Here is a 142,697-nt window from a genome sequence, read left to right as displayed (position 1 = left end):
ATCTTCTCCAACGTAGGAGTTTTACATGGTGTAAATGCATTAGAGCAAAACTGAAGAAATTGCTGAATGGAGTGAGTGATTTTACATGTCTTATACTTTCAAGCTTTAGATGATTCAATTTTGCTCTACTAGTTTCGATGGCTTTTGAGCTATATTCCCAAATATTTTCCACCTTAATCCTAAGCCCCGTTACAACCCTTGAAAAGTCCTTTTGATTCGTGTTATGCATGTGATCCTAATAGTGGAGAATGAGAAGATATACAAGCCTATGGTAGATCATTTCCATTGGAATGAATTTGAGTGAAACACATACCCTTCAAACACATGAGAATAGAGTGTTTATTTTCATGAGGGTCTATGTGTTTAGTTTATTCCATCTTTGAGTGAAAATGCTTATTGACGGGTTGTCGAAGCATTCAAAATTAGTACTAGTCCCACAATCAAATAATTGCAGTAAAAAGTGGTACTAGGTCGAATCCCACAGGGAGCAAATCAGTAATCTCTTAGCCGAATGGATAAAGTGATTGAGTGGAAAATTTAATAACTAAAATTTAAAAGAATAAGAAAGCAATAACAAACTAAACGAACAAGAGAAAATCAGTCTTACCGAATTCTGGTTGAAGGGTTCGGGTTGAATCGATTTGTCATCGATCCTAGGTAAATTTCAGCATTCTTGCAATTCAAGCATTTAACCTTAGATTTATTAGAATAGCCATAATAAACCTTGTGTTTTCCTAATTCAGTTGACCAAACCCAGCATTTGATCAACACTTATGACCACTCAACTAGGTACGATAGCGTCCATGTTAAACAGTGATAGCATTAAGATTTGTGAAAATAGTTAAACCAAAATAACAATAATTGAGATAGCTGCAATTACTGAATCTTGTTCCATCGATTCCTTGAGGTTGAACCATGTTAAAACATTGGTCAAAGGCTGTCACGAACAATTGACCCAAAAAGATATCAACCTAATTGCTACTTGTACCATTATTCGGGACAATTACAGATCACCGAAATCATGGATAGCAGTAGGAAAATCAACATTAATTCAGTTTCTCAAACTAATTAACATCAACATCCAATAAAAATATGCACAAGAATCAATGAATACCAAAATTAAAAAGTAAGAAAATAAATTAACTACAGAACCTCACAATGACACAATCGAACCTCCCCCCTTGAACCAGAAAAAGAAGCTTAGCTGCTCATGATCTGCGCAATCTCCATGCTTTGCTTCTCCATAGCCAAACTGCTTTCTTGAGCATCTTGGTCTTCTTGATGATCTCTTGGATCTGAGAGTGAGTGATGCTAGAGCTAGTTCGCCCCCTTCTTTATATATCCAAAGGAGAGGGCTGTTTTCCAACTCCTTCTAGGAGATCATCTTATTTTTAGGGAGTCTTGATCTTCTTTGAACTAATCCTATCCTATCTCTTATCTAATGAGCTAATCTCAATCTTCTTATCTCTCTACAATTACATTCAAGACTTTAGATCTGATAAGACTCTCTCCTTGGAGATTACATTCGAAATTTGGACTCTTGACTCTTGAATTCGAGTTGGGCTGCTTCAAGGTACTTCTGCGAGTTGGGCTTAAGTTGTGAAATGGGCCTGGCTGCGACCTTGCTCCAACTTTGGGCTCATTTCAGTACTTGATTCGGGCCGAATCTGTCAAAACCCAAAACATAAAAGTTGTGGGTATTTCTTTCCTCTTTCTAATGCTTCTTGAATTTTCCAATTCGGAGTCCGGAATTGAGAGTTAGGCCCAGATTACTAACTGTTGCCGAAATAGTGCAAAATCACCCGATTTGCCATGTTTTCTTCCAATTGCCTTCTTTATTGCCATGAATCGAAATACAAGAGTAATGATTTCATTTAAGTGCTAAAGTAATGTAAAAAGATGAAAATTAGGGGACAAAAATAGGGTTCTTTTCAGTCTCATCAAATCCTCCCACACTTAAACTTTGCCCGTCCTCGGGCAAGGCAAAACTTAAGCAAAACAAGAGAACCTAACTATTGCAACTCTCTTCTTTTTCTCTATACGAGGCCTGGTCCAATGCATGCGTCAGTCTAGTCTTGGTAACCTTCCCCTTTTTGTCTCTTTCTCCCCTTTTTCTCGTCCAAGAGTGATCGCAAATCACCATTCCTCATGGTTCCAAGTTAAATCGATAGTCAAGGAGACAAGCCTTCCCGGGCTGAAACTCCTTGGACTGCACGGGTGCTCATTGCTTTTAACAAACCAATTCAGCCAGATTCAATTACCTTTCTCTAAATCAAAACAATGTGTGCTTATTGCCATAAGCATTCTATGTATCACATCTCCACCACTTAGAATGAATTCCAAGGATCTGAGAACGGGGTTGGGGTTCTAAGGTGAGTGCATTTTATGCTCCATCTCACCCTTGCTTTCGTTTCTAGATGTGAGTGCATTTTATGCTCCATCTCACATTAATCACGATTTTATTTTCTCTTTTTTTTTTTGTTTTGTACAAGAATCACAAGGTCTCACCACCTGATCCATAAACTCATTGATTGTGGTCTCAATCTGCCTAACACAGCAAGTTCTAGAATAATCAAACCAGGTTTGATAGATATTTATGCATCTTGCCTATTGATCGATTAAATTCATGAGGTACCATATGCAGCCAAGAACGATTCAATTAGTCATTCTTGCATCCTATCTAATCTATTCAGCCTAAGCACATGATTCTAGATAAGTTGAAATCATTCAAGGATAAGCTTCAAGGGAATAGAGTTTCCAAAAGGCAAGGTTAAGAAGAGATGATCGAAGCATTCTAGGGTTTTCCATTAGATTTCCCTAATCCCCCCACACTTAAGTTGTACATTGTCCCCGATGTATGTGATTATGCATAAAGTAGAAGGATTTGGGGGTACTTCCCTATTTGTCTTGTTGGGTTCCTACTAAACACACAAAAGAAAAAAAATATCAAAACTTAAACAAAATAACAAAAAATCACAATGGGTTGCATCCCACAAGCGCAATTGTTTAACGTCATTATGCTCGACGTTCTCCTCTGCTTCTTTAATCCAATGAATACCGAGGAATGTCCAACGAGATGTCTACCGTAGAGGAGACATTTGCATCCTCGTGGAACAACTTCAATCAATGCCCATTCACCTTGAAGATCTTACCTGTGTCGAGACTTTTTATCTCTACTGCACCATAAGGGACTACATTAGTCACACTAAAAGGACCCATCCATCTGGAACGCAACTTACCTGGCATGAGTTGGAGGTGAGAGTTGTAGAGTAAGACCTTTTGTCCAACCTTAAATTGTTTTCTTAAGAGTACATTGTCACGGAACAATTTGGTCTTTTTTTTGTAGATTCTTGAATTTTCATATGCCTCTAACCGCAACTCTTCCAGCTCTTGCAACTGGAGCTTCCTTTCCTTCCCTGCTTCTTCCATATTCATGTTGCATCGCTTTATTGCCCAATAGGCCCTATGTTCAATTTCGACTGGCAAGGGGCAAGATTTGCCAAAAATTAACCTGTAAGGGGACATACCTATTGGGGTCTTGTAAACTGTTCGATATGCCCAGAGAGCATCATCCAGGTGTAGGCTCCAATCCTTCCTTCCCGGATTCACCGTCTTTTCCAAAATGGACTTTACCTCTCTATTGGAAATTTCAGCTTGCCCGTTAGTCTGGGGGTGATAGGCAGTGGCGATTCGGTGATGCACCTCATACCTTCTCAACAAGGCTTCTACTGTTCTATTGCAAAAGTGTGTCCCTTGATCGCTTATGATGGCTCGAGGAATGCCAAACCTGCTAAAGATATTAGATTTGATAAACCCTACAACACATTTAGAATCATCAGTCTTGGTGGCCTAGGCTTCCACCCATTTTGAGACATAATCGACTGCCAAAAGTATATAAGAAAAACCATAAGAGGGAGGAAAGGGTCCCATGAAATCGATGCCCCAAACATCAAATATTTCACATATAAGAATGGGTGTTTGGGGCATCTCATTCCTACGAGATAGTGTACCTGTTTGCTGACATCTTTCACAATTTTTACAAAACACGTATGCATCTCTAAATAGGGTTGCCCAATACAGCGCACTATCTAAGACCTTTTGAGCAGTCCTCTTTGGCCCAAAATGGCCACCACAAGCATAATTATGGAAAAAAAATTAGAATCGACATCTGCTCATCCTCAGGGACACATCTCCTAATCATTTGATCATAACAGAATTTCGATAAGGTTCATCCCAAACATAATATTTTGCCTCATACCTGATTTTGTTCTTCATGGATTTGCTAAGGTCATTAGGCAAAAATCCGGTGACCAAGTAGTTCACAATGTCAGCATACCATAGAACTATACCTCTCATGTGAAACAACTGCTCATCAGGAAACAACTCATCGATGGGTGTGGAGTCCTCATCTTTCACCAACCTACTTAGGTGATCTGCCACCAAGTTTTCAGCTCCCTTTCGATCCTTGATCTCTAAATCAAACTCTTGGAGCAAAAGTATCCACCTTATCAGTCTCAGTTTCGACCCCTTCTTTGCTAGTAGGTATTTCAAAGCTGCATGGTCAGAAAATACAATCACTTTAGAGCCAAGCAAATATGATCTAAATTTGTCTAAAGAAAACACAATAGCTAATAGCTCTTTCTCAGTGGTTGTGTAATTGCTCTGTGCAACATTCAGCGTTTTGGAAGCATAGTAGATGACGTGGCTTTTCCCATCAATTCGTTGACCTAGAACCGCCCCTACCGCATAGTTGCTTGCATCTGTCATGATCTCAAAGGGCAAGTTCCAATCGGGTGGTTGAATGATGGGTGCAATTGTTAATAAATTTTCCAGCTTATCAAATGCTTCCCTGCACTCATCACCAAAATCGAAAGGCATATCTTTTTGCAGCAACTTAGACAATGGCAGGGCAATCCTTGAAAAATCTTTGATGAACCAGCGATAAAAACCTGCATGTCCAAGGAATGAACGAACCTCCCTAACATTTGTAGGGTAGGGTAAGCTCATAATTAAATCTATTTTAACCTTATCGACCTCTATTCCTCTTGCTGAAATTACATGTCCCAACACAATGCCTTCCTTCACCATGAAGTGGCATTTTTCATAGTTTAAGACAAGATTTGTTTCAACACATCGATTCAGAATTTTGCTTAAACTATTTAGGCAGTCATCAAACGAATTACCATAAACAGTAAAATCATCCATAAACACTTCAATGCATTTTTCAATAAAATCAGAAAATATACTCATCATGCATCTTTGAAAAGTGCCTGGAGCGTTACACAAACCAAAAGGCATTCGTCTATAGGCAAAGGTGCCGAATGGGCAAATAAATGTTGTTTTCTCTTGGTCCTCCTGTGCAATAACAATCTGGTAATAACCTGAGAAACCGTCAAGAAAACAAAAGAAAGACTTACCTACTAATCGCTCTAGCATCTGATCGATGAAGGGTAAGGGGAAATGGTCCTTTCAAGTGACCAAGTTATGTTTTCGAAAATCTATTACCATTCGCCAGCCACTTTGTACCCTCATGGGAATTAGTTCATTATTTTGATTTTTTACTACAGTAATCCCAATTTTCTTAGGTACAACATGAATAGGACTTACCCATTTACTGTCTGAGATTGGATAAATTATCCCTTCATCTAACAGTTTAAGCACTTCTTTCAGTACTACCTCTTTCATTACCGAGTTGAGTTTTCTTTGTAGTTCCCTAACCGGTTTGGCACCATCTTCCAAAAGGATCCTATGCATGCAAATCGAGGGGCTGACCCCCTTTATGTCGGCTAGGGTCCAGCCGATTGCAGCCTTATGGTCCTTTAGGACTCTGATGAGCCTCTCCTCTTGCTCCTCAGTCAACCCTTTTGCAATGATTACGGGCAGTGTCTCTTTTTTGCCCAAGTATACATATTTCAAATGAACAGGCAGGGTCTTCAGTTCCAGCTTCGAAGCCTGCAAAACAGAAGGCAGCAGTTTTGTGTGAGAAATCTTCGATTGAATATCAGAATTACTTACCTCTTGTTCCAGTTCCGTAGTGCCATAGGGTGCATCGAACTCCTCTTCCTTGTCTGGTTGTCCCTTATATTCCAGCTCATCGCCCATGTCTTCCTCTCCAAAGACTTCCTGCACAATCGAATCAATGGTGTCAATAGAGCAGATCGAATGACATTCACTAGGATATTTCATTTCTTCAAAAATATTAAACTTTACAATCACCCATGTCTTCCTCCCACCCCACATGGAAAATTTATAAACTGTGTTTTATAGACAATCCAAAGAGCCCAAATCGGCTATCCATCAATCTTTTTTTTTTATTTTTTCAAACTGTTTGCTTTAACTTATGTAAATAACTTATCTACAATGCTTCAAAGCAATTGAACTAGATTAAGCTGAAACTTCAGCTCAATCCTTCCAAACGAGGGTTTTAGGGGGTGTAAGTTGGGTAGGTTCGATTGGGTTTTAGTTAAACGTAGGCCCAACCCTAAGAATTAGGTCTAAAGCCCAAGCCAAAGGTTAAGCCTGAATTATTCAATTTGAGCTCAATTTACACTAAAATTTAATGCATTTGGGGTGGGTCCGGGCTTCGACCGATTGGTCAATCAACTCACACTAAAATGTATGTATGTATGTATATGCATAATTTATGGTAAGTTATAAAGACCCCCTGTACTATGGGATCTGTGACAAAAACCCCCGTGTACTTTGTTTTGTGGCAAAGACCCCCATGTACTATGACCATGAAACAAAGACCCCCTTCCATTAGCCTTCCGTCGAGAAAGGCCATTACAATATTTTTTAATCCCCACACTACCCTTGTAATAACTAGACTAGAAAAACATTGTTCATCTTCCCCAACCTTCCGATACTACCCTTTCGTTCCTTCACATTTATCTTTTTCCTCTCTCTCCCCTGATCTCTCTTCTTGCCCTTCCCTTGTACTTTGTTTCTTCTTCTCTCATCTATTATCTTCATCAGATAAATGAGAAATGAAATAACAATGCCTGATGCATATTTCATTCATGGATACCTCCTTCTCTGTAGCCCTTGTTCATGGTTCAAATTATTCAAGACATGATAATCATCATGACAATGAGAAATCCTCTTTCCTTGTTTGAAAAATCCTTCCTGAAAGTTTCCATCGATGGGATTGAAGACAAAACACAAGACAGGAAATCGACGCCGGCTATTTTGGTATAGGTCAACTCACCTTTCTTTTTTTCTTTTCTTTGCATTTTATTCAGCGTGTATGCAGTCTAGTTTTTCTAGTCTATAGCCACCTTTTTCCCTTTTTGTGGAAGAGACCGAGGGGAGCCTAATTCAATTTATATTTATACATCTACATGTGGAACACCCATGCATGATGCATAACAATCTATTGGCTACAGAACCAATTTTAGTTTCTCCTCCAGTTAGAACACAACCTGTCTTAGTTTGTCCACTGATTTCTCGTCAGCGACCAAAAATTTTTTCCACCAGAAAACAAAGAAACAGAAGTGGATGCCGCTGTGGGACACCATGCACTATCAAAGAGTTGGTATCAGGTTGCTTCTTTGGTATGTCTTTTTCACTCTAATACTAGCCCCAACAGTTGATGCTAGAATTAGCCACTACAAACGGGAGGTTAAATATGAATTTAAATCACCAGACTACTATAAGAAGCTAGCGATTACCATCAATTGGAGAACCCCAGGGCCGACAATACAAGCGCAGCAAGGTGATACCATCATTGTCGAGCTTAAGAATGGTTTGGTGACAGAGAATGTCACAATTCATTGGCATGGAATCCGACAGGTGTGGGCTCTTTCCCTCTTCATTAATCATGTTGAACTTTTTTGGGTTTCCATCTTTTGTTCATTTCTATGCACCATCAATCACAGATTGGAACCCCATGGATGGATGGAATAGAAGGAGTAACTCAGTGTCCAATTTTGCTGGTCCGATCTGGTGGTCGGTCATATGGCCGAAGACGACTCCAGAACCAATAGCCTCAATGAAGCCGTCTCCAACTCCACAAGTGTTGCAGGGGAGGTGATCTTTGCCTGCTTGTCCATGGGCTTGGTTTGCTGCATTTGGACAAAAAGTAGCTCTAAACCCCCAGCTTTGATATAATCTTCATCGTCAACAAAATCTTCTTTAATGACCACACACCCTTCACTCCCCCACCAGCCCTCGCTTGTATAGTTGGTATACGGGAACAGTACAAATAAAGTCGAGTTGAGTGTTTCCCACTTAGTCTCCTTGATCGACACCTCCGTGTAGGGGAAGGATAACCCACTATTGTTGCAATGTTTCGAGTTCCAAAACACTCCATCATGACCATAGTTCTTATCTCTGCTTCATAATCATAGCTTCGTCGCCATTAGCTTCAGAGTATACAATGAAGACGATATCATTGAGTGTGACAACAGTTATTCACTCTTTTTGTGTCTTCCTCTATTTTTCTAAGGAGAGAGAATAAGAGATAGAGGAGGCACAGTTTTCCGAGTTATGAGGTGTTGAACTGTGAAGGGTCATATCCATCCTTTAGTTCTCCACGTGGCCACAGAGAGGATGATGAGGGAGAGGAAAAGAAGATAAGAGAGCCAAAATAATAGGTTAAATAGGTTTTAAGAGAAAAAGGGCAAAAAAAGAAAATAAAAAAGTTTAGTGGGGTATTTTAATAATTTAACACATTCCTTTATCTGACTTAACAGTCAAAGGGGGTCTTTGTCTCATGGTCATAGTACAGGGGGGTCTTTGTCGCAAAACAAAGTACAGGGGTCTTTGTCACAAACCCCATACTATAGGGGGGTCTTTGTAATTTACCCTAAAAAAATATAAATCTGTATTTTGATGCCTTAAGGGCATCATCTTAGAGTATTTTAGAACTTAGACTGACTAATTTGTACCCTTTTTCCAGTTAAATTCAATGTTGTGACCTCTGAGGGTTCTTGTGCAAATTCTAGGTAAAAAGCTGGGAAATTTACAGAGTTTTATATAGATTTTGAGAAGCTGGTGAGAATTCCAGCTGAGAGAGGGCGCCTCCTATCTACTAAACTAGAAAGGCGCCCCTCCTACTAGCATACTCCCCTCTCCTTAGCAAACCCTAGGGCACCTCCCCACTCATTCTTTTCACCTCTAACAAACCCTAGCCACCCCTAACTACTAAATCTTCACCTTCCACTCCTCCTTAACATGTAATCTCAACCATCCAAGCCTTAGCAACCTCTCATACCCTTAGATCTTCACTCTCTATCTCAGCCACTCACCCCAGAGCGCCACCCACTCCTCTTAATCTCCATCTTTCAGCCCTAAGCACCCAAATCTCCACCATTCAATCCTAGGAGCTTAAATCCCAGCCTTCCATACTTATGGGCGCCCTCTCCTTTTCACTCTAGCTGTAGGATCCCTCTAGCTTAATCCTAACCCTCCATTCCTAAACCCTAGGGGGCCCATTTTCTGCATCAACCCACTAGCCACCCCTCTCTTTCTCTCTAATCCCAGTTTTGTCCACCCTTCTCTATAAAATGGACCCCAGGGGCCCTTGAGAACGGGTTGGTTAGCCTAGTTCACAAGGCCAAGGCTTCTTAAGGGGTTCAAGTGTTACAGGAAGGAGAACACCCAGTTCTTGTCAAGAGAGGTTCCTGCAAGCAGTTCGTCCAACCTGCAACTCCCTCCACTGGAGTTGATCCACTATTTTTATTTTGTTTTTATTTTCTTTCTTTTTGTTGTTCAGTTTTTCTAGCAATTTAATTTCTGTAACTTTCGACTTTGGTTTGATTTGATTTTTGTTTTTCTTTCTCTTTTATAGATCTGAATTCACCTAGTTCAAGGCTAAGGTGTCTCGAGGGGTTCGAGGGCTGAATGGAGGAGGAACGGCTTGCAGTTTGTCTTCCCGGAAAGCTACCGCCACTAGATCCGAATTTCAACTTATTTTTATTTATTTTCTTGTTAATTTCAGTTTTATTAAATTTCTTGTCTTTTTTCAACTCTGAATATTTAATTTCAGCTCTAATAAATTTTATTTTCTTATTTTATACAAATCCCAAATCTGTTTTTTTTTTATTTGTCCGGAACAAAATAATAACTTTTAACCTTACTTCCCTGAGGATTCGGCCCCTTCCTCACTACCAAACTACGTTCTTTATTTAGTTTTGAGGATTAGAAAAATATAAATTATTAAACTAGTGTCCTAGGTGTTTGACGACGCATCCCGGGTGCATCAAGTTTTTGGTGCCATTGTCGGGGAAGCAACAGATTGAAAATTTTTATTTCTTTGTTTCAGATCTGTTTACATTATTTTTTTTTACTTTTTTATTTCATTAGTTTTCTGATCTTTGGAAATAAAACTCTCATAATTCTTCTTTGTTTTCACAGAACGTAGCAGCCGATGGCGGGGTGCCGAAACACTATTGGACTGCGCACACAAAAAAGAAAAGAAAAATATTGGGTAGCGATTCAAGTGTAGTCATCCCATCTTATTCCTGATTTTTCTTTTTATTTTCAAATTTATCTTGGTAGATTAGTTTTTTTTAATCTTTGGTTATTTATTTTTATTTTTATTTCTTAATAAATTTGGCTATATTTTTTAGGATTATTTTTTTCTTTTGTTTCGTCTTTAGATCTAATTAGTTATTTAATTGAGTAATTAATTATTAATTAGGAACTTATTCAAAATTTCGAATTTGAGTTTAAATTTCAAAATTTGATTTTTAATTTGAATCTAAATTTGAATTTAAATTTCAAATTTCAAAAAAAAATAATATTTTAGAAATTTTTTACATTTGCATTCCAACATTTGGGGTTTGATATGTTCTAGAGCATGCATCATATAGGATTATTTAATTGCCGAAATCATCTTGTTAGTTTTTAATGTGTTAGGGTTTTTCATTTTTTTTAATTGCTCTCTTTGCTGAATTAATTTGTTTTATTATTTTATTGCTGAATTACATATTAGAGATAACTATTTATGCATTGTAATTAGTTGCATTTATTTTGTTTATTGTGTTTTTCTGTTAATCCATTTAAGGGCAATCCAATTTAAATAAGATAAGGTGGGGATTTCATCACCCTTCCTTGGCTCAAAAACCACCACCCTTTCATGTGTGGCTCACCCTAAACCTTAATTTAAAATTTGGATAGCAAGATCCTTTAGGAGGCCCCACACATTTGGTTCAAAAGTGTGTTGAATTTTAGGGAAGCTTGTAATTACTTTCCATAACCGGCGGTTGGTGTTTAGGAAATATGTTAACCGGCTAAGCCTAAGCAGGTTTTGTGGTTACTTAATTAGGTCCTTGCGAGAGCAAGGGGAGCCTCCCGCATCCCCACCTCTTACCTGGCTAACCAAAGGAAGTGGTGTAATTCCAAGTGAACCTAAGAGGATTCACATTGGTTGAACCACTAGTTTAGAAAACCTTAGTTTAGCCCTTAGGTCATGTGTTTTACTTGTTTATTCTTAATCAAAAAAAAAAAAATCAATGAGCGGAGTTTGTGGAATGAGAAACTACTTCCAACTTAAGCCACGGATAGATTAGAACCATGTGTCTCAATAACTGGATAAGATTAATGGGATGGCTCAAAAACTTGATCAAGTCCTTGCATTTCATCAACAAATTGGCCCATACCCAACCATGTCATCCTACCCAACATGTTCCATCTGGGCAAGCCTGGCACATCATGTTAGCCAGTGCCCTACGGCGGGCCCATGTCAACCAGTATTCCAGATCAAGTATATGCAGCTAATGGATTTTTCCAACCCAATGCTAACCCATTCTTTCGCTCATATAACCCTGGGTGGGAAAATCAGCCCAACTTCGTTTATTAGACCCAAGCCCAAGAAACCACCCTGCCAGATGTGCACTCTCAATGGTTTGAAGCCTAAACTCACTGTGAGTATAATGATTACCCTGGGACTCAACCGGCTTAGCCATGTCAAACCTACCCTCAGCCCTATCAAACTGATTTAGTTGATGACAAATTCATGCAGCTTCAACAGCTAATTCTAACTCAGTAGTAGTTCGTCACTAGATTAGAAAGCTAAATATGACAGCTAGTCGAAGCCAATGCGAGGAGAGAAGATGGACAACTACTGAGTCAACCGGTTGCGAATCCTAGAAATCAGCCACCGGGTTTTCCTCTACAACAGGTTCAACCACCTCCTAAGAACCCTCAGTTTGAAAATGCCAAAGCTATTACGACCTTAAGGAGTAGGAGGATTTTAGATGACCCATATGAGAAAAAGAAAATTGAAAACATCAATGAAGAAGAAAAGGAGCAAGAAGACCATAATTTGCGAGGTGGGGAGAAAAAGGAAAGGAAAATTTAGAAGAAGAACCTATAGTGAACCGACTTGTAGTTCTCTTTCCAACCACACTTATAGTTGGGCTGTTGTGAAAGACGAAAGAGACTCGCAACAAGGAGATCAGGGAGTTATTCAAGTTATTACAAGTTCATGATCTGAAATCACAGATCAGATTTTATAGAATAGCAGTTCGGATCTCACTATTTCATGATTTGAATTTACAAATCTGAGATTGGAAAATAGCAATTCAAACCTTGTAAATTCATGATCTGAAATTTCATATATGAGATTTTAGAATAGCAGTTTGGCCAACAATCCACAATTGAAATTCCAAGCAAGAAACTTCAAGATTGAATCTACTTTACTCGAATGAACTTAGAAAACAAATTACAGAATTAAAATTGCATAATACATGCTTTGATTACAGCAATAAAGGAAAATTTGATGGAAAAATTACATAAATCTTAGCTGAATTCGATTACCAATTTGTTCAGAAACCAAGGGAGGATGAAACCTTGATCTCCAATTACTTTCTCCCCCTTCGAATTCAGCTTCTTCCTTCTCTTGAATCTGCTTGTTCCTCCTCTCTTCTCCTCTCTTGTGCCTATCTCTCTCTCTTCTTCTCTCTTAGAACAAGAACTCAAGGAAAGTTTGAAATCAAGTGTTGGACCCTTTTTCCCCCTCTAGAGGCCTCCTTTATATAGGCTTTCAAGGAAGCTCTTGTCTCTTCTTGAAGTCTCTAGAATTGGGTGTATTACACCCCTCTTGCACCTTCTAGAGTGCTCCCTCCTTCTCTTCAAGAAACTTTTAGGAGTTGCCGCCCCTAGCTCCCTTTGGGCTGCTATTTGGGATGCAACTTAGCTTGCTTTTGAGCTCATGTAGGCTGCACTCTAGGCTGTTCTTTGGGCTAAAAATGGGTTGGGCCAAAATTTCCTTCTTGTAGGCTTCTTTCCTTGGGTTTTCCAAAGAGTTAGCTTGTACTACTTGGGCCGAATGAAACTCCCTTGCTCTCATGGCAGGGCTGGGCTGAATTTGATAAATTTTGGGCTTTCTTTTCTTGCTTTTGCCTTCTTTTTCTTGAGTTGGCTGCCCCTGAAATCTTTATTGCAATCAAGCTAAAATAGGGCAAAATCTAATTAAACCGGCATAAAATTTCATGCAAAAACCTCATAAAATATAGATAAATTGTAAGTTCATCAAATACCCCCACACTTAAGCTTTTGCTTGTCCTCAAGCAAAGACATCAGCCATAAACTCCCTTCTGTTCTCACTATTTACCTGGTGAACTTTTTAAGATAGAAATGCATTGAGTAGTCGGGGAACTATTGTAAGTGCTCAACTCTTATTCTTATAAATTACCATTTAACATATTTAAGATCCAAGGAAAGGAGAATACGAATTTCATCAAAGTCCAGCCTTCACTCCCAATCAATATATAATTCAGCTCCTTAATTGTCAAAGTTAATAATCAAATTACACTAAGTTTCACATCTGTAACTTTATCTTAATGAGAGTTCAACTTAGTATGCCCACTTGGACCTCAACTGTCACCATCATTACTTATTTCTAGGGGTGAGTGCATTTTATGATCCATCTCACCCTTTTTTTTGTGTGAGTGCATTTTATGCTCCATCTCACACACTTTTTTTTTTCCGGTGTGAGTGCATTTTATGCTCCATCTCACACTGGTCACATGCTTGAGGTAGATAAAAAGACTCGTGTTCTGAGTTGCTAGTTTTACTATTCAACTCAAAATAGCGGAGTCATTTTGGGTTGAATCTCATGTATCAGTAATTCAGATGTGCACTAGCTTCCTTGACCATTAACAATGAAATCAAGTGCTTTCATACACATGAAGGTAGTTAGGGCTAGTCATGTTGAAAGACATATTCAACTCCCCTTTTCTCATGCATATATCAAACTGGGTTATTCACAAGAATAAAAACTTAACAAGTACATCAGTCTCCCTCAACTCATTGTATTCCTTCTTAAAAATCACCTAATAAATAGCAATGAACTTGGGGGGTTCCAGTTTACTTGGATATGTCATTGCCTGCAAATGTGTGTTGGGGTGAATGAGGTGCATGGCTTCAGCCCCCAAATTCTAGTTCTCAGGCTCACTACCCCACACTTAAGATGAACATTGTCCTCAATGTTCGTAGTGTTAGGGAGTAACAATAAAACTAGCAAGAGCATCATCAAGTAATAGGAGGTGTTTAGAGGACTTCCCTGAAGATCATTCTTAAATTCTGCAATATGTTGTCGGTGGAAAACTTCTTCTGCTAGAAATCACTTGCAAACTAGAAGAGGAGATCAGTATCTTTATTCAATTAAATTCTAAGAAAAACTAACTAAACTTAAATGCTATGAAAAAAACAGAAAGCAAGTAAGACAGTTTATGACTAAGTATCTGAATTGAGAATTCTCCCAACATCCTCTTGTTCCCTTGGGTTTACCACGGTGTTACTAGGTAAGGTACCCGGAACCCTTTTTGAAATCATCTGTGCCAGCTGCCCAACCTGAGTTTCCAAGTTCCTTATCGATGTTTCGTTATTCTGAAATCTAGTTTCCGCACTAGCTATGAACTTGGTCATCAGCTCCTCCAAGTTAGATTTCGGTTTCGGTTGATGGAAGTTTTGGTGGAAAGGCTTAGGTGCATGCTGATTCTGCCATGGCTGATTCAGGTGGCCGCTCTATCCGGGGTTATGGGCATGATGGTACTGATTTCCTGGCTGTCTTGTAAAGATGCCAACAAAGTCTACTTGTTCTGTGGACTGAAAAGACTGATTGCCAACTTGGCATTCAGTGCTATTATGGCCTCCCCCACACTTATCATACTGTACATGCATAGCTGCCATCTACATCTCATCAAATTTTTTGCTAAGTGCTCCTATTTGTGCAGAGAGAGTTGTGTATGTATCCACATTATGAAGGCCATGCTGCTTTCTAACTGGTGTCCTTTCTGAATGCCATTGGTAGTTATTGGCTGCCATCTCCTCGATGAGTGCATGGGCAACCTCGAGAGTCTTATTGTTTCTGGAGCCCCCAGCTGCTGCATCTAAGATGGTCTTGTTTGAATCAGTCATACCATTATAAAATGTTTGCACCTGTAGCCAAATCGGAAGACCATGGTGAGGAACCCTCCTTAGTAGCTCCTTGTAACGTTCCCATGACTCATAAAGAGATTCCCCCTCTTGCTGGAAAAAGGTAGTAATATCATTCCTCATTTTTGTAGTTTTAGAGGGGGGAAAATACTTAGAGAGGAATCGGCTAGCCATTTCATCCCACGTGGCTATAGATCCTGCCAGTAATGAGTTCAACCAAGCCTTGGCTTTATCTTTCAAAGAAAAATGGGAATAACCTCAGTCGGATGGCATCATCACTTACCCCATTGTGTTTGAAGGTGTCACAGATTTCCAAGAAGTTAGCAATATGGGCATTCGGATCCTCATGGGCCATACCACAAAATTGAACCGTATTTTGTATCATTTGGATTATGGCCGGTTTAATTTCGAAGTTATTGGCAGCAAATAGTTGGCCGGATAATGCTGGAGGCAGTCCCGGTGAGGGTGGACTTAGCATAATCCATCATAATTCTTTGTTCAGCCATTTCTTGTGCTTCTTGTCTGACTTGCCTAGCAGCTCTCAAACGGATACGGAGAGTCTGTTCAATCTCCGGGTCATAAAGGATCTCCTCTAGTTTAGGTCTGCTTGTCATAAACTGTAAAGGTCAAAGCAATAAAAAGGCCAATATTCACAAAAGAAAATAAATAACTAATCTTATTACAACTGAAAATGTATAGTGAATTATTGGAATACAAAAACCTACATCCTAAAATAAATAAATGCAGCTAACTAAAAACAGATCTGAACCAACGTCTTATTCAATATACAGAATTCAGTAGCAATTTACAAATTCTTAATAGTGAATTATTGGAATACAAAAACCTACATCCTAAAATAAATAAATGCAGCTAACTAAAAACAGATCTGAACCAACGTCTTATTCAATATACAGAATTCAGTAGCAATTTACAAATTCTTAATCAGTAACCACTGAGAGTAGAACAACAGTTTACAAATTCCTTCTCTTCACATTGCTGAAATCAGTGATGAAATTACATAGATCTGAACTGCTGAGACCTGAAATCTCAGTAGCTATTGAGAACAGTAATATATAGATCTGAAATCAGATCTGAAATCTTAGCAGCTATTGAGGACAGCCATATGCGGATCAGCAATGACTGTGTTCAGGTCTGAGCTTCAAATGGAAAGGCTACTGTGTGCTACTGAAGGTCAAAACACAAAGCTGAAATCAATGTAAATAGGATTGTGAGAAAGCAATTCAAACATTAGTTCTACACAAAATTGAGATCAGATCTGAAATCTCAGAAGCTACTGAAAACAGCAATAACAACAACTCCTGATACTTAGAACAGCAGTGACTGCTACCGAGATCAGATCTGAATTCGGTAGCCACTGAGAATAGTACAGTTGTGTTCAGATCTGATTGTAGAAGTGATAGGTAAGGTAATCATATCTGAAGTCTCAATATTTTCAAAAGAAAAAGCAGACCAAAAAGAGTAGAAGCTATAGCAACTATAATGAGTTCAGATCTGCAATCTGAGTTCACACCACTAACCTTATTGAGTACAGATGCTATGCGTGGTTCTTACACATTCAGATATGAAATTTATGAGGGTACAAGCATAAATCAATTACACATTCAGATCTGCAATCTTAGATTTCAGCAGCTTGAATGGCTGCCATCTACTGTGATCAGGGCTGATATGAGAATTCAGCAAGGAGAATTGGTGTATACAGATCCGAAATCAGTGGTTATGAATGGTAGCAAAGATTCAAGTCTGTACATCAGGTCTGTTCTAACTTGCTTCCCATAAGACCTGCTAAATTTCCGAATTGATGTGGGTTTCAGATCTGAAATCATGGTGAATACAGGTCTGATTTCAGATCTGAAACTCTGAATTGAAAGCACCAAGTTAGAACAAAAATGCTTCATTAAGTGTTCAGATCTGATTGCAAAAGTGATAAGTAGTGTGATCAGATCTGAACCACAAAGTATACAAGCAATTATAGCAATAAATTCAGGTCTGAATTCTATAAATCACAGTTAATGCAATCAGAACTGTACTAGCCGCCTATGCATCATTCAACCATATGTTGATAATTTTCTTTTTTTTTCTTTTCTTTTGAGATGAAATAGAACACAAAGAAGTAACACAACTATACTATTGAACAAAATCTCTCTTTTTTTTTTCTCTCGATGTGCTCAGATCTGATTTTTTATTTCAGTACTGAAATCTACTGTGTACAGATCTGAACTCCCCTGTTTTTATGAGCTAAATAGACTCAAAAACCAGCTAAACTAGCAGCACTAAAACAGTAATCAAAACTAAACAAAACAACAATAGAAAAAAATAGAGTACTAATATCAGTAATGAGGAATACTATATGCAGATTTGTACAGAACTGAAATCAGCTAACAGTTAAAGAAATCAGCAATGAAGATCAAAAGATTTTTTTTTTCTGTGTTCAAATCTGAATTCTGATTTCAACAATGAAAAGTAATGTATACAGATCTGAACCACACCCTTTTTATCAAATATGCAAGACTAGATGCAGCTACACTACTGAAACTAGAAAAGCATAATTAAATTTTTTTTTCTTGTGTGCTCAAATCTACATTCTAATTTTAGCAATGACAGTGAATGTATGCAGATCTAAAGCACACAATTTTTATGAAATATACAGAACAAAAGAAAACACAACTCCACTACTGAAACTAGAACATTATTTTATGAAATATGCAAGACTATACTACTGAGACTAAAACAACAATCATCAATGAAGATCAGAAATCATTTTTTTTTCAGTGTGCTCAGATCTGATTTTTTTTTTATTTTAGCCATGACAGTGTATACAGATCTGTTCCACACTATTTTTATGAAATATGCAAACTAGAATGCAGCTCTACTACTAAGACTAAATAAGCAATCGAAGATGAAGTAGATCATCAATGGGAAAGAGAACTAACTAGATCAGCAATGGAGTTTCATGCATACTAATCTGAATTATAATGCACAGAATTGAAAATCAGATTAACAATGGCTAATAGTTCCTAATATTGATACAACAAGTCCCCGGCAACGGCGCCAAAAACTTGATGTGTGGCTCATTGTGACACTAGCAAGTGCATTAGCCGCTCAAGTAATAGAGTAGTGAGTAGAGTATCGTTCCCACGAGGACTTATGTAGCAACTACTAGTAATAAATCAGTCTACTATTATCTGATCAGCCAAAATGTAAAACTAATGAAAATCCGAAATCCTAACTACAAAGCTATTTCTAACACATTGGACCAAACACCTTGTATGCAAGTGAGGAGACAAGCTAAAGATGCATAGAAAAATAAATTCGGCAACTAGTTTTCTAGGCAATTCGAGTAGAATAGGATTCAACCTTGGTTTGGTGAAATCCCAAAGCAATGAACAGCCTCTCTCAAGCGCATGTTCAATCTATGCATGAGTGACGATTCTTCTATCTCTAGTAAGAATCTAATCCCCATGCATGCATTCAGATCTAGCAATTCTAGGGCTTCATTTCAGCTGGATGATCATCAACTCAGCTGAATGAACACCAACCGAATTGTGCAAGTTATCTCTAACCTTGCACTCAATTCGGCTCTTGATTGGCAGATCTGAATTCTTAGAGTCTTTCTCAAGCACTCTAGGAATTCCAAGAAAGAGGAACAATTCGGCCAAACTGAATTAAAGCTACCTGAATTCTTTCTCAAGTAATTTAGGTATTACAAGTTCATGATCTGAAATCACAGATCTGATTTTATAGAATAGCAGTTCAGATCTCACTATTTCATAATTTGAATTTACAGATTTGAGATTGGAAAATAGCAATTCAGACCTTGTAAATTCATGATCTGAAATTTCAAAAAGGGGCGAATTTCAAAAATTTTATCTCTCCCTTCAACTGGGAATCATATTCCCTATTTAGAAAATCATATTTTCAAGGATCAATCTTGAACCATAAACTGAACCAGATTTGAACCAAAAGGAGTGGGAGAGGATTATACCTGATACGGAGAAATACTATCTCCCAATGGAGGTGTTCACGCCCAAGGAAGGATCCAAAATCTGCTCCCACTGAAGATGGCGCAGTGCAGGGTGGAGCAGAATCAGCAACGTTCTTCAAAAGAACTTGATCCTTCGTAAGGATCAACTGGACGACTTGAGTACAGCTCCAACCAATCTTTTCACAAAAGATTGAAATCAAGATCCAATCTTGATTGCTCCCAAGAACTGGAGATCGAACTGAAGGAATGGCAAAAGCAGGAAGGTGGCGGCAGGAGAGAATTCGCAGTATGCAGGAAACCTCTCAATCTCTCTTTCTTCAAAGAGAAGAATGCTATGGATGTTGTTGTATAGTAGGCTGCCGCCCCCTTCCCCTTTTATAATCTCAAAAGGGATCAGCTCCTAATCAGATTAGGAGCTGCTAATCCAAATCATATTTGGGTTAGAAGTCCCTTAGTGATAAGGGATAACCCTTATCTTATCTGCAGATAAGATCAGCTGTCTCCTAATCTAATTAGGAGGTTTCCAGATCTAAATCCCATTTAGATCTTGGACTCTCTGAGTGGATAGGGTCTAAGCCCAATCCTTTCAGCTGACCCTCTTTAGAATTCGCCCCCCTTTAAATGACTGATCAAATCAGCCCAGTTCGAAATGGGCTTAAGGCCCATTTAAGGTTATGTACTCAAAAGGCTTCCAAATTGCTGCCCAGTTGGGCTTCCTTGTATGGCGTGGGACCCAAGCATTGATCTACACATCAGCCACATGGGTTCGGCCCAGCCTTTGTTACAAGGCCTGGCCGAATACACTGTTAATGACAGTGCACCCCTTGAAACCCATCAAATGGGCTCTATGGGCCCAACACTTACACTAAGTGGTCCCTGGGCCAAGCCACCTTGTAACACCCAGGGACTGTGGGCAGATGCAAGATTAGCCCATCAGGTATTATCCTCAATGGTCTTATACTTAACCTCTCAGCCCATAATGATCATACACTGCCCGACAAGAGAGGACCTCTCCCTCGGCTGCAAGGAACAGTGTTGCACTCTCCACTTATATGGATCCCGGGAATTAAAACCTTCTTGCAAACAATTTAGAAACCATACATATATACTTTTATATCTTATATAAAATATATTTTGCAAAACAAATCTCAACGGTTGAAATCGGCTGCCGGCAGTCTTGGTTTCCATCAGTGAGAGTGCATCCCCGATCATTACCTTTGTCCGACAAAGGGGCTGATCCTGTCACTATGATCACCCACTCAGATGAATTCTCGGACTGTCCCAACATACCCAGGTTTTGACCCCCGCTAAGGATCTCACTGATTGGCACATCAAAGACAGCCCAATCCGACACCTAGTGTAGTATCATAATCGAGTCTAGGGGTCGGGTGTAACTTTCCAGTTTTGCCCATCAATCTCCAAGGTCCAGGGCAATACTGGAAATCTGGTCCAGTTCAAAGATTCAATTAATCCTACACTGTATGTGCCTAGGGTCTCACCCTGGCAGCTGAGACAGGCCACCCCAACCGACTTGGTGGCACCACAGTGTCAGCCTTGTCAGGATAGGTCTCCCCAGACCGACCCACTGGCTGTGAACATTCTAAACTAACATGAGTCTCATTAAGTGTCCAGTTTAAGGGTATTACACAGAAACATACCAAGGGAACATGAATCAAATATGTATCTTTATTCATTTACAATAAACTCATAAAGTACATCATTCTGATTGAAGCTAAGGGCATACAAAACTGTCTAACATTGCCGCCCCTAGCTCCCTTTGGGCTGCTATTTGGGCTGCAACTTAGCTTGCTTTTAAGCTCATTAGGCTGCACTCTAGGCTGTTCTTTGGGCTAAAAATGGGCTGGGCCGAAATTTCCTTCTTGCTAGGCTTCTTTCCTTGGGTTTTCCAAAGAGTTAGCTTGCACTACTTGGGCCGAATGAAACTCCCTTGCTCTCATGGCTGGGCTGGGCTGAATTTGATAAATTTTGGGCTTTCTTTTCTTGCTTTTGCCTTCTTTTTCTTTAGTTGGCTGCCCCTGAAATCTTTATTGCAATTAAGCTAAAATAGGGCAAAATCTAATTAAATCGGCATAAAATTTCATGCAAAAACCTCATAAAATATAGATAAATTGTAGGTTCATCACTAGCCACCCCTAACTGCTAAATCTTCACCTTCCACTTCTCCTTAACATGTAATCTCAACCATCCCAGCCTTAGCAACCTCTCATACCCTTAGATCTTCACTCTTTATCTCAACCACTCACTCTAGGGTGCCACCTATTCCTATTAATCTCCACCTTTCAACCCCTAGGCGCCCAAATATCCACCATTCAATTCTAGGAGCTTTAATCCCAGCCTTCCATACTTTTAGACACCCATCTCATTTTCACTCTAGCTATAGGATCCCTCTAGTTTAATCCTAACCCTCCATTGCTAAACCCTAGGGGCGCCCATTTTCTGCATAAACCCACTAGCCGCCCATTTCTTTCTCTCTAATCCTAGTTTTGTCCATCATTCTCTATAAAAAGGACCCTAGGGGCCTTTGAGAATGGGTTGGTTAGCCCAATTCACAAGGCCAAGGCTTATTTAGGGGTTCAAGGGTTACAGGAAGGAGGACGCCCAATTCTTGTGAGGGGTTCCTATAAGGAGTTCGTCCAACTTGCAACTGCCGCCACTAGAGCTGATCCACCATTTTTATTTTGTTTTATTTTTTGTTATTTTTCAGTTTTTCTAGCAATTTAATTTTTGTAATTTTCGATTTTGGTTTGATTTAATTTCTGTTTTTCTTTGTCTTTTATAGATCTGAATTCGCCCAGTTCAATGCTAAGGTGTCTCGAGGGGTTCGAGGGCTGAACGGAGGAGGAACGACTTGCAGTTTGTCTTCCTGGAAAGCTACCGCCATTGAATATGAATTTCAACATATTTTTATTTATTTTCTTGTTAATTTCTTGTCTTTTTCAATTATGAATATTTAATTTCATCTTTAATAAATTTTATTTTCTTATTTTCTGCAAATCCCAAATATGTTTTCTTATTTGTTCGGAACAAAATAATAATTTTTAACTTTGTTTCTTTGAGGATTCGACCCCTTCCTCACTATTAAACTACGTTCTTTATTTAGTTTTGCAGATTGAAAAAATATAAATTATTAAAATGGTGTCGGGTGTTTGACTACGCATCTCAGGCGCACTAACTACCCACACTAAAATTTGATGCATTTGAACATCTAAGTTGGTCGATCAATCCCATCAAAAATTGATTGATACACGTATATGTATGTATACACACGCATGTATGTATATACATGGTTTATTAAAAAAATTATGCTATTGGGAGCTGGACTGATCTGGGCTCGGGTTCGGCCCAACCCAAAAAATTCAACCCTAAGGCTAGGGGGCGTTGATCTGCTGACCACAAAACACCCGTGTGCAAAGAACACCGAGATGTTCTCAATGTGCGGCTGTATTTGTGTATGAATTTTGTGATCAGCATATCCGGACTCCAAACGGGCCTTTATAGCGGGCCGGGCCCGGGCGGTTGGTGTTGAATGAACAACTGACCAAAAGACTAAAATGTAAAACCCTACACAAACCCTCTGTTTCTCTTTCTTTTTCTGTCTCTGTCTCTGTCTCGCTCTCTCTCTCTCTCTCTCAAGGCTTGCGGGGGCGCACCTGAAGTCTTGAACTCTCAGTCTCAACTCACAAGCTGCGCAGTGATGTCTTCAAGCTCTTTCTTACAACTGTATCGCTGAAGTCCAGTTCATTAAACATGTCGGCCGCATCGAGAGGCCTCATTTCTCGTATCAGACTTCTCTCAATTGGTCTTAGGACAGCAACAAATGCAACAACGACGACGAACAGCTGCTATCAACTCAGGAGATTCAGTGCTGAGTCTGTGGTAGTCGATGATGGATGTGAGATCGACGACGATGGGACAAGGATCATTGAGGCGAGGCCGGGAGTAATGACACCCCATTCGAAGAGGACTGGGGCAATCGCTATTAAGTGTGGGATGACAGCGCTTTGGGATAAATGGGGAGCTAGGGTTCCGATTACCGTCCTCTGGTTGGACGATAATATTGTATCGCAGGTTAAGACGATCGAGAAGGAAGGGATCAGCTCCCTACAGGTACGATTTGAAGATAGTTCTTTTTTTGTTCATTTCTTTGCTTCCACTTTTCTGCTTATTTTGATATGAATGTTTCAATACTTGTTCTGTTCGGTCGATTTACTATTAATAATTTTGTATGGATGTTGATTGGATTTTTGAGCGCGGTTTCTGTTATGGTGTTAGTTAGATTGGATGCGGACAGAAAAAGGCAAAACATTTGACGAAGCCCGAAGTTGGTCATTTTAGAGCTCAGGGCGTTCCACTCAAGAGGAAATTGAGGGAATTTCCGGTGACAGAAGATGCGCTTCTTCCTGTTGGTACTCCGATCACAGTCCGTCATTTTGTCCCGGGGCAATACGTGGATGTTACAGGAATCACGCGGGGGAAAGGTTTTCAGGTAATCCAGTTGCCTCTCTCTCTCTCTCTCTCTCCCTCTCTCTTTCCTTCCATCTGTGCATGTGTAGAATTACTATTTTAAACATATTGTTATATTATAAGATAAGATATTACTGATTGTGTTATACATTGTATCTCTTCGTCAAATTTATTTTTCTGAAACTCTACAAAAATTTCTTCTTTACCATGTCGTTTATTTGAATCAGGGAAATATAAGCCTGTAAGTTCACAAAATCACAAGTGGACTACATACTAATTTACACACATTGGTTAAACAATTTCATAGAAGATACACCACTTGGCTCCTTAATATATCATAATTGGTTTTCAATGAGACATTCTCTTAAATTGATGGTGTTGGCATGTGGATAGTCAACTTAGTTAATACATGGAACAATGACTGCATTAACAAAGCCATTTTTAGAGGTTTTCTATCTTGATAGCTGATGACTGAAAGAGAAAGTGGTTCATTACGATGGTATTTACTGTGTAGCTTTTTACCCACTTTCTTTTCAATCTCTTTCCAGTCATGACTATATGTTATATAAGCAATTTATACATTAAATAAATTCACACCATCATGTCTTATCATCCATATTTATTATATGGAGTATGTAACCTAGCTAATTTGACTTGGTGATGTCTGAGGGATTTTGTTCTCAGACCTGCAACCAGAGAAGTTTCTTGTTTCCGAAGATAGGAGAAAAGAAAGTCACCGTAAATTATCTTTATGATAGGTGGTGATGGTGGGTTTCTATGTTCTCGTGTTATTTGTAACACGTAAGACCAATAAGCCAATTAGCTGATCCTCTAGACTGTATCCACCAAGATTAGGAAGACAGATGCTTGTGGAACTTTCTCAGTTAAGTCATTTTATCTGTCCCTGTTGGGAGGATATTGAGTTCTTATGAAGATTCTTTTAGGTCCAACAATGCCTTCCAAAAGCTTCCTTGATAATATTCTCATGGTGGATTGCATTACTTCTAACTCGGTATCAGGATGAATCAGATAGTTTTACAATTATATCCACCTTGTCTACACTACACATTGAAATGCCTAATCCTCTTTCACATACACGATATAGAGTGATAAGCTTGTTGTCTCACATGTATGCATAATCAAGACATTGACTCAGAGAGACAAACACACACACACCGGGGGGGGGGGGGAGGAAAGGAAGAGGGAGGGAGAGTGAGGAGAGAGGACAATGGAGACTATCTCTTATGTGGCAGTGCCATCTCTCCTCTTCTTCCTTTAGTCTTTTTCCAGGAAATGCCTTCTTTTTTCTTCTATAAATTTCTACTAAAGCTCATGTAACCCTTAGGTCCTTTAACCTACCACATAACCAATGAAAAGTTAAATATGGTGGGCCCATGTAACTTTTGTGCAACCACCTTCTTCAATAAAAACAAAAGCTGACAACCATTAAAAATGAAATAAGTTCAGAAAACTAGAAATTTTTTAGTAACAAGCAACCTAGACAGAAAGTATGGGCCTTGCAAAGCCATTTTTCTATGAGGAATAGTATAATTTTATTAATTCAGAAACTTTGCAGCCTCTCCTAGAAGCTTACAAGTAAATTAAACATAAATTACAGAAATCACAGATGGGCCCAAAGCATTTCTTCCCTCTTTACCCCTTGCTTGGCTAAGACATCAGCCAAAGCATTTGCTGATCTCCCCACTGGCCCACCCACTGTATAGAAACCAACATATTCCTAGTTAGCCAATTAAATTTCTTAATTTCATTCTTGTAGTACCAGATGGGTATTCTCAGGGTTTCTCAACCAGCCTACCATCACCTTGGAATCCCCTTCATTTATCGGATGCTCTACCCCCAATTGGTTTGTAAATTGCACCCCTTATACAGCTGCTAAGAGCTCTTCCCTAATAGAGTCTCTGAATCCTAAAGGACCCGAGTAAAGCAGAACAATCTCTCCAATCTCGTTCCTCAAAACCCCCCGCCCCCCCATTCTAGATAGCCCTGGGTTTCCCAAGCTACTTCCATCAAAGTTCAGCTTCAGTGAACCTTTAGACGGAGGTCACCACCCTGTAACTATCTTGTTCTTAAAGGAAGAACACCTCGCTACTGCTGACCAGTTTCTCCAATAATCATTTTATGGGAATTGATGAAAAATTTTCAAAGTCTTCAGCCAATATATTGCCCTATTCAACATAGTCTTTCAGTTCCTGGCTGCTCCTTTCCTTCTCTTGAAAAATTCTAGGCTTATAGCATTCCTTTCTTCCCATAACGTCCAAATCAGGGCTGCTTGAGCACATCTCCAAATAATTCTCCCTCTTTTTGTATGCCAAGAGAAAGTAGAATGGTCAAAGATCATGCGAACTTCAGCTGGTAAGCTCCAACTACCCCCAAATAACAAGAGTGATCGAGCCCATAAGTCTATAGAAAATGGACAAGATATTAGTAGATGGTAACAATCCTCCTCATGAGCTCTGTAGAGGGTATACAATTTGGGAGAAATACAATTGAAAGGTCTTCTCTTTTGTAAGTTATCTAGAGTGTTTGCTTTCCCATAGTACACTTCCCAACAAAAAGCCATAATCTTTGGGGGAACTGTTCTGCACCAAATTTCCTTTGACGGAAAAAGTTGTTGGACAGAAGACTGAGAGATGGTCTTGAAGTAAGAAGCCCAAGTAAAGGTCCCTTTGGGTTTAGGAGCCCACACCCTTTTGTTTGTCTTGGAAGGATCCAAGCAAACCTGATTAAGGCAACAAAGCATGTCAGAGAGGGATTCGATTTCATCATCCCTTAATCTCCTATGAAATCCGAAATCCCAATTAGGAGCCATAGGTGTTCCTGAAGATGAGGCAAATTTTGAGACCACCTCCTTTTTATACAATGAAATAGAAAACAACAAAGGGAAACAGTCCTTTAGAGGGGTGTTTCCTACCCAAATGTCCTCCTAAATTCGGACAACATTGCCAGAACAAACTTCATACCTGATGAACTCGAGAAATTGAGGAAGAGTGTTGTGAATGGCCTTCCAATGTGTTGCCAAGTTAGCTTGCCTTGAAACACCAACATCCCACAGTACCACCCATTCTCTGGACTCCCATGAATGCTTCCCACCACTTCATGCCAAAGCCTTTTGCTTTCAAATGACCATTGCCACAACCATTTCCCCAATAGAGCTTGATTTTTTTTCAACCATCCTCCCTATTCCCAAACCTCCCTTGTCTTTGCTTCTACAGATAATTTCCCATTTAATCAAATGATCCTTTTTTTCTTTTCACAGCTCCCACAGGAAATCTCTCATCAACTGCTCCAACTTCCTGGCTTCCCTAGGTGGTATCCTAAAAACAGATAGGAAATAAGTGGGTAAGTTATCCAATGTAGCTCTTGTTAGGGTGATTCTCCCTCCCAAAGGGATGTAATTCTTCTTCCACAGTTCCACGAAGCTAAGCTAATCTCTTCTCAAACTTTTCTAGCATTGGGGTCCAAAATCTGCTCTCCCTGGGATTTTCCCCTAATGGAAGCCCTAAGTAGGACATAAGCCAAGAAGAAATGGAACACTCAAGACACTCCGCAATAGCCTCAATCTACCCATCCTCCAAGTTAATACCCGCTATGCAATTGTTTTCCAAATTTATTTTCAGATTAGATAATCTTTCAAAACCTTTGATTAGCTCCTTTAGGTTTGCTACCTTCTCGCTAATACCTCCTTCACAAAAAATCATCAGGTCATTTGCAAACTGAAGTTGGGTAGGTGACTAGGATCTGGTTTCTCCTTACTCTAACCCATAATTGTATCTTCTCTATCGGCCTTTGTAATGATTCTACTAATCACATCGGCTACTAAGTAAATAGGAAAGGAGAGAGTGGGTCCCCTTGCTTGACTCCCCTACAAGTTGGAAAAGAATCTTTCACCACACCATTAACCAATATAGGGTAGCTACAGGTACTAATACACCAAAATATCCAGCTACAACACTTATCCCCAAACCCACAGTTCCTCATCATCTTTGATAAAAACTCCAAATCCACCAAGTTATAGGCCTTTTCAAGATCAAATTTACAATCAAAACCTCTTTGCCTAGACCTTTTCATTTCCTCCACACATTCATTCGCAATTAGGATCTGATTTGTTATTTGTCACCCTTGAATGAAAGCCCCTTGAGCAAATAGTTGGGAAAACTTCTTTGATCCTCAAAGAGAGCACTTTAGCCAGAATTTTATAGATTCTTGTAAAGTCATCTGGACTTGGAGCCTTGGATCTATCCATTAGAAAGACAGCTTGCTTAATTTCTTCTTCCTCGAAATTCCTTACCAACCGCCTTGCCGTTTCAACATCCAATCTTGGCCATTCCACCCCCTCCACATCTGCTCTCTCACTCAAAGGCTTCCTATAGATCGATTTAAATTGGTCTACAAGCTTCTTGCCTATGTCATCCTGGTTGGTAATCACCTCCTCATCTATCTCTAACTTGGTCACAAACTTCTTTCTTCGTCTCCCATTGGCCAGGTCATGAAAGAATCTAGTGTTCCCATCACCTTCCTTAATCCACTTGTGCCTTGATTTTTGTCTCCAACTGATTTTCTCCCTCAATAGTACCTCTTCCAAATCCTTTTTGAATTGTCTCCTTAATCCTCTATCATCCTTGGTTAGTACATTTTGAGATTCCTCCACATCCAAGTCTTCTATCTGAGTGATTAGACTCAATTTTTGTTCCTTGATTCTTTCGAAATGATCCCTATTCCACTCTTTTATTTTGGCTCTCAACCTCTTTAGCTTCTTATGAAACTTGACCCCCTTCCATTGTAGAAACACAAGCAGAAAATTGAGCCCAAACAAGTAAAAGTTAATCTATCCATCTCATCATCATCATCCAAGCCTTATCCTAACTATATGGGCTCAGCTACATGAATGTTTCGCCTTCCCGTTCTCTTTAAGTATATCCATCTATCAATCAAATTCTACACCCTAGCTCTTGCCTCTTGCAACACTGGTCATTTTATGAGAAATGCAATATCTTAGGCAGGGATTTTCTTGGTTTCTGTTAGCTTTAGCATCTACCTTGAAAATTTCCTTTTCTTCTTAATTAATTTAGGTTATACATGATATTTTATGATGCCTGTTTTGTTCATTAACATTGTTTGAGGGATGAGGTATGCACGCCAAGTGTAGGAGTAATATATAACCACAATCGATTTGCTGCTTCCAATTGTTATTTTAACATCAATGTATGTGAGCTTTGAGATGAGATTTTGCGACATCAGGTTAGGGTTACAAGAAATTACTAATGGATTTCCTCAAAGTACATATTACAAATCTCTTTCATCTCTAACAAACTCTTGTTTTAACAGGGCGGGATGAAAAGATGGGGATTTTCTGGTATGCCTGCATCTCATGGTGCTTCATTATCACATCGAAGCATTGGTTCTACTGGTCAAAGAGATGCTCCTGGAAGGGTATGTACTATTCCATCTTCACAGGCAAAGGGTTTACAGTTTGTTTGGAAATTGAGTAGCATCTTATGATGTGGTTGCTCACTTGCTCCTTTTTCTTGGTGTTTATTTCATGGTCTGTTGTTTGTTGCTTATTGATTTCCTAAGTAGGTAAAGGAATTTACTTGCAGTTTGAAGAATTAATGTTATAGAAATGAGATGCTGGTTTTTGTATTATGTAATTTGCTTATGTGATTAAGTTGGAAGAAAAAATCCTTGATTTCTCTTTGTTGGAAGTTGGCTGATTAAGTAGAATTCCTGATCAACCAGCAAAACATATACAGGGAATTGATGCTGGAAAATTTTCTACTTTATAGAAATGTGCAAAATAATCAAGGGATTATGATGGAGGAGCAAACAAATCAAAACTCAAATTTTTTAATTATGATGTTTTTTTTTTGTGTTTTTAGACAATAGGGGCATTTTGGTTTCTCATTGGTCAGATCAAGTTTGGGTCAGGGTGGATCCAGTCCTGCTGGAAAACACAGACCCTATTCCAATGTAGACCAGAAGGTTCTATAGGTACTAGATCCTAAGTTCTGGCCCAAGAAGATCTGATTATATTTGGCAAGCCTTTCACTTGGTAATTTGGCAGTATCATTTTATCCTTTACAAATGATTATTTTAGATATCTTGTATAAAGAATGTTTTTGAACGCACGGATTTCATTAAGTGTGTGTGTGCGTTTACATTAAGTGTGTGATTATTTTAGATATCTTGTATAAAGAATGATTTTGGACCTTGCATAAAACACATTCCAAAGAGTTCATCTCCATTTCACTCCTTAAGCTGTCCCTTGTTTGTGACTTCCCTAAGACTGCTGTCCACACCATAAATGCTGCCTTTAAGGAATATGAGATATCATCCACACTCTAATATGAAGTTGTCAGAGGTAAACCATGTGAAGCATGTTTACACAATAGGTTTGGATCTTAATCTGGTCAGAACAGGGGAAATCAATAACCCTCTTATAATCAAAACTCAAATGTTTACCCGGTTCCTATCATATTAATAATTCAGACTCAAAATGCAGACCCAAACCCTGTATAATATGATTGGGTCTGTTGTGCTAACCCAAATCACTGACACTCCCTATCTATTGTTTCTCTGGTTCTGCAAGTTTACCATTTTAGTTCACACATCTCTGGTTCTGCAAGACCCAAAATCTCTGGTTGTGCTAACCCAAATCTCTGGTTCTGCAAGACCCAAAATGCAGACTCAAAATGCAGACCCAAACCTTATAGCTCACACACATTCTCTGTTCCTCGATACCAAAAAAAAAAAAAAAAAAGAAAAAGAAAACTTGCACATTGTTCACCAAAAGAGCTTATTCAACATCTTTGAATGACTAAAATTAGTCCAGGTACATTTCACTTTAGTTCACATATTAGATTGAGATTCTCATTTTTGAAACAGTAGGCCTAAATCTGTTGCAAAAATGGATGCTGGATATATGGTATATGTTTCATTCTTTGATTCAGTATTAATGCAATTTATGGTTATCCATATAAAAAGAGATTTTCTCATTTTGCTTCTTTTGTCTTTGTGCTAAATTATCTCTGATTGATATTGTATTTGGCACCTGTCATAGATGCTTATCACCTTTTAACCTACTGAATTTCATCGTGAAACTCTATCTAAAACCGTAAAGTTCTTCAGAAAGCATATTTTCATTCTTTTCGGCAAGTTGCAATCTAAACCCCACCTAACCTGGTTGCCTTTTAAAACTGTCTATACTAAACACACCTGCAAATTTTCTTTGAAAATTTTTATCTTTGATATATTTTCCTCAAATGGAAACTTTTTACAATTTCGGGACAAAACTACAATTTTGGAAGTTAAGCCCTAAGATCCTTTCTAACCTAACCAATCTATTTAGTCTTGGAATCATTCATAAAGCCTATTCTAGCTAATTAAGACCTTTTTTTTGATCAACAACTGGAACTCATTAGATTAAAAGAATTTAGTTATAGCGCTCCAAAGAGAGATAAACAAGCTTAACTCTCTCCAGGAAGATAACAAAAAAGAAAAGGTTACGGAACAGCGGAAAACATTTGATCCCTTCCTACCCCCTGCTTTGCCAAAGCATCAGCAAATGCATTTGCTGTTCTCTTGACCCACTGAAACTTAATTTCCAGTCCTTTAGTTAGCCAGTTAATCACCCTCCTCTCATTAGCATATTTCCAAAGTCCACTACCTTCTTGTAACCAACTTTGAGTCCCCTTCAATGACTAACTTTTGTATATTCAGTTCCTTAGACTTTGAGAGAGATTTATACCCTCCAGTACTACATAGACCTCAGCTTTGAGAGAGTCTCCAAACCCAATGGGACCTGAATACAAAGTGAGCACCTTTCCATCCTCATCTCTAAAAACCCCTCCTACACCTGATGGACCTAGATTTCCCTCACTACTTCCGTCAAAGTTTAGCTTTATAAGTCCACTTCTTGGTGGTGACCACACAAGACAAACTAAAGAGCGGGCAGGAGCAGATTTGCCACTTCTAGCCAGCTAGCTATTCAGCAACATATCTGTAGAAATATCAACAAATAGGTCCAAGGATTTCAGCCAATGTACCACCCTCACTATTACTACTTCAATAAGGCATTCTTCACTTATTTCAACTTCAAAGAAAATTCTGGTGTTCCTTTCCTCCCAAAGAGTCCAGCAAACAGCCCTCACACATCTCCATATTATCCTTCCTCTTTTGTTTGGATAACCAAAGAATGAGGGGCTAAACAAACTTTGAATGTTTGGCGGTGGGGTCCACCTATAACCAAAAGAGGAAAGAAACCACTCCCAAAGATCAGTAGCAAAGGGGCAAGAAACTAATAAGTGGTAGGAGCTTTCACCATTAGCCTTGCAAAGAATGCACCAATTCAGAGACAGGCACCAAAAAGGCCTTTTTCGTTGGAGTACGCCACAAGTATTACATCTTCCGAGGAAGGCTTCCCAACAAAAGGCTCCAATCCTTGGAGGAATCGGCTCACCCCAAACATCCTTAACTGGAAAGTTTTGTGCAAATGGACTGGATGAAGGTAGTAGGGACTTGAAGAAAGAGGCACAAGAGAAGGTTCCAGAGGGAGTTAGGGTCCACAGTCTCTTATCCCTCTTAAAGGGATCCAACACCACCCGGTCTAAGATCTGAACCAGACTCGTGACATTTTCAACCTCTACATCCCTTGCATAGGCGAGGCGCATTTTGGGGTATGCGCCTCGCCCAGGAGAGAGGCACACTCCCTTTCAAAAGGCGCACGCTTGATGCACCTTGCGCCTCAGCTCCGAGAACCCCCTATTTGATAATGTTGTTCATTCATTCATTGCAATAAAATATCTTCTTAAAAGGCAATGAAAGTTATAAAATCATTATTTTTTGTGAGAAATAAGAATTTCAGACACTAACATAGACTTGTTCGGGCTTGCCTTGAGGGGCGTGGTACAAAGGCGACTCATAGAATCAAGAATGCAATATGTTTTACATCACATTAGCTACTTGAAGCAATGCAATTAAGGAAAAAGAGATTGTGGGTTTTACATGCTTAAAAATGCTTTATATGATTGCTTTTATTTTTAAATTTTCATTTGAATATGCTTTACATGTTATGTTTATGTATTTTAATTTTAGATAATAGGTTTTTTAAAACATTTATTTTAAAATTTAAGTTTATATTTTTTATTAACATTATGTTTAATATTTTTTGCATTTTTTGAATTTTAGCTTTTTTTTTTGTAATTTTGTGCCTTTTTTAAAAGAGGCATGCGCCTCGCCTTGCGCCTCAGGTGCAAATTGGCCCTTGCGCTTTTTTTGCACCTTGCACTTTTAAAACACTGCCCCATACAACAAAGATCACCAGCATTTTACAAATACCTCAGTAATACATCCGAGTAAAAGAAAAGAAACACTCTGAGCACAGTTCAGGCTCTCAGCTAACCTAATCATCCTCCCAATAACCTCCTAAGATCCCCCTGAATAATATATCACCACTCTTACAACAGTGAATCCTCAGCTTTGAAACTTCACATATTCTCTACTCTTCTATGTATACATACATATGTGTGTATGCATGTGTGTATACATATCTGTATGGATTGGCTTACATATTACGAACATATTGCTCCAGACACTCCAAGGAAAAATTCCTACTTTTGCACATACCCTAACCAATGCCATGACATGCAATTCTACTCTTATACTATTTGTAATTTTCTTCTTTGGTTCATGTGCTGGATATAATATTTAGTTTCTGTGGAAATGGATGAGTATGAAAATCCTGATATTTGTAGTTTCAGCTTCTCATATTGAGGATGTAGGTAAATTAACTTTGTCTTGTTGTTGCTTTACTCCTGTATGTTGGAGGTGTTCTGGGTAACTGTGCAATGGGCCTTCCCCCCTAGTTCCCCTTTATCCTTATAATATAGGGATGTGGCTTAGGCTGGCTTGGGTTGAGTATTTATTAGATTTCAAAAGGCTCTGGCCCAATGCAGTAGAAATATTTCAAATTGGGTACCCAAGTTGAATGTTTATATGCTTACATACACAGAGGAAAAGAAAAAAGCAAGCATGGGGAAAAATGAAAAAGTTTGAATGGAGTGGCAGGGATGTGACTGGTATGGAACTGACACCTACAATTTATGTTGTATAAACAGGTTTTCAAGGGCAAGAAAATGCCTGGGCGCATGGGTGGGAAGCAATGCACGGTTAAAAATGTATGGGTCTACAAGATAGATCCTGCAAGGAATTTGATGTGGGTGAAAGGCCAGGTATGATTTTTTGAACCGGCTCTTTTTGTTTTCTTTTGGTAATAAGGTAGAAATTTACTAAAATAAAAAAAAAGGAATGTTACCACTAAGGTGAAGAAGTTTGACCCAGAATCAAGAGACAAACAACTTGCATCAGAAATCAAGCAACAAAGAACAACTGAATTTCATTATTTCCAAAAATGTAAAGCTGACCAAGAATCAACATTGAGGGATGTGTTTTCCTACTCTTGAAAATGCAGGAGATGAACCAAGATCCTTTTTTTTTTGATAAATGAATAGATTTTATTGACCAGAGTTTAAAGCAGTTACAAGCGCTCCTTTGGGGGGGGGGGGGCACAAGATGCAGCCACACCCTTGAGCCCAAAAAACTGAAATTTGAACTGAAAAAATTAAGTATGACAACTCAGCCACAAACAGTAACTCCCTAACAGCCCCTTGTTTAGCCAAGACATCAGCCATAACATTGGCTGACCTGCTCACCCATTGTATTCTGATTGTCACATTCCCTTGTTAGCCACTTGACTTTCCTTATAAGTCCCTGTATTTCCAAATAGCAGAATCTGGATCCTGTAACCACCCTATCACCACCATAGAGTCTCCAATACATAATCTGTCGACACCCAGTTGGCTTACAATCTGAATTCCTTGTACCACAGCTAGTAGTTCAGTTCTAACAGAGTCTCCTGATCCCACTGGGCCTGAGAAAAGATATAATAAGTTGCCAGTCTCTTTCCATCAAAGTTCATTTTTATGAACCCATCCACAAGTAAATACCATTCTGAGATACTTCTAGTGCTTCTTGTGGAACTGTTGGCCACTGCCAACCAGTTTCTCCATTGATCATCAAATGTACAAGAGTGGAATGAGATAAGGGTTCTCAACCAATGTACCTTGTTAAAATGCACTTCTTTAGTTCTGAGAGACTTCTTTTTCACGGAAGATTCTTCTGTTCCTTTCTTCTCAAATTGTCCAAAGGGTGGCTGCTCTAATACTCCACATAATTTTCCCCTCTTTGTGGGCCAAAGAAATAGAGCTTGATAAAAAAATAAGCGCATTTCTGCTTGTAGGTTCCACCTACACCCAACCAAAGAGAAAATCCAACTCCAAATAGCTGCAACCAAAGGACAGATAGAAACTAGTGAGAGCAAGTCTCCCCACTAGCTTTGCACAAAAGGCACCAGTTAGGCAATAGACACAAGAAAGGTCTTATAGGGTGGGAACAAATGGCCTTAAAAAAGGAGGTACAAGAAAAGGTACCTTTTGGACTGGGTGACCAAAGCCTTGAAAAAGGACTGGATGAACCTTTCCAGCATCAGAGTGAATTCCAGCAACAATTCTTCTCTTGTAGCATTGCTTCTGCTTAAGTATCCTTCAATCCTCCCCTCCCCCACCCAAGAGATTGTGAAAGGAGCATATTCCAAATAATCTTAGCTTTTCTTACCTGCATGAATGAAAGGTCAAGAGGGAAAGGTTTTTATGTGGTTGGAGTGGTATTAAAAAAACTTATTTTGAATAACTGAAAGAAAAAAGGGTAAAATGAAATCTGCTACTTTTCACTAAATGAACAAAAGTCACATCTTCTCCATGATTCTTGCACATGAAGCAGTGACTTGTAATACAAAATCTCCTTTGTTTTAGATGGGTAACTGTCAAGAATTAAAATACTGTTCAATGACACCAACCATGTAAATATTTCTAATCTTGGAGGGATTGGATTTCCCCTAATACCTAAGTAAATTTCTCCACCAGATTCCTGGTTAAGACATCATAAGATGACCTGATTGGATTTTCCATGATTTTAAGACATTGACTGGCTTTTATGTCTTTAGAATTCTATCTACTGCCTTAGGCTTGAGCAGATATAACTTGCCTACCAGCACTAAACTTCTACTCAAGTCCATATTGGCAGTGTGTTCCTATCTAGTAAGTGTTTTATCTGCATGGAGGAAGGTCACGACTGTCACTATTTCATTGATCTAACATAGTTCAAAAATTTGGATGATGTTGTGATCCTAGTAACGGATACATCAAGTTCTTGTGCATGGTTCTCAGAATTTACATCACTGCTCCAGAAAAAAGTTTTGTAGCTTTGACGGGTAAGATCATTCAATCAGGTTTCATTACCTGGGCATGATGTGGACGCGTATTGGGAGCAGCAGCAGCAATGATCCGCTGTTCTCATCCTATCCAATTCGGCAGCAACAGTCTTATCCGTTCGGCAGATTAGATTAGACTATCTTGTTATTCTTATCTTATCTTATTAAGTTAATAGATTAGATTATCTTATCTTATTAGGTTGCCTTATCTTATTAGATTAGGATTAAGAGAGACTTATCTTATCAGATTAGGATTAAGAGAGACTTATCTTATTAGATTAGGATTAAGAGAGACTTATTTTATCTTATTAGTCTTATCTTATCAAGATAAAGCTGGAGGTCTCCTTATTCAGCAAGGAGTCTCCCTAAGAACAAGACTCTTGTAATATCCTATTTAAGGAGCCACTATTAGTGAATAAAGGCATCGAATATTCAGTCAAGAAGAGAGTAAGGAGAGTTGGTGATCTCTTGGACAAATCACCATTAGGGCGGCCAAGATAGGTTCATCAAGAGCAGGGAGGAACAAGGGAAAACAGGAGGTTTTCCCCATGGACCGACCCGTGACGAGATCTTATTCGCGGTCCCATAACATTTTGGTATCAGAGCAAGGCGTCATGGGTGATCTGGAGCAGCTGCCGTCCAGGGTCCACGAACTCGAGCATCGGCTCGTGGAGACCAGCTCGGAAGTACGGGAAATCAAGGACGAAGTCAGGGAGCTACGGCGTTTGATGGAGTTATTCCTTTCTAGCAAGGAGAGGAACATAGAAGGGGTGGTAGCCACTAGCGGCCGCCGACCGGATCTATCAAAGTCTTCTGGCGAGCAGTAGTTCGTCAACCAGGGGGCCGCAGTCATTCCCATGTACAGCATGTTAGAATTCCCGTCGTACAACGGCAATGGAGACCACTTGGGCTGGCTGTACCGGTGCGAGCAGTTTTTCCGAAATCAACAGACAGACGACCGGGATAAGGTAAGCCTAGCCGCCTTTCACTTAACAGAAGAAGCACAACTCTGGTTCTATCGATTAGAACAGGAAGAACCCGAGCTCAGATGGCCCTAGTTCAAGTCCTACTGCCTTCTTAGGTTTGGGCCCCCACTGACAAGCAACCCCTTAGGCGAGCTGATTAACCTTAAACAAACCGGCACAATGGTAGAATACCAGCGCCAGTTCCAGACCTTCCTCGCGAGGGTGTCTTCAGTGCGACCGGACCAGCAGGTAGACATGTTCACGGCAGGGTTGGCAGAACCCTTGAGGGTGGATGTGGAGATGCAACATCCTTCCAACCTAGTCACAACCATGAATATAGCTCGCGCCTTCGAACGCAAGCTACAACTCAGTCGCGGAACCTTCAGTATGGGGCGGCTTCCATTAGCATGGGCATCCCCAGAACCACTCGGAATGGCTCAATATTCAGCAGCCAGCCAAGAACGGAAGCCACAGACGAGCAACAATTCCAGATCAGCATCCAGTGTGGAGAGTAGCGTCGTTGCACCCCCTATTAAGCACTTGTCCAGGGCTGAGATGGCGGAACGCGGGGCGAGGGGACAATGTTTTAATTGTGATGAATTCAACTCAGCATGGCACAAGTGCAAGAGACTTTTCTGCCTCCTGGTGAAACAAGAGGAAGATGAGGATGAACCCTCTTCACTGGAACCCGATCCAGGAGGGCAAAGTCATTCACCTATCTGGGTTTCCTTTGACTGCATTTCAAGACACCCATCCTGAATTCGAGCTTGAGGACAAGCTCGTAGTCCAGGAGGGGAGTAATGATGTGGACGCGTATTGGGAGCAGCAACAGCAATGATCCTGTGTTCTCATCCTATCCAATTCGGCAACAACAGTCTTATCCATTCGGCAGATTAGATTAGACTATCTTGTTATTCTTATCTTATCTTATTAAGTTAGTAGATTAGATTATCTTATCTTATTAGGTTGCCTTATCTTATCAGATTAGGATTAAGAGAGACCTATCTTATCTAGCTAACCTCCTCTTAGAATTTCTTCCAGATCCTTTTTTAGCCTCCATCTTTCTTCACTATCTTCTGTCCTCAAACTTCTTTCAGCTTCCAAACTATCTAGCTCGTCTAATCTACTAAAGATCTTTTTTTTTTTTTCCCTAAATTCCTCCAAAGACCTCTTTATTCCAAACCTTGATTCTTTTTTTTTTTTTTTTTTTTCTGATCAATGCAAACCTTTATTCTTGCTTTCAATAACTGTAATTTCTTGTAAAATCTATAACCCTTCCATCTGAACTCCACTTAATCCTCCCACCACTCCTTCACCTTTGGTAAAAAATTAGGGTGTATAGCCACATATTCTCAAATCTAAAAGGACAAGGGCCACCTCCCACCCTCTCTTGGGCCAAGCTAATTGGGCAATGGTTTGAAACAGGTCTCGACAATGTTGTGACTACTAAATCCCCCGCCATTCCACTTTCTACTCAACTGTAAAGAGGAATCTATCTAACTAGGAGCAAGTGGGAACCTCTTGAAAAATTGACCAAGTAAAATTTGCCTTTTAATTTGGTAGGTTCTGTAACTCAAATGTTTCTACAAAGAGGTTAAACTTTCTCATACTTGAAGTAATCTAGTGGCCTGGGTTATTTGATTCAATCAAAAATCTTATTACATTGAAGTTTCCCCCCAAACACCAAAGACCATCCCATAAACCTCTAACTGCTGCTAACTGCTCCCAAAGTCTATCCCTTTCCCAACTATATGGGGACAATGCACAGTATGCACACTTTAGTTTGTGTATGAATAAGGGAGGTAATAAAGAGTCATCAATGTAGTGAAACAAAACTCTCCAAGCCCTTGCCTACAAACTAGCAGTTATTGGTACATTCAAACTCAACAACCCAAACTACAAAATCTCTGAGTTACTTCTAGGGTAAAAAAAAACATTCGGTTCTATCCTCCCCAATAAACTTAAGATTTAATCAACCATTACAAATAGGAAATAGGAAATGATGTTGGCTTCCATTACTTTCTTAAGTGCAAACTCAAAATCCACCCTATTACCTCAACCTAAACAGTCATTGAGCTTTAAACAACAATCACCACTCCTTGAGATCCATGCCTACCACACCATTTTAGAGCTCAACCTAGCACCTCAACAGACACCTACATGCTTATTGCAATATATTTCTACTTGAACCTTTAGAAATTCCTCTTTCTTCAAGCTTCAAAAAACTTTTCTGGAAAGCTCTTCATTCTCTAAAGTGAACAAAGCCATTTTTTCTCGGATAGTTCAGAACAAAAGAGGCGCGTGCCTCCTCAAGGGGAGGGGGATAAGGAGGAAGAAGAGGGAGGAGGATCTCACTTTTCATTGTTTTTAATAAAAATCTTTTATTTTAAGAAGAATGAAGATATGTAAAAATCTCATTTTTCCTTCCCTTCCCTTTTCTTTTCATTATTCTCTTTCTTTTTCCTTTTTCTTTCCCTTCCCTTTCTTTTTCTTTTCTTTCCTTTTCTTTCCTTTTTCTTTTTTCTTTCTTTTTTCTTTTTTTCCCTCTTTATGTATGAGGTGTGTCATGTGTGTGACTGTGAGGCACATGCGGCGTATGCCTCCCACGCCTTATAAAACACTGCATTGTTTTTTCCTCTGAATCTCCAGATTCTGAGACACTTTGGTTAGTACCTTTCTCTACCATATCAAAATATAACTGTGATAGGAATCGATCAGCATCCTTGAAGACTTATTCTAGAAAGAAGGCCTTACAACAGGTCCTGATATGGCATAGTGATGGTATTTGGGATTTGGACTGAATTGAACACCAAGGGTATTTTTGCCATTTTATAATTTTTCTATAGGGTTTAATTTGTCTAGTTATAGTTTGTTCTTGTTTAAAATTTCAGTCATTGCATAAGTAGGATTAGAGTTATTGAGTCTTCTTTGAATTGAATTAGGGTATGACAGCTTAGTTTGAGTCCTAGGATTATTAAGTCTAACAATTTGAATCCTAAGACTATTATGAGTCTAACAGTTTGACTCCTAGGATTATTATGAGTTTAGAGTCTATAAATATGTATGGACGTTTTACACAAAGGCAGTGAATTATATTGAGTTTTCTTCAGCTTATGCCTAGCTATGGCGAGTGATTCCCATGCCCTAGAGTGATTCTAGGCACCCTGTGTGATTCCAGGTATTTTTTTCTCTTCTTTCTTTCCCTATTTTCTCTCAGTCCTTCAAGAAGCCATTACAACCATAAACAGCCATAAAACTCTGATCAAGAAGACCATTCAACATTCTCTAAGGACTAAAACTGATCTGGTCCTACATCAAACTGCCTCTGAGTTAGGGGTGATCATGGGGTGAGTCAGGCTGATCACTTATGGCAAGGTCTATAGCCTGTGCCATGGCCTGGCCTGGCATGGATTCCAGGCCTACAAGGGCCCAGGACAGGCTGGGTGAGGCTTTTACCCCTACTCTGAGTGCTTGAAAATTAACCTAGACTAATGTATGTTTGACCGAACGATGCTGGCCTCTTCACCAGAGACTCATCCTCTGACCATCAATCATTTACTGTACCAACTGTTGAAAGCAAATTCTCTTAGTTGTATCCTTGAAGATCAGTGATGGCTGATGCTTTAGCTAGAGAGGGTGTGAGATCTATAGTTTTATGGGGTAACAGGGCTGGGTTTTTAGGAGGCTAGGCCAGTGCACTCATTTTTTTCCTCATGGTTCAGCATATGGTGGTTTTTCATACAATTATTAATAATTTTAACATGGCAACTATTGTCTTGTTAATCTTAAGGCTGCTTTTTACCCTCCTATTTGAAAGAACTAAAAGAAAGGATGCAGATGAAGAATGATTAGGAATTTTCATCAATCTTATTATTAATTTAATTTCACTGGCATCATTTTTCTGGATGACTATAATTACAGGTCCCGGGTGCTGAAGGCAATTTTGTGTTTATAAAGGATGCTGTTTACAAGAAACCTGATATTTCATTGCTACCATTCCCGACTTATTTTACTCCAGATGATGAAGATACATCAGAATTAAAACCTCTGGTGGCTGATCTAGGGGAAATAGATCCTTTCATGGCAGCAGATTGAAAAAATAGAATATGATATTCCTCCAAATGCTGGTCTTTGTTATTCTTTTGTAGGACCAGTTGTTGCAATCTCAGTTTGGTCTTATTATGGGTAGCACCCGTTTATTCGTTATTCAAGAATCAGCTGAGATACGACTGAACTCAATTCATCATTCTATATAATTAGGAGAATGACGAGCAGAGATTGTAATTCTATTTTTGAGTTCATCTAACCGATGATTTTGAAGTTCTGGAATTTTATGTTTCAAATAAATATTGAAGTTTGGTCCATCCTTTCATGTTATGGGAATTGGCAAATGACGTATTTTTGTTTGGAATGCTTGAACCGATGCCAAAATGTTTTTGCAAAGGGGTATGTAGTCATTCTTAAATTTATAATTTGAATATTCTAATGAATCTTTTTCAGCTTGTAAGACCATTTGAAGTGGTCTGTATTTGACTTTTTTTTTCCTTGTTATTGGAAATGATGCACGCGTTCTTCAATTAAAAAGAATATCCTTAATCTAATGATGTGTTTTTAGGTGCATATAATGATTAATAAATATTGTTCTTTGAGATATAAATGCAACAGGTTGACCCTGTTTTGTGGCGTTCGCTTATTTGTAACAGCAGCTGATTGACGATTAGGGCATAATCAAATAATAGCAACTTAATTTTACTTCTACAATTGAAATGGGATGTTTTCGAAACAGAATGGAATGGAACATGGAAACTAAGGACCAGTAAAAAAACAGTTCTTCTTGACTATTGAGGCCTTGGTAGTGAGTTTGTTTATGTTGATTGTGGAATCAACAGTGCAGTGTGAAATAATAGACTGGAGTAGGGTAAATTTATCATCGTACTGGAATAGCCTTAAAAGTGGAAAGAAGGAATTGTCTTAATGGTCTAAAATAATCAGTTCGTTGGACGCCCACTCTTGATATACCTGATACAAGGAAGTAGTATCTCCCAATAGAGGTGTTCACGTCCAAGGTAGGAACCAAAAACTGCTCTCACTGAAGATAACGCAATGTAGGATGGAGTAGAATCAGCAATGTTCTTCCAAAAGAACTGAACCCTTCACAAGATGTCGCTGGAGGCAGTGAGTACACCTTCAGATCAGCCTTTCTTCAAAAACTGATATCAAGATCCAATCTGAAGGGATGAGATATCTATCGTATGGACGACTGAATCTTGCGGAATAGAATGGGCGAATTTAAAAAATTTCTCTCCATCCTACTAGAAATCGTATTCCCTACTTTAGAAAAATCATATTTTTCAAGGATCAATGTTGAATCAAGAACCGAACCAGATCTGAACAAAAGCAGTAGGAGAGGGATATACCTGATACGAAGAAATAGTATCTTCCAATGGATGTGTTCACGCCCAAGGAAAGAACAAAAAACTGCTCCTACTGAAGAAGGCGCAGTGCAGGATGGAGCAGAATCAGTAGCATTCTTCAAAAGAACCAGAACTTTCGCAAGAATCAGATGGACAACACGTGAGTACTACTTCCAATCAGCCCTTTCACAAAGGACTGATATCAAGATCCAATATTGATCACTCCCACTGAGAATAAGAGATTGAGCTGGCAGATATGGTGGCGACAGGAAGGAGGTAGCAAGAAAGAATTTAGCGCAGTGATGCTGAATTCTCTCTTCTGTGATTTCAGTTCTGAAGAGGATGTGAATATGAATGTCTTCTTAAGGCTGTCGCCCCCTCCTCCTTTTATAAGCTTAAAGGGATCAACTCCTAATTCCATTAGGAGTTGCTGATCTAAATCATATTTGGATCAGAATTACCTTTAAGTGATAAGGGTAAACCCTTATCTTATCTACAGATTAGATCAACTCCCTCCTAATCCTATTAGGAGGTTTCCAGACCTGAATCACATTCAGATTTAGACTCTCTAAGTGGATAGGGTTAAGACTCAATCCTATCTGTTAATCTAATATCAGAGTTCACCCCTTATTTAATTGATAAAATCAACCCAGTTCGAAATGGGCTTTAGGACCAATAAGGTTATGTGCTCACTTAGCCTTTCAAACTGCTACCCAGTTGGGCTTCCTTGTATGGCGTGAGACCCAAACATTGATCGACACATCAGCCACATGGGTTCAGCCCAGCCTTTATTACAAGGCCTGGCCGAGTACACTATTATGGACAGTGCACCCCTTGAAACCCATCACATGAGCTCTATGGGCCCAACACTTACCCTAAGTGGTCCCTCGGCCAATCCACCTTGTAACACCTAGAGATAGTGGGCAGATGCAAGATTAGCTCATCAGGTATTACCCTCAATGGCCTTACACATAACCTCTCAGCCCATAATGATCAAACACTGCCCGACAAGAGAGGACCTCTCCCTCGGCTACAAGGAACAGTGCTGCACTCTCTACTCACATGGATCTCGGAAATTAAAACCTTTTGCAAATGTTTAGAAACCGTAATATATATACTTTTATATCTCATATAAAATATATTTTGCAAAACAAATCTCAACGATTGAAATCTGCTGCCGGTAGTCTTGGCTTCCATCAGAGAGAGTGCATCCCCAATCATTACCTTTGTCCAACAAAGGGGTTGATCCTGTCACTATGATCACCCACTCACATGAATTCTCAGACTATCCCAACATACCTAGGTTTTGACCCCCGCTAAGGATCTCCAGATTGGCATATCAAAGACAGCCCAATCCGACACCTAGTGCAGTATCATAATCGAGTCTAGGGGTCAGGTGTAACTTTCCAGTTTTACCCATCAATCTCCAAGGTCTAGGGCAATTCTGTAAATCTGGTTCGGTTCAAAGATTCAATTAATCCTACACTGCATGTACCTCGGGTCTCACCCTGGTGGCAGAGACAGGCCACCCCAACCGACTTAGCGGCACATCAGTGTCAGCCTTATCAGGATAGGTCTCCCCAGACCGACCCACTAGCTGTGAACATTCTAAACCAACACAAGTCTCATAAGTGTCTGATTTTAAGGTTATTACACAGAAACACACCACAGGAACATGAAACAAATATGTACTTTATTCATTTACAATAAATTCGTAATGTACATCATTCTGATTGGAGCTAAGGGCATACAACTATCTAACACAATCTTGATCACTTCTGCTAGAAACAGGAAATCGAACTGATAGTAATGGTGGTGGCAGGAAGGAGGCGGCAAGGAGAAATCAGCTCAGTCTCACTGGGTGCTCTGTTCTCTCTCTGAATTTCGAATGTGATTGATCTTCTATAACTGCCGCCCCCTTCTCCATTTATAACCTTAAATGGATCAGCTCCTAATCCCATTATGAGATGCTGATCCAAATCATATTTGGATCTGAATTCCCTTTAAGAGATAAGGATAGATCCTTATCTTATCTGCAGATTAGATCAGCCATCTCCTATTCTGATTAGGAGGTTTCCAGATCTGAATCTGTATTCAGATTTGGACTCTCTGAGTGGATAGGGTAAGATCCTATCCTATTTGCTAATCTAATCCCAGATTCGCCCCTTCTTTAACTGATCAAATCAGCCCATTTCGAAATGGGCTTTAAGCCCATTAATAGTATGTGCTCACTTAGCCTTCCAAAATTGCTGTCCAGTTGGGCTTTCTTGTATGGCGTGGGATCCAAGCATTGATCTATACATCAGCCACAAGGGTTCGGCCCAGCCTTTGTTACAAGGCCTAGCCGAATTCACTGAAAAGCCCAGTGAACCCCTTGAGCCCATCACATGGACTCTATGGGCCAAACACTTACATTAAGTGGTCCTTGGGCCAAGCCACCTTGTAACACCAAGGGACTGTGGGCAGATGCAAGATTAGCCCATCAGGCATTACCCTCAATGGTCTTACACTTAACCTCTCAGCCCATAATGATCATACACTACCCGACAAGAGAGGACTTTTCCCTCGGCTGTAAAGAACAGTGCTGCACTCTCTGCTCACATGGATCCCGGGAATTAAAACCTTTGCAAACAATTTGAAACCGTAACATATATTTACTTTTATATCTCATATAAAATATATTTTGCAAAACAAATCTCAACGATTGAAATCGGTTGCCGGCAGTCTTGGTTTCCATCAGAGAGAGTGCATCCCCAATCATTACCTTTGTCCGACAAAAGGGCTGATCCCCTCACTATGATCACCCACTCAGATGAATTCTCGGATTATCCCAACATACCCAGGTTTTGATCCCCTCTTAGGTTCTCACTGATTGTCATATCAAAGACAGCCCAATCTGACACCTAGTGCAATATCATAATCGAGTCTAGGTGTTAGGTGTAACTTTCCAGTTTTGCCCACTAGTCTCCAAGGTCCAGAGAAATACTGGAAATCTGGTCCGGTTCAAGGTTTCAAGTGATCTAACACTGCATGTGGTTTGGGTCTCACCTAGACAACTGAGACAGGCCACCCAAACACTTGGCAGCACACCAGTGTCAGCCTTAGCAGGATAAATCTCCCCAGACTTATCCAACGGCTGTGAAAATTCTAAGCTAACACGAGTCTCATCAAGTGTCCAGTTTAAGGGTATTACACAGAAACACACCACAATAACAAGAATTAAATATGTACTTTATTCATTTACAATAAATGTCATAAGTACATCAAACTGAATGGAGCTAAGGGCATACACTGTTTAACAACTCCCACTTGCACTTAGGTCCAATCTGGTATAAGCCAGAGTCCCAGACTTTCCACGTGTTTCTCAAACACTTTCTGTGTTTGTGGCTTAGTCCATGGGTCTGCCATATTCTCCATTGATGCTATCTCTGATCAATCTCCCGTAGATCCAGTGTTGTCACACAATAGTGGAATGGGAGATGTGCGGAATTCCAAATTCTAGAATGAACATCTTCATTCATAAGGTAGCCTCACTTACGACAATGTGATCGGCTTGGGTTGTGGAGTCTGCCGTGGACCCCTGTTTGCTGCTTTTCTAGCAAACAACACATGATCCTATCGTGAAAACATACCCAGATGTAGACTTTCTATCATCTGGATCTGACTGGAAATCGGCATCAGTATACCCCTGGATCTGTAGTGAGCTACCATCGAATACCAAACAAATCTCTTTTGTCCTTCGAAGGTACTTCAGTAAATTTTTCACAGCGGTCCAGTGCTCCTGCCCTGGGTTGGCTTGTAATCTGCTTACCACACTCACTGCCTGAGCAATGTCAGGACGAATGCACAACATGACATACATGATGCTCTCTACGGCTGAGGCATAGGGAACGTCCTTCATGCCCTCGATCTCCTCAGAAGTCTTGGGAGACGTCTTCTTGGAGAGAGTGACTCCGTACCTGAAAGGAACATTTCTTTTCTTGAAGTTCTCCATGCAGTATCTCTTGACAATTTTGTCAATGTAGGCAGATTGGGATATTCCTATTATCCGCATCGATCTATCTCTATAGAGTCGAAGACCCAGTATATAAGAGGCTTCTCTAAGATCTTTCATGGAGAATTGCTGTGAAAGCCATTCTTTCACTGTAGTCAACATTCCTACATCATTCCCAATGAGTGAAATGTCGTCCACATACAGAACTAGAAACGGAACCTTATCCCTGTTGGACTTCCAGTAAACACAAGGCTCATCCGGGTTCTGCTCAAAGTCAAACTTTTTGACGGTAGAGTCAAACCGGATGTTCCAACTCCTAGAATCTTGCTTAAGTTCATATATGAATCTATTTAATTTACATACCATGTGTTCTTGACCCGCAGCTATGAAACCTTGCGGTTGCTGCATGTGGATATCTTCAGTAAGATCTCCATTCAGGAATGTAGTTTTGACATCCATTTGCCAAATCTCGTAGTCATGGTATGCTGCTACAACTAGTAGGATCCGAATGAATTTAAGCATGTTCACAGGCAAAAAAGTTTCCTCATAATCGATGCCCTTTTTCTGAGTGTACCCTTTCACCACAAGACGAGCTTTGTAGGTCTCAACCTTACCATCGGGGCCCTTCTTCCTCTTATAGTTCCATTTGCAACCAATTGCTTTTACCCCGGGGGGCGGATCTACTAGAGTCCAGACTCCATTGGTCTCCATTGAGTCCATCTCAGCTCTCATGGCATCTACCCACTTCAGGGAATCTATGTCCAACATAGCTTCTGCATAAGTTACGGGATCCTCCTCACTAGTCAAGGCTTCCACTAGGTAACTATCCTGGTCATAGCCAAAATGGATTGGTGGCCTGGACACCCGGGTAGATCTTCTAAGTTGGTCAATACCTGGAACCTGATGGACACATCCCACTGACCCTGAGCTCTCCTCATCAAGAACTATTTCCTGACGGTGTGAGTCCAGGAATAGGCAACGACTGGTCATGGATTCCAACTTGTCCGTACTCATTCTTTTAACGTGCGTAGGACAACCCCAAATCTTCAAGTGTCTGACACTTGGTTTCTTTCCGGTTCAATGTTCATATGGAGTATTTGGAACAGATTTGGTTGGAACTCGATTCAGCACGTATATCACAGTCTCTAATGCGTAACCCCAAAAGGATGTGGGTAACTCTGAGTGTACGAGAAGTGACCGGACCATATCCAAAAAGGTCATATTCCTCCTCTCTGAAACACCGTTAAGCTGTGGTGTAGCAGGAGGAGCCAACTGTGACACTATCCCGTTGACCTTCAAGTAGTCCCTGAATTCGTCAGAGAGATATTCGCCTCCTCGATCTGATCGAAGGGCCTTGATTTGTCTCCCTATCTATTTCTCGACCTCTTGTTTGAACTCTTTAAACTTTTCAAAGAATTTGGACTTGTGCCTCATTAGGTACATGTAACCATACTGAGAATAGTTATCGGTGAATGTAATGAAATACACGTGCTGGTTACGAGTCCTAACACTCAGGGGACCACATACATCACTATGTATAAGGTCAAGTGTGCCTGTACATCTTTCAGGCTTACCGTTAAATGGCCGTTTTGTCATCTTACCCTGAAGGCAAAGCTCACAAGTGGGAAGATCTTCTACAGTTAGAAAATCTAAAGGACCATCCTTTACCAGCCTTGTGATACGGTCACACCGATATGGCCAAGTCAGTAATGCCACAGGTACGTGGGATTAACTGTGTCACGGATTCTTTTCTTGGGGATATCAGCCGACGTAGTTTCGGCAATGTTAGTTTCTAGAGAAGGATGTAGAACATAGAGACCGTTCTCCAGTTCCTCATATGCGATGAATCTGTTGTTTCTTTTAATAGTAATCGTATTACTAAAGAAGATAGAATAACTATCAGCACACAGTTTTGAGACAAAAATCAATTTTCTTAAATTCTGTACAAAAAGACAATCTTTGAGTACAATTATTCCTTCTCTAAAAATTAACTCTACGGTTCCTATAGCCGCAACTGCAACACTTGCAGAAGTCCCCAAGTAAAGCGTTACTTCTCCTTCACTCAGCCTTTTGCTTACCTTGAACCCCTGCAGTGAGTTACACGCATGAGTTGAAGCCCTAGAGTCAATACACTAGGACGCAGGAGCAACAAACAAATTGGTTTCTATGACACAAGATTCGAGATTACCTTTCTTGGATTCCAGGTATTGAGGACAGTTCCTTATCCAGTGGCCGGTTTGCTTACAATAGTGACAGGCATTAGATGCCTTGTCCTTCCTCTGCTTCTTGGGTTTGGTGGCCTTCTTCTAGGGCTTTCTCTTTGCCCTCCTCTTCTTGGCCAATTTGCCTGCTTCAACAAGAATGGCAATGGGCTCATCCTTCTTAATCAATTCTTCGGCCCTCTGTAACATATTGCTGAGTTCCTGGAAGTTGACATTCTACTTGTTCACGTTGTAGTTCATGATGAATGGATTGAAGGACGGAGGCAAAGAGTTTAGAATAGCATTGATCTGGGTTACTAGATCCAGTCCGGATCCAAGAGCCTCCAGTTCGTTGATATAACCCATCATCCGAAGACAATGGGCGTGAACTTGTTGGCCCTTGGACATCTGTGCGGTCATGAACTTTTTCTAGACCTTCTGTCGTGAACTTGTTGGCCCTGCAAGTTTCTCTATCATTTGATCAATAAATGGCAAAGGGAAGTGATCTTTCCTAGTGGCCTCATTCAACTTCCGATAGTCTATGCACACCCTCCAGGCAGTTATTGTTCTTGTGGGAGTCAATTCATTATTTTCATTTAGAATTATAGTAGTCCCCCCTTTCTTTGGTACAACTTGAACATGACTTACTCATGATGAATCAGAAATCGGGTAGATAAATACCTGATTCGAGCCATTTCAGAATTTTTGTCTTCACTACCTGTTGCATTTTAGGATTCAACCTCCTTTGTGGTTGTGCCTTGGGATTGCAGCCTTCTTCCATCAGAATTTTGTGCATGCATACCAAAGGGTTAATCCCTTTTATGTCGGCGATACTCCATCCGATAGCCAATATATGTTGCTTGAGCACTCTCACAAGCTTTTCCTCTCGAAGACCTGTCAATTCAGAAGAGATAATCACAGGTAAGGTGGAACTTTCTCCCAAAAATATATATTTCAAATGAGAAGGTAAAGGTTTAAGTTCCAAAGCTGGAGGTGCTTTGATGGAGGGTAGCAATTGTTTGGTAGATGTCGGCCCTTCTAGTGGCAGAAATTTTCCTTTTCTAAAAATTGGGATTGGGATTGGGATTGGGAGGTGCTTTGATGGAGGGTAGCAATTGTTTAAGTTCCAATCATACTCGATTTTCAAAAAATTAGGATTGGGAGAGCCCCAACCCACCAGAGTTGCATTGCAATTGGCTGATAGGTCCATTAAGCGTCCTAGGGGGATCATAGAAGATGTGTTGGTTAAAGTAGATAAATTCATTTTTCCCGTTGATTTCATTGTATTAGACATGCAAGAAGATGTGGATGTCCCTCTCATCCTAGGGAGACATTTTCAGGCTACTGGGAAGGCAATGATTGATGTCCAACAAGGATAACTCAGCCTTAGGATACAAGATGAGGAAATAATTTTTAAAATGTTTGATGCCATGAAACATGCACCCTCTAGTGATGACTCTTGTTACATGATTGATGCTATTGATGATGCAATTAATGATTGCTTCCAGGTGAGTAGATCGGCTGACCCTCTTGAACCCTGCCTACAACAAGGAGAAGTTGAAATGGGAGAAAATGAGGAAATAAACCTCATGATGACATACTTGAATGATAAGCCTCAATTCAAAGGGAAGGGATTTCTCAAGTTAGAAGACTTAGGCAAAACTCCTGTACCAAAAGGGAAGCCGTCATCTCAAGAACCCCCCACCCTTGAATTGAAGCAATTACCACCCCACTTGGAGTATGCTTTCCTCGAGGAACCATCAGCTCTCCCTGTAATAATTTCCGCATCCTTGAACCCATTGCAAAAAGAAAAATTGCTAAGAGTGTTGCGGGAACACAAAAATGCACTAGCTTGGAGGGTAGAGGACATCAAAGGCATTAGCCCATCAATATGCACACACAAAATTTTGATGGAAGAGGACAGCAAGCCCTCAGTTCAGCCCCAAAGACGCCTAAACCCAAATGCCAGGATCATTTATCCTTTCTCTGACAGTTCTTGGGTGAGTCCCGTACAAGTCGTTCCCAAGAAAGGGGGTATGACCGTTGTTCCAAATGAAAAAAATGAACTCATGCCGACTAAAACTGTCACCGGGTGGCGAGTACGCATTGATTATAGGAAATTAAATGAAGCCACCCATAAAGACCACTTTCCTCTCCCATTCATGGACCAAATGTTAGAGAGGCTAGCCGGGCATGAGTATTATTGTTTCTTGGATGGATATTCAGGTACAATCAGATCCCAATTGCACTAGAGGACCAAGAAAAGACCACCTTCACTTGCCCTTATGTACCTTTGCATACTGAAGGATGCCATTCAGATTGTGCAATGCCCCAACAACCTTTCAGCGGTGTATGATGTCCATATTTTCTGATATGGTTGAAAAATTTATTAAGGTTTTTATGGATGATTTTTCAGTTTTTGGTTCTTCATTTGATGCATGCTTGAATAATTTGGAACAAGTGCTTAGGAGAGGCGAATAGACACATCTAGTGCTGAATTGGGAAAAGTGTCATTTTATGGTGCAGGAAGGCATAGTGCTTGGACATAAGATTTCACAGAAAGGAATAGTAGTTGACAAAGCTAAAGTGGAGGCAATTGAGAAGTTGCCACCCCCCTTTATCTGTCCGTTCTATAAGAAGCTTCTTGGGGCATGTTGGATTCTAGAGAAGATTTATTAAGGAATCTTCAAAGATAGCCAAGCCATTGTCTACTTTGCTTCAGAAAGAAGTGGCTTTTGAATTTTCAGCTGAATGCCTACAGGCATTCAACACTTTGAAAGACAAGTTGATCAATGCACCCATCATGATAGCGCCAGATTGGACACTTCCATTTGAACTAATGTGTGATGCGAGTGATTCATCTGTAGGAGCTGTTTTAGGACAAAGAGTGAATAAACATTTTCAGCCGATTTACTATGCTAGTAGAACCTTGAATGGAGCACAACTAAATTACACCACAACAGAAAAAGAGCTACTAGCGGTAATCTTTGCACTTGATATGTTTCATTCATATCTGATTTTGTCCAAAGTTATTGTGTACACAGACCACTCGGCATTGAGGCACTTGCTTACCAAGAAAAATTCAAAACCAAGACTGATCTGGTGGATCCTACTGCTGCAAGAATTTGACATTGAAATACGAGACATGAAGGGTACTGCAAACCTGGCTGCTGATCATCTCTCCCGGTTGGACAGGTAGGCTCAAAAGAAGAGAAAACCAGCAACATTCGAGAAGAATTTATAGATGAACAGGTGTACTCCATTCAGGAATATTCATCTCCTTGGAACCCTTTTTGTACAAAGTATGTGCAGATCAAATCATAAGGAGATGTGTCCCCAAGGAGGTGATGGAATCGGTACTCCAATTTTGCCATGATAGAGAAGCAGGAGGGCATTTCGGAGCTAGCCGCACCGTAGCTAAGGTCTTGTTATCAGGTTTTTATTGGCCAACATTATTCAAAGATGCCCATAGGTATGTGTCCACATGTGACAAATTCCAAAGAATGGGTAACATTTCCTGACAGAATGAAATGCCCCTTTCTAATATCCTGATCTATGAAATTTTTGATGTCTGGGGTATAGATTTCATGGGCCCTTCCCGAATTCTTTTGGGAATAAGTATATCCTCGTTGTTGTTGATTATGTGTATAAATGGGTGGAAGCCTTGGCTTTACCCACAAATGACTCTAGGAGGGTAGTACATTTCCTGAAAAAGCTTTTCACTCGATTTGGCACTCCTCGAGCTATAATTAGTGATAGGGGAACTCATTTCTGCAACACTCACTTTGAACGGTTAATGCAAAAATATGGAATTAAACACAAATTGGCTACCCCTTATCACCCTCAAACTAATGGCCAAGTGGAGTTGGCTAACAGGGAGCTCAAAAGAATTCTAGAGAAGACCGTAGCATTTGCCAGGAAAGATTGGGCCATCAAATTGGATGATGCATTATGGGCATATAGAACTGCATATAAAACACCCCTTGGCATGTCCCCATACAGGTTGGTCTTTGGTAAAGCATGTCATTTACCGGTCGAGTTAGAGCATAAGGCCTATTGGGCACTAAAATTCTTAAATTTTGACATACAGGCCACGGGTGCTAAGAGGCGGTTGCAATTGAATGAGATGGATGAATTCAGACTTGCCGCCTATGAGAATGCCAGGGTTTACAAAGATAGAATTAAAAAGTGGCATGATAAGAACTTGTTGAGATGGGATTTTCATGTAGGCCGGCAAGTGTTATTGTACAATTCCCATCTCCGCCTGTTCCTAGGCAAGCTGAGATCCAGGTGGTCTAGACCTTTCACAATTACAGAGGTTTTTCCCCATGGGGCCGTAGATGTCACCCACCTGGTTCAAGGCACATTTAAGGTAAATAGTCAGCGCCTGAAACCATATTTGGTGGGCGGCACAGTGCCCCCTCCATCCACTCTCTATCTAGATAACCAGTGACCCTCCAACATGATAATATTCAAATACTTAGTCATAAACTGTCTAACTTGCATACTGTTATAGAATTTTTTTTGTTTTTGATTATTTTTAGGATGTTAGTTAGAATAATAAAGCTTCTAATCTCTCCTTCTAGTTTGGAGTGATTTCTAGCAGAAGAGGCTTTCTACTAAAAGAACCATTGCACAATTTAATCTTCAGGAAGTTCTCTACACCACTCTCTTCACTTGGTATTGCTCTTATTGGATTTATTGTTACTCCCTAACACTAGGAACATTGGGGACAATGTTCATCTTAAGTGTGGGGGACTTAGGCTGAGGCCAGGGTGTGGGGCTGGAACCATGCACCTAAAATCCCCCAAGTTCATTGCTGTTTATTAGGTGAATTTAAAGAGGGAGTATAAAGAGTTGAGGGAGACCAACGTTTATATCAGTTTTTATTCTTGAGAATGATCCAACTTAGCACATGCATGAGGTTAAGGGGGCTGAATATGTCTTTCATCATGACTAGCCCTAGCTACCTTCATGTGTATGAAAGCACTCAATTTCATCATTAATGGTTAGTCGAGCTAGTTCACTTCTGAACTGTTGATGCATGAGATTCAACAAATGCAAAAAGGACAAAGCCCAATTGACTCCACTATTCCGAGCTGAATAGTAAAACTAGCAGCTTGGAATATGAGTCTTGTTATCTGCCTCAAGCCTGTGACTAGTGTGATATGGAGCATAAAATGCACTCACACCAAAAGAAGAAGAAAAGGGTCAGATGGAGCATAAAATACACTCACACCTAGAAAATAATTGAGGAAAGAAAAAGAAAAATTGGTGATGGCTGAGGTTCACAGGGACAAAATGCAGTTGAACTCTCAATGAGGTGCAGTTACAGATTCGAACCTACTACAAAGTAATGGTTAATTTTCATAGTCAAGGAGATGATCTACATATTGAACGGGAGTGAAACCTGGAGCTTGAAGAATCTCATATTCTCTCTTTCCTTGGCTCTTGTGCATGTGTTAAATGGTAGTTTATATGAATAGGAGTTGAATACTTACAAAAGTTTCCCGACCACTCAATGCAATTCACTCCTACAAATTCATCCGGTAAATGGTGAGAATAAAGGGGGGGATGATCAGTTTATGGCTGATGTCTTTGCTTGAGGACAAGTAAAAGCTTAAGTGTGGGGGTATTTGATGAGTACATGGTTTACCTACAACTTATGAAGTTTTATGCATGATTTTATGATGGTTTGTTTGAGTTTCACCCCATTTTTAGTTTAATTTCAGGAAATATTTTCGGGAAACCATATCAAGAAAAAGAAGGCATAAAACAAGAAAAAAAAGAACCAAAATTACATTAATTTATCCCAACCCAGCCAAGAGAGCAATAGATGATCACTCGGCCCATGTAGCCCATGCTACACTCTTTGGGAGAACCCAAAGAGAGAGCCTAGCAAGAAAGCTAAATTTGGCCCAGCAAAGAGGAGGCCCATTTCAGCTCAAAAGCAGCCTAGATTGCAGCACAAAACAACTCAAAATTCAGCTAAGTTATAGCCCAAATTGCAGCCCAAAGGGAGCTAGGGGTGGCAACTTCTAGAGGCTTCAAGAGAAGAAAGGGGGGCAGCACTCTAGAAGGTTCAAGAGGAGACAAGGGCAACCAATTCTAGAAGCTTCAAGAGAGGCCTCTTGACTCCTTGAAAGCCTATTTAAGGAGGTCTCTTGAAGGGGGAAGGTGTTCAATTGCCTATGTTCAAGATTCTCTAGTCCCTTGGGTTCGAAATTCAAGAAGAGGAGAAGAGAGAGCTAGGCGCAAGAAGAAGAAGGAGCTGAGGAGATCCAAGTATCCAAGAGAGAAGAAGGTGAGTTCGATGGAGGGGAAGCTTGATTGAGAGATCTAGGTTACATTCTTACTTAGTTTTTGTTTTCTTTGAATTCGAATTCAGCTTTAGATCATGTAGTTTCTCTTCATTTCTTTCTTTTTTTCTTGCTGTAATGGAGATTGAATGTTGTAAATTCAGATTATGTGATTAAGTTTTCTGGAATCATTCAAATGGATTAGATCCAGCTTTGATGTTTCTTGATTAGAGAATTGATTGTAGAACTGATGGGCCGAATTGTTCTCTTACAAATCCAAATATGAAATAATTTCAGATCTGAGATTTGTAATGTCTGAATTGCTTGAGAAAGAATTCAGACATTCATTATTCAGCTTGGCCGATCTGTTCTAACCTCTTGGAATTTCTAGAGTGCTTGAGAGAGACTCTAGAAATTCAGATCTGCTATTCAAGAACTGAATTGAATGCAATGTTAGAGATAACTTGCACAATTTAGTTGGTGATCAATTCAATCTGAATTGATGCCCTTGAATTGTTTGATCTAATGCATGCATGAATGATTAGATTCTTGATAGAGATATAAGAATCATCATTCATGCATAGGATGAACATGCACTTGAAAGAGGTTGTTCATTGCCCTGTCGTACTCTATTCGAATGATCTAAGAGGACTGATTGCTGAATCATGAATTTGTAATTTTAGCCTATTCTCTCAACTTGAAAGCAAGGTGTTGAACCAATGCCTATTAGGTACTTTGTAGTTTAGAATTGCAGATTTGAATAAACTATAGTAGTCGGTTAATCAGATAAGAGCTGTCTTGTTTAGTATGAGTAGTTACTACCTAAATCATCGTGGGAACGATACTCTACTCATCTCTTTATTACTTGAGCGGCTAGTGCACTTGCTAGTGTCACAATGACCCCCTAGTAAGATGATGAGACGGCCATTTAACGGTAAGCCTGAAAGATGTACATGCACGCTTGACTTTATACAAACTGATGTATGTGGTCCCATGAGTGTTAGGACTCGTAACCCGCACTACTTCATATGAACTTTGGACCGGAAAAAAACCAAGTGTCAGACACTTGAAGATTTGGGGTTGTCCAGCACACGTTAAAAGAACGAGTGCGGATAAATTGGAATCCAAGACCAGCTGTTGCCTATTCGTAGGATACCCCAAGGGCTCTATGGGTTACCTATTCTATGACCTAGGTGAACAGAAGGTGTTTTGTAGCCGAAATGCCCATTTCTTGGAGGAAGATTACATCTTGAACAATCATCCTCAGGAAGTTGTTCTTGATGAGGAGAGCTCAGGGTCAGTGGAAGATGTCCCACAAGTTCCAGGTAATGACCAACCAAGAAGATCTACCCGGGTATCCAGGCATCCAGTCCGTTTTGGCTATGACTAGGATAGTTACCTGGTGGAAGCTATGACTTGTGAGGAGGATCCCATGACTTATATGAAAACTATGTTGGACATAGATTCCTTGAAGTGGGTAGATGCCATTAGAGCTGAGATAGACTCAATGGAGACTAATGGAGTCTAGACACTAGTAGATCTGCCCACCGAGGTAAAAGCAATTGGTTGCAAACGGATCTATAAGAGGAAGAAGGGCCCCGATGGTAAGGTTGAGACCTACAAGGCTCACCTGGTGGCAAAAGGGTATACTCAGAAAGAGGGCATCGATTATGAGGAAACCTTTTCGCCGGTGGCCATGCTTAAATCCATTAGGATCCTGCTACCTGTAGCAGCATACCATGACTACGAGATTTGGAAAATGGATGTCAAAATTGCGTTCCTTAGTGAAAATCTTACTAAAGATATCTATATGCAGCAACCGCAATGTTTCATAGCTGCTAGTCAGGAACACAGGGTATGTAAATTAAATAGATCCATATATGGACTTAAGCAACCTTATAGGAGTTGGAACATCCGGTTTGACTTTACTGTCAAAAAGTTTGACTTTGAGCAGAATCCGGATGAACCTTGTGTTTACAGGAAATCTAGTGGGGATAAGGTTACGTTCTTGGTTCTGTATGTAGATGACATTCTACTCTTTGGGAATGATGTAGGAACGTTGACTACGGTGAAAGTATGGCTTTCACATCAATTCTCCATTAAAGATCTTGGAGAAGCCTCCTATATACTGGGTCTTCGACTCTATAGAGATAGATCAGAGAGGATAATAGGATTATCCCAATCCGCTTACATTGACAAAATAGTTAAGAGATACAGCATGGAGAACTCCAAGAAAGGAAATGTTCATTTCAAGCACGAAATCACTCTCTCTAAGGGGATGTCTCCCAAGACTCCTAAAGAGATTGAGGGCATGAAGGGCGTTCTCTATGCCTTAGCCATAGGGAGTATCATGTATGCCATGCTGTGCACTCGTCCTGACATTGCTCAGGTAGTGAGTGTGGTAAGCAGATTCCAGGCCAACCCAGGGCAAGAGCACTGGACTGCTGTGAAAAATATACGTAAGTACCTTTGAAAAACAAAAGAGTTTTGTCTAGTATTCGATGATAGCTCACTACAGATCCAGGGGTATACTGATGCCGACTTCTAGTCAGATCTAGATGATAGAAAGTTTACATCTGGGTATGTTTTCACGATAGGATCGTGTGTTGTTTGCTAGAAAAGCAGCAAATAGGGGTCCACGACAGATTCCACAACCAAAGCCGAATACAATGCCGCAAGTGAAGCTGCCAAAGAAGCCGTATAGATGAAGAAGTTCATTCATGAATTGAGAGTAGTTCCATCTAGCACATCATCGATTCCGTTGTTGTGTGACAACAATGGAGCTATCGCTCAAGCTAAGGAGCCACGAGCCCATTTGAAGTCGAAGCACATTGAGAGGAAGTACCATGTACTACGGGAGATTGTTGGAAGAGGGGACGTCCTGATTCAGAAGGTAGCATAGCGGAGAATGTTGCTTGCTACTCAACAATTTCAACAGGAAACAAGGGCCAACATCCAGAACTTAGGGAACCAAATCAGTTAGCTTGCTACTTCCATTAGCAAGTTGGAGGCACAAAACTCTGGAAGGCGACCATCGCAGACGGTAGTTAATCCCAAGGAAAATGCTAGTGCAGTGGTGCTGAGAAGCGGGAAGGAATTGCAGCCACAACCTACCTCACCAAGGAAGGAAGACAAAGAACAGAAGGAAGAGGAGAAACAAGATTCGAACGAGAGCCCCATTAAGGTAATATCCAACCCCCCTCTCCCAAAGATTACTAATGCCATTGTTCCCCAATTTCCTAGTAGGTTGGAAAAATCCAAGAAGGAAGAATATGAGCAAGAAGTCTTGGAGACCTTCAGGAAGGTGGAGATAAATATACCCTTGTTTGATGCCATCAAACAGATCCCAAAATATGCAAAATTTCTGAAGGAGTTTGCTCTAACAAGAGGAGGCTGCGAATCGATGAGAAGGTAAGGGTTGGAGAAAATGTTTCAGCTGTCATTAAGAGGACCTTGCCGGAAAAACGTGCTGATCCAGGTATGTTCACTTTACATTGTGTGATTGGAAATAAAAGAGATGAGCGTGCCATGTCAAATTTAGGTGCATCCATCAATGTCATGCCATACTCGATTTATTGGGTTTTGAGATTAGGTCCCTTAAAGGAAACTAGGGTAGATTCAGTTAGTTAATCGTTCTAATGCCTACCCAAAAGGGATTGTTGAGGATGTATTGGTGCAGGTTAACAATTTAATTTTTCCAGCTGATTTCTACATCCTGAAGATGGAGGAGGATACAGTCACAAGTTCAGCCCCACTTCTATTAGGCAGGCCATTCATGAAAACGATCAAAACCAAAATAGTGTTAGACAATTTTGTATGCCCATAGCTTCAATTAGAATGATGTACATTTTGAGTTTATTGTAAATGAATAAAAGTGCATAATTGATTCATGTTCCCTTGGTATGTTTCTGTGTAATACCCTTAAACTGGACACTTAATGAAACTCGTGTTAGTTTAGAATGTTCACAGCTAGTGGGTCGGTCTGGGGAGACCAATCCTGATAAGGTTGACACTATGGTGCCACCAAGTCGGTTGGGGTGGCCTGTCTCAGATTTCCAGTATTGCCCTGGACCTTGGAGATTGATGGGCAAAACTGGAAAGTTACACATGACCCCTAGACTCGATTATGATACTGCACTAGGTGTCGGATTGGGCTGTCTTTGATGTACCAATCAGTGAGATCCTTAGCGGGGATCAAAACCTGGGTATGTTGGGACAGTTTGAGAACTCATCTGAGTGGGAGATCATAGTGACAGGATCAGCCCCTTTGTCGGACAAAGGTAATGATCGGGGATGCACTCTCACTGATGGAAACCAAGACTGCCGGCAGCCGATTTCAACCGTTGAGATTTGTTTTGCAAAGTATATTTTATATGAGATATAAAAGTATATATATTATGGTTTCTAAAATGTTTGCAAGAAGATTTTAATTCCCGAGATCCATATAAGCAGAGAGTGCAACACTGTTCCTTGCAGCCGAGGGAGAGGTCCTCTCTTGTCGGGCAGTGTATGATCATTATGGGCTGAGAGGTTAAGTGTTAGACCATTGAGGATAATACCTGATGGGCTAATCTTGCATCTGCCTACAGTCCCTGGGTGTTACAAGGTGGCTTGGCCCAGGAACCACTTAGGGTAAGTGTTGGGCCCATAGAGCCCATTTGATGGGTTTCAGGGGGTGCACTATCCATAACAGTGTATTCGGCCAGGCCTTGTAACAAAGGCTGGGCCGAACCCATGTGGCTGATGTGTAGATCAATGCTTGGGTCCCACGCCATACATGGAAACCCAACTGGGCAGCAGTTAGGAAGGTTAAGTGAGCACATAAGCTTAATGGGCCTAAAGCCCATTTCGAACTGGGTTATTTAATTAGTTAATTATGGGGGAAATTCTGAGATGGATTAGCAGATAGGATAGGGTCTTGACCCTATCCACTCAGAGAGTCCAGATCTGAATGTGATTCCGATCTAGAAACCTCCTAATGAGATTAGGAGAAAGCTAATTTAAATCTGCAGATAAGATAAGGGTTTATCCTTATCACCTAAAGAGAGGGCTGGTCCAAATATGATTTGGATAAGCAGCTCCTAATTGGATAAGGAGCTGATCCTTTGGGTTTACAAAAGAAGGAAGGGGCGATAACCTTTAGTAGAATGAGATATTCGCATCCTCTGTAGTGCTGAAAAACACAGAAGAAAGAATTAAGCAACCCTGTAGAATTCTTTCTTGCCGCCTCCTTGTTCTTGCTGCCCTGTTTTCCAGTTCGATCTCCAGTTGTGGGAGAAGTCAAGATTTGATCTTGACATCAGTTCTTTGCGAAAGAATTGATAGGAAGCTTTGCTCACGTGCCATCATGCTGTTTCTTGCGTAGTACATAATTCTAGGAGAAGAATACTACTGATTCTGCTCCATCCTGCACTGCGCCATTTTCAGTGGGAGCAGTCTTTGGATCCTTCCTTGGGCGTGAACACCTTCATTGGGGGATGTTATTTCTCCGTATCAGGTATAATCCTCTCCTACTCCTTTTTGTTCAGATCTGGTTCAGTTTATGGTTCAAGAATAATCCTTGAAAATATGATTTTCTAAATAGGGAATGCGATTCCCAGTTGAAGGGAGAGAAAAATTTTTGAAATTCGCCCCCTTTATTCCGCATGATTTGGGCGTCCATACGATGGATCTCTCATCCCTTCAATGGTATCAGAGTCATGGTTCAAATCTTGAACCAATTTGTTTCAGATCTGAACCTACGCAAATGGGCAGAAGGCGTTCTACCCAATTTGCGCAGATATGGGTTTTGGGAAATTTGTTCCCAAAATTAATGGGCGAATAATCTGAAATTAACTTTATATAAATCTGATTATTATTTAGAACTGTTTTTTATGATTTTCTTGATTTATGGGTTGTTCGAACAAGTGGAGATCAAAATCTTGATTTGCGCAGGGAACCTGCGTTTTTGCAATTTTTGGATTGCTTTATTACATTTGGTCTGTAAAATAATTTGTTTTTTTATTTTTCAGACTGAATGTATAGGTATTCGATCTGATGTAATTATTAATAGAAATTAGGATTTCTATTTATTTTAATTTTGGATCGAAGATGGCGGCGCAGAAAAGGAGATTTTGCAGAGAAGGAGATTTCGCAGATGGGAGAATAGCAATCTGCGATTTGTAGTTTATGAAACTGCAAATTGTGATCTAACCTTTGTTTTGCAGGATGGATTGTGCGAACAGCCCTGCTTGACTGATTCTTGATTTTCTTTTATCAGTATTTAATTTAATATTATTTTCTTGAATTAAAGATTTAATTAAAGATCAAACCCTAGACCCATTCGAACAAAGATTGGTTCAAACTGTTTGGACCGAATCTAGGGTTTAATCAAGGATGAAAGTTAGCCCTAATTTTCCCACTAATGGGCCTGAGGATTGATGTTTAATTAAATGGTTAATTCGACCCAACCTGTAAAGGCCCAATTTTAAATAGTTAAAACTGCTAAAAGCCCACTTAACACATAAAGCTATATGGGCTGAACCATTCGGCCCATATACCTAGATAATATTAATGGTTAATATTAAGGAATTTAAATGGGCTTCAAATGGGCCTTACAGATGATTAATTGATTGGATCGATTTATCCCTGCATGAGATGTATAGACGTGTGATGTGCTGCGTACATGGGCCATAAGTGCTTGGCCCATGCTCAATCGATAGTGGCTCTTGCGCACACCATGGCTGAATGCACATCATTGCCATGGTGTCCCTTTTGGTAATTGGATGACCTCCCTCAGTGGTGGGCCCCGCACCTCATCAAGAGGTTACGCGCGAAACCCTAGCCGATTTAGGCCCACCGAAATCTGACTTTATGAAAGTCAGTGGGAGCCACTTTGGTTTGACCTAGATCAAACTAGGGCATAATTAACTTTTCCCTCCAGCTAATATGAGTGCATGTGATAGGGAGATTCATATGATGAACTCTCTAAAGGCCTTCCATCATTAGCATGAGGATGGGTCCTTCAGTAATGAGGAAACACACAAGAAAATGGGCGATCCATTTGCTGTTGGGCTTGTCTGAGTGTTTCATAAGATGATAGGGGCGTTATAGACCGATGTGGAACTCTCTCACGGTACCTTGGCATTCACGAATATGATGGGTAAGCACTCACTGGACAGAAAGGTTTACCTGAAAACGACTCTGAACCTTGTCTGACAGAGGCCAAAGGGAAAACTCATATGATGAGTGGATATGATCCTTCACAGAAAGGTGGTGGGGTTGTGCAGCTGAAACAGTTGGCTCCATGCACCCTATGTGATTTCCCACATTCCAGAGACAACCCGTAGTCTCCGTCACTAAGAAAGGAGGGAAATCTCAGAGATGAATAAATGGAAATGGAACGTAAATTAAAATCCATATCTATGAAATGAACATGAATCATGTTAGGTTGTGGACTGATGTTTGCTCTTTTATCAGAAAATGGCAAACAGATCATTTGCAAAATTGCTTGGTGACAACAAGTTGAAGGGCCCAAACTATGCCGACTGGTACAAGAACCTTATGCTGGTCCTAACTTGTGAAAAGTTAGACAAAGTGGCAAAGAATCCTGCCCCGGAGCGTCCGGGTGATAGGGCTTCTGAGGCCCGAAGGAGAGACTATCAGGAATGGGAGGAGAAGAACTCCCTTGCCCGATGTTACATCATTGCCTCCTTAGACAACCCGATACAGAGGCAGTTCACAGCAATTCTCCATGAAAGATCTTGGAGAAGCCTCCTATATACTAGGTCTTCGACTCTATAGAGATAGATTGAAGCGGATAATAGTATTATCCCAATCTACTTACATTGACAAAATAGTCAAGATACAGCGTGGAAAACTCCAAGAAAGGAAATGTTCTTTTCAGGCACGGAGTCACTCTCTCCAAGAAGATGTCTCCCAAGACTTCTAAGGAGATTGATGGCATGAAAGACGTTCCCTATGCCTCTGCCGTAGGGAGCATCATGTTTGCCATGCTGTGCACTTGTCCTGACATTGCTCAGGCAGTGAGTGTAGTAAGCAGATTTCAGGCCGACCCAGGGCAGGAGCACTGGATTGCTATGAAAAACATAATTAAGTACCTTCGGAGGACAAAAGAGTTTTGTCTAGTATTCGACGGTAGCTCACTACAGATCCAAGGGTATACAGATGCCGATTTTCAGTCGGATCCAGATGATTGAAAGTTTACATCTGGATATGTTTTCACGATAGGATCGTGTGCTGTTTGCTAGAAAAGCAGCAAACAGGGGTCCACTGCAGACTCCACGACCGAGGCCGAGTACATTGCCGCAAGCGAGGCTGCCAAAGAATCCGTGTGGATGAAGAAGTTCATTCATGAGTTGGGAGTAGTTCCGTCCAGCACATCACCCATCCCATTGTTGTGTGACAACAGTGGAGCTATTGCTCAGGCTAAGGAGCCACGAGCCCACTCAAAGACGAAGCACATCGAGAGGAAGTACCACGTACTGTGGGAGATTGTTGGTAGAGGGGACGTCTTGATTCAGAAGGTAGTATCGACGGAAAATGTAGCAGACCCATTGACAAAGCCACTATCACAGAAAGTGTTTGAGAAACACGTGGAAAGCATGGGACTCCGGTTTGTACCTGATTGGACCTAAGTGCAAGTGAGAGCTGTTAGACAGTTTTGTATGCCCATAGCTTCAATCAAAATGATGTACTTTATGAGTTTATTGTAAATGAATAAAAGTGCATATTTGATTCATGTTCCCTTGGTATGTTTCTGCGTAATACCCTTATACTGGACACTTAAATGAGACTCGTGTTAGTTTAGAATGTTCACAGCCAGTGGGTCGGTCTGGGGAGACCTATCCTGATAAGGTTGACACTGTGGTGCCACCAAGTCGGTTGGGGTGGCCTGTCTCAGCTGCCAGGGTGAGACCCTAGGCACATACAGTGTAGGATTAATTGAATCTTTGAACTGGACTAGATTTCCAGTATTGCCCTGGACCTTGGAGATTGATTGGCAAAACTGGAAAGTTACACCCGACCCCTAGACTCGATTATGATACTGCAGTAGGTGTCGGATTGGGTTGTCTTTGATGTACCAATCAGTGAGATCCTTAGCGGGGGTCAAAACCTGGGTATGTTGGGACAGTCTGAGAACTCATCTGAATGGGTGATCATAGTGACAGAATCAGCCCCTTTGTCGGTTAAAGGTAATGATTGGGGATGCACTCTCACTGATGGAAACCAAGACTGCCGGCAGCCGATTTCAACCGTTGAGATTTTTTTTGCAAAGTATATTTTATATGAGATATAAAAGTATATATATTATGGTTTCTAAAATGTTTGCAAGAAGATTTTAATTCCCGAGATCCATATAAGCAGAGAGTGCAACACCGTTCCTTGCAGCCGAGGGAGAGGTCCTCTCTTGTCGGGCAGTGTATGATCATTATGGGCTGAGAGGTTAAGTGTTAGACCATTGAGGATAATACCTGATGGGCTAATCTTGCATCTGCCTACAGTCCCTGGGTGTTACAAGGTGGCTTGGCCCAGGAACCACTTAGGGTAAGTGTTGGGCCCATAGAGCCCATTTGATGGGTTTCAGGGGGTGCACTATCCATAACAGTGTATTCGGCCAGGCCTTGTAACAAAGGCTGGGCCGAACTCATGTGGCTGATGTGTAGATCAATGCTTGGGTCCCACGCCATACATGGAAACCCAACTGGGCAGCAGTTAGGAAGGTTAAGTGAGCACATAAGCTTAATGGGCCTAAAGCCCATTTCGAACTGGGTTATTTAATTAGTTAATTATGGGGGAAATTCTGAGATGGATTAGCAGATAGGATAGGGTCTTGACCCTATCCACTCAGAGAGTCCAGATCTGAATGTGATTCCGATCTAGAAACCTCCTAATGAGATTAGGAGAAAGCTAATTTAAATCTGCAGATAAGATAAGGGTTTATCCTTATCACCTAAAGAGAGGGCTGGTCCAAATATGATTTGGATAAGCAGCTCCTAATTGGATAAGGAGCTGATCCTTTGGGTTTACAAAAGAAGGAAGGGGCGATAACCTTTAGTAGAATGAGATATTCGCATCCTCTGTAGTGCTGAAAAACACAGAAGAAAGAATTAAGCAACCCTGTAGAATTCTTTTTGCCGCCTCCTTGTACTTGTCGCCCTGTTTTCCAATTCGATCTCCAGTTGTGGGAGAAGTCAAGATTCGATCTTGACATCAGTTCTTTGAGAAAGAATTGATAGGAAGCTGTGCTCCTGTGCCAACCTGCTATTTTTGCGAAGGACAGAATTCTTGGAGAAAAATACTACTGATTCTGCTCCATCCTGCACTGCGCCATCTTCAGTGGGAGCAGTCTTTGGATCCTTCCTTGGGCGTGAACACCTTCATTGGGGGATATTATTTTTCCGTATCAGGTATAATCCTCTCCTACTCCTTTTGGTTCAGATCTGGTTCAGTTTATGGTTCAAGAATGATCATTGAAAATATGGTTTTCTAAATAGGGAATGCGATTCCCAGTTGAAGGGAGAGAAAAATTTTTGAAATTTGCCCCCTTTATTCCATAAGATTTGGGCGTCCATACGATGGATCTCTCCTCCCTTCAAATAGATGTGGACGAGGGTTCCCTCTCTGTCGAGTTCAATGGGGAGATTGTTTAATTTAATATTTTTGAAGCAATGAAGTACCCCAATGAATGTCATTCGATTTGTTTGGTTGACACTATTGATTCAATTGTGTGGGAAATTTTTGAAGAAGATATGAATGAAGAGCTGAAAATTGAGCGCACAATTGGATACGAAGGCCCCTATTCCAGATCTGAACCCACCCATGATGGATGAAAGAGGAGAACACCGAAAGCTGAATCCACGAGAATTAGAGGATCCGATTTAGGATTATTAAAAATAGGGAAGTTTGTTTTTCCTTTTTCTTTTTGTTTTTACATTCCTAGTTTAGTTTTTTTGCCCTTTCTTTGCATCTAACTTCACATTGGGGACAATGTAAATTTTAAGTGTGGGGGAGGGGATTTAGGTTAGAATTTAGGTTGTGTGTTTCTGCATTTGCTTTTCAAAAAAAAAAAAAAAACAGAAAAAATTGAAAAAAAAAGAAAGAAAAAAAAATCAAAACCTCAACTCTTTTGAAATCAATTGAAGCAATGTTCTAGGGAAATTCTTGTGAACTTAGTAATGAGGTACGATCAAGGAGTACATGACTTATCTGAAGCCATTTCCAGTTAAGCTAGTCCTAAATTAAGGTTTAAGTAAATAGGGTTAATACTTCACCATTGCCACAATTGGTAGGATAGAGCATAAAATTCACCTACTGGTCAAGTAATCCGATGATAGGATGGAGCATAAAATGCACCTACCAACCAAGTCATCTGATAGTAGGATGGAGCATAAAATGCACCTACTAGCTAGCAATTCAAATAGTAGGATGGAGCATAAAATGCACCTACTGACCAAGTAATCCAAAGTGCGATGGAGCATAAAATGCACTCACTTCTTCAGAGGAGAAAAAAAAAAGAAAATAAAAGAAGAAGAGAAAGAGGTTTTCCCTGATTTACTACCTGGTTTGCAGTAGCAAAAATTGGATTGACTAATGGATGAGTCGTGTATCACTTGGTTGTGCTGATTTAATGGTTTGCAATAGTTAACTTAGAATATTTGTGGAGAAAGATGAAGGAGAGTCGAGTATAAAATCAGTAGGTAGTTTGTTTTTGCTTAAGTTTTGTCTTGCCCGAGGACGGGCAAGGTTTAAGTGTGGGGGGATTTGATGATACTAAAAACTACCCTATTTTTATCCCCAATTATTCACTCTTTTACATTAATTTAGCACTTAAATGGACTCATTACTCTTGTATTTCAATTCAGGGCAAGAAAGATGGCAATTGGAAGAAAATAGGGCAATTCGGATGATTTTGCACAGTTTTGGTAACAGTGAGTAATCGGGGCATAACTCTCAACTCTGGACTCTGAATTGGACAATTAAAGAGGCATCAGAAAGATGAAAGAAAGACCCACAACTTTTATGTTTTGGGTTTTGACAGATTCGGTTTGCATCGAAGTTGAAACCGGGCCTGAAGTCGGAGCAAGTTCGCAGCAAAGCCCATTTCACAGCTGAAGCCCAATTCGCAGAAGAGCCTTGTAGCAGCCCAAAATGTTAAAGCAGCCCAACTCGAATTCAGGAGCCTAGAGTCCCAATTTCGAATGTAATCTCCAGAAAGAGAGTCTTATCAGATTTAAAGTTTTGAATGTAATCCTAGAAATATAAGAAGATTGGATTAGATCATTAGATAAGAGATAGGATAGGATTAGTTCAAAACAGATCAGGACTATCTAGATAAGGTTAATCTCTTAGAAGGAGTTGGTAAACAGCCCTCTCCCTCAGCTATATAAAGAGGGGGGCAGACCAGCTTTAAGCATCACTCAATCCAAGGATCCAAGAGATCATCAAGCAACTCAAGCTACCAAGAGAGTAGTTCGGCCACTGAGAAGCAGAGCATGGAGAGTTCGAAGATCATGAGCAGCTAAGCTTTTCTTTTCTGGTTCAAGGGGGGAGGTTCGATTGTGCCATTGTGAGGTTCTGTATTTAATTTAAGATCTTGCTTTTTAATTCAAGTATTCATTGGTTCTTGTGCATATTTTCATTGGATGTTAATGTTAATTAGTCTGACAAATTAATTAATGTTGATTTTCCTACTACTATCCATGGTTTGGTGATCTGTAATTGTCACGAATAGTGGTACAAGTAGCAATTAGGTTAATATCTTTTTGGATCAATTGTTCGTGACAGCCTTTGACCAATGTATTGACATGTTTTAACCTAAATGGAATCGATGGAACAAGATTTGATAATTGCAGCTATCTCAATTGTTGTTAACTTGGTTTAACTGTTTTCACAAAGCTTAATGTTGTCACTGGTTAATATGGAACGCTATCGTACCCAGTTAAGTAGTGATAAGTGTTGATCGAATGCTGGGTTTGGTCAACTGAATTAGGAAACCACAAGGTTTATTATGGCTATCCTAATAAATCTAAGCTTAAATGCTTGAATTGCAAGACTACCAGAGTCTATGTATAATCGATGGCCAAGTGACTAACCTGAACCCTTGAACCAGAATGCGGTAAGACTGATTTCTCTTGTTTGTTTAGTTTGCTATTACTCTCTTCTAATTTCAGTTATTTAATTTTCCCACTCAGCGATAATATTCATTTTCGCTGTGAGATTACTGTTAGCTCCCTGTGGGATTCGACCTAGTACCACTTTTACTACAAAAATTTTATTGTGGAACTAGCATTAATTTTGAGGGCTTCGACAATCCGTCAAGTTCCCATTTTCTGGTGAAGCCCCTCCCTCATCGGTCTATGACGCCCCTATCATCTTATGAAACGCTCAGACAGGCCCAACAACAAATGGATAGTCCATTTTCTAGTGCACTTCCTCATTACTGAAGGACCCATCTTCATGCTAATGATGGAAGGCCTTTAGAGAGTTCTTCATATGAATTTCCCTATCACATGCAGTCATATTGCTGGAGGGAACAGGAATTACACCCTAGTTCTGTTTAGGTCAAACCAGAGTGGCTCCCACTGAGTTTCATAAAGCCAGATTTCGATGGGCCCAAATTGGCTAGGGTTCTACATGTATCCTCTTCAGGAGGCGTAGAGCCCACCACTGAGGGAGATCATCCAATGATCCTTACGGACACCATGGCAACGATGTGCATTCAGCCATGGTGTGTGCAAGAGCCACTATCGAATCTGCATGGGCCAAGTACTTATGGCCCATGAACGTTGCACATCACACATCCATACATCACATGCAGGGATAAATTGGTCCAATCAATTAAATATCTGTAAAGCCCATAATTAAAGCCCATTTTAATCCATAACATTAACAATTAATATTATCTAGGTATATGGGCTGAATTAGGGTTAAGCAGTTCGGCCCATATAGCTTGTCTGCAATTGTGGGCTTTTAGTAGTTTTAACAATTTAAAATTGGGCCTTACAGGTTGGGCTGAATTAAACTCTTAATTAATCATCAATCCTTAGGCTCATCAGTGGGAAATTAGGGCTGACATCAGCCTTGATCGAACCCTAGATTCGGTCCAACCAGTTTGGACCAATCTGGTTTGAATGGGTATAGGGTTTGCTATTTAATTTAATCCAAGAAAATGATCTGAAATTAAATACTGATTAAAGAAAAGCACGAATCAGTCAAAGAGGGATGATCACGTATGGACGCCAAAAAGGTTGCGGAATGGGTGGGCGAATTTCAAAAATTTCCTATCTTCTTCCAATTGGGAATCATATTCCCTAAATTTAGAATACAATATTCAAGGATCCTACTTGAACCATAATCGAACCAGATCTGAACCAAAAGACAAGGGAGGAATTATACCTGATCCAGAGAAGCAGTATCTCCCAAAGAAGGTGTTCACGCCCAAAGAGGACACCAAGATCCACTCCTACTGAAGATGACGCAGCAATATGTGGAATGGAACTAGCAGAGTGCGTCCCACACACTGAATCCTTCAAAAGAGTCCTTTGGAAACACTGAGCACCGAACCTTTTCAGTCCTTTGATATCAAGAACTGATTTCTTGATTTATTTTCTTCAAAGATCGAATCTTTTTAGAGGATGGCGGCGGCTGGAGGAGGATTCCTGAGATGAAGATGGCGAAGAATGCTTCTCTTCTCTCTGGAGTGTGTATGAGATCCTATCTCAATTCACAGGATGATTTCTTGCTCAAAACCCTAGGTTCAAATTCTGTTGTTTTTCTCTCTTAGGGTTTCTCCTCTTTTCTTCTTGATTAAGAAATCTCCGAATTAGGAGTTTCCTCAATCCAAATCAGCATCTAGATAGGGGATGATCTTAAACTTATCTGCAGATTAGGTTAGATAACTCTTGATCTTATCAGGAGATTACCATATTCAAATCTGATTTGAATTTGGTCTCCTAGAGTGGATTGGGTTAAAGGCCCAATCCTTTTGCTAACCTTAATATCAGATCCGCCCCTCAAGTGGGTGATCATATCAGCCCAGTTCGAAATGGGCTTTTGGCCCATTAAATAATCAATGCTTAATTAGTTTCCAATCTGCTGCCCAGTTGGGCTTCTTTGTATGGCGTGGGACCCAAGCATTGATCTACACACCAACCACATGGGTTCGGCCCAGCCTTCATTACAAGGCCTAGCCGAATTCACTAAGAAGCCCAGTGAACCCCTGAGCCCATCATATGGACCCTATGGGCCCAACACTTACACTAAGTGGTCCCTGTGCCAAGCCATCTTATAAAATCCCAGGGACTGTGGGCAGGTGCAAGATTAGCCCATCAGGTATTATCCTAAATGGCCTTACACTTAACCTCTCAGCCCTTAATGATCAAGCACTGCCCGACAAGAGAGGACCTCTCCCTCGGTTGCAAGGAACAGTGTTGCACTCTCTACTCACATGGATCATGGGAATTAAAACCATTTGCAAACATTTTGAAACCGTATATATATATATATATATCAAATATAAATTTTGCAAAACAAAATTCCAACGATTGAAATCAACTGCCGGCAGTTTGGTTTCCATCAGAGAGAGTGCATTCCCGATCATTACCTTTTTCTGACAAAGGAGCTGATCCTGTCACTATGATCACCCACTCAGATGAATTCTCAAACTGCCCCAACATGCCCAGGTTTTGACCCCCGCTAAGGATCTCACTGATTGGCATGTCAAAGACAGCCCGATCCGACACCTAGTGAAGTATCATAATTGAGTCTCGGGGTCAGGTGTAACTTTCCAGTTTTGCTCTTCTGTCTCCAAGGTCCAGGGTAGTACAGGAAATCTGGTCCGGTTCACGGATTCGAGCAATCCCACACTGCATGTGCCTTGGGTATTACCCTGGTGGCCGAGACAGGCCATCCCAACACTTGGCGGCACACCAATATCAGCCTTGGCTGGATAAATCTCCCCAGACATATCCAATGGTTGTGAACATTTAAACTAACACGAGTCTCAATGAGTGTCTAGTTTTAGGGTCTTACACAAAATCAAACCAAACAACATGAATCAAACATGCACTTTATTTACTTACACTAAATGTCAAAAGTACATCAAATCAGATTAAAGCTAAGGGCATACAAAACTGTCTAACAGTTCGCACATTGCATTCATAAAAATAGAGGCTAGATCACAGTATGCAGTTTCATAAACTGCAAATTGTAGATAGCTATTTTCCCATCTGCGAAAACTCCTTCATACGCCGCCATCTTCGATCCAAGAATAAAATTGAAACCCTTAAATTTCTATTAGTATTACATCAGATCGAATCCTACACATTCAGTCTAAAAAATAAAAAAGAATTATTTTACAGACCAAATGTAATAAATAAATCAAGAAACTGCAAATTGCAGATTGTCACGAGCCAGAAAAAATTTCGATCTCCACTTTTACGAACAACCCATAAATCAAGAAAATTATAAATAACAATTCCAAAAAAAATTAAGAATCATAAAATATAATTCCAAATCATTTGCCCTTTATCTGGCAACAATTTTTCAGAAAAACCCTAATCTGCACAAATCGGGTAGAACGCCTTCTACCCATTTGTGTTGGTTTAGATCTAGTTTAATTCGGTTCAAGAATTGAACCTGCCTCTGATACCTCTGAAGGAGTGAGAGATCCATCATATGGATGGCCGAACCCTGTAGGTAGGTTGGGCAAAATAGGCTTTAGGCCCATGAAGTCTTCGTGCTCATTATGCTTCCAAACTGCTGCCTAGTTGGGCTTCTTTGTATGGTGTGGGACCCAAACATTGATCTACACATCAGCCACATGGGTTCAGCCCAACCTTTGTTACAAGGCCTGGACGAATACACTGTTATGGACAGTGCACCCCCTGAGCCCATCACATGGGCTCCTAATGGGCCCAACACTTACACTAAGTGGTCCCTGGGCCAAGCCACCTTATAAAAACCCAGAGACTGTGGGCAGATGCAAGATTAGCCCATCAAGTATTACCCTCAATGGTCATACACTTAACATCTCAGCCCATAATAATCAAACACTGCCCGATAAGAGAGGACCTCTCCCTCGGCTGCAAGGAACAATGCTACACTTTCTACTCACATGGATCCCGGGAATTAAAACCTTTTGCAAACATTTTGAAACCATAACATATATGTATATCCGTATATAAATATATTTTTCAAAACAAATTTCAACGGTTGAAATCAACTGCCTGCAGTTTGGTTTCCATCAGTGAGAGTGCATCCCTGGTCATTACCTTTGTTGGACAAAGGGGCTGATCCTGTCACTATGATCATCCACTCAGATGAATTCTCAGACTGTCCCAACATACCTAGGTTTTGACCCCCTCTTCGGATCTCACTGATTGGCATATCAAAGACATCCCAATCCAACACCTAGTGCAGTATCATAATCGAGTTTAGGGGTCAGGTGTAGCTTTCCAGTTTTGCCCACCAATCTCCAAGGTCCAGGGCAATATTGGAAATCTGATCCGGTTCAGGGTTTCTAGTAAACCTACGTTGCATGTGCCTCGGATCTTAACCTGGCGGTTGAGACAGGCCACCCCAACATTTGGCAGCACACCAGTGTCAGCTTTGTCAGGATAAATCTCCCCAGACTTATCCAATAGCTGCGAACATTCTTAACTAACACGAGTCTCATAAGTGTCCAGTTTTAGGGTATTACATAGAATTACACCACAAGAACATGAATAAAAAATGTACTTTATTCATTTACACTAAATGTCATATTGCACATCATTCCGATTGGAGCTAAGGTTATACAACTGTCTAATAGTATCATGTTTGCCATGCTGTGCACTCATCTTGTCATCACTCAGCCAGTAAGTGTAGTAAGCAGATTCCAGGCCAACACAGGGTAGGAGCATTGGACTGCTGTGAAAAACATACTCAAGTACCTCCAAAGGACAAAAGAGTTTTGTCCGTTATTCGATGGTAGTTCACTACAGATCCAAGGGTATACGGATGCCGACTTCCAGTCAGATCCAGATGATAGAAAGTCTACATCTGGGTATGTTTTCACGATAGGATCGTGTGCTATTTGCTGGAAAAGCAGCAAATAGGGGTCCACGGCAGATTCCACAACCGAAGCTGAATACATTGCCGCAAGTGAAGCTGCAAAAGAAGCCATATGGATGAAGAAGTTCATTCATGAATTGGGAGTAGTTCCATCCAGCACATCACCCATTCCACTATTGTGTGACAACACTAGAGCTATCGCTCAGACTAAGGAGCCACGAGCCCACTCGACGTCAAAGCACTTCGAGAGGAAGTACCACGTACTGCGGGAGATAGTTGAAAGAGGGGACATCCTTGAAGGGATGAGATATCCATCGTATGGACGCCCAAATCATGTGGAATAGAATGGGCGAATTTCAAAAATTTTTCTCCATCCTACTGAGAATCGTATTCCCTATTTTAGAAAAATCATATTTTTCAAGGATCAATGTTGAACCAAGAACCAAACCAGATCTGAACAAAAGCAATAGGAGAGGGATATACCTGATACAGAGAAATAGTATCTCCCAATGGAGGTGTTCACGCCCAAGGAAGGAACCAAAAACTGCTCCCATTGAAGATGGCGCAGTGCAGGATGGAGCAGAATCAGCAGCGTTCTTCAAAAGAACCAGATCCTTCGCAAGAATCAGCTGGATGACACGTGAGCACTACTTCCAATCTGCCCCTTCACAAAGGACTGATATCAAGATCCAATATTGATCACCCCACTGAGAATAGAAGATTGAACTGGCAGATATGGTGGCGACAGGAAGGAGGTGGCAAGAAAGAATTTAGCGCAGTGATGCTGAATTCTCTCTTCTGTGATTTCAGCTCTGAAGAGGATGTGAATATGAATGTCTTCTTAAGGATGCCGTCCCCTCCTCCTTTTATAAGCTTAAAGGGATCAACTCCTAATCCCATTAGGAGTTGCTGATCCAAATCATTTTTGGATCAGAATTCCCTTTAAGTGATAAGGGTAAACCCTTATCTTATCTACAGATTAGATCAACTCCCTCCTAATCCTATTAGGAGGTTTCCAGATCTGAATCACATTCAGATCTGGACTCTCTGAGTGGATAGGGTTAAGACCCAACCCTATCTACTAATCTAATCTCAGAATTCGCCCCGTATTTATCTGATCAAATCAGCCCAGTTCGAAATGAGCATTAAGCCCAATAAGGTTATGTGCTCACTTAGCCTTCCAAACTGCAGCCCAGTTGGGCTTCCTTGTATGGCGTGGGACCCAAACATTGATCTACACATCATCCACATGGGTTCAGCCCAGCCTTTGTTACAAGGCCTGGCCGAATACACTATTATGGACAGTGCACCCCTTGAAACCCATCACATGGGCTCTATGGGCCCAACACTTACACTAAGTGGACCCTGGGCCAAGCCACCTTATAACACCCAGGGACTGTGGGCAGATGCAAGATTTGCCAATCAGGTATTACCCTCAATGGCTTTACAGTTAACCTCTCAGCCCACAATGATCAAACACTGCCCGACAAGAGAGGACCTCTCCCTCGGCTGCAAGGAACAATGCTGCACTCTCTACTCACATGGATCCCGGGATTTAAAACCTTTTGCAAACATTTAGAAACCGTAATATATATACTTTTATATCTCATATAAAATATATTTTGCAAAACAAATCTCAACGATTGAAATCGGCTGCCAGCAGTCTTGGTTTCCATTAGAGAGAGTGCATCCCCGATCATTACCTTTGTCCGACAAAGGGGCTGATCCTTTCACTATGATCACCCACTCAGATGAATTATTAGACTGTCCCAACATACCCAGGTTTTGACCCCCACTAAGGATCTCACTGATTGGCATATCAAAGACAGCTCAATCCGACACCTAGTGTAGTATCATAATCGAGTCTAGGGGTTGGGTGTAACTTTCTTGTTTTACCCATCAGTCTCCAAGGTCCAGGGCAATATTGGAAATCTGCTCTGGTTCAAAGATTCAATTAATCCTACACTGCATGTACCTCGGGTCTCACCCTGGTGGCAGAGACAGGCCACTCCAATCGACTGGGTGGCACATCAGTGTTAACCTTATCAGGGTAGGTCTCCCCACACCGACCCACTGGCTGTGAACGTTCTAAACCAACACAAGTTTCATAAGTGTCCAATTTAGGGGTATAACATAGAAACACACCACAGGAACATGAATCAAATATGTACTTTATTCATTTACAATCAAAGTCATAAGTACATCTAACTGATTGGGGCTAAGGGCATACAAAACTGTCTAACAGTCCTGATTCATAAGGTAGCATCAGTGGAAAATGTAGCAGACCCATTGACTAAGCCATTGACATAGAAAAATATTTGAGAAACACGTGAAAGGCATGAGACTCATTGGACCTAAGTGCAAGTGGGATCTGTTAGACAGTTTATGCCCTTATCTCCAATCAGAATGATATACCTTATGACATTTAATGTAAGTGAATAAAGTACATATTTGATTCATGTTATTACGATGTGTTTCTTTGTAATACCCTTAAACTGGACACATATGAGACTCGTGTTAGTTTAGAATCTTCACAACCGTTGGATAGATCTGGGGAGATTTATCCTACCAAGGCTGACACTGATGTGCCGCCAAGTTAGTTGGGGTGGCTTGTCTCAACTGCCAGGGGGAGATCTGAGGTACATGCAGTGTAGGCTTTTTGAAACCCTGAACCGGACCAGAATTCCAGTATTGCCCTGGACCTTGGAGATAGATGGGAAAAACTGGAATGTTACACCTAACGCCTAGATTCGATTATGATATTGCACTAGGTGTCGGATTGGGCTATCTTTGATATGCCAATCAGTGAGATCCTTAGAGGGGGTCAAAACCTAGGTATGTTGGGACAGTCCGAGAATTCATCTGAGTGGGTAATCATAGTGATAGGATCAGCCCCTTTGTCGGACAAAGTGAATGATCGGGGATGCACTCTCTCTGATGGAAACCAAAGCTGCCGGCAGCCGATTTCATCCGTTGAAATTTGATTTGCAAAATATGTTTATATAGAGATATACATATATATATATATATTATGGTTTCAAAATGTTTGCAAAATGTATTAATTCTCGGGATCCATGTGAGTAGAGAGCGCAACACTGTTTCTTGTTGTCGAGGGAGAGGTTCTCTCTTGTCGGGCCGTGTTTGATCATTATGGGCTGAGAGGTTAAGTGTAAGACCATTGAGGGTAATACATTATGGGCTAATCTTGTATTTGCCCACAGTCCTTGGGTTTTTATAAGGTGGCTTGACCCAGGGACCATTTAGTGTAAATGTTGGGCCCATTAAGAGCCCATGGTGATGGACTCAGGGGTTCACTGTTTCCTGTAGTGAATCGACCCGTTCTTGTAACAGAGGCTGGGCTGAACCCATGTGGCTGATGTGTAGATCAATGTTTGGGTCCTACGCCATACATGGATACCCAACTGGGCAGCAGTTTGGAGGATAAGTGAGCAAATGGACTTAATGGGCCTAAAGCCCAAATCGAACTGGTTTAATATGATTAATTAAAGAGAGGCGGTTCTGGGATTTAGATCAGCATATGGGATAAGGGATTGTCCCTATCCACTCAGAGAGTCCAGATCCAAATAGAGATTTGGATCGGGGAACTCGTAATCAGATTAGGAGGGCTGATCTTTATATGTAGATAAGATAAGGGATTATCCTTTTCTCTTAAAGAGAGTCCAGATCCAAATACAAGATTTGGATTAAGAAACTCCTAATAAGATTAGGAGAACCTCTCTTTAAGGCTATAAATAGAGGAGGAGGGCGAGCCCTAATTCACCCAATCAGATTACAGATTCAAGAGAGAAGACAACTCCAGTTAGACTGACGCCATTTTCTTCTCTTGCCTCCTTCTATTGCTGCTGGCATTGCCAGTTCGTTCTCCACCTGTAGGAGCGATCAAGAAAGGTTCTAATGAGTGCACAAATTACACATATTTTATGAGGTTGTATGCATGGTTTTTGTGCTAGTTTGTGTAAGTTTTTACCCCAAATTAACTTTATTTTAGGAAATCATCAAGCGAAACCGATTTTGGAGAAAGAAAACATAAAACAAGGAAAAGTGAGCTAAATTGAAGGTAATTCAGCCCAACTGAGAGGTCAAGAGAGGGTCATTCGGCCCATGCAGCCTATACTGCACTCTTTGGGAGATGCCCAAAGAGAGAGCCTAGCCGTAGCCTTCCAAGGGAGCCTATTCGGCCCAGCAAGGAGGAGGTCCATTTGCAGCTCAAGAGCAACCCAAATTGCAGCCCAAGAGAAGCTAGGGGCGGCAACTTCTAGAAAGTTCAAGAGAGGCTAGGGGCGGCAACTTCTAGAATTCTTGGAGAGATGAAGGAAAAACTATTTAAGGAGGTTTCTTGGAGGGAAAATTCCTCTTCTTTGGGTTTCAAACATTTTGAAATTCAGCCCTTTGGGGAGATTCAAACCTTGAGTTCGAATTCTTGGAGGGAGAAAAGAGAGATAGGCGCAAGAGAGGAGAAGAAAGGAGATTCAAGCAACTTCAAGAGAAGAAGAAGCTGAATTCGAAAGGAGAAGAAGCCATTGGAGATCTAGGTTGTCTCTTCCTTGATTTCTGCACATTTGGTAATCGAATTCAGCTAGGAATTATGTGTAATTTCTCCATTAATTTTTCTTTTTTGCTGTAATTGAAGAATGAATTCTGTAATTTCAGATCTGTGATTAGTTTTCTATGTAAATTTGATAGAGTAGATGCAATCTTGATGTTTCTTGATTAGGAATTTGATTGTAGAATTGCTAGCCGAACTGCTGTTTTGTAATTTCAGATCTATAACTTCAGATCTTGATTTTGTAATTGATTTTATAACAATTGGTCGAATTGTTCTTCATTCTTGGACGTTCTAGAGTGTTGAGAAAGACTCTAGAATTTCGGATCTTCTAATCAAGAACCGAATTGAGTGTGAGTTTAGAGATAACTTGCACAATTCGGTTGGTGTTCATTCACCTAAAATGATGTTCATTCAGCTAAAATAATGCCATAGAATTGTTAGATCTTAATGCATGCATGAGGATTAGATCCTTGATAGAGATATAAGGACCATCACTCATGCATAGATTGAACATGCGCTTGAGAGAGGCTGTTCATTGCCTTGGGGTTTCACCAAACCAAGGCTGAATTATAATCTACTCAAATGACCTAGGAAACTAATTGCTAAATCAATTCTGTGCATAGTTAGCTTGTCTTCTCAATTTGCATGCAAGGTGTTTGATCCAATTTCTTTGAGATAGGTTGTTAGTTAGGATTTCAGTTTTGAAGTAGACATACATTTTGGTTTATGAGATAATAGTAGGCTGATATACTACTAGTAGTTGTTACATAAGTCATCGTGGGAAATAATACTCTATTCATCACTCTATTACTTGTGCGGCTAGTGCATTTGCTAGTGTAGCAAATACGCATCATGTTTTTGGTGCCGTTACCGGGGACTTATTGCCGCAATATTAGGAACTATTAGCCATTGTTAATCTGATTTCTAACTCTATACATTGTAGTTCAGATTGGTATGCATTAACCTCTATTGCTGATTAAGGTAATTTTCTTTCTTATAGTCGATTGCCTCTAACATAGGTTGCTGTTCTAGTTCAGTAGTGTAGCTGATCTTTAGTCTATACATTACAGTTCAGATCTGCACACACTAACCTACATTACTGAATTAGGTGATTTCTTTCTTCTTGCCGAATGCTTTTAGTTTAAGGTGTTGTTCTTGTTTCGGTAGTGCTATTCTTGCTTCGATAGTGTGCATAACCACTATTAATCTGTATTTTTTTTCTTCTGTATATTAGGTTCAGATCTATAGATAGAGTATCTTCCCTTGCTGATAGAAGTAGTTTTCTTGCTTATTGTTAATTGCCTTTATATTAGTTTGCTGTTCTAGTTTTAGTAGTGTAGCTAGTTTCAGTAGTTTCAGATTTCTTTCTCCTTGCCAAATGCATCTAGTTTAGGTTGTTGTTCTTGTTTTCGATAGAGTGTAGCTTCTTGATTCTATAGGTACTTTGCTGAATTGGTAGATTTCAGATCTGTGTTTTGTAGGAAGAAGTCTATAGCTTGCTATTATAGATTTCATTTATGATTTGATAGATTTCTGACTTGATATATTTCTGACTTAGTAGTTTTCTTTCCTATTGCTAATTTGCTTAGTTTTTGGTTGCTGTTGTAGTCTTGGTAGTGTAGCTGAATTTTTGTTCTATATACTCTATAAAAATAGTGTAGTTCAGATCTGTACACATTAACCTTCATTGCTGAAATCAGAAATCAGATCTGTGCACACACAAAAATAGCTGTTCTTGTTGCGGTAAAGGGTAGTTTCTTGACTCTATACGTCATTTCTCTGATTTGATAGAATTCTATAGGCTGTTTTTTATTTCCTTTTAGCTAGCTTCTGTGTTTTGAAGATTGCTGACTATTCTTCTTGCCGATTGGCTTTGTCTTAGGTTGCTGTTAAAAATTTGGTAGTGTAGTTTTTTTTTTTTTTTTTTTGATTTGGTATGTTATGATTTGGTAATTTTGGTAATGTACTGATTGTTAGTTATGTATATTCAATGAAAATAGTACAGTTCAGATCTGTGCACATTTACGTTCATGGCTGAGATCAGAAATCCTCTTTCTTCTGACCGACTATATATATATTACGCTTTTAGTCTTGTCCAATCTTGTATATCAGCTCGGTAGGGTGCAGTTTTCTTGATTTGAGAGGGTACTTCTCTGATTCCAATCATGTATATTAGATTTCAGATTTGTCTATATTCAGCTTGTTGATTGTTCTTGTGCTTGAAGCTTTTCTTTTTAGATAGTATTCAGTCTTTTCCTTCTAAATTGCTGCTACAGTAGTGGTTAACAGTACTTCTTTATTAGGATGGCTGATTGTTTGATTATTTACATTTATGATTGGTGTACATTAGTCTTTTTTATTGCTTTGACTTCTACAGTTTATGACAAGCAGATCTGAAACAGAGGAAGTCCCTTACGATCCGAAGATTAAAAGAACCCTCCGCATCCGCCTTAGAGCTGCTAAACAAGTTAGAGCTGAAATTGAAGAGATGACTGAACCAAGGACTATGATGGACTATGCCAAACCAACCCTTACTGGGTCTGCTTCAAGCATTGTAAGACCAGCCATTGTTGCTAATAACTTTGAGATCAAACCACCCATAATTCAGATGATCCAAAACACAGTTCAGTTTGGTGGCATGGCTCATGAAAATCCGAATTCTCACAAATCCAATTTCTTGGAGATTTGTGACACTTTCAAGCACAATGGGGTGAGTGATGATGCTGTTAGGCTGAGGTTATTCCCATTTTCATTGAAAGACAAGGCCAAGGCTTGGCTGAATTCATTACCAGCCGGATCTATAGCCACTTGGGATGAGATGGCTAGCCGATTCCTCTCCAAATACCTTCCTCCATCCAAGACAGCAAAGATGAGAAATTACATCACCACTTTCTTCCAACTAGATGGAGAATCTTTATATGAGTCATCAGAGCGTTATAAGGAGCTGTTAAGGAAGGTCCCCCTGAAAGAATGGTAGGATCCATCTAATGGATGCCATGAAGGTTGCGGAATGGGTGGGCGAATTTCAAAAACTTTCCTACCTTCTTCCAATTGGGAATCATATTCCCAAATTTAAGAATACAATATTCAAGGATCCTACTTGAACCATAATCGAACCAGATCTGAACCAAAAGGGATGGGAGGAATTATACGTGATCTACAGATGCAGTATCTCCCAAAGTTGGTGTTCACGCCCAAAGAGGATACCAAGATCCGCTCCTGCTGAAGATGACACAGCTGTATGTGGAACGGAACCAATAGGGTGCATACTACACACTGAATCCTTCGCAAGAATCCACTGGAAACTCTAAGCACTAAATCTTTTCAGTCCTTTCTACAAAATTGATGTCAAGAAACAATTTCTTGATTTCTTTCTTCTTCAAAGATCGAATCTTGTAAGAAAGAATGGCGGCGGCTGGAGGAGAACTCCTGGGACAAAGATGGCTGAATTGCTTCTCTTCTCTCTGGAATGTGTATGAGATCTGATCTCAATATGTAGGATGATTTCTTGCACACATTCCCCAGGTTCGAAATCTGCTTGTTTTTCTCTTAGAGTTTCTCCTCTTTTCTTCTTGATTATGAAACCCCTTAATTAGGAGTTATCCCAATCCAAATCAGTATTTGGATAGGGGACGATCTTAATCCTATCTGCAGATTAGGTTAGCTTACCCCTGATCTTATCAGGAGGTTACCAGATTCAAATCTAATTTGAATTTGGTCTCCTAGAGTGGATAAGGTTAAAGGCCCAATCCTTTTGCTAACTTCAATACCAGATTCGCCCCATAAATGGGTGATCATATCAGTCCAGCTCAAAATGGGCTTTTGGCCCATTAAGTGTTTAGTGCTTAACTAGTTTCCAATCTGCTGCCCAGTTGGGCTTCTTTGTATGGCGTGGGACCCAAGCATTGATCTACACACCAGCCACATCGGTTCGGCCCAGCCTTTATTACAAGGTCCAGCCGAATTCACTGAAAAGCTCAGTAAACCCCTGAGCCCATCACATGGACCCTATGGATCCAACACTTACATTAAGTGGTCCCTGGGCCAAGCCATCTTATAAAAACCCAGGGACTGTGGGCAGTGCAAGATTAGCCCATCAGGTACTATCCTAAATGGTCTTACACTTAACCTCTCAGCCCTTAATGATCAAGCACTGCCCGACAAGAGAAGACCTATCCCTCGGCTGCAAGGAATAGTGCCGCACTCTCTACTCACATGGATCCGGGGAATTAAAACAATTTGCAAACATTTTGAAACCGTACAAATATATATATATATATATATATATTAATTTTGCAAAACCAAATTCCAACGATTGAAATCAACTACCGGCAGTTTGATTTCCATCAGAGAGAGTGCATTCCCGATCATTACCTTTGTCCGACAAAGGGGCTGATCCTGTCACTATGATCACCCACTCAGATTAATTCTCAAACTGTCACAACATACCCAGGTTTTGATCCCCGCTAAGGAACTCACTGATTGGCATATCAAAGACAACCCGATCTGACACCTAGTGAAGTGTCATAATCGAGTTTAGGGGTCAGGTGTAACTTTCTAGTTTTTGCCCATCTGTCTCCAAGGTCCAGGGCAATACTAGAAATCTGGTCCGGTTAAAGGATTCGAGTTATCCCATACTGCATGTGCCAGGGGTCTTACCCTGGTGGCCGAGACAGGCCATCCCAACACTTGGTGGCACACCAGTATCAGCCTTGGAAGGATAAATCTCCCCAGACTTATCCAATGGCTGTGAACATTTTAAACTAACACTAGTCTCTATAAGTATCCAGTTTTAGGGTCATACACAGAATTAAACCAAACAACATGAATCAAACATGCACCTTATTTATTTCCACTAAATAACAAAAGTACATCAAATCGGATTGAAGCTAAGGGCATACAAAACTGTCTAACAGCTCCCACTTGCACTTAGGTCCAATCTGGTACAAGCCGGAGTCCCATACTTTCCACGTGTTTTTCAAACACCTTCTGTGTCAGTGGCTTAGTCAATGGGTCTGCCACATTATCCGCTGATGCTACCTTCTGAATTAGGACGTCCCCTCTACCAACGATCTCCCATAGTACGTGGTACTTCCTCAAGATGTGCTTTGACTTCGAGTGGGCCCGAGGCTCTTTAGCCTGGGCGATCGCTCCATTGTTGTCACACAACAACGGGATGGGTGATGTGCTGGACGGAATCACTCCCAATTCTTGTATGAATTTCTTCATCCACACGGCTTCCTTGGCAGCTTCACTTGCGGCAATGTACTCGGCCTCGGTTGTGGAATCTGCAGTAGACCCCTGTTTGCTGCTTTTCCAGCAAACAACACGTGATCTTATCGTGAAAACATATCCAGATGTAGACTTTCTATCATCTGGATCCGACTAGAAATCGGCATCAGTATACCCTAGAACTTGCAGTGAACCACCCTCGAATACCAGATGAAACTCTTTTGTCCTTCGAAGGCATTTGTGAAAGAATTGTAGGATCCACCTAATGGACGCCAATAAGGTTGCGGATTGGGTGGGCAAATTTCAAAAATTTTCCTACCTTCTTCCAACTAGGAATCATATTCCCTAAATTTAGAATACAATATTCAAGGATTCTACTTGAACCATAATCGAACTAGATCTGAACCAAAAGGAAAAAGGGAGGATTATACCTGATCCGGAGAAACAGTATCTCCCAAAGTTGGTGTTCATGCCCAAAGAAGAAACCAAGATCCGCTCCTGCTGAAGATGACACAGCTGTGGATGGAACGGAACCAGCAGGGTGCGTCCTACACACTGGATCCTTTGCAACAGTCCTCTCGAAACTCTAAACACTGAATCTTTCTCAGTCTATTTCGCAAGACTAATGTTAAGAACTGATTTCTTGACTCCCTATTGCTGCAAAGATCAAATCTTGCAAGAGGGAATGGCGGTGGCTGGAGGAGAACTCCGGGGATGAAGATGACTGAACTGCTTCTCTTCTCTCTAGAGTCTGTATGAGATCTAATCTCAATTCGCAGGATAATTTCTTACACCATAAATCCTTGGTTCGAAATGTGATATATTTCTCTTGAGTTTTTCCTCCTTTCTTCTTGATTAAGAAACCTCCTAATTAGGAGTTTTCCCAATCCAATTAAGTATTTGGATAGGGAATTATCTTAATCCTATCTGCAGATTAAGTTAGCTTACTCCTGATCTTATCTGGAGTTTACCAGATTCAAATCTACTTTGAATTTGGTCTCCTGGAGTGGATAAGGTTAAAGGCCCAATCCTATTACTAACATTAATCTCAGATTTGCCCCATAGATGGGTGATCATATCAGCCCAGCTCGAAATGGGCTTTTGGCCCATTAAGTGTTCAGTGTTTAACTAGTTTCCAATCTGCTGCCCAGTTGGGCTTCTTTGTATGGCATGGGACCCAAGCATTGATCTACACACCAGCCACATGGGAATGGCCCAGCCTTTAATACAAGGCCCAGCCGAATTCACTGAAAAACTCGGTGAACCCCTGAGCCCATCACATGGACCCTATGGGCCCAACACTTACATTATGTGGTCCCTGGGCCAAGCCATCTTATTAAAACCCAGGGACTGTGGGCAGGTACAAGATTAGCCCATAAGGTATTATGCTAAATGGTCTTACACTTAACCTCTCAGCCCTTAATGATCAAGCACTGCCCGACAAGAGAGGACCTCTCCCTTAGCTGCAAGGAACAGTGCCGCACTCTCCACTCACACGGATCCTGGGAATTAAAACCATTTGCAAACATTTTGAAACTGTACATATATATATATAAATATATTAATTTTGCAAAACAAAATTCCAACGATTGAAATCAATTGCCGGCAGTTTGGTTTCCATCAGAGAGAGTGCATTCCCGATCATTACCCTTCGTCCGACAAAAGGGCTGATCCTGTCACTATGATCACCCACTCAGATGAATTCTTAGACTGTTCCAACATACCCAGGTTTTGATCCCCATCTAAGGATCTCACTGATTGGCATATCAAAGACAACCCATCCGACACCTACTGAAGTGTCATAATCGAGTCTAGGGGTCAGGTGTAACTTTCCAGTTTTGCCCATCTATCTCCATGGTCCAGGGCAATACTAGAAATCTGGTCCGGTTAAAGGATTCGAGTTATCCCATACTGCATGTGCCAGGGGTCTTACCCTGGTGGCCGAGACAGGCCATCCCAACACTTGGTGGCACACCAGTATCAGCCTTGGAAGGATAAATCTCCCCAGACTTATCCAATGGCTGTGAACATTTTAAACTAACACTAGTCTCTATAAGTGTCCAGTTTTAGGGTCATACACAGAATAAACCAAACAACATGAATCAAACATGCACCTTGTTTATTTCCACTAAATAACAAAAGTACATCAAATCGGATTGAAGCTAAGGGCATACAAAACTGTCTAACAGCTCCCACTTGCACTTAGGTCCAATCTGGTACAAGCCGGAGTCCCATACTTTCCACGTGTTTTTCTAATACCTTCTGTGTCAGTGGCTTAGTCAATGGGTCTGCCACATTATCCGCGGATGCTACCTTCTAAATTAGGACGTCCCCTCTACCAATGATCTCCCGTAGTACATGGTACTTCCTCTCGATGTGCTTTGACTTCGAGTTGGCCCGAGGCTCTTTAGCCTGGGCGATCGCTCCATTGTTGTCACACAACAACGGGATGGGTGATGTGCTGGACGGAATCACTCCCAATTCGCGTATGAATTTCTTCATTTACACGGCTTCCTTGGCAGCTTCACTTGCGGCAATGTACTCGGCCTCGGTTGTGGAATCTGCAGTGGACCCCTGTTTGCTGTTTTTCCAGCAAACAGCACACGATCCTATCGTGAAAACATACCCAGATGTAGACTTTCTATCATCTGGATCCGACAGGAAATCGGCATCGGTATACCCTAGAACTTGTAGTGAACTACCATCGAATACCAGACAAAACTCTTTTGTCCTTCGAATGTATTTAAGTATGTTCTTCACAGCAGTCCAATGTTCCTGCCCTGGGTTGGCCTGGAATCTTCTTACCACACTCACCGCCTGAGGAATGTCCGGACGAGTGCACAGCATGGCATACATGATGTTCCCTACGGCTGAGGCATAGGGAACGCCTCTCCTGCCCTCAATCTCCTTAGAAGTCTTGGGAGACATCTTCTTGGAGAGAGTGACTCCGTGCCTGAAAGGAACATTTCCTTCCTTGGAGTTCTCCATGCTGTATCTTTTGACAATTTTGTCAATGTAAGCAGCCTGGGATAATCCAATTATCCGCTTCGATCTATCTCTATAGAGTCGAAGACCCAGTATATATGAAGCTTCTCCAAGATCTTTCATGGAGAACTGCTGTGATAGCCATACCTTGACCGAAGTCAACATTCCTTCATCATTCCCAATGAGTAGGATATCGTCCACGTACAACACCAAAAATATGATCTTATCTCCACTGGATTTCTTGTAAACACAGGGCTCATCCGGATTTTGCTCAAACTCAAATGTCTTGACAACTGAATCAAAGCAGAGGTTCCAACTCCTAGAAGCCTGCTTAAGTCCAAATATGGATCTATTAAGTTTACATACCATGTGTTCCTGACCAGCAGCAATGAAGCCTTGCGGCTTCTACATGTAGATATCTTCGCTAAGATCTCCATTCAGGAACGCAGTATTGACATCCATCTGCCAAATCTCGTAGTCATGGTACGCTGCTACAGCTAGCAGGATCCTAATGGATTTAAGCATGGCCACGGGCGAAAAGGTTGAAAGAATGGTAGGATCCATCTAATGGATGCCATAAAGGTTGCGGAATGGGTAGGGCGAATTTCAAAAATTTCCTACCTTCTCCCAACTGGGAATCATATTCCCTGAATTTAGAATACAATATTCAAGGATCTATTTGAACCCTAATCAAACCAGATCTGTACCAAAAGATAAATGGGAGGATTATACCTGATCCGGAGAAGCAGTATCTCCCAAAGTTGGTGTTCACGCCCAAAGAATGCTCCAAGATCTGTCCCTGCTGAAGATGACACAGCTGTGGATGGAACAGAACCAGCAGGGTGCGTCCTACACACTGGATCCTTCACAAGAATCCCCTGGATGTACTAAACACTGAATTCTTTCAGTCTTTCTTGCAAGACTGATGTCAAGAACTGGTTTCTTGACTTTCTTTTCTGCAAAGATCAAATCTTGCAACAATGCAGATGGCGGCGGCAGGAGGAGATGTCCAGAGACGAAAAGGCTGAACTGTTTTCTTTTCTGGAGAGAATGAGATCAAATCTCAATTCGCAGGAACCTTTCTTGCTTACCAGAACCTCTTGGATCGAAATCTTATTTCTCTCTCTTGGTTCATTCGAAATCTCCTCTCTTTTCTTCTTGATTAAGAAATCTCCTAATTAGGAGTTATCCCAATCCAAATCAGTATTTGGATAGGGGATAATCTTAATCCCTTTCCCAGATAGAGTTAGCTTACTCCTGATCTTATCAGGAGGTTACCAGATTCAAATCTGATTTGAATTTGGTCTCTAAGAGTGGATAAGGCTAAGAGCCCAATCCTTTTTGCTAACTTCTATCTCAAATTCGCCCCATTGATGGGTGATCATATCAGCCCACTTCGAAATGGGCTTTTGGCCCATTAAGTATTCAGTGTTTAATTAGTTTCCAATCTGCTGCCCAGTTGGGCTTCTTTGTATGGCGTGGGACCCAAGCATTGATCTACACACCAGCCACATGGGTTCGGCCCAGCCTTTAATACAAGGCCCAGCCAAATTCACTGAAAATCTCAATGAACCCCTTGAGTCCATCGTATGAACCCTATGGGCCCAACACTTACATTAAGTGGTCCCTGGGCCAAGCCATCTTATAAAAACCCAGGGACTGTGGGCAGGTGCAAGATTAGCCCATCAGGTATTATCATAAATGGTCTTACACTTAACCTCTCAGCCCTTAATGATCAAGCACTGCCCGACAAGAGAGGACCTCTCCCTCGGCTGCAAGGAACAGTGCCGCACTCTCCTCTCACATGGATCCCGGGAATTAAAACCATTTGCAAACATTTTGAAACCGTACATATATATGTAAATATATTAATTTTGCAAAAACAAAATTCCAACGATTGAAATCAACTGCCGGCAGTTTGGTTTCCATCAGAGAGAGTATATTCCCGATCATTACCCTTTGTCCGACAAAGTGGCCGATTCTGTCACTATGACCACCCACTCAGATGAATTCTCAAACTGCCCCAACATACCCAGGTTTTGATCCCCACTAAGGATCTCACTGATTGGCATATCAAAGGCAGCCTGATCCAGCACCTAGTGAAGTGTCATAATCGAGTCTAGGGGTCAGGTGTAACTTTCCAGTTTTGCCCATCTATCTCCAAGGTCCAGGGCAAGACTGGAAATCTGGTCCGGTTCAAGGATTCAAGTAATCCCATGCTGTATGTGCCTCGGGTCTTACCCTGATGGCTGAGACAGGCCATCCCAACACTTGGTGGCACACCAGTATCAGCCTTGACAGGATAAATCTCCCCAGACTTATCCAACGGCTGTGAACATTTAAAACTAACATGAGTCTCTACAAATGTCCAGTTTTAGGGTTTTACACAGAATTAAACCAAACAACGTGAATCAAACATGCACTTTATTTATTTCCACTAAATAACAAAAGTACATCAAAATGATTGAAGCTAAGGGCATACAAAACTGTCTAACAAAGGTTTCCTCATAATCGATGCCTTCTTTCTGAGTATACCCTTTCGCCACCAAACGAGCTTTGTAGGTCTCAATCCTGCCATCGGGTTCCTTCTTCCTCTTGTAGATCCATTTGCAACCAATTGCTTTTACCCCGGAGGACAGATCTACTAGCGTCCAGACTCCATTGGTCTCCATCGAGTCCATCTCAGCTCTCTAGGCCTCCACCCACTTCTGGGAATCTATGTCTAACATAGCCTCCGCGTAAGTTACGGGATCCTCCTCACTAGTCAAGGCTTCTTCCAAGTAACTATCCGGGTCATAACCATATCGGACTGGTGATCTGGATACCCGGGTGGACCTTCTAGGTTGGTCACTACTTGGAACCTGTGGGACATCTTCCACTGCTCCTGAGCTCTCCTCATCAAGAACTATTTCCTGACGATGGGTGTCCAGGATGTATTCGGTTTCTAAGAATTAGGCGTTTCGATTATAGAACACTTTCTGCTCACTTGGGTCATAGAATAGATAACCCACCGAATCGTTTGGGTAGCCTATAAATAGGCAACGGCTGGTTTTTGATTCCAACTTGTCCGCACTTGTTCTTTTAATGTGTACATGATAACCCCAAATGTTCAAGTGTCTTACACTTGGCTTCCTTCCGGTCCAAAGTTCATATGGAGTTTTCGGAACTGATTTGGTTGGAACCCGATTCAGCACGTTGATAGCAGTCTCTATTGCGTATCCCCAAAAGGATGTGGGTAATTCTGAGCATACGAGAAGTGACTGGACCATGTCCAACAAGGTCCTATTCCTCCTTATTGAAACACCATTGAGTTGAGGTGTAGGAGGAGGAGCTAGTTGTGACACTATCCCATTGTCCTTCAAGTAGTCCCTGAATTCGTTAGAGAGATACTCCCCACCTCGATCCGATCGAAGGGCCTTAACTTCTCTCTCTAACTATTTCTCGACTTCCTGTCTGAACTCTTTGAACTTTTCAAACGATTCAGACCTGTGTCTCATTAGGTACACGTAACCATATCGTGAAAAATCATCAGTAAAGGAGATGAAATACATGTGTTGATTTCGTGTCCTACCACTCAGTGGACCACATACATCAGTATGTATTAGGTCATGTGTGCCTGTAGATCTTTCAGGCTTACCGTCAAATGGCCGCTTAGTCATCTTACCTTGAAGGCAACGCTCACAAGTGGGAAGATTTTCTATGGTTAGAAAATCCAAAGGACCATCCTTTACCAGCCTTGTGATTCGGTCAACACCGATATGGCCAAGTTGGTAATGCCAGAGGCACGTGGGATTTACTGTATCACGATTCCTTTTCTTGGGATTTTTGACCGACGTAGTTTTGGTTAAGTTAGTTTCCAGAGAAGGATGTAGAACATAGAGACCATTTTCTAGTTCCCCGCATGCGATGGATTTGTTATTCCGTTTAATAGTAATCATGTTACTAAATTAAACAGTATATCCATCAGCACACAGTTTAGAAATAGAAATTAAATTTCTTCTCAAGTTCTATACATAAAGACAATCTTTAAGTACAAGTACTCCTTCTCTAAAAACTAATTCTATGGTTCCTATCGCCGCAGCTGCAACACTTGCAGTCGTTCCCAAGAATAGTGTCACATCGCCTTCATTCAATCTTTTGCTAACTTTGAACCCCTGCAGTGAGTTACACGCATGAGTTGAAGCCCCGGAGTCAACACACCAGGACATAGAAGTGACTAACATATTAGTTTCTATGACACAAGTTTTAATGTTACCTTTCTTAGATTCTAGGTAGGTAGGACAATTCCTCTTCCAGGGGCCCATCTGCTTGCAGAAGTGACAGACATCAGATGCCTTGTTCTTCTTCTACTTCTTAGGCTTTGCAGTTTTCTTCTGGGGCTTCTTTGTCTTTCTCTTTTTCTTGCCCGGTTTGTTAGTTTCAGCAAGCATAACCACAGCCTCATCCTTCTTGAGTAGATCCTCGGCCCTCTGCAAGATATTGCTGAGTTCCTGGATGCGGACATTCAGCTTATTCATGTTGTAGTTCATTGTGAACGCATTGAAGGAAGAGGGCAAAGTATTTAGGATGGCATCGACTTGCATGCCAAGATCTAGCCCGGATCCAAGAGCTTCTAGTTTGTTAATGTATCCCATCATCCGAAGACAATGGTCATGAACTTTCTGCCCCTTGGACATCTACGCGGTCATGAACAATTTCAGGACCTTCTGTCGAGTAAAACGGTTCTGCTCTTCATACATTGTCTTTAGACTGTCCAATATGTCCTTGGCTAATTCGATCTGATCGAACTGCCTCTGTATTGAGTTGTGTAGTGAGGCAATGACAAAGCAGCGGGCTAGGGAGTTCTTATCCTCCCAATCTTGGTAGTCCCTCCTACGGGCCTCAGAAGCCCTATCACCCGGACGGTCCGGGGCAGGATTTTTCACCACCTTATCTAACTTTTTGGAAGTTAGGACCAGCATAAGATTTCTGTACCAGTCGGCATAGTTTGGCCCTTAAGTTTGTTATCGTCTAGAAGCTTTGTGAATTGACCGTTTGCCATTTTCTGATAAAACAACAAAGACGTTAGTCCAACCCTTAGTTTGATTCATGTTACTTACATAGATATGGTTTTTAATCTATGTTCCATTCCCATTTGTTCATCTGTGAGATTTCCCTTGAATCTCAGTGACGGAGACGACGAAATGTCTCTGGAAATGTGGGAAATGACATGGGGTGCGTGAAGTCAACTGTTACAGCTGCATAACCCCACCACCTTTCTGTGACGGATCATATCCACTCATCAAATGAGTTTCCCTTTGGCCTCTGTCAGACAATGTTCAGAGCCATTTTCAGGTAAACCTTTCTGTCCAGTGCGTGCTTACCCATCATATTCAGGTTACGCCAAGGTACCGTGAGAGTGTTCCCATTTTCTGGTGAAGCCCCTTCCACATCGGTCTATGACGCCCCTATCATCTTATGAAACACTCTGACAGATCCATCAGCAAATGGATAGCCCAATTTTATGGTGCGTTTCCTCATTACTGAAGGACCCATCATTGTGCTAACGATGGAAGGCCTTTAGAGAGTCCATCATATGGATCTCCCTATCACATGCATTCATATTTGCTGGAGGGAACTAAATTACGCCCTAGTTCTAATTTTAGGTCAAACCAAAGTGGCTCTCTCTGACTTTCATAAAGTCAGATTTCTGGTGGGCCTTAATCGGCTAGGGGTTCCGTATGCATCCCTTTTCAGGGTTGTGGGGGCCCACCAAGCAGGGTGGGGTCATCCAATGACCTTAAGGGACACTATGGCAATGATGTGCATTCAGCCATGGTGTGCGCAAGAGCTAGTAACGAGTTTTCATGGGCCAAGTGCTTATGGCCCATGGTCGCAGCACATCAAACATCCAATCACCACATGTAAAGGAAGAATTGATCCAATCAATTAACTGTTGTAAAGCCCACTAAACAGCCCATTAAAATCCATAACATTAACAATTAATGTCTACTAGGTGTATGGGCTGAGTCGCAGTTAGCAGTTCGGCCCATACAGCTTTTCTCACAAGAGTGGGCTTTTGCAGTTTTTACCTTTTAAAATTGGGCTTTACAGGTGGGCCAAATTAACCCCTATAATTGAACATCAGATTTGGAAAAACAAGTGTGAGAAAGATGGACTGAAAAATAGTCCCTTTCGCCCTAGATTCGGTCCAAACAGTTTTGGTCCAATCTAGTCTGAAATGGTCCAAAACTGATTTTCAATTCAAGAATTAATTCAAGAAAGATCTGAAATTAATAATCTTATTTTTAAACAAACACAAATCAACTATGGACTATTCGCACCACCTGCAAAACAGAGGTTAATCATTAGGGTTGCAGTTTCACAAACTACAAATCGTAGAAAGCGATTTCTCCATCTGCAAATCTCCAGTGCCGTCATCTTCTTCCTTCTTCTTTAATCAAGAAAATAAATAACAGAAATCCTATTTCTATTAATTAATTACATTCTTGATCAAATCCTATACATTCAGTCTAGAAAATAAAAAAAATTATTTACAGATCAAATTGAATGAAATAAATGAAAAAGGGTGCGCAGACCATCTGTGCCGAATCTGCACTGCGATCTCCAGGTTCGAACAGTCCATTAAATCAAAATAAATAAAGAACAATTCTAAATAAATTTTGGATTTAAGAAAAATTAATTTTAGATCAATCGCCCATAACAAGAAACAGTTTCTTGAAATAAAAAGGAAGCAATCTGCGCAAATCTTGGCAGAACATCTTCTATCCATCTGCACAAAGTCAGATCTGATTTTCTTTTGGTTCAAGATTCGAACCTGTGGCTCTGATACCACTGAAAGAATGGTAGGATCCATCTAATGGACGCCAATAAGGTTGCAGAATGGGTGGGTGAATTTCAAAAATTTTCCTACCTTCTTTCAACTTGGAATCATATTCCCTAAATTTAGAATACAATATTCAAGGATTCTACTTGAACCATAATTGAACCAGATCTGAACCAAAAGGAAAAAGGGAGGATTATACCTGATCCGGAGAAACAGTATCTCCCAAACTTGGTGTTCACGTCCAAAGAAGAAACCAAGATCCGCTCCTGCTGAAGATGACACAGCTGTGGATGGAACGGAACTAGTAGGGTGCGTCCTACACACTGGATCCTTCGCAAGAATCCTCTCGAAACTCTGAACACTGAATCTTTCTCAGTCTTTTTCGCAAGAATAATGTCAAGAACTGATTTCTTGACTCCCTATTGCTGCAAAGATCAAATCTTGCAAGAGAAAATGGCGGCGGCTGGAGGAGAACGCCTGGGACGAAGATGGCTAAACTGCTTCTCTTCTCTCTGGAGTCTGTATGAGATCTAATCTCAATTCGCAGGATAATTTCTTACACCACAAACCCTTGGTTCGAAATATGATATATTTTTCTTGAGTTTCTCCTCCTTTCTTCTTGATTAAGAAACCTTATAATTAGAAGTTATCCCAATCCAATTCAGTATTTGGATAGGGGATTATCTTAATCCTATTTGCAGATTAAGTTTCCTTATTCCTGATCTTATCAGGAGGTTACTAGATTCAAATCTAATTTGAATTTGGTCTCCTGGAGTGGATAAGGTTAAAGGCCCAATCCTTTTACTAACATTAATCTCAGATTCGCCCCATAGATGGGTGATCATATCAGCCTAGCTCGAAATGGGCTTTTGGCCCATTAAGTGTTCAGTGTTTAACTAGTTTCCAATCTGCTGCCTAGTTGGGCTTCTTTGTATGGCATGGGACCCAAGCATTGATCTACACACCAGCCACATGGGTTTGGCCCAACCTTTAATACAAGGCCCAGCCGAATTCACTGAAAAACTCAGTGAACCCCTGAGCCCATCACATGAACCCTATGGGCCCAACACTTACATTAAGTGGTCCCTGGGCCAAGTCATATTATAAAAGCCTAGGGACTGTGGGCAGGTGCAAGATTAGCCCATCAGGTATTATCCTAAATGGTCTTACACTTAACCTCTCAGCCCTTAATTATCAAGCACTGCCCGACAAGAGAGGACCTCTCCCTCGGCTGCAAGGAATAGTGCCGCACTCTCCACTAACATGGATCCCAGGAATTAAAACCATTTGCAAACATTTCGAAACCATACATACATATATATATATATATTTTGCAAAACAAAATTCCAACGATTGAAATCAACTGCCGACAGTTTGGTTTCCATTAGAGAGAGTGCATTCCCGATCTTTACCCTTCGTCCGACAAAGGGGCTAATCCTGTCACTATGATCACCCACTCAGATGAATTCTCATACTATCCCAACATACCTAGGTTTTGATCCCCGTCTAAGGATCTCACTGATTGGCATATCAAAGACAGCCCGATCCGACACCTAGTGAAGTGTCATAATCGAGTCTAGGGGTCAGGTGTAACTTTCCAGTGTTGCCCATCTATCTCCAAGGTCCAAGGCAATACTGGAAATCTGGTCCGGTTCAAGGATTCGAGTAATCCCATACTGCATGTGCCTTGGGTCTTACCCTGGTGGCCGAGACAGGCCATCCCAACACTTGGTGGCCCACCAGTATCAGCCTTGGCTGGATAAATCTCCCTAGACTTATCCAATGGCTGTGAATATTTAAAACTAACACGAGTCTCTATAAGTGTCCAGTTTTGGGGTCTTACACAGAATTAAACCAAACAACATGAATCAAACATGCACTTTATTTATTTCCTCTAAATAACAAAAGTACATCAAATCGGATTTAAGGTAAGGGCATACAAAACTGTCTAACAATTTGAGTATGTTCTTCACAGCAGTCCAATGCTCCTGCCCTGGGTTTGCCTGGAATCTGCTTACCACACTCACCGCCTGAGTAATGTCCGGGCGAGTGCACAGCATGGCATACATGATGCTCCCTACGACTGATGCATAGGGAACGTCTCTCATGCCCTCAATCTCCTTAGAAGTCTTGGGAGACATCTTCTTGGAGAGAGTGACTCCATGCCTGAAAGGAACCTTTCCTTTCTTGGAGTTCTCCATGCTGTATCTTTTGACAAATTTGTCAATGTAAGCAGCCTGGGATAATCCAATTATCCTGCTTCGATCTATCTCTATAGAGTCGAAGACCCAGTATATACGAAGCTTCTCCAAGATCTTTCATGGAGAACTGTTGTGATATCCATTCCTTGACTGAAGTCAACATTCCTACATCATTCCCAATGAGTAGGATATCATCCACGTACAACACCAAGAAGGTGATCTTATCCCCACTGGACTTCCTATAAACACAGGGCTCATCCGGATTCTGCTCAAAGTCAAATGTTTTGACGGCAGAATCAAAACGGATGTTCCAACTCCTAGAAGCCTGCTTATGTCCATATATGGATCTATTAAGCTTACATACCATGTGTTCCTGACTAGCCGCAATGAAGCCTTGCGGCTGTTGCATGTAGATGTCTTCACTAAGATCTCCATTCTGGAACGCGGTTTCGACATCCATCTACCAAATCTCATAGTCAAGGTATGCTGCTACAGCTAGCAGGATCCTAATGGATTTAACCATGGCCACGGGCGAAAAGGTTTCCTCACAATCGATGCCTTCTTTCTGAGTATACCCTTTCGCCACTATATGAGCTTTGTAGGTCTCAATCCTGCCATCAGGGCCCTTCTTCCTCTTGTATATCCATTTGCAACCAATTGCTTTTACCCCGGAGGGTGGATCTACTAGAGTCCAGACCCCATTGGTCTCCATCGAGTCCATCTTAGCTCTCATGGCCTCCACCCACTTCTGGGAATCTATTTCTAACATAGCTTCCGCGTAAGTTACGGGATCCTCCTCACTAGTCAAGGCTTCCACCAGGTAACTATCCTGGTCATAACCATATCGGACTGGTGGTCTGGATACCCGAGTGGATCTTCTAGGTTGGTCACTACCTGGAACATGTAGGACATCTCCCATTGCTCTTGAGCTCTCATCATCAAGGACTATTTCCTGACAATGGGTGTCCAGGATGTAATCGGTTTCTAAGAATTTGGCGTTTCGACTACAGAATACTTTCTGCTCACTTGGGTCATAGAATAGATAACCCACCGAATCTTTTTGGTAGCTTATAAATAGGCAACGACTGGTTTTACACTCCAACTTTTTCGCACTTGTTCTTTTAACGTGTGCAAGACAACCCCAAATCTTCAAGTGTCTTACACTTGGCTTCCTTCCGGTCCATAGTTCATATGGAGTTTTCGGAACCGATTTGGTTGGAACCCGATTCAGCACGTAGATAGCAGTCTCTAATGCATATCCCCAAAAGGATGTGGGTAATTTTGAGCGTACTAGAAGTGACCGGACCATGTCCAACAAGGTCCTATTCCTCCTCTCTGAAACCCCATTGAGTTGAGGTGTAGCAAGAGGAGCTAGTTGTGACACTCTCTTGTTAACCTTTAAGTAGTCCCTGAATTCGTCAGAGAGATACTCGCCACCTCGAGTTCCTGTCTGTTTCTCGACTTCCTGTCTGAACTCTTTGAACTTTTCAAAGGATTCAGACTTGTGTCTCACTAGGTACACGTAACCATATCATGAAAAATCATCTCTAAAGGTGATGAAATACACGTGTTGATTCCGTGTCCTAATACTCAGGGGACCACATACATCAGTATGTATCGGGTCAAGTGTGCCTGTAGATCTTTTAGGCTTACCATCAAATGGCCGCTTAGTCATTTTAACTTGGAGGCATGGCTCAAGTGGGAAGATTTTCTACGGTAAGAAAATCCAAAGGACCATCCTTTACCAGCCTCGTGATTCGTCAACACCGATATGGCCAAGTTGGTAATGCCAGAGGCATGTGGGATTTACTGTATCACAAGTCCTTTTCATGGGAATTTCGACCGACGTAGTTTCGGTTAAGTTAGTTTCCAAAGAAGGATGTAGAGCATAGAGACCATTCTCTAGTTCCCCACATGTGATGAATTTGTTATTCCTTTTAACAGTAATAATATTACTAAAATAAACAGTATATTCATCAGCACATAGTTTAGAAACAGAAATTAAATTTCTTCTCAAGTTTTGTACATAAAGACAATCTTTAAGTACAAGCACTCCTTCTCTAAATACTAATTCTACGGTTCCTTTTGCCGCAGCTGCAACACTTGCAGTTGTTCCCAAGAATAGTGTCACTTCACCTTCACTCAATCTTCTGCTAAATTTGAACCCCTACAGTGAGTTAACACACCAGGACACAGAAGTAACTAACATATTAGTTTCTATGACACAAGTTTCGACGTTACCTTTCTTAGATTCAAGGTAGGCAGGACAGTTCCTCTTCCAGTGGCTGGTTTGCTTGTAGAAGTGACAGACTGAAAGAATGGTAGGATCCATCTAATGGACGCCATGAAGGTTGCGGAATAGGTGGGGCGAATTTCAAAAATTTCCTACCTTCTCCCAACTGGGAATCATATTCCCTGAATTTAGAATACAATATTCAAGGATCTACTTGAACCCTAATCAAACCAGATCTGTACCAAAAGATAAGTGGGAGGATTATACCTGATCCGGAGAAGCAGTATCTCCCAAAGTTGGTGTTCACGCCCAAAGAATGCTCCAAGATCTGTCCCTGCTGAAGATGACACAGCTGTGGATGGAACAGAACCAGCAGGGTGCGTCCTACACACTGGATCCTTCACAAGAATCCCCTGGATGTACTAAACACTGAATTCTTTCAGTCTTTCTTGCAAGACTGATGTCAAGAACTGGTTTCTTGACTTTCTTTTCTGCAAAGATCAAATCTTGCAACAATGCAGATGGCGGCGGCAGGAGGAGATTTCCAGAAACGAAAAGGCTGAACTGTTTTCTTTTCTGGAGAGAATGAGATCTAATCTCAATTCGCAGGAACCTTTCTTGCTTACCAGAACCTCTTGGATCGAAATCTGATTTCCCTCTCTTGGTTCATTCGAAAATCTCCTCTCTTTTCTTCTTGATTAAGAAATCTCCTAATTAGGAGTTATCCCAATCCAAATCAGTATTTGGATAGGGGATAATCTTAATCCCTTTCCCAGATAGAGTTAGCTTACTCCTGATCTTATCAGGAGGTTACCAGATTCAAATCTGATTTGAATTTGGTCTCTAATAGTGGATAAGGCTAAGAGCCCAATCCTTTTTGCTAACTTCAATCTCAAATTCGCCCCATTGATGGGTGATCATATCAGCCCACTTCGAAATGGGCTTTTGGCCCATTAAGTATTCAGTGTTTAATTAGTTTCCAATCTGCTGCCCAGTTGGGCTTCTTTGTATGGCGTGGGACCCAAGCATTGATCTACACACCAGCCACATGGGTTCGGCCCAGCCTTTAATACAAGGCCCAGCCAAATTCACTGAAAATCTCAATGAACCCCTTGAGTCCATCGTATGAACCCTATGGGCCCAACACTTACATTAAGTGGTCCCTGGGCCAAGCCATCTTATAAAAACCCAGGGACTGTGGGCAGGTGCAAGATTAGCCCATCAGGTATTATCCTAAATGGTCTTACACTTAACCTCTCAGCCCTTAATGATCAAGCACTGCCCGACAAGAGAGGACCTCTCCCTCGGCTGCAAGGAACAGTGCCGCACTCTCCTCTCACATGGATCCCGGGAATTAAAACCATTTGCAAACATTTTGAAACCGTACATATATATGTAAATATATTAATTTTGCAAAAACAAAATTCTAACGATTGAAATCAACTGCCGGCAGTTTGGTTTCCATCAGAGAGAGTGCATTCCCGATCATTACCCTTTGTCCGACAAAGTGGCTGATTCTGTCACTATGACCACCCACTCAGATGAATTCTCAAACTGCCCCAACATACCCAGGTTTTGATCCCCACTAAGGATCTCACTGATTGGCATATCAAAGGCAGCCTGATCCAGCACCTAGTGAAGTGTCATAATCGAGTCTAGGGGTCAGGTGTAACTTTCCAGTTTTGCCCATCTATCTCCAAGGTCCAGGGCAAGACTGGAAATCTGGTCCGGTTCAAGGATTCAAGTAATCCCATGCTGTATGTGCCTCGGGTCTTACCCTGATGGCTGAGACAGGCCATCCCAACACTTGGTGGCACACCAGTATCAGCCTTGGCAGGATAAATCTCCCCAGACTTATCCAACGGCTGTGAACATTTAAAACTAACATGAGTCTCTACAAATGTCCAGTTTTAGGGTTTTACACAGAATTAAACCAAACAACATAAATCAAACATGCACTTTATTTTTTTCCACTAAATAACAAAAGTACACCAAAATGATTGAAGCTAAGGGCATACAAAACTGTCTAACAGCTCCCACTTGCACTTAGGTCCAATCTGGTACAAGCCGGAGTCCCATACTTTCCACGTGTTTCTCAAACACCTTCTGTGTCAGTGGCTTGGTCAATGGGTCTGCCACATTATCTGCTGATGCTACCTTTTGAAATAGGACGTCCCCTCTACCAATGATCTCCCGCAGTACATGGTACTTCCTCTCGATGTGCTTTGACTTCGAGTGGGCCCGAGGCTCTTTAGCCTGGGCGATCGCTCCATTGTTGTCACACAACAACGGGATGGGTGATGTGCTGGGTGGAATCGCTCCCAATTCGTGTATGAATTTCTTCATCCACACGGCTTCCTTGGCAGCTTCACTTGCGGCAATGTACTCGGCCTCGGTTGTGGAGTCTGCAGTGGACCCCTGTTTGCTGCTTTTCCAGCAAACAGCACACGATCCTATCGTGAAAACATACCCAGATGTAGACTTTCTATCATCTGGATCCGACTGGAAATCGGCATCGGTATACCCTAGAACTTGCAGTGAACTACCATCGAATACCAGACAAAACTCTTTCGTCCTTCGAAGGTATTTGAGTATGTTCTTCACAGCAGTCCAATGCTCCTGTCCTGGGTTTGCCTGGAATCTGCTTACCACACTCACCGCCTGAGCTATGTCCGGGCGAGTGCACAACATGGCATACATGATGCTCCCCACAGCTGAGGCATAGGGAACGTCTCTCATGCTCTCAATCTCCTCAGAAGTCTTGGGAGACATCTTCTTGGAGAGAGTGACTCCGTGCCTGAAAGGAACGTTTCCTTTCTTGGAGTTTTCCATGCTGTATCTTTTGACAATTTTGTCAATGTAAGCAGCCTGGGATAATCCAATTATCCTCTTCGATCTATCTCTATAGAGTCGAAGACCCAGTATGTATGAAGCTTCTCCAAGATCTTTCATGGAGAACTGCTGTGATAGCCATACCTTGACCGAAGTCAACATTCCTACATCATTCCCAATGAGTAGGATATCCTCCACATACAAGACTAAAAAGGTGATCTTATCCCCACTGGATTTCCTGTAAACACAGGGCTCATCCGGATTCTGCTCAAAGTCAAACGTTTTGACTGCAGAATCAAAACGGATGTTCCAACTCCTAGAAGCCTGCTTAAGTCCATATATGGATCTATTAAGTTTACATACCATGTGTTCCTGACCAGCAGCAATGAAGCCTTGCGGCTGCTGCATGTAGATATCTTCACTAAGATCTCCATTCAGGAACGCTGTTTTGACATCCATTTGCCAAATCTCGTAATCATGGTACGCTGCTACAGCTAGCAGGATCCTAATGGATTTAAGCATGGCCACCGGTGAAAAGGTTTCCTCATAGTCGATGCCTTCTTTCTGAGTATACCCTTTCGCCACCAAACGAGCTTTAAAGGTCTCAATCCTGCCATCGGGGCCCTTCTTCCTCTTGTAGATCCATTTGCAACCAATTGCTTTTACCCCGGAGGGCGGATCCACTAGAGTCCAGACTCCATTGGTCTCCATTGAGTCCATCTCGGCTCTCATGGCCTCCACCCACTTCTGGGAGTCTATGTCTAACATAGCTTCCGCGTAAGACACGGGATCCTCTTCACTAGTCAAGGCTTCCACCAGGTAACTATCCTGGTCATAACCATATCGGACTGGTGGTCTGGATACCCGGGTGGACCTTCTAGGTTGGTCATTACCTGGAACTTGTGGGTCATCTCCCACTGCTCCTGAGCTCTCCTCATCAAGAACTATTCCCTGACGATGGGTGTCCAGGATGTAATCGGATTCTAAGAATCGGGCGTTTCGACTGCAGAACACTTTCTGCTCTCTTGGGTCATAGAATAGATAACCCACCGAATCCTTTGGGTAGCCTATAAACAGGCAACGGCTGGTTTTAGATTCCAACTTGTCCGCACTTGTTCTTTTAACGTGTGCAGGACAACCCCAAATCTTCAAGTGTCTCACACTTGGCTTCCTTCCGGTCCAAAGCTCATATGGAGTTTTCGGAACTGATTTGGTTGGAACCCTATTCAGCACGTAGATAGCAGTCCCTAATGCGTATCCCCAAAAGGATGTGGGTAATTCTGAGCGTACGAGAAGTGACCGGACCATGTCCAACAAGGTCCTATTTCTCCTCTCTGAAACACCATTGAGTTGAGGTGTAGCAGGAGGAGCTAGTTGTGACACTATCCCATTGGCCTTTAAGTAGTCCCTGAATTCGTCAGAGAGATACTCGCCACCTCGATCTGATCGAAGGGCCTTAATTTCTCTCCCTAACTGTTTCTCGACTTCCTGTCTGAACTCTTTGAACTTTTCAAATGATTCAGACTTATGTCTCATTAGGTACACGTAACCAAATCGTGAAAAATCATCTGTAAAGGTGATGAAGTACACGTGTTGATTCCGTGTCCTAACACTCAGGGGACCACATACATCAGTATGTATTAGGTCAAGTGTGCCTGCACATCTTTCAGGCTTACCGTCAAATGGCCGCTTAGTCATCTTACCTTGGAGGCAAGGTTCACAAGTGGGAAGATTTTCTACGGCTAGAAAATCCAAAGGACCATCCTTTACCAGTCTTGTGATTCGGTCGACACCGATGTGGCCAAGTCGGTAATGCCAGAGGCACGTGGGATTTATTGTATCACGAGTCCTTTTCTTGGGATTTTCGACCGACGTAGTTTCGGTTAAGTTAGTTTCCAAAGAAGGATGCAGAACATAGAGACCGTTCTCTAGCTCCCCGCATGCGATGAATTTATTATTCCGTTTAACAGTAATCATATTACTAAAGTAAACAGTATATCCATCAGCACACATTTTTGAAACAGAAATTAAATTCCTTCTCAAGTTCTGTACATAAAGACAATCTTTAAGTACAAGGACTCCTTCTTTAAAAACTAATTCTACGGTTCCTATTGCCGCAGCTGCAACACTTGCAGTTGTTCCCAAGAACAGTGTCACTTCACCTTCACTCAACCTTCTACTAACTTTGAACCCCTGCAGTGAGTTACACGCATGAGTTGAAGCCTCGGAGTCAACACACCAGGACACAGAAGTAACTAACATATTAGTTTCTATGACACAAGTTTCGATATTACCTTTCTTAGATTCCAGGTAGGTAGGACAGTTCCTCTTCCAGTGGCCGGTCTGCTTGCAAAAGTGACAGACATCAGATGCCTTGTTCTTCTTCTGCTTCTTGGGTTTGGTAGTCTTCTTTTGGGGCTTCTTTGCCTTTCTCTTTCTCTTGCCCGATTTGTTAGCTTCAGCAAGCATAACCACAGGCTCATCCTTCTTGAGTAAATCCTCGGCCCTCTGCAACATATTGCTGAGTTCCTGGACGCTGACATTCAGCTTATTCATATTGTAGTTCATAGTGAACGCATTGAAGGAAGAGGGCAAAGAATTTAGGATGGCATCCACTTGCGTGCCAAGATCTAGCCCGGATCCAAGAGCTTCAAGTTCGTTGATGTATCCCATCATTCGAAGACAATGGTCATGAACTTTCTGCCCTTTGGTCATCTGCGCGGTCATGAACAATTTCAGGACCTTCTGTCGAGTAGAACGGTTCTGCTCCTCATACATTGTCCTTAGACTGTCCAATATGTCCTTGGCAAGTTCGATCTGATCGAACTGCCTCTGTATTGAGTTGTCTAATGAGGCAATGACAAAGCAGCGGGCTAGGGAGTTCTTATCCTCCCAATCTTGGTAGTCCCTCCTACGGGCCTCAGAAGCCCTATCACCCGGACGTTCCGGGGCAGGATTTTTCACTACCTTGTCTAACTTTTCAGAAGTTAGGACCAGCATAAGATTTCTGTACCAGTCGGCATAGTTTGGGCCCTTAAGCTTGTTATCGTCTAGAAGCTTTGCAAATTGACCGTTTGCCATTTTCTGATAAAACAGCAAAATCATTAGTCCACAACCTTAGTTTGATTCATGTTTACCTACATAGATATGGCTTTTAATCTATGTTCCATTCCCATTTGTTCATCTCTGAGATTTCCCTCCTATCTCAGTGACGGAGGCGACGAAATGTCTCTGGAAATGTGGGAAATCACATGGGGTGCGTGAAGCCAACTGTTTCAGCTGCATAACCCCACCACCTTTCTGTGACGGATCATATCCACTCATCAAATGAGTTTCCCTTTGGCCTCTGTCAGACAAGGTTCAGAGCCGTTTTCAGGTAAACCCTTCTGTCAGTGAGTGCACACCCATCATATTCAGGTTACGCCAAGGTACCGTGAGAGAGTTCCCATTTTCTAGTGAAGCCCCTCCCACATCGGTCTATTACGCCCCTATCATCTTATGAAACACTCTAACAGATCCAACAGCAAATGGATAGCCCAATTTTATGGTGCGTTTCCTCATTACTGATGGACCCATCATTGTGCTAATGACGGAAGGCCTTTAGAGAGTCCATCATATGGATCTCCCTATCACTTGCATTCATATTTGCTGGAGGGAACAAAATTACGGCCTAGTTCTAATTTAGGTCAAACCAAAGTGGCTCCCACTGACTTTCATAAAGTCAGATTTCTGGTGGGCCTTCATCGGCTAGGGGTTCCGTACGCATCCCTTTTCAGGGTTGTGGGGCCCACCAGGCAAAGAGGGGGTCATCCAATGACCTTCAGGGACACCATGGCAATGATGTGCATTCAGCCATGGTGTGCGCAAGAGCCACTAACGAGTCATCACGGGCCAAGTACTTATGGCCCATGGTCGCAGCACATCAAACATCCAAACATCACATGTAAAGGAGGAATTGATCCAATCAATTAATTGCTGTAAAGCCCATTCAACGGCCCATTTAAAAACCAAGTCATTAACGATTAATGTCCACTAGGTGTATGGGCTGAATCGCAGATAGCAGTTCGGCCCATACAACTTATCTCACAATAATGGGCTTTTTGCAGTTTTAACCCTTTAAAACTGGGCTTTACAGGTGGGCCGAATTAATCCCTGTAATTGAACATCAGATTTGGAACAAAAGTGTGAGACAATTGGACTGAGAACAGCCCCTTTCGAAACCCAGATTCGGTCCAAACAGTTTTGGTCCAATCTAGTCCGAAATGGTGCAAAACTGATTTTCAATTCAAGAATTAATTATTGAATGATCTGAAATTAATAGTTTTGATTTCTAGCAAACACAAAACAATTATGGACTGTTCGCACCACCTGCAAAACAGAGGTTAATCACAAGGGTTGCAGTTTCATAAACTGCAAATCGCAGAAAATGATTTCTCCATCTGCAAATCTCCAGCGCCGCCATCTTCTTCCATCTTCTTTAATCAAGAAAAATAACAGAAATCCTATTTCTATTAATTAAATTCTTGATCAAATCCTATACATTCAGTCTAAAAAATAAAAAAAATTATTTACAGACCGAATTGAATGAAATAAATAAATAGAAAAGAAAAAGGGTGCGCAGACCATCTGCGCTAAAACTGCACTGCGATCTCCAGGTTTGAACAGTCCATTAAATCAAAATAAATAAAGAACAATTCCAAATAAATTTTGGATTTAATAGAAATTAATTTCAGATCAATCGCCCTTAACAAGAAACAGTTTCTTGAAAAAAAGAAAACAATCTGCGCAAATCTTGAAAGAACACCTTCTATCCATCTGCGCAGGGTCAGATCTGATTTTCTTTTGGTTCAAGATTCGAACCTGTGGCTCTGATACCACTGAAAGAATGGTAGGATCCATCTAATGGACGCCATGAAGGTTGCGGAATAGGTGGGGCGAATTTCAAAAATTTCCTACCTTCTCCCAACTGGGAATCATATTCCCTGAATTTAGAATACAATATTCAAGGATCTACTTGAACCCTAATCAAACCAGATCTGTACCAAAAGATAAGTGGGAGGATTATACCTGATCCGGAGAAGCAGTATCTCCCAAAGTTGGTGTTCACGCCCAAAGAATGCTCCAAGATCTGTCCCTGCTGAAGATGACACAGCTGTGGATGGAACAGAACCAGCAGGGTGCGTCCTACACACTGGATCCTTCACAAGAATCCCCTGGATGTACTAAACACTGAATTCTTTCAGTCTTTCTTGCAAGACTGATGTCAAGAACTGGTTTCTTGACTTTCTTTTCTGCAAAGATCAAATCTTGCAACAATGCAGATGGCGGCGACAGGAGGAGATTTCCAGAAACGAAAAGGCTGAACTGTTTTCTTTTCTGGAGAGAATGAGATCTAATCTCAATTCGCAGGAACCTTTCTTGCTTACCAGAACCTCTTGGATCGAAATCTGATTTCCCTCTCTTGGTTCATTCGAAAATCCCCTCTCTTTTCTTCTTGATTAAGAAATCTCCTAATTAGGAGTTATCCCAATCCAAATCAGTATTTGGATAGGGGATAATCTTAATCCCTTTCCCAGATAGAGTTAGCTTACTCCTGATCTTATCAGGAGGTTACCAGATTCAAATCTGATTTGAATTTGGTCTCTAATAGTGGATAAGGCTAAGATCCCAATCCTTTTTGCTAACTTCAATCTCAAATTCGCCCCATTGATGGGTGATCATATCAGCCCACTTCGAAATGGGCTTTTGGCCCATTAAGTATTCAGTGTTTAATTAGTTTCCAATCTGCTGCCCAGTTGGGCTTCTTTGTATGGCGTGGGACCCAAGCATTGATCTACACACCAGCCACATGGGTTCGGCCCAGCCTTTAATACAAGGCCCAGCCAAATTCACTGAAAATCTCAATGAACCCCTTGAGTCCATCGTATGAACCCTATGGGCCCAACACTTACATTAAGTGGTCCCTGGGCCAAGCCATCTTATAAAAACCCAGGGACTGTGGGCAGGTGCTAGATTAGCCCATCAGGTATTATCCTAAATGGTCTTACACTTAACCTCTCAGCCCTTAATGATCAAGCACTGCCCGACAAGAGAGGACCTCTCCCTCGGCTGCAAGGAACAGTGCCGCACTCTCCTCTCACATGGATCCCGGGAATTAAAACCATTTGCAAACATTTTGAAACCGTACATATATATGTAAATATATTAATTTTGCAAAAACAAAATTCTAACGATTGAAATCAACTGCCGGCAGTTTGGTTTCCATCAGAGAGAGTGCATTCCCGATCATTACCCTTTGTCCGACAAAGTGGCTGATTCTATCACTATGACCACCCACTCAAATGAATTCTCAAACTGCCCCAACATACCCAGGTTTTGATCCCCACTAAGGATCTCACTGATTGGCATATCAAAGGCAGCCTGATCCAGCACCTAGTGAAGTGTCATAATCGAGTCTAGGGGTCAGGTGTAACTTTCCAGTTTTGCCCATCTATCTCCAAGGTCCAGGGCAAGACTGGAAATCTGGTCCGGTTCAAGGATTCAAGTAATCCCATGCTGTATGTGCCTCGGGTCTTACCCTGATGGCTGAGACAGGCCATCCCAACACTTGGTGGCACACCAGTATCAGCCTTGGTAGGATAAATCTCCCTAGACTTATCCAACGGCTGTGAACATTTAAAACTAACATGAGTCTCTACAAATGTCCAGTTTAAGGGTTTTACACAGAATTAAACCAAACAACATGAATCAAACATGCACTTTATTTATTTCCACTAAATAACAAAAGTACATCAAAATGATTGAAGCTAAAGGCATACAAAACTGTCTAACACAGACATCAGATGCCTTGTTCTTCTTTTGCTTCTTGGGCTTGGCAGCTTTCTTCTGGGGCTTCTTTGCCTTTCTCTTTTTCTTGCCCGATTTGTTAGCTTCAACAAGCATAACCACAGGCTCATCCTTCTTGAGTAGATCCTCGACCCTCTGCAACATATTGCTGAGTTCCTGGATGCTGACATTCAGCTTGTTCATGTTGTATTTCATTGTGAACGCATTGAAGGAGAGGGTAAAGAATTCAGGATGGCATCCACTTGCGTGCCAAGATCTAGCCCGGATCCAAGAGATTCGAGTTTGTTAATGTAGCCCATCATCCGAAGACAATGGTCATGAACTTTCTGCCCTTTGGACATCTGTGCGGTCATGAACTGTTTCAGGACCTTCTGTCGAGTAGAACGGTTATGCTCTTCATACATTGTCTTTAGACTGTCCAATATGTCCTTGGCTCGTTCGATCTGATCGAATTTCCTCTGTATTGAGTTGTCTAGTGAGGCAATGACAAAGTAGCGGGCTAGGGAGTTCTTATCCTCCCAATCTTGGTAGTCCCTCCTACGGGCCTCAGAAGCCCTATCACCCAGACGCTCCGGGGCAGGAATTTTCACCACCTTATCTAACTTTTCAGAAGTTAGGACCAGCATAAGATTTTTGTACCAGTCGGCATAGTTTGGGCCATTAAGGTTGTTATCATCTAGAAGCTTTGTGAATTGACTGTTTTCCATTTTCTGATAAAACAGCAAAAACGTTAGTCCAACCCTTAGTTTGATTCATGTTACCTACATAGATATGGTTTTTAATCTATGTTCCATTCCCATTTGTTCATCTGTGAGATTTCCCTCGAATCTCAGTGACGGAGACGACAAAATATCTCTGAAAATGTGGGAAATCACATAGGGTGCATGAGGCCAACTGTTTCACGTGCATAATCCCACCACCTTTCTGTGATGGATCATTTCCACTCATCCTATGAGTTTCCCTTTGGCCTCTGTTAGACAATGTTCCGAGCCATTTTCAAGTAAACCTTTCTGTCCAGTGAGTGGTCACCCATTATATTCAGGTTATACCAAGGTACCGTGAGAGAGTTCCCATTTTCTGGTGAAGCCTCTCCCACATCGGTCTATGATGCCCCTATCATCTTATGAAACACTCTGACAGACCCAACAACAAATGGATAGCCCAATTTTATAGTGCGTTTCCTCATTACTGAAGGACCCATCATTATGCTAACGACAGAAGGCCTTTAAAGAGTCCATCGTATGGATCTCCCTATCACATGCACTCATATTTGCTGGAGGGAACAAAATTACGCCCTAGTTCTAATTTAGGTCAAACCAGAGTGGCTCCCACTGACTTTTATAAAGTCAGATTTCTAGTGGGCCTTATTCGGCTAGGGTTTTCGTACGGATCCCTTTTCAGGGTTGTGGGGCCCACCAAGTAAAGAGGGGTCATCCAATGACCTCAAGGGACCCCATGGCAATGATGTGCATTCAGCCATGGTGTGCGCAAGAGCCACTAACGAGTCATCATGGACCAAGTGCTTATGGCCCATGGTCACAGCACATCAAACATCCAAACATCACATGTAAAGGAAGAATTGATCTAATTAATTAACTACTGGAATGCCCATTGAACAGCCCATTTAAAAACATAACATTAACAATTAATGTCTACTAGGTGTATGGGCTGAATCGCAAATAGCAATTCGGCCCATACAGCTTTTCTCACAAGAGTGGGCTTTTGCAGTTTTTACCTTTTAAAACTGGGCTTTACAGGTGGGCCGAATTAACCCCTATAAATGAACATCAGATTTGGAAAAACAAGTGTGAGAAAGATGGACTGAAAAACAGTCCCTTTCGAACCCTAGATTCGGTCCAAACAGTTTTGGTCCAATCTAGTCCGAAATTGTCTGAAACTGATTTTCAATCAAGAGTTAATTCTTGAAAGATCTGAAATTAATAAATTCGATTTCAAACAATCACAAATCAAATATGGACTATTCGCACCACCTGCAAAACAGAGGTTAATCACTAGGGTTGCAGTTTCACAAATTGCAAATCACAGAAAGCGATTTCTCCATCTGCAAATCTCCAGTGCTGCCTTCTTCTTCCTTCTTCTTTAATCAAGAAAATGAAAAAAATTACAGAAATTCAATTTCTATTAATTAATTACATTCTTGATTAAAGAATCGTCCATTAAATCAAAATAAATAAAGAACAGTTCTAAATAAATTTTGGATTTAACAAAATTAATTTCAGATCAATCACCCTTAACAAGAAATAGTTTCTTGAAATAAAGAAAACAATCTGCGCAAATCTTGGCAGAACATATTCTGTCCATCTGCGTAGGTTCAAATCTGATTTTCTTTTGGTTCAAGATTCGAACCTGTGGCTCTGATACCACTGAAAGAATGGTAGGATCCATCTAATGGACGCCATGAAGGTTACGGAATGGGTGGGTGAATTTCAAAAATTTTCCTACCTTCTTCCAACTGGGAATCATATTCCCTAGTTTAAGAATACAATATTCAAGGATCCTACTTGAACCATAATCGAACCAGATCTGAACCAAAAGGGATGGGAGGAATTATACCTCATCCAGAGATGCAGTATCTCCCAAAGTTGGTGTTCACGCCCAAAGAGGATACCAAGATCCGCTCTTGCTGAAGATGACATAGCTGTATGTGGAACGAAACCAACAGGGTGCGTCCTACACACTGAATCCTTTGCAAGAATCCACTGGAAACTCTAAGCACCAAATCTTTTCAGTCTTTTCTGCAAAACTATCTTGATTCAGAAGGTAGCATCAGCGGAGAATGTAGTAGACTCATTGACTAAGCCACTGACATAGAAAGTGTTCGTGAAACACGTGGAAAGTATGGGACTCTGGCTTATACCAGATTGGACCTAAGTGCAAGTGGGAGCTGTTAGACAGATGTATGCCCTTAGCTTCAATCAGAATTATGTACGTTATGAATTTATTGTAAATGAATAAAGTACACATTTGATTCATGTTCCTGTGGTGTGTTTCTGTGTAATACCCTTAAACTGGACACTTAATGAGACTTGTGTTAGTTTAGAATGTTCACAGCCATTGGGTAAGTCTGGGGAGATTTATCCTGCCAAGGCTGACACTGGTGTGCGGCCAACTATTGGGGTGGCTTGACTCAGCTACCAGGGTGAGACCCGAAGCACATGCAGTGTAGGATTAATAGAACCTTTGAACCGGACCAGATTTCCAGTATTGCCCTGGACCTTGGAGATAGATGGGCAAAACTGGAAAGTTACACCTAACCCCTAGACTCGATTATGATACTACACTAGATGTCGGGTTGGGCTGTCTTTGATGGACCAATAAGTGAGATCCTTAGTGGGGGTCAAAACCTGGGTATGTTGGGACAGTCCGAGGATTCATCTGAGTGGGTGATCATAGTGACAAGATCAGCCCCTTTGTCGGACAAAGGTAATGATCCGGGATGCACTCTCTCTGATGGAAACCAAGACTGCCGGCAGCCGATTTCAATTGTTGAGATTTTGTTTTGCAAAATATATTTATATAAAGATATATATATATATATATATGTTATGGTTTTGAAATGATTTGCAAAAGGTTTTAATTCCCGGGATCCATGTAAGCAGAGAGTGCAACACTGTTCCTTGCAGTCGAGGGAGAGGTCCTCCCTTGTTGGGCAGTGTTTGATCATTATGGGCTGAGAGGTTATGTGTAAGACCGTTGAGGATAATACCTGATGGGCTAATCTTGCATCTGCCCACAGTCCCTGGGTGTTACAAGGTGGCTTGGCCTAGGGACCACTTAGGGTAAGTGTTGGGCCCATAGAGCCCATAAGATGGGTTTCAAGGGGTGCACTGTCCATAACAGTGTATTCGGCCAGGCCTTGTAACAAAGGCTGAGCTGAACCCCTGTGGCTGATGTGTAGATCAATGTTTGGGTCCCATGCCATACAAGGAAGCCCAACTGGGCAGTAGTTTGGAAGGCTAAGTGAGTACATAACCTTAAATGGGCCTTAAGCCCATTTCGAACTGGGCTGATTTGATCAGTCAATTAAAAGAGGCAAATTCTGAGATGGATCAGCTGATAGGATTGGGCCTAGACCCTATCCACTTAGAGATTCCAAGATCTAAATGAGATTTAGATCTGGAAGCCTCCTAATTAGATTAGGAGATGGCTGATCTGATTTGCAGATAAGATAAGGGTTATCCCTTATCACTTAAAGGGACTTCTATTCTAAATTGATTTGGATTAGCAACTCTTAATGGGATTAGGAGCTGATCCCTTTAAGATTATGTAAGGAGAAAGGGGCGAAAATAGTTAGTAATTGATGTTCAATTCTCTTCAGAGCTGAAAATCACAAGAAGAGAGATTTTTGCACCCTGCGAATACTCTTTTGCCGCCTCCTTCCTGTTGCCGCCATTACCTTCAGTTCGATCTCCAGTTCTTGGGAGAAATCAAGATCTGACCTTGATTCCAATCTTTTGGGAAAGGATTGGTTGGAGCTGTACTCACAAGCCATCCAGTTGATTCTTGCGAAGGGTCAAGTTCTTTTGGAAGAACATTGCTGATTCTGCTCCATCCTGCACTGCGCCATTTTCAGTGGGAGCAGATTTTGGATCCTTTCTTGGGCGTGAACACCTCAATTGGGAGATACTGTTTCTCCGTATCAGGTACATCCTCCCTCCTACTCCTTTTGGTTCAGATCTGGTTTGGTTCTTGATTCAAGATTGATCCTTGAAAAACATGTTTTTCTAAAAATATGGAATTCGATTCCCTTGAAAGATGGGAGAAATTTTTGAAATTCGCCCATTCCATTCCGCAAGACTTGGGCGTCCACGTGATGGATATCCCATCCCTTCAATCGTGAGGTTCTATATTTAACTCAAGTTTTTGCTTTTTAATTCAAGTATTCATTGGTTCTTGTGCATATTCTTAATGGATGTTAATGTTAATTAGATTGACAAATTAATTAATGTTGACTTTCCTACTGCTATCGATGGTTCGGTGATCCGTAATTGTCACGAATAGTGGTACAAGTAGCAATTAGGTTAATGTCTTTCTAGGTCAATTGTTCGTGACAGCCTTTGACCAATTTTTTGACATGTTTTAACCTAATGGGAATCAATGGGACAAGATTCGATAAATGTAGCTATCTCAATTATTGTTATTTTGGTTTAACTGTTTTCACAAAGCTTAATTTTTGTAGTAATAGTGATACTAGGTCGAATCCCACAGGGAGCTAGGGAATAATTTCTTAGCCGAATGCACAATATAATAGAGTGGGAAAATTAAATAATTAAAATTTCTAAAAGAACAAGAAAGTGATAGAAATACCAAACAAGAGAAATCAGTCTTACCGAATTCTGATTCAAGGGTTCGGATTTAATCAATTGGTCATCGATCCTAGGTAGACTTCGGCAATCTTGCAATTCAAGCATTTAAACTTAGATTTATTAGGATAGCCATAATAAACATTGTGTTTTCCAAATTCAACTGACCAAACCCTGCATTCGATCAACACTTATCACTAATCAACTGGGTACGATAGCGTTCCATATCAATTAGTGATAGCATTAAGCTTTGTGAAAACTGTTAAACCAAAATAACAATAATTGAAAGCTGCAATTATCGAATTTTGTTCCATCGATTCCCTTTAAGTAAAAACATGTCAAAACATTGGTCAAAGGCTGTCACGAACAATTGACCCAGAAAGATATTAACCTAATTGCTACTTGTACCACTATTCGTGACAATTACGGATCACCGAACCATGGATAGCAGTAGGAAAATCAATATCAATTAATTTATCAGACTAATTAACATTAACATCCAATGAGAATATGCACAAGAACCAATGAATACTTGAATTAAATACAGAACCTCACTATGACACAGTCGAACCTCCCCCCTTGAACCAGAAAAGAGAAGCTTAGCTACTCATGAATTTCGATCCCTCCATGCTTTGCTTCTCAGTAGGCCGAACTGCTCTTCTTGGTAGCTTGAGTTACTTGATGATTTCTTGGATGCTTGAGTGATGCTAGAGCTGGTCCGCCCCCCCCCCCCCTTTATAGCTTTAGGAGGAGGGGCTCTCTCGAACTTCTTCTAGGAGATTAACCTCAAATTATAAAGTCCTGTTCTGTTTTGAACATAATCCTATCCTATCTCTTATATAGTGATGTAATTCAATCTTCTTATCTTTATAGGATTACATTCAAGAATTTAAATCTAATAAGACTCTCTTTCTGGAGGTTACATTCGAAATTGGGACTCTAGGCTCTTGAATTCGAGTTGGGCTACTTTAAAACTTGGGCTGCTACAAGGCTCTTCTGCGAGTTTGGCTTTGTTAGATAGTTTTGCATGCCCTTAGCTTCGATCTAATTTGATGTACTTTTGACATTTAGTGTAAATAAATAAAGTGCATGTTTGATTCATGTTGTATGGTATGATTCTGTGTAAGACCCTAAAACTGGACACTTAATGAAACTCGTGTTAGTTTTAAATGTTCACAACCATTGGATAAGTCTATGGAGATTTATCCTGCCAAGGCTGATACTAGTGTGCCGCCAAGTGTTGGGATGGCCTGTCTCGACCTCCAGGGTAAGACCCAAGGCACGTGTAGTATGGGATTACTCGAATCCTTGAATCGGACCAAATTTCCAGTATTGCCATGGACCTTAGAGATAGATGGGCAAAATTGGAAAGTTACACTTGACCTCGAGACTTGATTATGATACTTCACTAGGTGTCGGATTGGGCTGTCTTTGATATGCCAATCTGTGAGATCCTTAGCGGGGGTCAAAACTTGGGCATGTTGGGGCAGTCTGAGAATTCATCTGAGTGGGTGATCATAGTGACAGGATCAGCCCCTTTATCGGACAAAGGTAATGATCAGGAATGCACTCTCTCTGATGGAAACCAAACTGCCGGCAGTTGATTTCATTCATTGGAATTTTGTTTTTGCAAAATTTATATATATGATATATATTTAAGTATGGTTTCAAAATGTTTGCAAATGGTTTTAATTCCTGGGATCCATGTGAGTAGAGAGTGCAGCACTGTTCCTTGCAGCCGAGGGAGAGGTCCTCTCTTGTCGGGCAGTGCTTGATCATTATGGGCTGAGAGGTTAAGTGTAAGGCCATTTAGGATAATACCTGATGGGCTAATCTTGCACCTGGCCACAATCCCTAGGCTTTTATAAGATGGCTTGGCCCAGGGACCACTTAGTGTAAGTGTTGGGCCCATAGGGTCCATGGGTCCATGTGATGGACTCAGGGGTTCACTGGGTTTTTTAGTGAATTCGGCTAGGCCTTGTATTAAAGGCTGGGTCAAACCCATGTGGCTGGTGTGTAGATCAATGCTTGGGTCCCATGCCATACAAAGAAGCCCAACTAGGCCGCAGATTGGAAACCAATTGAGCACTGATTACTTAATGGGCCAAAAGCCCATTTCGGACTGGGCTGATATGATCACCCACTTATGAGGCGGATCTGAGATTAAGGTTAGCAAAAGGATTGGGTCTTTAACCTAATCCACTCCAGGAGACCAAATTCGAATCAGATTTGAATATGGTAATCTTCTGATAAGATCAGGAGTAAGCTAACCTAATCTGTAGATAGGATTAAGATCATCCCCTATCCAGATGCTGATTTGGATTGGGATAACTCCTAAAAGGATTATGAGATTTCTTAATCAAGAAGAAAGAGAGGAGAAATCCTAAGAGGATTAGCAGAATTCGAACCTAGGGTTTTAAAAAAAAAAATCTTACTGCGAATTGAGATAGGATCTCATACACTCTAGAGAGAAGAGAAGCAACCTTCGCCATCTTCATCTCAGGAGTTCTCCTCCAGCCGCCGCCATTTTCTGAAAAGATTTGATCTTTGAAGAAAAGAAATCAAGAAGTCAGTTCTTGATATCAGTTTTGCAGAAGGAACTGAAAAGATTCGGTGCTCAATGTTTCCAGAGGATTCTTGTGAAGGATTTAGTGCGTAGGACGCACTCTGTTGGTTCTGTTCCACAGATTGCTGTGTGGATATGATGAGTGGATATGACGCATAGATTGCTGTGCGTAGGACGCACTCTTTGAACCTTGTCTGACAGAGGCCAAAGGGAAACTCATATGATGAGTGGATATGATCCATCATAGAAAGGTGGTGGGGTTTTGTAGCTGAAACAGTTGACTTCACACACCCTATGTGATTTCCCACATTTCCAGAAACATTTCGCCGTCTCCGTTACTGAGATAGGAGGGAAATCACTTTGATGAACAAATGGGAATGGAACATAGATTAAAAGCCATATCTATGTAGGTAACATGAATCAAACTAAGGTTGTGGACTAACGTCTTTGCTATTTTACTAGAAAATGGCAAACGGTCAATTCGCAAAGCTTCTAGATGATAACAAGCTTAAGGGCCCAAACTATGCCAACTAGTACAGAAATCTTATGTTGGTCCTAACTTCCGAAAAGTTAGATAAGGTGGTGAAAAATACTACCCCGGAGCGTCCGGGTGATAGGGCTTCTGAGGCCCGAAGGAGGGAGTACCAAGATTGGGAGGATAAGAACTCCCTAGCCCGCTGCTTTGTCATTGCATCACTGGACAACTCAATACAGAGGCAGTTCGATCAGATCGAACTAGCCAAGGACATATTGGACAGTCTAAAGACACTGTTTGAAGAGCAGAATCATTCTACTCGATAGAAGGTCTTGAAACTGTTCATGACCACGCAGATGTCCAAAGGGCAGAAAGTTCATGACCATTGTCTTTGGATGATGGGCTACATTAACGAACTCGAAGCCCTTGGATCCGGACTAGATCTTGGCACACAAGTAGATGCCATCTTGAATTCTTTGCCCTCTTCCTTTAATGCGTTCGCAATGAACTATAACATGAACAAGCTGAATGTCAGCGTCCAGGAACTCAGCAATATGTTGTAGAGGGCCGAGGACTTACTTAAGAAGGATGAGCCTGTGGTTATGCTTGCTGAACCTAGCAAATCAACCAAGAAAAAGAGAAAGGCAAAGAAGCCTCAGAAGAAAGCCGCCAAGCCCAAGAAGCAGAAGAAGAACAAGGCATCTGATGCCTGCCACTTCTGCAAGCAGACCGGCCACTGGAAGAAGAATTGTCCTGCCAACCTGGAATCTAAGAAAGGTAACTTTGAAACTTGTGTCATAGAAACTAATATGTTAGTGACTTCTGTGTCCTGGGGTGTTGACTCTGGGGCTTCAACTCATGCGTGTAACTCACTGCAAGGTTCAAAGTTATCAAAAGACTGAGTGAAGGAGAAGTGACACTATTCTTGGGAACAACTGCAAGTGTTGCAGCTACGGCAATAGGAACCGTAGAATTAGTCTTTAGAGAAGGAGTACTTGTACTTAAAGATTGTCTTTATGTATAGAACTTGAGAAGAAATTTAATTTCTGTTTCTAAACTGTGTGCTGATGGATATACTATTTATTTTAGTAATGTGATTACTACTAAATAGAATAATAAATTCATCGCATGCAGGGAACTGGAGAACGGTCTCTATGTTCTACATCCTTCTCTGGAAACTAACTTAACCGAAACTACGTTGGTCAAAAATCCCAAGAAAAGTCCCACATGCTTGAGGCATTACCGACTTGGCCACATCGGTGTTGACGGAATCACAAGGCTATTAAAGGATGGTCCTTTGGATTTTCTAACCGTAGAAAATCTTCCCACTTGTGAGCCTTGCCTCCAAGGTAAGATGACTAAGCGGCCATTTAACGGTAAGCCTGAAAGATGTACAGGCACACTTGACCATATACATATTGATGTATGTAGCCCCCTAAGTATTAGGACTCGTAACCAACACGTGTATTTCATTACATTTACCGATGATTATTCTCGGTATGGTTACGTGTACCTAATGAGACATAAGTCTGAATCCTTTGAAAGGTTCAAAGAGTTCAGACAGGAAGTCAAGAAACAGTCAGGGATAGAAATTAAGGCCCTTCGATCAGATTGAGGTGGCGAGTATCTCTCTAACGAATTCATGGACTACCTGAAGGTCAACAGGATAGTGTCACAATTAGCTCCTCCTCCTACACCTCAACTTAACGGTGTTTCAGAGAGGAGGAATAGGACCTTGTTGGAGATGGTCCAGTCACTTCTCGTACGCTCGGAATTACCCACATCCTTTTGGGGATATGCATTAGAGACTGCTATCTACGTGCTGAATCGGGTTCCAACCAAATCGGTTCCGAAAACTCCATATGAACTCTGGACCGGAAGGAAGCCAAGTGTAAGACACTTGAAGATTTGGGGATGTCCTGCGCATGTTAAAAGAACGAGTACGAAAAAGTTGGAATCCAAGACCAGCCGTTGCCTATTTATAGGCTACCCAAAAGATTCGGTGGTTTATCTATTCTATGATCCAAGTGAGCAGAAAGTGTTCTGTAGTCGAAACACCCAGTTCTTAGAGATCGATTACATCCTGGACACCCATCGTCAGGAAATAGTCCTTGATGAGAAGAGCTCAGGAGCAGTGGGAGATGTTCCACAAGTGACAGGTAGTAACCAACCTAGAAGATCCACTCGGGTATCCAGGCTACCGGTCAGATATGGTTATGACCAGGATAGTTACCTGGTAGCCTTGACAAGTGAGGAGGATCCCGTGACTTATGTAGAGGTTATGTTGGACATAGATTCCTAGAAGTGGGTGGAGGCCATGAGAGCTGAGATGGACTTGATGGATGCCAATGGAGTTTGGACTCTAATAGATCCGCCCTCTGGGGTAAAAGCAATTGGTTGCAAGTGGATCTATAAGAGGAAGAAGGGCCTCGATGGCAGAATTGAGACCTACAAAGCTCGTCTGGTGGTGAAAGGGTACACTCAGAAAGAAGGCATCGACTATGAGGAAACCTTTTTGCCCGTGGCCATGCTTAAATCCATTAGGATCTTGCTAGCTGTAGTAGCGTACCATGACTACGAGATTTGGCAGATGGATGTCAAAACCGCGTTCCTGAATGGAGATCTTAGTGAAGATATCTACATGCAGCATTCACAAGGCTTCATTGCTGCTGGTCAGGAACACATATCTGAAGTCATCTTCACATACCCTCCTTCGAATTCTTGCTGAAGGATTCGGTTCTTGTGAAGAACCACCTGCTGATTCTGCTCCACCCTACGTTGTGTCATCTTTAGTGGGAGTAGTCTTTGGAGCTTTCCTTGGGTGTGAACACCTTCATTGGGAGTTACTGATACTCCTTATCAGGTATACCCTCTCCTACCTTTTGGTTTCAGATCTGGTTCGGTTTTGGTTCAAGGTCGAACCTTGAAAATGCAGATTTTCTAAAACAGGGAATGTGATTCCCACATGGGAGAGAGAGAGATTTTTGAAATTTTGCCCAACCTATCTGCAGGGTTCGGCCATCAATATGATGGATCTCTCATCCCTTCATATTGACCTTTGTCGTTCATTGTGAACCCATGATACAAGCTTTAAACCCGAGAAAAAGATAATACCCTTACCCTAGCCGTAGAACTAATGGAGCATTATTCATCATTATGATATGTATGGATGTGCAAGTTTTGAGTTTGGGGGTGTTTGGACTCATGGTATGGTTATGAATGGTGAAATGGAACATGTTTTCATTCTCAATTCGTGAGTTCCAATGATTGATATGCTTTGAAAAAAAAAAGAAAAAAAATAGATGAAAAAAGAAGTAAAGAAGAAAGGAAGTGATGGAGGAAATTGCTTTTGATGTTACAAACTATCCATGCTCCTCCTAAAATTCCAAGAAAAAGGGAGTTGCGATACATACAATGGTGGAAGCTATTGTGAAGAGTTGTACCCTACTGCAAACAAAAAAGTGTTCCTTTGAACAACCTCTTTTCCAATGCAGGAGTATTACATGGTTTAAATGCATTAAAACATTTGCTGAATGGAGTGATTGGTTTTACATGTCTTATGGATTCGGGCTTCAAACAATTCAATTTTGCTCCACTAGTTTCGATGGCTTTTGAGCTACATTCCCCAATATTTCCCTCCTTGATCCTTAGCCTCATTACAACCCTTGAAAAGTCCTTTTGATTTGTGTTATTTATATGATCGCAGTGGTGGGGAATGAGTAGATATGCAAGCCTATGGTAGATCATTTCCATTGGAATGAATTTGAGCGAAACACATACCCTTCAAACATGAAGTTGAGTGTCTATTTCCGTGAGGGTCTACGTATTTAGTTTATTCCATCTTTGAGTGAAAATGCTTACTAAGTAATTGAAAGTTTTTAAGAATGTTTGTTCATGATGTGTTATGAGTATTGAAGAGCTTGGTTGTTCTCTGTTGATGGCATTGTAACCTTGGTGCTTTTGGGAAAGTGAATTTGAGTTTTGCCCGAGGATGAGCAAAAGCTAAGTGTGGGGGGATTTGATGAGAATGAAAATGATCATATTTTTATCCCTTAATATTTAGTCTTTTATACTTATTTAGTGCCTAAATGGACTCATTATTCTTATATTTTGATTTAGAGCACGAAAGGAGGCGTTAAGTGAAAAACAAGGCTAATCGGGTAATTCTGGACAGTTTTGGCACCGTATCGTAATCTGGGCATAACTCTCTCATCCAGACTCATGTTTTGAGTTTTGAAAGATATGGACTGCATTGAAGTCAAAATTGGGCCCGAAGTATCTGCAACTGCACTGCTGACGTGCTGGAAACATTTCTTAGCCTGTAAGTTTTCATGAGCGAAATCACCACTCTCCCACTTACATGGGAACTTTGTTTTATCTTATTTTTGAATCTTTTTCTTGATGAGTCAAACTTGGAAACTGTTATCTAGAGAAATTTTAGGAGATTTTGCAGGCTTCTCTTAGGAGAAGTAGAGAGGAAGAAAAGAGGAGGAAAAACAAGAGAGAATCAATTAGACCTAGGCTGTCGCTCCTCTCTTCTCTTCTCTTCTATCTTCTCTGATTTTTCTTAACTATTCACCATGACCATGCGTAGCTAAATTCCGATACTTGGTCAAAGGAAACAGAAGCCTTAGAATCAACAAAACTGTGAGATCTAATTTGATTTTTATTGTTTGATTTATGCTTTGAATATTGAATGTTCTTCTATGTTCATGTTTATGATTGTTTCGTCTAATTACTAGGAGGCCTACTAGTTATTATTCATTGCAATCTACTGCTAGGTTAGATATCAGATCCGTAATTGTTTGATCCCGCTAATCTATGATGCAACTAGGGTTTAATGATTTGCTGCATCAGAAATTGTTAGATCTTAGGAAGAACACTCGACTGAATTAAATGCAACCGCTTGTGCTTGTGTTGTTTAGCTTCATCGATCTCTAATGCTTAAGGCTACTGTTGGATTAAATCTTTAATGCTTGATTAGGGGTTGTTCAATAGTAAGGGTTAAGAGGATCGCTTGTTTTCTGATTAACTGAGATTAGGGAGATGCAGGAAAATAATTCCTACGATGAATATTCAAAGTCTGAATTGATTTATCTTTGCATCAATGAGCAGTGGTGAAATTTTGATGGTGGATGTTGACTTAGACCAAGACTCATTCTTTTGATTAACTTCAATACTCTAAATTACATTTTTCTCATTTGATTTTCGTTCTTTTTCAATTCTGATTTTCTTTCTTTTTAATTCTGGTTCGTTACATACAACCCCCCCCCTCCATCCTTCTTCACGCAGCACACAAACTAGGTTAGATACTCTCTGTGGGAACGATCCTTACTTGCACTACTGCATTTATTTTTAGGATTATAGGTTTTATTTTTGGGTGCCTACGACAGCACACCACTCTCCCTTGACAGCATCCTAGCCTTACACCTCACTCCTTAAACCTCAACCAATCACCTTAGGGCACCACATCACACCAACCAATCACATTCCTCCATTCTAGGCGCCCAAATCTGCTCCCTCCATTCTGGGAACCCAAATCTCAGCCCTCTATAATATTGGGTGCCCTCTCATTTTCTTCTCATCCTTAGGATCACCTTAGAACAATCCTAACTCTCCATTCTCAACCCTAGGGCACCCATATGTCTACATAAACCCAGTTGCCGCTCCTCTCATTCTCTCTAATCCCAAACCTATCCTTCCTTCTCTATAAAAAGGACCCAAGGGGTCTTGTGAAGGGGTTGGATTCTGCCCCCAGGTAAGATGGAAGGCTGTTCTTGAGAAGTTCAAGGGTAGGGGAAGAGGAGAATACCTAGGCAAGAGGAGGGGTTCCTGCTTGTAGTTTGCCTAGCCACTACTACCACCTCTGGATTCGGATCCCAACCAGTTTCCCATAGTTTTAGATTTACTTTTTACGCGTGTTTTTATTTTCCATTCTTTAATTTCCAGTTTTTATTTTATTTCTACAGATTATTTTTATGAAATTTAATTTTTGTCTTCCTTTCTACAGATTTGAAATTCGGCCAAGTAAGACGGAAGGCCCAGCTCGAGGAGTTCATGGGTCAAAGGATAGATCCAGAGACTACTACCTCTAACCGAGTTACAGATTTTTATTTAGTTTTTTTATTTCTGTTATTTATTTATTTTTCTACAATTTTTACTTTCAGCATTGTTAGAATTTTATTTTAATGGATTCCAGTTCAGTTAATTAAATTTTGTGTTTCTGCAATCTCAAATCTTGTTATTTTTTTCAGATTGAAGTACATAACAATTTTTACCTTGCTTCCCTGTGGATACGACCCCTTTCTCACCACTAACTATATTTGGTAGTTATTTTGAGAATCGGAAAATTTATAAATATTGAAGCTAGTGTTCCGAAGTGGTTAACGACACACTTTCGGACACACCAAATCTTAATGGGCCTAAAGCCCAATACGAACTGGGCTTAATTTGATTAATTAAAAGAGGGTAAATTTAAGATCAGATATGCTTCTAGATCAGCAAGAGGATAAGATATGTCTTATCCACTTAGGAGTTCTGATCGAAATAAAGATTTTGATCAAAGAACCCTTTCCTAATATGATTAGGAAGTTTATCCAAGAAGGATTATAAATAAAGGGAGAAATCCTTCTGTTGAACACTTTTGTGAATCTCAAATCTTCTCTCTGCTCTTGCCGCCATACCCTATTTGATCTCCAGTTCTTGGAGTGATCAAGATTGGATCTTGATATTGTTTCTTTCTAAAAGAAAAAATCTTGAAGTTGTGCTCACATCCCTACGTGATTCTTGCTGAAGAATTGGGGTTCTTGCTGAAGAATCTCTTTGCTGATCCTGCCTCATCCTAAGCTGTGTCATCTTCAGTGGAGGAAGGATTTGGTGAACTCTTTGGGCGTGAACACCTACATTGGGAACTACTACTGATTCTATATCAGGTATATCCCATCCTTAATCTCGGTTTCAGATTTGGTCCGATTTGTTTCAAGAACGAACCTTGAAAAATGCAGTTTTTCTATAATAGGGAATAAGATTCCTGAAAGGGAGAAAGAAATTTTTTGAAATTTTGCCCAGCCACCTTGCATAGTTCGACCATCCATATGATGGATCTCCCTTCTCTTCAGTTGTCACATAACAACTTAAGCAGTCATGCGACTTGGGTAAATATGGGTTTGGAATAAGGGTCTAGAGCATCTATTCAGATAAGAGGATAAGTCTTATCCACTGATAGAGTCCAAATCCAAATAAAGATTTGGATTAGGAACCTCCAAATTCAATTAGGAGTGCTGCTCCTTAAGGTTTAAGAAAAGAGAAATCGATCTACACTATATGACTCTGCTCTTTCACTCTGCTCTTGCCACTCTAGAAACCCTAATTCATTCTTCATCTTTATGACTGATTTTGATCAGCTTTAGCTTCTAACTTTTGCAAGAAAATATTAGAAAAATTTCGAACTCACCTCTCTTGTACGATCCAAAGAGTTGGATTGCAGTTTTGTTGAAAACTGTGTTGCTTAATCGACTTCATTCCAAGCTGCGCCATCTTTAGTGGAGGTTGGTTTTAAGATTCATTTTGGGCGTGAACTACCACTTTGGGAGCTACATTTGTGGATTCCGTATCAGGTATACTTCTTCCTCTAGTTTGGGTTCAGATCTGGTCCATTTTTGGTGCAAGAATAATCCTTGAAAAATGGAGTTTTTTCTAAATCAGGGAATACGATTCCCAGAAGACTGAAAGAAATTTTTGAAATTTTGCCCAACCATTTGGCATGGTGTGTCAAAGAGAAGAAACCAAACTCTATTAGATATGGTCTGATCACTCCTCGTGCATTCAAAACTACCCATATCCTTTCCAGGACATGCATTGGAGACTACAATTTATGTGCTGAACCGGGTTCCAACCAAATCCGTTCCTAAGATTCCTTATGAGCTATGGACTGGTAAGAAACCAAGTGTAAGACACTTGAAGATTTGGGGTTGTCCAACACATGTTAAAAGAACAATTGTAGACAATTTGGAATCCAAGACTAGCCGTTGCATATTTATAGGCTACCCCAAGGGCTCTGTAGCGTACCTATTCTATGACCCAAGAGAACAAAAGTTGTTTGTTAGTCGAAATGCCTACTTTTGGAAGAGGACTACATCTTGAACGATCACCATTAGGAAATTGTCCTTGATGAAGAGAGCTCAGGAGTAGTGGGAGATGTTCCACAGATTCCAGAAAACACCCAACTCAGAAGATCTACTCGGGTGTCTAGACCTCCAGTTCGCTATGGCTATGATCAAGAAAGTTACTTGGTGAAAATCATGAACAGTGAGGAAATCCTACGACTTATGAAGGAAGGGGAAATCCATCATATGGATGGCCGAACCAAGCTAGATGGCTAGGCAAAATTTCAAAAATTTTTTTTTACCCTTCCTAGAATCGTATTTCCAGTTTTAGATAACCTGCTTTTCTCTAGGATCATTTTTGCACGAAAACTGGAACACATTTGAAACCAACAAAAAAGGGACAAGTATACTTGATAAGGATTTCACAAATGTAGCTCCCAATGTGATAGTTCACGCCCAAAGAAAGTACCAAAATTAGCTTCCACTAAAGATGGCGTAGCATGAATTGAAGCCGGTTCAGCAACATAGTTTTCAGCAAAACTGTGATACAACACCTTGGATCGATCAAGGGAGTTGGGCAAGAATTGGTTATGATATTTTCATGAAAAATCAAAAGTCAGAATTGGTCAAAATCAGTTCAATAATTGGAGGTCAAATTAGGGTTTATGGGGCAGCAAGAGCTGAGAGAGAGATTTGAGAGCAGAGTGATCTGAAGCAGATTTCGATCATCTCTTTTCTTAGCCTTAAGGATCACCACTCCTAACTGAATTAAGAGGCTCCTAATCTAAACCTTTATTTGGATTTGGATTCTCTAAGTGGATAAGACTTATCCTCTTATCCTAATGGCTGATCGAGACCCATATCCGAACCTATATTCGCCCAAGTCACATGACTGCTTAAGTTGTCATGTGACCACCTGATTAATCCAATTAATTTTGCGCTTTAGGCCCATTAAGAAAGTGGCTCATGTCCCTATGTAGTTGCTGGCCCATTTGGTTCACTTTGTATGGTGTGGGACCCCAACAATGACCCTACATTAGCCCATATAGGTTTGGCCCAACCTCTGTGGAAAGGCCTGACCAAATTCACTATCAAGTACAATGATCACCTAAGTCCATCAATATGGCTTCAGATGAATGGTGTACTCTCTGATCATATTTCTTTACTCAGTTCACAAGATTTTTCCCAGAATATTGTTTCAATTGATTTCAAAAGAGTTGAGTTTTATATTTTATTTTATTTTATTTTTTTTGCAGAAAACACAACCAAAATCAAATTTAAAAATACAACCTAAATTCTAACCTAAGTCCTAAATCCCCTCCCCCACACTTAAAACTTACATTGTCCCCAATGTGAGGTTAAATGCAAAGAAAGGGCAGAAAAGCTAAACTAGAAATGTAAAAACAAAAAATAAAAAGGAAAAACAAACTTCCCTATTTTTAATAATCATGAATCGGATCCTCTAACTTGTTAGACAGTTGTATGCCCTTAGCTTCAATCAGAATTATGTACATTATGAATTTATTGTAAATGAATAAAGTACAAATTTGATTCATGTTCCTGTGGTGTGTTTCTGTGTAATACCCTTAAATTGGACACTTAATGAGACTTGTGTTAGTTTAGAATGTTCACAGCCATTGGGTAAGTCTGGGGAGATTTATCCTACCAAGGCTGACACGGGTGTGCAGCCAACTGTTGGGGTGGCTTGTCTCAGCTACCAGGGTGAGACCCAAAGCACATGCAGGGTAGGGTCAATAGAACCTTTGAACCGGACCAGATTTCCAGTATTGCCCTAGACCTCGGAGATAGATGGGCAAAACTGGAAAGTTACACCTAACCCCTAGACTCGATTATGATACTACACTAGGTGTCAGATTGGGCTGTCTTTGATGTACCAATCAGTGAGATCCTTAGCGGGGGTCAAAACTTGGGTATGTTGGGACAGACCGAGAATTCATCTGACTGGGAGATCATAGTGACAGGATCAGCCCCTTTGTCGGACAAAGGTAATGATCGAGGATGCACTCTCTCTGATGGAAACCAAGACTGCCGGCAGCCGATTTCAATTGTTGAGATTTTGTTTTGCAAAATATATTTATATAAAGATATATATATGTTATGGTTTCGAAATGATTTGCAAAAGGTTTTAATTCCCGGGATCCATGTAAGCAGAGAGTGCAACACTGTTCCTTGCAGTCGAGGGAGTCCTCCCTTGTCGGGCAGTGTTTGATCATTATTGGTTGAGAGGTTAAGTGTAAGACCATTGAGAATAATACCTGATGGGCTAATCTTGCATCTGCCCGCAGTCCCTGGGTGTTACAAGGTGGCTTGGCCCAGGGACCACTTAGGGTAAGTGCTGGGCCCATAGAGCCCATAAGATGGGTTTTAGGGGGTGCACTATCCATAACAGTGTATTCGGCCAGGCCTTGTAACAAAGGCTGGGCTGAACCCATGTGGCTGATGTGTAGATCAATGTTTGGGTCCCATGCCATACAAGGAAGTCCAACTGGGCAGCAGTTTGGAAGGCTAAGTGAGTTCATAACCTTAAATGGACCTTAAGCCCATTTCGAACTGGGCTGATTTGATCAGTCAATTAAAAGGGGTGAATTCTGAGATGGATCAGCTGATAGGATTGGGCCTAGACCCTATACACTTAGAGAGTCCAAGATCTAAATGAGAAGAAGGAAGAAGAAGGCGGCGCTGGAGATTTGCAGATGGAGAGATTTCTTTCTGCGATTTGCAGTTTGTGAAACTGCAACCCTAGTGATTAACCTCTGTTTTGCAGGTGGTGCGACGAACAATCCATATCTGATTTGTGATTGTTTAAAATCAAAATTATTAATTTCAGATCTTTCATGAATTAACTCTTGAATTGCAAATCAGTTTCGGATACTTTTAGACTAGATTGGACCAAAAATTGTTTGGACCGAAACTAGGGTTCGAAGGGGACTATTTTCAGTCCAATTTTTTCTCACACTTGCTGTTCCAAATCTGATGTTCAATTACAGGGATTAATACGGCTCACCTGTAAAGCCCAGATGTAAAAGGTTAAAACTGCTAAAGCCCACTCTTTTGAGAAAAGTTTTATGGGCCGAACTACTAACTACGATTCAGCCCATATACCCAATCGACATTAATTGTTAATGTTTTGGTTTTTTTATGGGTTGTTCGATGGGCTTTACAACAGTTAATTGATTGGATCATTTTTCTTCCTTTACATGTGATGTTGGATGTGCTACGAACATGGGCCATAAGCACTTGGCCCATGATAACTCGTTAGTGGCTCTTGCGCACACCATGGCTGAATGCACATCATTGCCATTGGATGATCCCTCCTTACTTGGTGGGCCCTACAACCCTGAAAAGGGATGCGTATGGAAACCCTAGCCGATTAAGGCCCACCAGAAATCTGACTTTATGAAAGTCAGTGGGAGCCACTCTGGTGTGACCTAAAGTTAGAACTAGGGCGTAATTTTGTTCCCTCCAGCAAATATGAGTGCATGTGATAGGGAGATCCATATGATGGACTCTCTAAAGGCCTTCCGTCATTAGCACAATGATGGGTCCTTCAGTAATGAGGAAACGCACCATAAAATTGAGCTATCCATTTGCTGTTGGATCTGTCCGAGTGTTTCATAAGATGATAGGGGCGTCAAAGACCGATGTGGGAGGGGCTTTACCAGAAAATGGGAACTCTCTCATGGTACCTTGGCATAACCTAAATATGATGGGTGAGCACTCACTGGGCAGAAAGGTTTACCTGAAAATGACTCTGAACCTTGTCTGACAGAGGCCAGAGGGAAACTCATTTGATAAGTGGATATGATCCGTCACAGAAAGGTGGTGCGGTTATGCAGCTGAAACAGTTGGCCTCACGCACCCTATGTGATTTCCCACATTTCTAGAGACATTTCGCCGTCTTCGTCACTGAGAAAGGAGGGAAATCTCAGAGATGAACAAATGGGAATGGAACATAGATTAAAAACCATATCTATGTAGGTAACATGAATTAGACTAAGGTTGTGGACTAATGTGTTTGCTGTTTTATCAGAAAATGGAAAACGGTCAATTCGCAAATCTTCTAGACGATAAAAAGCTTAAGGGCCCAAACTATGCCGACTGGTACAGAAATCTTATGCTAGTCCTAACTTCCGAAAAGTTAGATAAGGTGGTGAAAAATCCTGCCCTGGAGCGTCCGGGCGATAGGGCTTCTGAGGCCCGTAGGAGGGACAACCAAGATTGTGAGGCTAAGAACTCCCAAGCCCGCTGCTTTGTCATTCCCTCACTAGACAACTCAATACAGAGGCAGTTCAATCAGATCGAACTAGCCAAGGACATATTGGACAGTCTAAAGACAATGTATGAAGAGTAAAATCGTTCTACTCGATAGAAGGTCCTGAAACTGTTCATGACCGCGCAGATGTCCATGAAGGGATGAGAGATCCATCGTATGGACGCCCAAATCTTCAGGAATAAAGGGGCAAATTTCAAAAAATTTTCTCTCCCTTTCAACTGTGAATCGCATTCCCTATTTAGAAAACCATATTTTCAAGGATCAATCTTGAACCATAAACTGAACCAGATCTGAACCATAAGGAGTTGGAGAAGATTATACCTGATATGGAGAAAACGTATCTCCCAATGAAGGTGTTCACGCCCAAGGAAGGATCCAAAGACGTCTCCCATTGAAGATGCGGTGTAGGATGGAGCAGAATCAGCAATATTCTTCTCCAAGAATTCTGTCCTTCGCAAAAAACAGCAGGATGGCACGTAAGCACAACTTCCTATCAATTCTTTCTCAAAGAACTGATGTCAAGATCGAATCTTGACATCTCCCACAACTAGAGATCGAATTGGATGTCTGGCGGCTGCAGGAAGGAAGCGGCAAGAAAGATCTTTTGCAGGGATGCAGAAATCTTTCTTCTCTGATTTCAGCTCTAAAGAGGATCTGATTATGTGATACTTCTAAAGGCTGCTGCCCCGTCCATCTTTTGAAACCCTAAAAGATTAGCTCCTAATCCAATTAGGAGCTGCTGATCCAAATAATATTTGGATCGTACCTCTCTTTAGGTGATAAGAATAAACCCCTATCTTATCTGCAGATCAGATCAGCCTTCTCCTAATCTCATTAGGAGGTTTCTAGATCTGAATCATAATCAGATCTGGACTCTCTGAGTGGATAGGGTTAAGACCCTATCCTATCCGCTGTTCCATCTCACTTAACCTTCCTAACTGCTGCCCAATTGGGCTTCCTTGTATGGCGTGGGACCCAAGCATTGATCTACACATCAGCCACATGGGTTCGGCCCAGCCTTTGTTACAAGGCCTGGCCGAAAACACTGTTATGGACAGTGCACCCCCTAAAACCCATCTAATGGGCTCTATGGGTCCAACACTTACCCTAAGTGGTCCCTGGGCCAAGCCACCTTGTAACACCTAGGGACTGTGGGCAGATGCAAGATTAGCCCATCAGGTATTATCCTCAATGGTCTTACACTTAACCTCTCAGCCCATAATGATCATACACTGCCCGACAAGAGAGGACCTCTCCCTCGGCTGCAAGGAGCAGTGTTGCACTCTCTACTTATATGGATCCCGAGAATTAAAACCTTTTGCAATCATTTTAGAAACCATAATATATATACTTTTATATCTCATATAAAATATACTTTTCAAAACAAATCTCAATGATTGAAATCGGCTGCCAGTAGTCTTGGTTTCCATCAGTGAGAGTGCATCCCCGATCATTACCTTTGTCCGACAAAGGGACTGATTCTATCACTATGATATCCCACTCAAATGAATTCTCAGACTATCCCAACATACCCAGATTTTGACCCCCGCTAAGGATCTCACTGATTAGTACATCAAAAACAGCCCAATCTGACACATAGTGCAATATCATAATCAAGTCTAGGGGTCGGGTGTAACTTTCCAGTTTTGCTCATCAATCTCCAAGGTCCAGGGCAATACTAGAAATCTAGTCCAGTTCAAAGATTCAATTAATCCTACACTATATGTGCCTAGGGTCTCACTCTAGCAGCTGAGACAGGCCACCCCAACTGACTTTTATTCATTTACAATATACTCATAAAGTACATCATTCTGATTGAAGCTAAGGGCATACAAAATTGTCCAACAGCTCCCACTTGCACTTAGGTCCAATCAGGTACAAGCCGGAGTCTCATGCTTTCCACGTGTTTCTCAAACACTTTCTGTGATAGTGGCTTCGTCAATGGGTCTGCTACATTTTCCGCTGACGCTACCTTCTGAATCAGGATGTCCCCTCTACCAACAATCTCCCGCAGTACGTGGTACTTCCTCTTGATGTGCTTCAACTTCGAATGGGCTCGTGGCTCCTTAGCCTGAGCAATGGCTCCATTGTTGTCACACAACAACAGGATGGGTGATGTGCTGGACGGAACTACTCCCAACTCGTGAACGAAATTCTTTATCCACACAGCTTCTTTGGCAGCCTCACTTGCGGCAATGTACTCGGCCTCGGTCGTGGAGTCTGTAGTGGACCCCTGTTTGCTGCTTTTCCAGCAAACAACACACGATCCTATTGTGAAAACATATCTAGATGTAGACTTTCTATCATCTGGATCCGACTCAAAATCGGCATCTGTATACCCTTGGATCTGTAGTGAGCTACCGTCGAATATTAGACAAAACTCTTTTGTCCTTCGAAGGTACTTAAGTATGTTTTTCACAGCAGTCTAGTGCTCTTGCCTTGGGTTGGCCTGAAATTTGCTTACTACACTCACTACCTAAGCAATGTCAGGATGAGTGCATAGCATGGCATACATGATGCTCCCGACGACAGAGGCATAGGGAACGTCTTTCATGCCATCAATCTCCTCAGAACTCTTGGGAGACATCTTCTTGGAGAGAGTGACTCCATGCCTGAAAGGAACATTTCCTGTCTTGGAGTTTTCCATGCCTGAAAGGAACATTCCTACATCATTCCCAATTAGTAGAATGTCATCTACATTCAAAATGATTTGACAGCAGCAATGAAGCCTTGCGGCTGCTGCATATAGATATCTTCAGTAAAATCTCCATTCAGGAATGCAGTTTTGACATTCATCTGCCAAATCTCTTAATCATGGTATGCGCTACAACTAGCAAGATCCTAACGGATATAAGCACGGCCACAGGCGAAAAGGTTTCCTCATAATTGATGCCCTCTTTCTGAGTGTACCCTTTCGCCACCAGACGAGCTTTGAAGGTCTCAACCTTACCTTCGAGGCCCTTCTTCCCCTTGTAAATCCTTTTGCAACCGATTGCTTTTACCCCGGAGGGCGGATTGTTAGACAGTTTTGTATGCCCTTAGCTTCAATCAGAATGATGTACTTTATGAGTTTTCTGTAAATGAATAAAAGTGCATATTTGATTCATGTTCCCTTGGTATGTTTCTGTGTAATACCCTTAAACTGGACACTTAATGAGACTCATGTTAGTTTAGAATGTTCACAGCCAGTGGGTCGGTCTGGGGAGACCTATCCTGACAAGGCTGACACTGTGGTGCCACCAAGTCGGTTGGGGTGGCCTTTCTCAACTGCCAGGGTGGGACCCTAGGCACATACAGTGTAGGATTAATTGAATCTATGAACTGGACCAGATTTCCAGTATTGTTCTGGACCTTGGAGATTGATCGGCAAAACTGGAAAGTTACACCCGATCCCTAGACTCGATTATGATACTGCACTAGGTGTCGGATTGGGCTGTCTTTGATATACCAATTAGTGAGATCCTTAGCGGGGGTCAAAACCTGGGTATGTTGGGACAGTCCGAGAATTCATTTGAGTGGGTGATCATAGTGACAGGATCAGCCCCTTTGTTCGACAAAGGTAATGATCGGGGATGCACTCTCACTAATGGAAACCAAGACTGCCGGCAGCCGATTTCAACCGTTGAGATTTGTTTTGCAAAGTATATTTTATATGAGATATAAAGTATATATATTATGGTTTCTCAAATGTTTGCCAAAAGGTTTTAATTCCCGGGATCCATATAAGTGGAGAGTGCAACACTGTTCCTTGCAACCGAGGGAGAGGTCCTCTCTTGTCGGGTAGTGTATGATCATTATGGGCTGAGAGGTTAAGTGTAAGACCATTGAGGATAATACCTGATGGGCTAATCTTACATCTGCCCATAGTCCCTGGGTTTTACAAGGTGGCTTGGCCCAAGGACCACTTAGGGTAAGTGTTGGGCCCATAGAGCCCATTCGATGGGTTTCACGGGGTGCACTGTCCATAACAGTGTATTTGGCCAGGCCTTGTAACTAAGTCTGGACCGAACCCATGTGGCTGATGTGTAGATCAATGCTTGGGTCCTACGCCATACAAGGAAGCCCAACTGGGCAGCAGTTAGGAAGGTTAAGTGAGTACATAAGCTTAATGGGCCTAAAGCCCATTTCGAACTGGGCTATTTTTTTAGTTAATTAAAGGGACAAATTCTGAGATGGATTAGCAGATAGGATATGGTCTTAATCCTATCCACTCAGAGAGTCCAGATCTTAATATGATTCAGATCTAGAATCCTCCTAATAAGATTAGGAGAAAGCTAATCTAATCTGCAGATAAGATAAGGGTTTATCCCTATCACCTAAAGAGAAGTCTTATCCAAATATGATTTGGATAAGCTGCCCCTACTTGGATTAGGAGCGGACCTTTTAGGTTAACAAAAGAAGGAGGGGGCGGCAGCCTTGAGAAGACACACAACATCAGATTTTCTTTTGTGCTGAAATCAAGAAGAGAGAATTCTGCACCCTGCGAATACTCTCTTGCCGTCTCCCTGCTCTTGTCGCCCTGTTTGCCAGTTCGATCTCCAGTTGAGGGAGAAGTCAAGATTAGATCTTGACATCAGTTCTTTTAGAAATGACTGAAAGGAAGCTGTGCTCACGTACCATCCTGCTGATTGTTGCGAAGGACAGAGTTCTTGGAGAAGAACACTGCTGATTCTGCTCCATCCTGCACTGCGCCATCTTTAGTGGGAGCAGTTTTTGGATCATTCCTTGGGCGTGAACACCTCCATTGGGAGATACTACTTCTCCGTATCAGGTATAATTCTCTCCTACTCCTTTTCGTTCAGATCTGATTCAGTTTAAGGTTCAAGAATGATCCTTGAAAATATGATTTTCCAAATAGGGAATGCGATTCCTAGTTGAAGGGAGAGAAAAATTTTTGAAATTTGCCCCCTTATTCCGCAATCTTTGGGCGTCCATAGGATGGATCTCTCATCCCTTCACGGATCTACTAGAGTCCAGACTCCATTGGTCTTCATTGATTCCATCTCTGCTCTCATGGCCTCCACCCACTTCTAGGAATCTATGTCCAACATAGCTTCCATGTAAGTCACGGGATCCTCCTCACTAGTCAAGGTTTCCACTAGGTAACTATCCTAGTCATAACCATAACGGACTGGTGGCTTGGATACCCGAGTGGATCTTCTAGGTTGGTCACTACCTGGAACTTGTAGGACATCTCCCACTGCTCCTAAACTCTCCTCATCATGGACTATTTTTTGATGATGGGTGTCTAGGATATAATCGGTTTCCAAGAACTATGCATTTCGGCTGTAGAACACTTTCTGCTCACTTGGGTCATAGAATAGGTAACCCACAAAGCCTTTTGGGTAGCCTACAAATAGGCAACGGCTGGTCTTGGATTCCAACTTGTCTGCACTCTTTCTTTTAACGTGTGCTGGACAACCCCAAATTTTCAAGTGTCTGACACTTGGTTTCTTTCCGGTCCAAAGTTCATATGGAGTGTTTGAAACTGATTTGGTTGGAACCCGATTCAGCACATAAATCACAGTCTCTAACGCATAACCCCAAAAGGATGTGGGTAACTCTGAGTGTATGAGAAGTGACCGAACCATATCCAATAAGGTGCTTTTCCTCCCCTCTGAAACACTGTTAAGTTGTGGTGTAGCAGGAGGAGCTAAGTGTGATATTATCCCATTGTCCTTTAAGTAGTCCCTGAATTCGTCAGAGAGATACTCGCCACCTCGATCTGATCGAAGGGCTTTAATTTCTCTCCCAAACTGTTTCTCATTAGGTACACGTAACCATATCGTGAAAAGTCATCGGTGAAGGTGATGAAATACACGTGTTGATTCCATGTCCTAACACTCAGGGGACCACATACATCAGTATGTATAAGGTCAAGTGTGCCTGTACATCTTTCGGGCTTACCGTTAAATGGTGGTTTCGTCATCTTGCCTTGTAGGCAAGGCTCACAAGTGGGAAGATCTTCTACAGTTAGAAAATCCAAAGGACCATCCTTTACCAACCTTGTGATTCGGTCAACACTGATGTGGCCAAGCCAGTAATGCCACAGGCACGTGAGATTAACTGTATCTCGGGCTCTCTTCTTGGGGATTGCAGCCGACATAGTTTCGGTTATGTTAGTTTCTAGAGAAGGATGTTGAACATAGAGACCGTTCTCCAGTTCCCCGTATGCGATGAATCTGTTATTTCTTTTAATAGTAATCGTATTACTAAAGAAGACTGAATAACCATCTACACACAGTTTTGAGACAGAAATCAAATTTCTTCTTAAATTTTCTACATAAAGGCAATCTTTCAGTACAATAGTTCCTTCTCTAAAAAGAAACTCCACGGTTCCTATGGCCGCGGCTGCAACAGTTGCAGTAGTTCCCAAGTAGAGCGTGACTTCTCCTTCACTTAGCCTTCTACTTACCTTGAACCCCTGCAATGAGTTACACGCATGAGTTGAAGCCTCGGAGTCAATACACCAGGGCGTAGAAGCTTCCAATAAGTTGGTTTCTATAACACAAGTTTCGAGATTACCTTTCTTGGATTCCAGGTAGGCATGACAGTTCCTTTTCTAGTAGCCGGTCTTCTTGCAGAAGTGACAGGCATCCGATACCTTGTCCTTCCTCTCCTTCTTGGGTTTGGCAGCCTTCTTCTAGGGCTTTCTCTTTGCCTTCCTTTTCTTGCCCGATTTGCTGGTTTCAACAAGCATGGCAGTGGGCTCATCCTTTTTAATCAATTCCTCAGTCCTCTACAACATATTGCTGAGTTCCTACAAGCTGACATTCAGCTTGTTCATGTTGTAATTCATGATGAACGGATTAAAGAATGGAGGTAGAGAGTTGAGAATAGCATTGATCTGTGTTACCAGATCCAGCCTGGATCCAAGAGCCTCCAGTTCGTTGATATAACCCATCATCCGGAGACAATGGTCGTGAACTTGTTGGCCCTTGCACATCTGCGCGGTCATGAACTGTTTCAAGACCTTCTGTCGAGTAAAACGATTCTGCTTTTCGCACATTGTCTTGAAACTGTCCAATACGTCCTTAGCAAGTTCTATCTGATCGAACTGCCTCTGAATTGGATTGTCCAAAGAGGCAACGATATAGCAGCGGGCAAGGGAGTTTTTCTCCTCCCATTCTTGGTATTCCCTTCTCCGGGCCTCAGAAGCCCTATCTCCCGGATGATCTGGGGTAGGATTCTTGGCTACCTTGTCCATTTTCTCAGAGGTTAAGACCAACATACGGTTCCTGTACCAGTCGGCATAGTTTCGGCCCTTCAGCTTGTTGTCATCAAACAACTTGGCAAATTGTTCGTTTGCCATTTTTTGATAAAAGAGCAAACATCAGTCCACAACCTAATTTGATTCATGTTCATTACATAGATATGGATTTTAATCTACGTTCCATTTTCATTTATTCATCTATGAGATTTCCCTCATTTCTCAGTGACGGAGACCATGGGTTGTCTCTGGAAATGTGGGAAATCACATAGGGTGCATGGAGCCAACTGTTTCAGCTGCAAAACCCCACCACCTTTCTGTGAAGGATCATATCTACTCATCATATGAGTTTTCCCTTTGGCCTCCGTCAGACAAGGTTCAGAGCAGTTTTCAGGTAAACCTTTCTGTCTAGTGATTGCTTACCCATCATATTCGTGAACGCCAAGGTACCATGAGAAAGTTCCCATTTACTAGTGAAGCCCCTCCCAAGTGACTCCTAACAGCAAATGGATAGCCCATTTTCTGGTGCTTTTCCTCATTACTGAACGACCCATCCTCATGCTAATGATGGAAGGCCTTTAGAGAATTCATCATATGAATCTCCCTATCACATGCACTCATATTAGCTGGAGGGAACAGTCAATTACGCCATAGTTTGATTTAGGTCAAACCCAAGTGACTCCCACTGACTTTCATAAAGTCAGATTTTGGTGGGCCTAAATCGGCTAGGTTTCCGCACGTAACCTCTCCATGAGGTGTGGGGCCCACCACTGAGGGAGGTCATCCAATGACCAAAAGGGACACCATGGAAATGATGTGCATTCAGCCATGGTGTGCACAAGAGTCACTGTCGATTGTGAAGGGATGAGAGATCCATCCTATGGACGCCCAAAGATTGCGGAATAAGGGGCGAATTTCAAAAATTTTATTTCTCCCTTCAACTGGGAATCGTATTCCCTATTTAGAAAATCATATTTTCAAGGATCAATCTTGAACCATAAACTGAACCAGATCTGAACCAAAAGGAGTGGGAGAGGATTATACCTGATACGGAGAAATACTATCTCCCAATGGAGGTGTTCACGCCCAAGGAAGGATCCAAAATCTGCTCCCACTGAAGATGGCGCAGTGAAGGATGGAGCAGAATCAGCAATGTTCTTCAAGATCCATCCTATGGACGCCCAAAGATTGCGGAATAAGGGGCGAATTTCAAAAATTTTATTTCTCCCTTCAACTGGGAATCGTATTCCCTATTTAGAAAATCATATTTTCAAGGATCAATCTTGAACCATAAACTGAACCAGATCTGAACCAAAAGGAGTGGGAGAGGATTATACCTGATACGGAGAAATACTATCTCCCAATGGAGGTGTTCACGCCCAAGGAAGGATCCAAAATCTGCTCCCACTGAAGATGGCGCAGTGAAGGATGGAGCAGAATCAGCAATGTTCTTCAAAAGAACTTGACCCTTCGCAAGAATCAACTGGACGGCTTGTGAGTACAGCTCCAATCAATCTTTTCCCAAAAGATTGAAATCAAGATCCAATCTTGATTGCTCCCAAGAACTGGAGATCGAACTGAAGGAATGGCAATGGCAGGAAGGTGGCGACAGGAGATAATTCGCAGTATGCAGGATATCTCTCAATCTCTCTTTCTTTAAGAGAAGAATGTTGTTGATGATGTAAAAGGCTGCCGCCCCCTTCCCCTTTTATAATCTCAAAGGGATCAACTCCTAATCAGATTAGGAGTTGCTAATCCAAATCATATTTGGGTTAGAAGTCCCTTAGTGATAAGGGATAATCCTTATCTTATCTGCAAATCAGATCAGCTGTCTCCTAATCTAATTAGGAGGTTTCCATATCTAAATCTTATTTAGATCTTGGACTCTCTGAGTGGATAGGGTCTAAGCCCAATCCTTTTAGCTGACCCACTTCAGAATTCGCCCCCTTTAAATGACTGATCAAATCAGCCCAGTTCAAAATGGGCTTAAGGCCCATTAAGGTTATGTACTCAAAAAACCGTCCAAATTGCTGCCCAGTTGGGCTTCCTTGTATGGCGTGGGACCCAAGCATTGATCTACACATCAGCCACATGGGTTCAGCCCAGTCTTTGTTACAAGGCCTGGCCGAATGCACTGCTGAAGACAGTGTACCCCCTGAAACCCATCAAATGAGCTCTATGGGCCCAACACTTACACTAAGTGGTCACTGGGCCAAGCCACCTTGTAACACCCATGGACTGTGGGCAGATGCAAGATTAGCCCATCAGGAATTATCCTCAATGGTCTTACACTTAACCTCTTAGCCCATAATGATCATACACTGCCCGACAAGAGAGGACCTCTCCCTCGGCTGCAAGGAACAGTGTTGCACTCTCCACTTATATGGATCCCGGGAATTAAAACCTTCTTGCAAACAATTTAGAAACCATACATATATACTTTTATATCTTTTATAAAATATGTTTTGCAAAACAAATCTCAACGGTTGAAATCGGCTGCCGGCAGTCTTGGTTTCCATCAGTGAGGAGTGCATCCCCGATCATTACCTTTGTCCGACAAAGGGGATGATCCTGTCACTATGATCACCCACTCAGATGAATTCTCGGACTGTCCCAACATACCCAGGTTTTGACCTCCGCTAAGGATCTCACTGATTGGTACATCAAAGACAGCCCAATCCGACACCTAGTGTAGTATCATAATCGAGTCTAGGGGTCGGGTGTAACTTTCCAGTTTTGCCCATCAATCTCCAAGGTCCAGGGCAATATTGGAAATCTGGTCCAATTCAAAGATTCAATTAATCCTACACTGTATGTGCCTAGGGTCTCACCCTAGCAGCTGAGACAGGCCACCCCAACTGACTTGGTGGCACCACAGTGTCAGCCTTGTCAGGATAGGTCTCCCCAGACCGACCCACTGGCTGTGAACATTCTAAAGTAACACGAGTCTCATTAAGTGTCTAGTTTAAGGGTATTACACAGAAACATACCAAGGGAACATGAATCAAATATGTATCTTTATTCATTTACAATAAACTCATAAAGTACATCATTCTGATTGAAGCTAAGGGCATACAAAACTGTCTAACAGATTGATCATGGGCTAAGTACTTATGGCCCATGTACGTAGCACATCACACATCCAAACATCACATGCAAGGATAAATTGATCCAATCAATTAATTATCTGTAAAGCCCATTTGAAGCCAATTTTTAAATCCATAATATTAACCATTAATATTATCTAGGTATATGGACCGAATCAGGGAGGATGGGTTCGACCCATATAGCTTTATCCGCAGAGTGGGCTTTTAGCAGTTTTAACCATTTAAAACTAGGCCTTTACAGGTTGGGCCGAAGTAAGCATTTAATTAATTATCAATCCTCAAGCCCATTAGTGGGAAGATTAGGGCTGACTTCCAGCCTTGATTGAACCCTAGATTCGGTCCAAACAATTTGAACCATTCTTGGTTCGAATGGATCTAGGGTTTGACCTTTAATTAAATCTTTAATTCAAGAAAATAATCTGAAATTAAATACTGATAAAAGAAAATCAATAATCAGTCTATTAGGGCTGTTCGCACAATCCTTCCTACAAAATAGAGGTTAGATCACAGTTTGCAGTTTCATAAACTGCAAATCGCAGATTGTAATTCTCTCATCTGCGAAATCTCCTTATCTACGAAATCTCCTTCTCTACGTCGCCTTCTTCGATCCAAAATAAAAATAAATAGAAATCCTAATTTCTATTAATAATTACATCACATCGAATACCTATACATTCAGTCTAAAAATAAAAGAAAATATTTTACAGACCAAATGTAACAAAATAATTCATAATCTGCAAAATCGCAGGTTCCCTGCGCAAATCAAGATTTCGATCTCCTCTTGTACGAACAGCCCATAAATCAAGAAAATCATAAAGAACAATTCTAAATAATAATCAGATTTATGTAAAATTTAATTTCAGATTATTCACCCATAATTTTGGGAACAAATTTCCCAAAACCCATATCTGCGCAAATTGGGTAGAACGCCATCTGCCCATTTGCGCAGGTTCAAATCTGAAACAAAATGGTTCAAGATTTGAACCATGGCTCTGATACCACTGAAGGGATGAGAGATCCATCGTATGGACGCCCAAATCTTGCGGAATAAAGGGGCGAATTTCAAAAAATTTTCTCTCCCTTTCAAAAGGAGTAGGAGAAGATTATACCTGATGCAGAGAAAAAGTATCTCCCAACGAAGTTGTTCATGCCCAAGGAAGGATCCAAAGACTGCTCCCACTGAAGATCGTGCAGTGCAGGATGGAGCAGAATCAATAGTATTCTTCTCAAAGAATTCTGTCCTTCACAAGAAACAACAGGATGGCACGCGAGCATAGTTTCTTATCAATTCTTTCTCAGAGAACTGATTTCAAGATCGAATCTTCACTTCTCCCACAACTGGAGATCGAACTGGATGTCTGGCGGCTATAGGAAGGAGGCGGCAAAAAGATCTTTTGTAGGGATTGCAGAAATATTTCTTCTCTGATTTCAGCTCTAAAGAGGATCTGATTATGTGATACTTCTAAAGGCTGCCGCCCCCTCCTTCTTTGGTAACCCTAAAAGATCAGCTCCTAATCCAATTAGGAGCTGCTGATCCAAATCATATTTGGATCAGACCTCTCTTTAGGTAATAAGGATAAACCTTTATCTTATCTGCAGATCAGATCAGCCTTCTCCTAATCTCATTAGGAGGTTTCTAGATCTAAATCATATTCAGATCTGGACTCTCTGAGTGGATAGGGTTAAGACCCTTTCCTATCTACAGATCCATCTCAGAATTTGCCCATATTTAACTTATTAAATAAGTCCAGCTCAAAATGGGCTTTAGGCCCATTAAGCTTATGTGCTCACTTAACCTTCCTAACTATTGCCTAGTTGGGCTTCCTTGTATGGCGTAGGACCCAAGCATTGATCTACACATCAGCCACATGGGTTCGGCCCAGCCTTTGTTACAAGGCCTAGCCGAATACACTATTATGGATAGTGCACCCCCTAAAACCCATCAAATGGGCTCTATGGACCCAACATTTACCCTAAGTGGTCCCTGGGCAAAGCCACCTTGTAACCCCCAGGGACTATGGGCAGATGCAAGATTAGCCCATCAGGTATTATCCTCAATGGTCTTACACTTAACCTCTCAGCCCATAATGATCATACACTGCCCGACAAGAGAGGACCTCTCCCTCGGCTGCAAGGAATAGTGTTGCACTTATATGGATCCCAGGAATTAAAACCTTTTGAAAACATTTTAGAAACCATAATTTATATACTTTTATATCTCATATAAAATATACTTTGCAAAACAAATCTCAACGATTGAAATCGACAGCCGGCAGTCTAGGTTTCCATCAGTGAGAGTGCATCCCCGATCATTACCTTTGTTCGACAAAGTGGCTGATCCTGTCACTATGATCACCCACTCAGATGAATTCTCAAACTGTCCCAACATACCCAGATTTTGACCCCCGCTAAGGATCTCACTGATTGGTACATCAAAGACAGCCCAATCTGACACCTAGTGCAGTATCATAATCGAGTCTAGGGGTCGGGTGTAACTTTCCAGTTTTGCCCATCAATCTCCAAGGTCCAAGGCAATACTGGAAATCTGGTCCAGTTCAAAGAATCAATTAATCCTACACTGTATGTGCCTAGGGTCTCACCCTGGCACCTGAGACAGGCCACCCCAACCGACTTAGTGGCACAACAGTGTCAACCTTATCAAGATAGGTCTCCCCAAACCGACTCACTAGCTGTGAACATTCTAAACTAACAAGAGTCTCATTAAGTCTCTAGTTTAAGGGTATTACATAGAAACATACCAAGGGAACATGAATCAAATATGCACTTTTATTCATTTACAATAAACTCGTAAAGTACATCATTCTGATTGAAGCTAAGGGCATAAAAAACTGTCCAACAGTCCAAAGGGCAGAAAGTTCATGACCATTGTCTTCGGATGATGGGTTACATTAACGAACTCAAAGCCCTTGGATCTGGGCTAGATCTTGGCACGCAAGAGGATGCCATCCTGATTTCTTTGCCCTCTTCCTTCAATGTGTTCACAATGAACTACAACATGAACAAGCTGAATGTTAGCGTCCAGGAACTCAGCAATATGTTGTAGAGGGCCGAGGATCTACTTAAGAAGGATGAGCCTGTGGTTATGCTTGCTGAAGCTAACAAATCGGGCAAGAAAAAGAGAAAGGGAAAGAAGCCCCAGAAGAATGCTGCCAAGCCCAAGAAGCAGAAGAAGAACAAGGCATCTGATGTCTGTCACTTTTGCAAGCAGACCGGCCACTGGAAGAGGAATTGTCCTGACTACCTGGAATCTAAGAAAGGTAACATCGAAACTTGTGTCATAGAAACTAATATGTTAGTTACTTCTGTGTCCTGGTGTGTTGACTCCGGGGCAACAACTCATGCATGTAACTCACTGCAGGGGTTCAAAGTTAGCAGGAGATTGAGTGAAGGCGAAGTGACACTATTCTTGGGAACGACTGCAAGTGTTGCAGTTGCGGCAATAGGAACCGTAGAATTAGTCTTTAGAGAAGGAGTGCTTGTACTTAAAGATTGTCTTTATGTACAAAACTTGAGAAGAAATTTAATTTTTGTTTCTAAACTGTGTGCTGATGGATATACTATTTATTTTAGTAATATGATTACTGTTAAACGGAATAACAAATTCATCACATGCGGGGAACTGGAGAACGGTCTCTATCTTCTACATCCTTCTCTGGAAACTAACTTAATCGAAACTATGTCGGTCGATAATCCCAAGAAGAGAACTCGTGATATAGTAAATCCCACGTGCCTCTAGCATTACCGACTTGGCCATATCGGTGTTGACCGAATCACTAGGCTGGTAAAGGATGGTCTTTTGGATTTTCTAACCGTAGAAAATCTTCCCACTTGTGAGCCTTGCCTCCAAGATAAGATGACTAAGCGGCCATTTGACGGTAAGCCTAAAAGATGTGTAGGCACACTTGACCTAATACATACTGATGTATGTGGTCCCCTGAGTGTTAGGACATGGAACCAACACGTGTATTTCATCACCTTTACAGATGATTTTGAAGGGATGGGATATCCATCACATGGACGCCCAAGTCTTGCGGAATGGACTGGGCGAATTTCAAAAATTTCTCTCATCTTTGCAGGGAATCGAATTCCCTATTTTACACCCAGGGACTGTGGGCAGATGCAAGATTAGCCCATCAAGTATTATCCTCAATGGTCTTACACTTAACCTCTCAGCCCATAATGATCAAACACTGCCCGACAAGGGAGGACCTCTCCCTCGACTGCAAGGAACAGTGTTGCACTCTTCGCTTACAAGGATCCCGAGAATTAAAACCTTTTGCAAATCATTTTGAAACCATAACATATATATATCTTTATATATAAATATATTTTGCAAAACAAAATCTCAACAATTGAAATTGGCTGCCGACAGTCTTGGTTTCCATCAGAGAGAGTGCATCCTCGATCATTAACTTTGTCCGACAAAGGGGCTGATCCTGTCACTATGATCACCCACTTAGTGTTAGACAGTTTTGTTTGCCCTTAGCTTCAATCAGAATGATGTACTTTATGAGTTTATTGTAAATGAATAAAGATACATATTTGATTCATGTTCCCTAGGTATGTTTCTGTGTAATACCCTTAAACTGGACACTTAATGAGACTCGTGTTAGTTTAGAATGTTCACAGCCAGTGGGTCGGTCTGGGGAGACCTATCCTGACAAGGCTGACACTGTGGTGCCACCAAGTCAGTTGGGGTGGCCTGTCTCAGCTGCCAAGGTGAGACCCTAG

At 41.2% G+C, this 142,697-nt stretch overlaps 2 protein-coding genes and 1 non-coding gene across 3 annotated transcripts; all 3 read left to right on the top strand.

Annotated features, from left to right (window-relative positions):
- The first annotated feature begins 15,403 nt into the window (after window positions 1-15,403).
- Window positions 15,404-15,510, top strand: LOC148800684 (small nucleolar RNA R71). Its single transcript, XR_016071066.1, has one exon. It is a non-coding gene; the product is annotated as a small nucleolar RNA R71 (small nucleolar RNA).
- Window positions 15,511-22,940: 7,430 nt separating this feature from the next.
- Window positions 22,941-41,544, top strand: RPL3P (ribosomal protein L3 plastid). Its single transcript, XM_010249268.3, has 5 exons — window positions 22,941-23,515; window positions 23,685-23,894; window positions 29,219-29,323; window positions 34,006-34,119; window positions 41,102-41,544. The coding sequence occupies exons 1-5, from the start codon at window positions 23,156-23,158 to the stop codon at window positions 41,273-41,275; spliced, it is 963 nt and encodes a 320-aa protein (XP_010247570.1). The 5' UTR covers window positions 22,941-23,155; the 3' UTR covers window positions 41,276-41,544.
- An 8,663-nt stretch (window positions 41,545-50,207) lies between these two features.
- LOC148800683 (uncharacterized) lies at window positions 50,208-80,686 on the top strand. The gene is made up of 5 exons (XM_088903821.1): window positions 50,208-50,789; window positions 51,316-51,438; window positions 51,551-51,984; window positions 52,372-53,161; window positions 80,087-80,686. Exons 1-5 carry the CDS (start codon window positions 50,208-50,210, stop codon window positions 80,684-80,686), a joined length of 2,529 nt encoding a protein of 842 aa, XP_088759947.1.
- The last annotated feature ends 62,011 nt before the right edge of the window (window positions 80,687-142,697 follow it).

The sequence above is a fragment of the Nelumbo nucifera genome, chromosome 4 (assembly GCF_055504915.1).
Source record: "Nelumbo nucifera cultivar China Antique chromosome 4, China Antique-T2T, whole genome shotgun sequence".
In the NCBI taxonomy this organism is placed as follows: domain Eukaryota; kingdom Viridiplantae; phylum Streptophyta; class Magnoliopsida; order Proteales; family Nelumbonaceae; genus Nelumbo; species Nelumbo nucifera.
This window is presented reverse-complemented; position numbering and strand designations above follow the sequence as displayed.

Coding starts and splice junctions, on each gene's coding strand:
- RPL3P (XM_010249268.3), top strand. CDS start 23,156: ATGTCGGCCGCATCGAGAGGCCTCATTTCTCGTATCAGACTTCTCTCA. Junction 23,895..29,218: donor CGCGGGGGAAAGGTTTTCAG/GTAATCCAGTTG, acceptor TTGTTTTAACAG/GGCGGGATGAAAAGATGGGG. Junction 34,120..41,101: donor TGATGTGGGTGAAAGGCCAG/GTATGATTTTTT, acceptor CTATAATTACAG/GTCCCGGGTGCTGAAGGCAA.
- LOC148800683 (XM_088903821.1), top strand. CDS start 50,208: ATGTTTGATGCCATGAAACATGCACCCTCTAGTGATGACTCTTGTTAC. Junction 50,790..51,315: donor CTTTCTCTGACAGTTCTTGG/GTGAGTCCCGTA, acceptor TTTATGGTGCAG/GAAGGCATAGTGCTTGGACA. Junction 53,162..80,086: donor TGGTTCAAGGCACATTTAAG/GTAAATAGTCAG, acceptor TGACTTCTACAG/TTTATGACAAGCAGATCTGA.